General features: G+C 39.9%; 3 protein-coding genes and 1 long non-coding RNA gene across 19 annotated transcripts; 3 read left to right on the forward strand and 1 right to left on the reverse strand.

The window, feature by feature from the left end:
- The first annotated feature begins 6747 nt into the window (after window positions 1–6747).
- Window positions 6748–87270, forward strand: LOC103475203 (unconventional myosin-XVIIIa-like). Of its 15 annotated transcripts, XM_081614990.1 has the most exons (46): window positions 6748–6927; window positions 10232–10314; window positions 10782–11873; window positions 34468–34518; window positions 36813–36900; window positions 37372–37478; window positions 38220–38396; window positions 38540–38750; window positions 40186–40328; window positions 40407–40507; window positions 42103–42166; window positions 42261–42405; window positions 43847–43861; window positions 48205–48369; window positions 48970–49060; window positions 50590–50782; window positions 52024–52107; window positions 52875–53016; window positions 53090–53249; window positions 53773–53959; window positions 54791–54995; window positions 60269–60378; window positions 61657–61722; window positions 61797–61925; window positions 62579–62722; window positions 63172–63261; window positions 63398–63517; window positions 63594–63705; window positions 68135–68262; window positions 68837–68991; window positions 69272–69395; window positions 70610–70717; window positions 70804–70896; window positions 71142–71252; window positions 71606–71710; window positions 72009–72155; window positions 72397–72510; window positions 73473–73589; window positions 73947–74030; window positions 74710–74847; window positions 75589–75774; window positions 75895–76034; window positions 77455–77499; window positions 79713–79820; window positions 81098–82543; window positions 85092–85188. In XM_081614990.1, exons 3-45 carry the CDS (start codon window positions 10857–10859, stop codon window positions 82533–82535), a joined length of 7458 nt encoding a protein of 2485 aa, XP_081471116.1. In that variant the 5' UTR covers window positions 6748–6927; window positions 10232–10314; window positions 10782–10856; the 3' UTR covers window positions 82536–82543; window positions 85092–85188. The 15 variants fall into 15 exon arrangements, with proteins under 15 accessions (XP_081471116.1, XP_081471115.1, XP_081471118.1 ...); XM_081614989.1 differs by lacking the exon at window positions 10232–10314; XM_081614982.1 differs by lacking the exons at window positions 6748–6927; window positions 10232–10314; window positions 10782–11873; window positions 34468–34518 and adding exons at window positions 29286–29376; window positions 29735–29769; window positions 30551–31642.
- On the forward strand, window positions 43868–46905 carry LOC145554709 (uncharacterized). 2 transcript variants are annotated; one of them, XM_081614997.1, is made up of 6 exons: window positions 43868–45229; window positions 45414–45503; window positions 45601–45677; window positions 45806–45888; window positions 45994–46046; window positions 46471–46905. In XM_081614997.1, exons 1-5 carry the CDS (start codon window positions 45172–45174, stop codon window positions 46028–46030), a joined length of 345 nt encoding a protein of 114 aa, XP_081471123.1. In that variant the 5' UTR covers window positions 43868–45171; the 3' UTR covers window positions 46031–46046; window positions 46471–46905. The 2 variants fall into 2 exon arrangements, 1 of the variants encoding a protein (XP_081471123.1); XR_014090697.1 differs by having other exon boundaries at window positions 43868–45503; window positions 45606–45677.
- A 260-nt stretch (window positions 87271–87530) lies between the features above and the next one.
- Window positions 87531–101881, reverse strand: pipox (pipecolic acid oxidase). Its single transcript, XM_008425189.3, has 8 exons — window positions 101235–101881; window positions 98713–98861; window positions 97855–98068; window positions 97332–97514; window positions 92071–92223; window positions 91760–91909; window positions 91218–91293; window positions 87531–88026 (listed from the first exon to the last, which is right to left on the reverse strand). Exons 1-8 carry the CDS (start codon window positions 101343–101345, stop codon window positions 87896–87898), a joined length of 1167 nt encoding a protein of 388 aa, XP_008423411.1. The 5' UTR covers window positions 101346–101881; the 3' UTR covers window positions 87531–87895.
- LOC103474316 (uncharacterized) lies at window positions 94380–102951 on the forward strand. Its single transcript, XR_535146.3, has 4 exons — window positions 94380–94506; window positions 94835–94924; window positions 96822–97017; window positions 102530–102951. It is a non-coding gene; the product is annotated as an uncharacterized LOC103474316 (long non-coding RNA).
- Window positions 102952–107124: the final 4173 nt, after the last annotated feature.

Genomic DNA, 107124 nt, shown 5'->3' on the forward strand with positions numbered 1-107124 from the left:
TGCTTCAACATCAGAAAAACTGTAAAAAACATGCGCCCTGGAAAGTACTGCAACTTAGAAGAGGAATAGATGGAAATCATATATATACAGTGGGGAGAACAAGTATTTGATACACTGTTGATTTTTCAGGTTTTCCCACTTGCAAAGCATGTAGACTGTAATTTTTATCATAGATACTCTTCAACTGTGAGGGATGGAATCTAAAACAAAAATCCAGAAAAATACAATGTATGATTTTTAAATAATTTTCATTTTATTGTGTGAAATAAGTATTTGATCATCTATCAACCAGTAAGAATTTTGGCTCTCACAGACATGTTAGTTCTTCTTTAAGAAGCCCTCCTGTTCTCCACCTGTATTAACTGCACCTGTTTACCTGTATAAAAGACTCCTGTCCACACACTCAATCAATCAGACTCCAGCATCTCCACAATGCCCAAGACCAGAGAGCTGTGTAAGGACATCAGGGATAAAATTGTAAACCTGCCCAAGGCTGGGATGGGCTACAGGACAATAGGCAAGCAGCTTGGTGAGAAGGCAACAGTTGGTGCAATTATTAGAAAATGGAAGGAATACAAAATAACGCAAAATCTCCCTCGGTCTGGGGTGCCATGCAAGATCTCACCTCGTGGAGCATCATTGATCTTGAGAAAGGTGAGAAATGAGCCCAGAACTACATGGCAGGACCTGGTCAATGACCTGAATGGAGCTGGGACCACAGTCTCAAAGAAAACAATCAGTAACTCTCTACGCCAGGGGTGTCAAACTCCAGTCCTCGAGGGCCGGTGTCCTGCAACTTTTAGAAGTGCCTCTGCTGCACCACACCTGAATAGAATAATTAGGTCATTAGCAAGGCTCTGGAGAACTGAGGAGGTAATTAAGCCATTTGATTCAGGTGTTTTATACCTGTGGCACATCTAAAAACTGCAGGACAGCGGCCCTTCAGGACTGGAGTTTGACACCCCTGCTCTACGCCGTCGAGGATTAAAATCCTGCAGTGCTCGCAAGGTGCCCTTCCTCAAGTCAACGCATGTCAAAGCCCATCTGATGTTTGCAAATGACCATCTGAATGATCCAGAGGAGGAATGGGAGAAGGTCATGTGGTCTGATGAGACAAAAATAGAACTTTTTGGTTTAAACTCCACTCGTCATGTTTGGAGGAATAAGAATGATGAGTACAACCCCAAGAACACCATCCCAACCGTGAAGCATGGCGGTGGAAACATCATTCTTTGGGGATGCTTTTCTGCAAAGGGGACGGGACGACTGCACCATATTGTGGGAAGGATGGATGGGGCCATGTATTGTGAGATTTTAGCCAACAACCTCCTTCCCTCAGTAAGAGCACTGAAGATGGGTCGTGGCTGGGTCTTCCAGCATGATAATGACCCAAAACACACAGCCAGGGCAACTAAAGAGTGGCTCCATAGGAAACATCTTAAGGTCCTGGAGTGGCCTAGCCAGTCTCCAGACCTGAATCCAATAGAAAATCTTTGGAGGGAGCTTAAAGTCCGTGTGGCCCAGCGACAGCCCCAAAACCTGAAGGCTCTGGAGGAGATCTGTATGGAGGAGTGGGCCAAAATCCCTACTGCAGTGTGTGCAAACATGGTCAAGAACTACAGGAAACGTCTGATCTCTGTAATTGCAAACAAAGGTTTCTGTACCAAATATTAAGTTTCTTTTTTCTGCTGTATCAAATACTTATTTCACACAATAAAATGGAAATTAATTATTTAAAAATAATACATTGTATTTTTATGGATTTTTGTTTTAGATTCCATCACTCACAGTTGAAGAGTATCTATGATAAAAATTACAGTCATCTACAAGCTTTGCAAGTTCTCCCCACTGTAGCAAGAATATTGTTGAACAAATCGAAGTGTTATTACTGCAGATTTACTTGTCTAAAATCACATAACTCCTGCAGGCTTGAACAGGTGTGCTTCCATTTCACTTAAAGAAGAGTTATGAGCCTTATATCTCGACACTGGTGGCTTGGGGAGGGGAGATTTCTTTACCCTCAATGAAAGCGCGGCCTCCCACAAAGTAGGCTTTTTTTCCATTCTTTCTAGCATCAGCTACCAATGGCCACAGAAGTTGTCATTTCTCACGATCGGATTTGCAGAGATCTTCGGTGAAGCGGAGCTTGTTGTCGTGCAGAAATCTTGATGTTTTTGCTGCTTTCCAGACAGCATCACGCAGTCGGCGGGACAGGAACCTGATGATGATCGGTCAAGGAGCGTTGCGATCCTTCGTCTTGGGACCCAGGCTGTGGGCGACATCTATGAAGGACACCAGCGTGTTCTTTTCCTCGGGAATTCTAGCCTGACATATTTTAATAGCAGCCAGGCGAGCATCCTCATCATCTCTCTCGCTGTGTCCACAGAGCTTCAGGTTCCAGCGCCTGGAATGAGCTTCCATTTCAGCGACTCGGTTCATGAGATGAGTGGTGCGGGAGTCAGAGTCGGAGACGTTCTTTCTGATTAGATCGATATTTTCTTTCAACTCTTTAACTTCAGCCATGCTGGTGTCAATCTTTTTCTCCAATGTCTCGATCCGGTTCCCCAACTTCAATTCCAGACCATCAGCTCTCTCGTTAATAAGCTTGGAAAGTGATTCAGTGATGTTGTCACCGTATAACCTTTCAGATTTTCTATCTTTTTTGGAAGCAGGCGAGTCCCGAGGGGTGAGCAGTAGAGGAGGGAAACTTTCTTCTTCAAAATTGCTCCAGCGTTCAGTATAATCGTGACATCCTTCCATTAATGCATTTATGTTCTCTGAAGCTAGCTCGTTCTCTAAGCTAATGGAGTTAGCAGCATGTGCTCCCTTACGTTTAGACTTAGCAGACATTCTACTTTTGTAAGAGAGACGAGTACTCACTTAAACACCTCCTGAATTATAGAATTCCACAGTATTCGAGACAAAAGGGCAGACCACAACAGCTGTTTTAGTTCAAAATAACAGCTCGACACACGAAGCTGCTTAGAAGAGATGCATACGCAGCGCGCACACATTTTTAAGTTTCACTGAGTTAACGCGGCTTTTTGCCCCCCAGCGTTGTATGCATGCGCAAAATTTCCGTAGGTCCAATGACTAATTTCCGTAGTCATAAGTCAGCGCCTCACCAGTGATTCTTGAGAATAGGGACAAAATGGGTTTTAATTTGTCCATAATTTTTTTCTGTTATTTCTCAACCTGATGTATGCAAATATGACAAATAATGTTTTGGAAATGTAAAGATGCTAAGGTGCAGGCTCCCAGTTGCAATTTTTTTTTTTTTAAATTACATTTTTAATCGACCTGACCTAGAACGCTGTCGTCACAATCTGACAAAAATAAATAAAAAATAATTTTTAATGACCCTATTAGTGATATTTTTGCTCATTTCACAGACAAATGCGTCTCAAAAAACAAAATAAATATTATTTAAACAAAAAACAACAAAAAGTCCATCTAACAAACTTGACACTGCATGACAGAGTTGACACAGAATTGAAGGTGGTGACAAACTAGTGAGTAAAATGAAAAACTTCATACATGTGAAGTAATGCAATTTATGTAAAATACATTAAAATAAATTAATTGCACATTTAAGTGAGATTTGACAACAATTTCACTGAAAGAGTCACAAAAACTCTGATGGACAAAAAGAGTTGACAAAAAGCCAAACTATCTCAATTTATATGATGTTATTCTGAAGGAGGCCATATTGTAGTTCATCAGGTCCATGAAATCTTTACATTTTACCAAAATTAAGCTTTTATTTCACAAAATTTCATAAAAGTTTTGTAAATTGTCAGTTATGGTGTTGACACATCATGGTTGTGACAAAAAACTTAGGAATAAAAAGAAGAAAACACTAAAGAATAACATAAGCTAACCAGAGCTAACTAGCCCTCTTAGCAAAGGGACAGAAAGGAAGTGGTCATGGGGTCCTTAGAGGTTCTGGTGCCCCCAATAATTCCGGATTTTTTTACATTCTTTTCATTTCTAACGGTGTTGACAAGACTAGGGACAAATTTCAATGGAGTTGGAAAATATATAAAAATGATTTTTAATTCAGTTTATTGATACTTTTATAATTATTTATATGAATACTTGTACTTAATTGTCATAATATATATGTATTTTTTATTTCTTTAATTGTTTTAAACTATTATAATGTATTGAGTTCTGCTCCTGGACAAGGGCTTTTACAGGCATCATCCACTGACTACAATGTTTAAAATAAAAAAATATTCTGCAAACACCAGGAAAATATACATTGTTGTGCTCACACGACCCAGGTTAGATTAGTCAGATATTTGAAAAAATTATATTTTGTGTATATTTTATTCAAATGTTGTGCTTTATCCATAGGACCTGTTTTGTCCCTATTCTCAAGAATCACTGATATATATATATATATATATATATATATATATATATATATATATATATATATATATATATATATATATATAAACAGGTCCTTCTAAAAAAATTAGCATATTGTGATAAAGTTAATTATTTTCCATAATGTAATGATAAAAAATTATACTGTCATATATTTTAGATTCATTGCACACCAACTGAAATATTTCAGGTCTTTTATTGTTTTAATACTGATGATTTTTGCATACAGCTCATGAAAACCCAAAATCCCTGTCTCAAAAAATTAGCATATCATGAAAAGGTTCTCTTAACGAGCCGTTAACCTCATCATCTGAATCAACAAAGTAACTCTAAACACCTGCAAAAGATTCATGAGGCTTTTAAAAACTCCCAGCCTGGTTCATTACTCAAAACTGCAATCATGGGTAAGACTGCTGACCTGACTGCTGTCCAGAAGGCCATCATTGACACCCTCAAGCAAGAGGATAAGACACAGAAAGACATTTCTGAACGAATAGGCTGTTCCCAGAGTGCTGTATCAAGGTACCTCTGTGCGAAGGAAAAAGTGTGTCAGAAAACGCTGCACAACGAGAAGAGGTGACCGGACCCTGAGGAAGATTGTGGAGAAGGACCGATTCCAGACCTTGGGGGACCTGAGGAAGCTGTGGACTGAGTCTGGAGTAGAAACATCCAGAGCCACCGTGCACAGGCGTGTGCAGGAAATGGGCTACAGGTGCTGTATTCCCGAGGTCAAAGGTCAAGCCACTGTTGAACCAGAAACAGCAGCAGAAGCGTCTGACCTGGGCTACAGAGAAGCAGCACTGGACTGTTGCTCAGTGGTCCAAAGTTCATTTTTCGGATGAAAGCAAATTTTGGATGTCATTCGGAAATCAAGGTGCCAGAGTCTGGAGGAAGACTGGAGAGAAGGAAAGGCCAAAAGGCCAGAAGTCCAGTGTCAAGTACCCACAGTCAGTGATGGTCTGGGGAGCCATGTCAGCTGCTGGTGTTGGTCCACTGTGTTTTATCAAGGGCAGGTCAATGCAGCAGCAATGAGGAGGTTTTGGAGCACCTCATGCTTCCATCTGCTGAAAAGCTTTTATGGAGATGAAGATTTAATTTTTTAGCACGACCTGGCACCTGCTCACAGTGCCAAAACCACTGGTATTACTGACCATGGTATTACTGTGCTCAACTGGCCTGCCAACTCTCCTGACCTGAACCCCATAGAGAATCTGTGGGATATTGTGAAGAGAAAGTTGAGAGACCAAGACCCAACACTCTGGATGAGCTTAAGGCCATCGAAGCATCCTGGGCTCCATAAAACCTCAGCAGAGCCACAGGCTGATGGCCTCCATGCCGCATTGAAGGCTGCGAAAGGATTCCTGACCAAGTATTGAATGCATAACTGAACATAATTATTTGAAAGTTGACTTTTTTGGTATTAAAACACTTTTCTTTTATTGGTCGGATGAAATATGCAAATTTTTTGAGACAGGGATTTTGGGTTTTCATGAGCTGTATGCCAAAATCATCAGTATTGAAACAATAAAAGACCTGAAATATTTCAGTTGGTGTGCAATGAATCTAAAATATATGACAGTTTAATTTTTATCATTACATTATGGAAAATAATGAACTTTATCACAATATGCTAATTTTTTTAGAAGGACCTGTATAACATTCAGTCCGTTACGATATTAGGTTTGCAGGGTTGATATTTATTTTGCAATCATCAATAAACCTCTCATGAACACAGCGGTGGTTGATTAGTTCATTTTAAACTCCTGCTCTGCTCGTTATTTTGATAATGGAACCGAAACGCACAGAATTGCGCAACATCTTGTTGAAACAATAATTACTGAGATTGTTCATTGGGTCATTAATTTGAACATCTTTTGTTGATTTTTTTTTTGTTGTTCTTTAATAAAGTTACGAACGTTTTAAGCGAGCCAGAGGAGGACGTGCTGGTCTCAGCGTCCTGGCAACATCCAGTTTGTCACCTAATCCCGAGATCGACTGAAAACCTTCCGCGATCGTCGTGTTGCACCGCTGCTCTAGCAAAGCATGAACAGTTCAGAAACTATGAAATTAGAAAAAAGGTATTCATTAACTGATTAAGTCGTGTTTTAGATTGTTCTTGAAAAACTAATCAGTCACGGCTGATTACGAACTCACGGCTGCACAGTGAACCTATTCATGTTTTACAGCAGACAGCCGCTCCTCTCTCTTGCAGGTACCCCTAAAAGATTTAGCGGGGGTACGCAGTACCCTGCCGTACCCCCTTACTTTCACCCCTGGTCCTCGAACGCACAAGGGTTAAAGAAAAAACGAAGAGCCGTTCGTCTGGGCCTAATCGGGGAAGAACTCTACATTCCAGTCTCTTGACACGCATTCTACTGAAGCCCCAACAGATGGCGCAGGTTGACCTCCTCCAGTCGGTCTCGCTTGCATGAGAGGCGGACAGGGAGCTGGCAGTTCTTACATTCTGTGGTTTGTGTTCCAAACGAACCAAGCTGCGCCCATAAGCAAGGCACCAGCCCTGTTTGGAGAACGGTGAGTATTTCTTGCTATTGTTGTTTATGTGCTAGAAGTGAGGTGACCCAGATCATGTGAAAGAAGCCGTGTTGAGGCCGCGCTAGAGTGAAACATTTTCACACTATCCCGGTGTTTTGTTCCAAGTGTCGCCTTGTGAAAAATGAGGGCAAACTACTAATGCTGTGACCTGAGCCAATTATGCTAGTTAGCTAGCTAGACTGCTTAAAGTAAAGTAAAACAAACCTAAAACCCCTGCATGGATTTACGCCAGTAGTGTTTCTCGTGCCGAGTGGAATAACAGTCCTATTTGTTGTTAGAAAACCGAGACAAGCAAACCAAACAGCAGCTTAGCTTGCTAATGTAGCTCCACCTATTTTAGCCCTGTCATGCTTTTGTCCCCTCTACTTCAGGTTTTATCCTGAGCTTCTGAACATATTTAGTCACATAGGAGGGTGGATGAAACATCCCCCAGTCGGCCCGACATTGAAACATGACTATAATGTTCCAGCTGCTGTCTGTCAGTGTCAACACTTCACACTGAGATGACTGGAAAAGGCCTGGTCAGAAACATCTTTGAGCGAGAAATGCTATTTGTCACTCATTGGAATTGGTTATTCCAGATCAATATAGGATTTCTCCAGTTTCTTTAACTTGTTCACCATTGTTTTTAAGGGTCTGCTGCATGAGAACTTTCTTCGTCATTAAGCGGAGAACTCTGAGGTCGATCCATCAGACCTATAAGTGCCTTAAATAGCGACTTAAAGTGGAAAATCTGGAAAATCACAATGAGAACATCTCAACAAGTCAATTATCAACTTGGTGTTGCTCAAGATTTTTGGGCTTGAGGAAAATCCTATCTTCTGGTTCAGTAGAATCAGCTGCTGTGGATCTTGGTTCAAACAGCTGATCATTTCAGCCTGTTAATGAGCAACCAAAAATGGAATTAGAAATACTCTTTTTGCTTTTTTTTTCTGATAATCCTTGAGTGTTTATTACCCAATAACAAGACAAAATGCAAACAATTCATTACTATAACAACCATGGAGATAGAGCTGGAAGCTTCTACTGTCTGAATTATTTTCTAAAAGCTGACTGAAGATTTTCATCAAGCTCTCCTGTTCATAACTTCAGTTTACAAGTAACTGGGTCTCCCAAGAATATACACTTCTATTACACACTGATGTACTTTAATGAAAACAGTCATCTCAGCAGAGTCAAACTCACTCTACAATTAGACAGACAAGCAGATGTAGCAACCTGACTCAGACATTAAGTCCCAACTGGGGTACAGCATTAGAAACATGGGGAACAACAAGCACAGAGAAAATGTTGGGAACCACAGCTGAAGCTGAAAATCTCTGTCTGTTATCCCACAGTAACTTCACATATTTACAGCTGTAGAAAATGAATGTTTCCAGTAGAGCTTCCTACCCACTTATGTGCTTCCTTTAACACCAGGAACACCTGAGAGATAAAAAAAAAAGGCTCAACTTCAGTAACACCGGTCAACACTCTGTTAGAAAACATTTTGTTTCCCCTTAAAGCCTTTTTTGGATGAGAAATATTAACAGAAATGAAATGATAATGTCACAAAAAATGTCATCAATTTAGTCAGAAGATCAAATTTCCCTAAATCAAATTAGAATAAAATCCTGACCTGATTGCAAAAAATGGATGTCGATTTTGGATTCAGTGGTGCAAAATAGTCACAATTCACTTGAAAAAACATAAACAACTTCCAAAAATATTTTTTTGTAACCCGATGTAATTGACTGCAACTGTTGCCTCTCAAACAATTGCTGATGTCTGCTTCTTGTTGGTCTTATACACATAGCTAAATACTAAACAGTGTTGATCACAAGTTAATCAAATTATTCAACTGGCTGAACATAACCTTCTGTAGATGCAGTAAGGTTGTCATTAGTTTGTCCAACATGTTTTGAGTCATTATCATGTGGTCAGTGATTTTCATTTCACTCGTAAGTTTTAAATAGGAATGATTTCAGTTTTATAGTGCACACAGCCTAACACGTTGCTGGTGTCATAATTGAAGCTCATCAAAGACTCCATTGTTTTCTTTTAACATTTAAAATACTATATAAAGTAATATATCCATAAGGATACAATGGTACATGCATTGGAACAGCCCTCTTAATTCAATTTATTATCAGTTCAGTTCAAAAATATTTAACTTATTCCAAAGCGAAATTAAATGTTATTGTAACTCCTACCATCCAAGTGACTTCAAAGAGTTGTAGTGAATGGTGATCCTGTGGGCCGGAAGGATCTCTGGTAGCAACTGAAGAGGCGTCTAATTGAAGACTCCTGCTGTGTAACAGTCTCATAGCCATCATGAAATGCTAACACCTCAATATCCAGACAATAGAGACCATATTTCTCTGTAACATGTCCTGGATGACACCGTCAGCCATTGGCAAACGCTGCTGATCCACCTTATTTCTGTTTGCTGTTCCCATATAAATCTGTCTGGCCGTACGGGCCCAGAAATGTTGAATCTGATCCTTGTCCATCACAATGAATGAATGAGATGATTTGAATTCTCTCTGCTCTTGTGTCTGCATCCGTAAAGTCTCCATTTCCACTCCTCTGGGATTTGGAATTGTAGTTCAAAATATTATATGAGATTTTCAGATGGTAATCTGCTGCGCCCAGTTGTAAAAGATACTTTGTTGCCACAGTTACACGTCATGACAACAGTCTGAATGCCTCAACCAAAAATAATGAACAGTCTTCGAAAAGAACAAATCTGCTAAGATAGCAGAGCTTCTCCGACACGCCAATACAGTGAGTGGTGCTATTGTAGAATGATTTGAGTCTACACTTGGATGTACTGAGCAAACAGCCTTTTTTATAACCTGTGCACATACTGAACTTTTATGGCTGGAATCAAAGTGCAGAATCCTGCTATCCGCCACACAACCTTGAAAAGCTCCACCAAAGCATAGCAGGAAAGACTCTATCACCATTATTAACTTCTGTTGTTTGGGAACATAAATGTTTCTCATTAAGCTGAGGTGATGCTGCAGTGAGAAAGGTGAAGCAAACCTTTATGGCAACACATTAGTTCAAGAGCTTGTGGCGTTATTGGCTTGTCGGCTGAAAGAGGAACAGCTTATCCTGTTCTCTCTCATCCTCATTTCATAGTTTTTGCCTGTTAAAGCTATTGAGTACTCTCACTTTTTATAGTTAGTCTTACATTGTCTACCCTCATAATTGGATTACTTCAGATCTAAGGACTGTGGGAGTTTTACTTTTTTACTTTAGTTTGTTGTCCTATTTTTCTACTTCCATGCTGAACAAGGTGCCAAGGAGTCTCTAGCTGACATGGAGGATATTGACAAAATTCTACAGACTACGTCTGACTTGAGGATTTTACAACTGGAGGTGGTCATCGAGATCAACACACACATTAAATTTAACTACTCACCTGGAAGGCCATCAAGCAAAATTTAAGCATCACATATCTATAACGCGGCCGTTGCACTTTCGATTCCCGACCTAGTGACCTTTGCCGCATGTCTTCCCTCTCTCTTTTTACCTACTTTCCTGTCTTAGCACTTTCAAATAAATTCCAATAGAACCCAAAAAAATTTTATAAAAGAAAATGTGAACATTTGTATTAAAGGAAAAACCATATTTCTACATTTTTGTTTCTCTTGTTTGAAACCTGCCAAACTGTGACATTAAATCCCAGCTGTGTAGCGAATTATGGATTTATTTTTAGTACCATTACATCCCTGATTTCTACACATATTTATAAACAATAAAGTATGCTTAATGAGTGAATGAATTCATTTGTTGTCAGTGTTTTATAGATGTTTCTAACGGTTTTCTCCTGTCTCCCTTTCCAGGGGATTTTTTTTTCTTTTGGAAACGAGACTTCTGACTCATGACTCAACCTGTGTAGGGAGATTTAGATAGTTACCATGTTTAATTTGATAAAGAAAGACAAAGAGAAGGAAGGGAGCAGGAAAGAGAAGAAAGAGAAGAAGGAGAGAATGTCTGCAGCAGAGCTGCGCAGCCTGGAGGAGATGAGCATGAGGCGGGGTTTTTTCAATCTTAAGAGGGAGGCTAAGCGGGAGTCCAAGAACAAAGTGGAGATCTCCAACCCCATTCCTATCAAAGTGGCCAGCACCAATGAGCTGTCCCTCACTGACATTGAGTCAGATGAGTTCAGCAACCGAAGCAGCATGGCCTTGGACGATCAGATCAGTGTGGCCAGCTCCACTGATGACTTGAAAGGAGAGGGAGGAGGTCAGGACGGACATCGCAGCTCTGTACGGGACCGCGTGGCTCACTTTGGTTCTCTTGCCAAGCAGAACTCCTCACAGATGGGGCAGATGATGAAACGTTTCTCCTTCTCCCAGAGGAGCAAGGAAGAGAGCCCGTCAGAGGGCTCCACACCTTCTGGACAGAACTCTGCTGCTCCATCACCGCAGGTCGAAAGTAAAGTGTTCAACATGCTTCGCAAGCACAGCCAAAAAGTTCAACCAGAGGCGGCAGACACCAAAAAAGTTTTCATCCCTGAACTAGTTGATAAGATTTTTCCCGCACCTTTGCAGCTGCCTACTGTGGTTGCACCAATTGCCCCAGAAACACGGGAGCTGGAGCTGCAGAGGCGCAACACTGGTGACTTTGGGTTCTCTTTACGCCGAACCACTATGTTAGATCGCAGCCCTGATGGAGGGGTCTACAGGCGCGTGGTCCACTTCGCCGAGCCTGGTGCTGGCACTAAGGACTTGGCGCTTGGACTTGTGCCTGGCGACAGGCTGGTGGAGATAAACGGCCGGAATGTGGAGAACAAGAGCCGTGACGAGATAGTTGAGATGATCCGTCAGTCAGGAGACACAGTGAGGTTGAAGGTCCAGCCCATCCTGGAGCTGAGCGAGCTGAGCCGCTGCTGGCTGAGGCACATCGAGGGGCTGCGCAGAGAGGCCCGACACGTAAGCAGCTTTCTTTTACTACATCTAGAGAGAAACATGACAAAATTACAACATGATATTATATTGTGAAGCATTAGACAATGTTGTTGAGACATCGTGCATCACCTGTTCCATTCAATGCACTGTAGTTCTATTCTCCTTCTCAGAACTTCTGTTGAGGGAAGGAATAGATTTAGCTTTCAATGAATAGCAAAGTGGTATTAAATTATTAATATAATTAATTTTCCTGTTTAAAAATACAGGTACTATTGAAGCATGTAAGTTACCTTGCTTTAAAAAAAAAAAAAACGTTTGGGTTGTTCATTGAATGCATCAATTTCAACAGGCACCATCATACAGTTCAAAGTATTTAACTGTTCTACTTTGAACATAAAAGACTTTTGGAAGACATTTAGTCCATTTCAGCAGAAGGAAACTAAAAGAGCTCTCCTTCTGTAACTACTAACCTGGGAGCTAATGCTAATTCAGAGGAAGACATTTAGCTGTTTTAGCTAGTTTGTCAGCTTGACTAGTTAGTAACAGATAAATTTACCGGAGAATCGTTGTAAGTCCACAGGGAAAGAGATACTGAGATTTGAACCTATGAGAGTGTGACTGGAAGAATGACTTCAGCTCAGATATTGGACCAGGAGTTAGCAAGCATTTAACTGAAACTATTGTTGCCTTCAGTCCAGCTGTTTCATTAAACTGATGCGTGGCTTGAGGTATAAAGATTATTTTGTATTATAGTGAATTTTTAGGACATTTTATATTGGAAAATACATTTTCTGTTGAGATTGGTTAATAAAGAAAATCATTTTAAAAAATCATTAAAAGGACAGTTAAAATTTCCTTTCAAAACTTAAAGAATATAATATAGTGTGGTTTGCCACCTGAAGAGAAAAAAGAATTAATAGAAAAGTATTCCAAACACTATTAATGCAAAAAACTGTATAGACTAACATTTATTTGTGATCTTTACATGTTATAAAATTTTGCTAAATTTTAGTAAGTTTTGACCACAGCTCTGAGAGCCACAACAGGGGGTTTAAAGAGCTGCGAACCCATTGGAGCATTCTTTAGCGGTGCACAGATAAATCAGCCAGCTGATAAATAGGCCCCAGTTTCCTTAACTTTGGGAGATCGGCCAATGCTTACATGTGAAATCTATCTTATCCACCGATATTATCTACCTCGGAACGGTCTAAAAATCAACCACTGAACTCTTCTCTGCTGTGAGAGAGGCTGCACACTTTGAGCTTCATTAAGTAGTTCTATGTATGAATGAACGGTTAATTAATGTTAAAAGTGTGAATTCCTAGCTTCCTGGGCTGTTTGTATAAGTGTATGTGTGTTGAACAGTACGGAGCCCCGTAGGGAACATGGGGAATTTTTTTTTCTCTCGTGAGATTTTGCGTTCTCTCACAATAATGTACTGGTCAGTTCATGTGGCATTGAGAATACTGAAAATCTTTCTGCTACAATGTTTTTTCCAAGTATGTTAATATCTCATTAGTAACATATCTGAAGTTTTGTATCTTTTTTTAATGATACAAATGCACCACAAACCTATGTTCAAAATTCAAAAGCAAAACAGGTTAAACACGGGCTTTCCATCTCTTTCCATTCCAACTGAGACGTAAACAGAAACTTTCCTTAAGAAGGAAAGAAAGAAAACCTACATTAATGACTACATGACTGTTTTTGAGTTATTTTCACCGGCAGTTCATCTGACAGTTTTGACTGTGTCTTTTTTGTATTGGTAGTCTGGTTAACAAAGGTCCATTTTCATGTACAGTCCCATCTCAGCCTTCCAACAAACATGAACATGCAGTAATAGATTAATTTTCAATAATTTTTTTGCATCAAAAAGTTAAGAATGTATAAACACGTTTTCTCTTAGGGTCTTTAAATGTGTACATATGTGCAATTATAAATGGACATTTGTGACTGTACACGAAATAGACCATGATGTATTTGCTAATTTATTGCAAGGGAATGCAATACTTTAGCAAGGTAAAGCCAAAGAAACATTTTTCCCCATTTCTCTTAGAACAGTGTCTACTGGTACATCTGAAGAATAAGATTACAATTAGAATATAATTTCTTTTGTCACTCATTTCAGGAAGAGAAACTTATTCATTGATGACACACACATTGCAATATTTAAGGGCTTGTTTTCTTGTAATTTTGATAATTATGGCTTATAGATAATAACCCTGAATTCAGTTTCACATAAAATGAGCACATTACATCTGTTTGCTGTGTAAATAAACAGTCCTTTCGTTCATTTTATGCTTATATTTTAACTCATGTTCCAATACTCTTTCGGTCACCATGTCTGTTGACTTGTCTCATTCCTGGTCTGGTTAATCTCACAATCATGTTAATAATCTTGCAATAACACAGCATTACTACATTACAGTTTTCTCCTTGTTTAGAACAAAAGCATATCTGTAACACAAAAGCTTCCTTCTAACTTAACTCAGTGCTGTCATTTTGTTTTTTCAAATTAAACAAAAATCAAAACAATTTTTGTTTTACACATCTCCAAGAGTAACTTTTCTTTTCTCTCTTTTAAATTTATTTTCAAATCTCTGTATCTGATGGGGTTTCTGATGACACGGCCCTTCCTGGCAGTGATGACCTCAGATACAGTTGGGTTAGGTTCTGGTGGGGTCTCAGATGATGAAGTGGTTTCAGCAATTGTTGTGTTCCAGTGGATTCTCCAAAGCATCGGAGGCAGTTACCACAGGGGTGTGGCGAAGATGTTTGACATTTGTGATCTCTTGTGAGCCATCTTCTGTGTTTACCAGTTCAAAGGCATCATCGGGGTTGTTTCTCAATATCACATGGCGAATGTCTTTGAATGTGGTACTCAGCTTTCCATTATCCATACTAGCAATACAAACTACATCACCAGCCTTAAAGTTCTGCTCTTTTCTCGATTGGTCTGGTCAGCATACTCCTTCATTCTGGTTTTGTATTCATTGTGATGGTCTTGTTTTATTCTTTCCAAGTGGAAGTCCATATTCCTTCTGCATGTTCTGACACTTTGTGCAGATGAAACATGAGTATGGCTCCTGACACTCTGTGTGGTGTTGGAAGGTAAGTCCCCAGTATTTTTGGAAGTTCCTCCTGCCATTTCTTTCCCGTGCCCTTGGATGTTCTGAAGTATCTGTGAAACCTCAATTTTCCCGTTGCTCTTTGGATAATACGGGGATACTCTGATGTCCAATGCTTGCTTCACATTGCTCTTGGTACCACTATCCTGTGTCCTCTCAGCACTGGTCCATCATATGTTTTAAACTCTCCAGCACATCTGTTATAAGGCTGTGGCTCTGATGGAAGTAGGCTTGGCCATTTTCCTGTCACCCCCAATTGTCTTTAGCTGTTTTTTTGTGTTGTCCTCTGTCATTTACTGTTTCATGTCCTCAAGGTTCATGGCTTGTACTTCATGCATCGCCACTGCCAGCACTCTGTCCACTTATTTCTACATACTCATTGTTCTCTGTCTCTGGTAAAGAAAGTTGTGAAAGTAAATCTGCTACATTGGACTTTACAACTATGTGTTCTATCTTATAATCATAAGGTTGTAGCCTCAAATCAAGTCTCTGTATTCATGGTGGTGACAGTGTAACCTTCTCTGGGTTGAACATGTATTTGAGGAGTTTATGGTTAGTTTGCAGAGTAAGCATGCCCTCCCACAAATACGGTCTAAAATATTCCACAGTCCATGCACATCCTAAAGCCTCATGTTCTGACAATATTGATGTTATTTTGGGGTCAATGAACGGCTTGCATATGTTACTGGATTCTTCTGTCCATCTGATTGGGTCTGTAGCAAAACTGCTACAGACAACAGTTGATGCATCCAGTTTAAGGTAGGCCAGGCATGGCTCCCTCACCAATGCTTGTTTGATTACTTGAAATGATCATTGTGTTTCACTCGTCCACAAACGAGGAAAGGGCAAACATGGCTATCAATGGTTCTGATAAGTTTGCATAGTTTTGTACAAATTTCAGGTCTGGGCCCCTTGTAGATATCTTTGACCTTTCTCTGGTCTGGTTTAATTCCTGTGTCTGTGATTACATGTCCGAGTGTCTCAATCTGTTGCAATCCAAAGATGTGCTTGTCTCTGTTAAGGGTTAAACCTCTGTTATGAAATCTCTGAAAGACTTTGAAGTGGCAGCACCCTCTTTGTGTGATGAATGTCGTCAGGGATCTCAATTCTGTGGATAAATCGCTCTGCCAAAATCCCTTCTATGCCTCTTATAGCAAAACACATCTGCTCCATGTACTGCGGGTAAGATGCTACACTGTTAATTATGGCTTATAGATGTTTTTCTCTGATCACTGCTCTATTAACTTCCCTAAGGCCTCCATATGGCCTCACTTCTTTTGCGTCTTTGTTAGATGTTAAAAACCTATTCTGATCTTTCATTCACTTCTTCTATTATACTTGGTTCAAGCATCTTGGCTAGCTCCTGATTTACAGCTTCTAACATGGGATAAGCCATCCTCCTTAAACCCTATGCTACAGGCTGGAGTTTTTCATCGACTGTAACCTTGTGGTTGTGACCTTTAATCTCTCCAAGACCTTTGATAACTAGTGAGTACTCTTTAACGAGCTAGTCAAACCTGGCCGTTTGCCCTACTGAGTTCACTTTTTTTCTTGTATTAAGTATATTATATGAAAAGCTTGTTTTTCTGCCTAGCAGTGCTTCTACATTTCCTTCTATCACACGTTATCTTTAACTACTTTTTCTTTGCACCTCATTTCAGCCTCAAAGTAGTCTACTCGTTTAAGTGGAGTAGTTTGTGTCTCATACTGTCACAACATAGTGACAGTTTTAACAAATATGTAAAAAAAAACAGACATTAAAAACAAAAAGTTATGTACTGTAGCTTTACCAGTTGGTCCATGAGCAGATTACCTGAGTTAACGCTTATAGTCGTTTATTTACAAAGACATTGTCCCAAAATGTCCCTTCCTCCTCTAAGTGTAGCCCCTTGGATCAGCTAACGATGGAAGCACAAAGCAACAAGATCATCTGTCCAGCAGCAGAGTCAGTATGCTGTAAATAGCAATGCTGGGGTCAGGCTGGATAGGTCATTAATGAATTGATTTAAAGTGATCTATATCATTTGGTCAGGAACATCGTAGTACCTAAAACTGACTTGTCTAAACATGATCCATAGAGAACATCTGTTTCATCTGGGAAGCAGTTATTCCTTCTACATTCAACATATCTTGCTCAATAAATCAAAATGTAATAAGAATGATATAACAGCAAGAACTAAAATAGCAACAGCATAAATCCTTCCAGCTGCACAGCATCCAATCATAAAATGATGCAACCAAAAAAATTATAAACAGATGTTTACAAAAAAAAAACCCGAATCAGAACTGATGTAGCAGAGCTACTGAAATATGCTGCCACCATGAGCAGCACTAACTCTGGAATGGAAAGCTAAAGCTTAGTAGAGCCATGATTGCCTTCTCACCTGTATGGATATTTCTCCCATGTTCATCCTCCCTGGTCAGATGGGATGGAGCTGATCAAATTATGGACATCACACTGAGAACAAGGAAAACCCTTAATGTAGATTAACGTACATGCTTTTGAATATTTTTCAGGAGGATGGTGTTTATTTCTTGTCATTATTTAAAGAAGAAGATTGATTATTTAAAATTATTCTCACTGATGCTAAAGCACTCTAGCCCCCTGTTCTGTCCAGGATGACTATGCAATCCATATTGTGCTCTTGGTGCATTGATACACCGAGCAAGTATTTGTTCTCAGTTTGTTCTGTGTAAATATTCCACTCTGACTGAGGACAAGACTCGCTTTGTGTCATATGAGGCTCAGCTCTAATGATTTCCACACAGCACACTGAGGACTACTTTGTTGTTTGTTGTGATCAAATGACAGCAGTGCCACAACCATTTTTTACATTCTTTAACAACGTGATAAAATTTCTATATCTTTTTGTTACCAGAAATTCTGTTTCTGTTCAGTGTGTGAGGAATTATAAGTTCTCTCCAGAATGACTAGACTGATTCAAACAGGATACAAGCTCAGAGTCCTGGAACACAAAACATTTGGATAAAGGAGGTTTTACTTAGTTTTTTTGTCCTGCATATGTAAAAAACGATAGATTATTTTTTATAACAAATGGCATTAGAATACAGATTTTAAATAAAGAGAAGCTAACAGTAATGATTCAGTTTTGAAAAGGTGTATAAACACACCCTATATAAGAAAATATTTTTTTTTCCTGTGGAAGAAAAAAATAATTAATATTGACCTGACAGCTCCTTAGTAAAACCTTTGCAGGGACATCAGAGTATTATTTCTCTGTAAAGAAATAAATTGGAACTGTTTTCAACACACCAACCTTTTGCCTGATCACTGTAAACTTCCAGCAGGATGGTGTCTGTCCACACAGACATTAATATAGCCCACAGACAGGATCCTGCTATTCTTCTCAACTGTGACGTGTTTGCACAGGATATTCCTAACAAAGCATTAAACCTGACTGAACAATAAGACAATCAGAGGCTTATTATTAGCTCGAGCTGGGCTACACTAAAGGTTTTTCCTGGCCACAGGGTTTATTAAAGATATTAAGTTGATTAAATCAATTTGTTTTACCTTTCTTTTTGTCATGGATTTAAGTTGAACTGAATCAGTTCTTGTGTGCTTATATGTTTAGGTGTCTTAATTGAGGTGTAGATTACTAAGAATTCAACATATTACCACAAATCTGTGTTTTTTTATATAACATTAGACATTTTGTTTTAAGCTACTTTAACTGAAAATAATTTCTTTCTTGAGTTCTTAAGGCTTGGCATTAAGTCTCCCAGTGTTGTGGACTTGTACAAACAAAACAAACTTTTTTTTTGAACACTTGATTTATGAAGATTTTCAAGTAAATTTGTATCATAACAGCATGACAAATTCAAACAAAAACTTCCCAATATTACACAAGCAAATAAATTATAAAATGATATTAAATAATTAATGATTGCATAAATTAAAGGCCAGGGCAGAGTTCACATCTGTGTTATATGCAGTCCATCTTATCTGGTTGCCACTTAAGTAAGGTGGTTGAGTAAAGGGAGCATTGTTGCTCATTCACATGTTCCAACACTGGATTCCATATCTTAGAAAACTCATATCGCAGTCTTTCCACATGTAGGCTACATACAAGTTCAGTTAGCCAGGTTTCAAACTTCCTGAGGAAGAGAGGTTCTTTTGAAACTGGAAAGGAATGATCCATAGTAGATACAGTACTGTTGCGGATGGTAAAATAAGAGGGTAACGGAGGAGAAGCAATCATTAATTCTGCTTTAGTTTCAGCAGAAGTATGTTTTATTATATTAATCCTATAATAATGCATGTAAAGCACATTTCCCTACCCTTTTGACTGTTAAACATGCCATAGTCCTGAGTTGTACCATAGTACCACTGCCACACACTATCAGCCTATCCTGATGTTCATGTACATACAGGATGTGTGGGTCCCTATATATTTTATTTAGCTATTGATTGAAATTTGTTTTGAAGCAGTTTTTAAGTAAAAGTCAAATCCCACAAGTTACATTTGTCAAGAATGAAAACTACTGTCTTCCTTTGCTGCTTGGAGTTTAACATGCTGTCACTCCCTCTGTTACACACAAGATGAGCCTGATCAGGGTCTTGAGGAGGAGGGCCTTTTGCTTCTTAAGTATGTGAAACTTATAGCAGGAATAAAGTTAGAAGAGATATTAAAAGTAAGAGGCCACGTTTACTTGACTTAACAGGTTTAACGGAAGCTGCTGGAGAGCAGTCCCCTCCTTTTGCATTGCTTTCTGGTATTTGTGGAATCTGCTCTGGAACAAATAGGCCACTTCCTGACCCCGTCCATCTGACATTTTCTTCTTAGGGAAGTGTAATGAAGTTCTGTGGATGCAGGAAATGGAGGAGGGGAAACGGCTTAATGTGTGGGAATGTGGTTTACTAAAAGGATAATTTTGTTTTCTATGCAGTACACGTCTGTCTCCAGAACTAATGTCTATCTTTAAGATTCACTGGACTTTTTCGGCCTTTTATCAATATAAGGGACTTTTATATTGATTAAAACTGGATTAGAACCAACGTTAGCCTCGAAGTTATAACTTCATTAGTCAAAACTCACAAAAAGATTACATGTTTGTAAGTTGTAAACAGCAGAATCTGTTGACTTTATGAAATTGCTATGGGTCTAGGTGGCTGGACTTGGGAAGGGGATTCAAGGACTTATTGTCATACTATCATACTAGCTTTGTTGTTTGTACGAAATTCGGACTTAGGTCCCAGTTTAAAGACGCGTGTGTGTGTGTGTGTGTGTGTGTGTGTGTGTGTGTGTGTGTGTGTGTGTGTGTGTGTGTGTGTGTGTGTGTGTGTGTGTGTGTGTGTGTGTGTGTGTGTGTGTGTGTGTGTGTGTATATATATACACACACACATTCAGGTTTTTTGGTCATATGAATAATCTCTTATCCCCATTTTGCAGTTTCTGGGGTGTCCTATTGAGAAGACATGTTTTGGCAGACCCTGAATGTGTTGGAATGGTAAAATATCCCTTTTGCCCTGGGAAAGCTCTGGGATGCCCAACATAAAACTGGAGAGATGTCCGAGTTTCCCCTCCTTCATCTGTTACTCCTGTAAGCCAATGTCAGGGATGGATAGATGGATGAATGAGAACCCACCAAGTTTTAGTTCTGACAAGTGCAGACTTCTCTGTCAAATTGAAATTGTAAAAGCTGAAGAATAATTTTTCCTCTTTAAAAGTTTAGGTTAAATAGTCTCCTGCTTTTACAATCCTAACTTGATGGGTTACTTTAGTACCAAAAGTGACGATGTGGTAACATTTTCCTTTCTCTGCACAGAAACCTCCACCACAGTGTAAATAGACGTTTTTCTGCATCACAAACTACAGTGCTCTTCATGGCTGTCAGCCTGTCCTCTTATTCTTCTTGTAGACTAGCGGTTCTCAACGTGGGCGGTACCGCCCCCTGGGTTCAGAGGACGGCAGGGGGCGCTGGCGGAAATTTTTACAAAAGGGGGGCGCTGGGATTCCTTTGGGGGGCGTTTGGTCGAAGGTAAACTTTACACCTTTTGCACAACAATACCAGTTTAGACTTTGAGCAACTTGGTAAAACTGTATTGTGTAACATTAAATCATGCTTGGCTGCAACTGTATCGATAGCAGCTATTCTTCGTCTATTCAGTATTTGTAGCTTCTTGGTGCAGCTCCGCTCCTGCTACTGGTAGCTTCACCGCATCAGTTCAGTGTTACACTGGCTGATGATGTTGCTGAGATTCACTTTGTCTGGTATTTTTGTACATATGTTTTGGCAGTTCTGTGATCATGTCAAAGCAGCAACTTATATTAAAACGTATTTTATTTCCGTTTGAAAGCTGCACGCTTGCATGGAAGGACAACAGAAAGTCGCTCTTATAAATATGTAATTACTAAAATGACGATACCCTGACTTTGTATCCCTCTGAAAAATGAACCCATTTACATAAAGAAATCCCTCCATGGGTGATACCACTGATAGAGAGCGTTCATTTTATAGCGTTAACACCGGTGCTGTAAGTGGTCCGGTATGAAACGGGTGTGATAGAACAACGGTACCACAGCACTTTTAAATTTAAATAATCAGAATACCGAAATTGTTTCCGTTGTTTTAAAAGGTTTATGTCAGTCTGGCTTTTCTCCGTCGATGCGCTTGCCGACCGCCCTGCACCTTAGGGGGCAAAAAAAAAAAAAAAAAAAAAACGACGCCCACATTCTATCCATGTTTTAATGTTGCACAGTTCAGTCATTTTGCAAATAGATCAAAGTTTAAACTGGCATTTTTGTACATCTTTTATCTGGTCATTTTGTGGAATATTTAACAACTAGAAAATGGCATTATTTTATGTTATTCCTACCGATTTTAAGTTGAATGTTCATTAAATTTTTCTTAGACACCTGTGAAAATAATTCCTATTCCCATGGCTTTTTTGTTCTCTGGGATATTATTTTTGATGATAAATAAAGAAACAAGTATAAAAATCCAAACATCTACAATAGTGATAGTAATATTAATAATAAAATAATAGTCAGTGCAAAGTAGCCTACAAATTCTTTGGTGGGGGGCGGTGAGGGACCTGGATAAAGGCTAGGGGGGCGCTGGCCCAAAAAAGGTTGAGAAACCCTGTTGTGGACCATAGAACTGTTGGTCTTCCTGGGTTTAACAATGTCTCTTTCCTAGAAAAGGAAATTATTTTATGGATAAACTATGTGCTCTCTTTCATCCCATTGACTTGAAGTTTAACATCCTAACTAATGTCTCAGACCCCCAAGCAATGCCTCACGGAGTTTGACACATTGCTTTTTTAATTTGAATTTGGTGTAAAGTTCACTTATAAAAACATTTCTTATTGTAGATCTATTCATTTCATATTAGGGAATAGTCCTGTGACACTTTCGGGACATAAGTACAGCAGAAATACTCTTAGACATTGCTGATATCTTTCCTCCTTGGTGATAAGTTGACACACGTCCATGCACACTGTCAAAAATCCCAACCTAGTTGGTCCCTATTGTCAGGTCTCTTTGATTAGCTGCATTTAGAGGAGAGTCTCTGAGGCTGACCATTCTAAGTGGTGTGAAGCTTACGCTGTTACATTAAGAGGATTTTTGGCATCTGATACTTCTAATTTGTGATACAAGAGGGTTAACCCAACCTCAATAGGCTCTTAATCCTAATTCCTTCTTAAATGGTTTTCGCTACCTTCATAGCCTCTTAAGGTGCTTTTCCACTGTCAGGTCACACTCTAACCGGTCAAAGTGCTGTTCAGTTCTACCGCAGGTAGCGAGCTTCTCCATTATACGCTCTGTTCCTCACTATTGTGGGCAGAACGTGAGCGCACAGCAACTGTGGTCAACTCTCTGCTGATGTTTGCTTTAATAATAATAAATAAAATTCACATCGCAACCTAATATAGTTTCAGTGTTTCACACTTTTGTCGCAAAAATGCAGCTCCATCACAAAGCTGACTACAGCTTCACCGTTACTCTCTTCCTTATTGGTGTCCGTTCATCAAAGCGACAAGCTGCTAGCAGCGCTGCAAATTCACGGTCATTCTGCTGCAAAACTTAACACGTGTTCTGTACTGAGCAGCTCTCTGATAGCAGACAGCATGTCTGCGGTCCACAGCTAAACTATATTGTTTGAAGTTTTCAGTGACGTAAATCATGGCAATAAATCAATGCGGTCAGCTGTCAATCAAATTTCTTCAGAGCCTTACACTGCTCAGTTCTGCTAGTACTGCCTCTGAAGTAGTTATGAAAATCTGAGCACAGCCAGGCAGAGCTGGATGTGCTAATGAGTCTGGCCGGGTTAGAGACGGTCTAGTGGAATAGCACCTTTATATACCAAGGCACAGTCTCAAATCTTCCCATTATCCTGTGTTATACAGCGATTAGGGAACCTTCTCCTGTTGGAGAGCAAGAACAAATGGTGGTTACTAGTCTTTTAACTGGATGTTTGTGGCTATTTGGTTGGCTGGATGTCTACTACTCCACCAAACTGAAAATGGGTCAGTTAATATTGACTACTGAAAGTGCTGTTACACTACAGTGCATATTGACCCAACCAACCAACACATTGATGCAGCCATGTGCAAATCAGTTCGCAAATTTGGGTGAAGTTCCTTAGGATCAATATTTGCTGATCCCAAGTTTGAAGATTTTGGATCTCTTTGAGTCACAACTTCCTCGGAAGGAAGGGCGTTACACTTGTCTGATAAACGGAGTGATGAGGCATTTGTAGCTTCTCATGTTTTAGTAAGGCAGATTACTACTGGTAAGTCATTAGGACACATACACGAGGTTGATAGACTGTTCTAAGAGACACCTCATGTCTGTGATCGGTAGTTTTTGACCAGTAGTGGTGCATTAATTCAGATGGCAATAACACCTCATGGAGGAGGTGGAAGAGCTCGATCTTTTCACAGATTATCTGTCTCATAACATACTGTCATGGTTTAACAAATATGTAAAAAACATTTTTTTTTTAAGTTACAAACTGACTTTACGGTCAGGTTGAAATCACTGAAAAGCTCTTAATTTTTTCTCCTATAAATTATGCATTCACCATCTGCTGCTTTGTGTTGGTTTTTTTCCCCATAGGAGTAGAAATAGTTTAATATCTAGAATCTCTTTGTTGTTTATACACATGCTCTTTCCAGGTACATTGAAATTATTGTGCAGAACTTACAGTCGAGTCACCAAACCACCAAAAAGAAATAAAAACTAGCACTGAATCCAGACTTGTTGTGAAGTCTGCATTCAGACTTCACAACATAATTTGAGAATCCACAAAAGCAAAGTTGTGTGGATTCTCAACATGTACTTTATGTTACAACTTTCTCAGTAAAAAAATGTTGCATATTTTCAGACATGAACCCACTTCTAATAGGATTAGCATTGAACTGCCTGAGGTAAAGGCTGCTTTGCTCTTCATTCTGCTCCTTTGAACTCCACCCACTCTACTTCCTGTTGCAGTATTGAGTGGCTGGAGTTTTTGGGCCCAGCTGCATTAATTAGTCACTATCTCTGTTGGGTTGTGACTTCCCTTAATTATCACGGCAATGACTATGAAACTGATCAAAACTTAAGGTGATTGCAAGTACTTAAAGCCACAGAAGCCTCATTGGCTGTCCTTCTGCTGCCATCTTGTGGCAGAAGTGGCCATAAATGGAGAAGGCTGCCTTGAAGTTGCAGTTATGTAATAGTTTTATATGAGATGTTTTTACATATTTGTTAATACTGTCACAATGTCAGAACAGTATAGTATGAGACAGATAATCTGCTCCTCTGCCTTCAGTGCTCCCAATGCTAACTGTAGAAATGCACCGCTAAGTCAGAAACAACCAATCAAAGCCAGGATGAGGGTCCTTAGTACTGTCAGTAATTCTTATGTACATGCTGCTCATACCCTCCCCCTTTCTGTCTGCTTTGCTACAGCTTCTCCCTATTAGTAGAGCCTGCTATGAATGCTCAGGCATGGCCACCGATAACGACAGATAAAAAGTTTGAAGTTTTTAGTAAGCTGTTTCTCTGCCATTAGCAGATTGAACAGCGCAGACATGAGTTTGATAGACAGCATTCATACCTTCCTCCTGGCTCTGATTGGTTGCTTTTGACTGGGAGCAGTGCCTGGCTGTACACTGCAATAATAGCAGGAGCAGCTTGAATTTTTTTTCATTTCAGAGTAACTGTCTCATATTATACTGTCACAACATAGTGACAATTTTATCATGTATGTAAAAAAACATATTTTTATAAAAGTTACATACTGCAGCTTTAAGGTGTTTCTTCTTGGAACGTGGTAGATATGGAGATTATACCACCCCAACATCTGTACTGGAAGTTCTCCTTTAGAAGCCTTTAAACCCTGTCAGCTAGCTTGTGTTGTTGATGTTGTCCACTGTACATAGCACTTACTGCAGTCTAATGGACACACACACAGAGGGGCATGTGTGGGTGTTGTTGGACTGTGGTGGTCTTTGGTCTGGAGAGCAGTGGGGCTTCTATATTTATCCCACTCAACAATCTCCATATAATAACAGATGTCTTCACATCCCTTGTCTGACCATTGACTTAAATAGCTGACCTATCAGAAACCTTCGCCTTGGTTCTCTCTCTGGTCTGCCTCTTGCCTATCACTTGGTCCTTTTGGAGTTAAGTTAGTTTGCTGCTCTGTATGACTCTATTGAGAGCTCTCTGACACCATTGCTTCACCTACAGGTAGAACATTTAACTCTGTCTTTATTAGTCTAACAGTACTGGAGCTGTGATGCATATCAGTAAGGAGTACAGTTTTTTAAATTGTGTTTTCCAAGGAGCCAGCTTGAGGAATTTTTGCCTGAAATGACTATTTCCTGATTGCTTCGTTGGTGGTGTCAGTGGGTATCTGTGGGCCAGAGGTTGGAAGGGGTTATCATCTTCTGGAAATTCATCCATGGCCACCTTCACATGTTGAAATGTCACTTTTCTGGTTTCTCCACTAATCCAGCGCTCTAAAAGCTTACGTAAAGTAACAGAGTTCTTTTTGTTAAATGCATTGAGTAAGTGAGCTGGTTAATATGTGAAGGTTGGTGTTTCTTACTTCTGTTTATTATTTGGGCCAAAACCATTTTTCAGATTGGTGGTTGGTATTTTCTTGTTATAGAGACAAAGTAATGTGGTTGTTAGTGGGCCAAAGCTAAACATTACTAACAGTACTTGTAGACTGACAGAACCAATGAAAGCTTCTGGTTTATGAAATGATCTTCCTGTTGTATTTATAATGTGTTTTAAGAAAATAGCAGACTCTAAGATGGAACAGTAATTAATTAATAAAGGAAAATGGAGTAAGAGTCCTAGATGTTGCTTAAGTAGTGCTTTTATTTGTCGTTTAATTTATGTCTCTCTGCTATCTGTTGTATTTTCAAACCATGCAGCAGTGTTGTATTTGATTCATTTCATTCATGCTCAGAGTCCACTGTGTCCATGCTGTCCCAGAGTTCTGCATTAGATCATTCCAAATGGAAACTATTTAGAGCCTTTATCAGAGCTAGCTAGCTTAATTATCATGGCAATGACTATGAAACTGATCAAAACTTGGGTGATTGCAAGTACTTAAAGCCACAGAAGCCTCATTGGCTGTAAATTTCCCCACTGGTTGCTCTTCTATCTAAATAGAAGACCTATCTATTTAGATAGAAGAGCAACCAGTGGGGAAATCTAACCAGCAGATTCATTCCATTCATCACACTTCAGGTGACAATTTGGTTCCAACCAGGCATTAAAAGGTAAGGTAATCACAGGCTTTGTTGAGTAACGTTCTGTTCAACATAGGAAGAACACACCCTGCGATTCTGTAGCTAGTAGAACTACTAGATGGAGAAAACAATTTGACACAAAGTAATTCACAATCAATTTTTTCTCTTTGCAAACTCTTGAAGTTTGCTTCAGTTAAATATAAACCTAAATTAATATGATATTTTTAGAAAACACCTCGCCTCTCACCCATTGACCACTGGAGATGGGCAGCAGCCTTCTTTCAGACCCTGTAGGGATAAAAGCGTGTTAATTAGTGGATGGATGAATTTTCAGAAAACAAGCCCTTAAAGCAGTGGTCCCCAACCCCCGGACCGTGGACCAATTGGCACCGGGTCGCGCAAGAAATAGTGAAATATTTCCGTTTTATGTATTATTTGAGTCTTGAGGATCTTTTATTTTGAAAATTCTTTAACCGGATTCTCTCGGTTACTTGCGCGCCAACACTGAGCCAACAAGCAGCAAAAATGAGGAGGAAACAGATCAGATGTCTTTGGAAAGTTTCTTTGCAAAGGAGAAAAGGCCCAGAGAAGAGACAGGAGAATGGATTTATCCCGGACCGGTAGGTGAGTCCCACATTACAAGCAGCTCTGCGTAACATGTATTAAATATGTTAACTATGAAAAAACATATTCACCTCCAAATCATAGTGCAGCAAATAGAGCGGCTGCTCCCGTCGTCTTTTATCCACCGCCTTTTCTTTTTGTTACGTCTTTTACCTCTTAAAATGACTCCGCATCCTGATATTGCTTCTACGTCATCATCAGTGTTTGGTTATTCTAAATTCCCATATGCTATGTTGGGAGTTTTGTGGATTTTCTTCTGGAATCGCGATATTCGTGACTGGAATCGGTTCGTGTTGCTCCTGCCTTGGAGACACGAACCGATCGAACCTGTTGTACTTTTATCAGCTCTGTGGTCACAGAGGTTTGGAGAATCGGCCGACAATTCTTAAATCTTGCCGTCTAAACCAGACTTAAGACTCACAAGCTCTTCTTATCTCCTCTCGACCACTGCCCAAACGCTCTGACTCTGGTCCCTATGGTAACGTTTACATATCCCTTCAAAATAATATACAGATGCGCCACAAAAACGAACATTTTACTTTCGTGAAAATTTTAACTCACGATAATGACTAACGGGAGCCCTGAGCTTGTTTCTCTGCAAGCTTGTTTCATCTGGGAGTGATGGGAGACAATAACACCCGAAGTGTTGCTTATATCCACAGCCTGCTTGGTCTCTACGTGGTAAAGCAGCTTGAAGCTTCATTGCCTCATTAGCAGCCGGTCGCCGCATGTTACGCAGAGCTGCTTGTAATGTGGGACTCACCTATCGGTCCGGGATAAATCCATTCTCCTGTCTCTTCTCTGGGCCTTTTCCCCTTTGCAAAGAAACTTTCCAAAGACACCTGATCTGTTTCTTACTCATTTTGCTGCTTGTGGGCTCAATGTTGGCGTGCAAGTAACCGAGAGAATCCGGTTAAAGGTTTTTCAAAATAAAAGATCCTCCAGACTCTACATAAAATGGAAATATTGAATTTCTTGCGCGGCCCGGTACCAATTGGTCCATGGACCGGTACCGGTCCACGGACTGGGGGTTGGGGACCACTGATATAATCAATCCTCCTCCCACGTGCTGCACAGCTGAGTGTTCTTATCAGAAAGGGGAGGCTGTATGCTTACAGCCTCCCAAAATAAGACACACTTGTTAAGCACATTCCTGATTATATTGTCACAGACTATAGAGCTTCACCTGCTAACTGAGGCTTTCAGTTTGAAATGTTTTGAAATGTAGCTTCAAAACATTTCAAAATGTTTCAATCTACTTTGCTTAAATTCAATCTACTTTTTCTTAAAATTGCACAATCTGACCTCAGGGGAAACTGTAGACTAGAGATCAACTGATACAAGTATTAAGGCCAGTGCTGATTATTTTGACATCAGTCTAATCAATCTCTGCTGAGTGTTTTTGGGGCTGATTCTTGAAGTTGATATTGCCTTCCTCTCACCCTACCCCCTCCGTTTACATGATAATAATAACCCAATGATAATAAATGTTACACAAGTATCAATTTCAAACTGGAGGTGAGGAAATGGAAAGAGGAAATATTAGAGAAGAAAATAAATCAATGTATGATTGTTAAAAAACAAAGTGTCAGTAAACAAAAATATTAATACAGAATATAGAAAAAATAATTTAATGAAAAGTTGTAATAGATAAAAATATTACATTAAATACTGAAAAGGAAAAGGAAAGAATAGTGATATTACTTTAATATTGTTGAAACTTATAACCAAATATTACTTTGTCACTGAATAACCAAAGATGTTTGGAAAGTTGTACCATTCAATATTTGCAACATTAATTACTTTATGACATTTAATGACATTTACAGAGTTAAATGTAAAAAAGGGTTCAGGAGATCATGCCAAAGATTTTCCATTCTACACCTAAGAGTTTTTGAGTCATCTGTTCTGACATATGATTTAACTCTATACTGTATATTCTTTCCATTCATCCTGTTCTAGCTCCTCCTTCTCCTGTTCCATCTTGTCAGTCCCAACTAATGACAGCAAAACAACATGGCATTTTCAACTCGCTTCTCCTTCTGGGAGCAAAAGGAAAGTCTTGCATAGAAATGTCATTAAACACACACTTTAAATGCATGCTAAAATAGCATTTTACCCAGGTAGTTAACATAATTGCTCATAGCTCTCGACTATTTTTTTTTAAGTTTTGGCTTTTCTAAACTAATCTGCTGTGATTTTGCACCATGCTGAATTATGTCACTAATAATTTTCTGACTGCATCACTTGTATGTGTTGTATATTTAAGGGAGAACACTGTATGTGAAGACAGAAAATAAATGGTTGTGGTGGCATCTTTGCATGTTTTGAGGTTGGCCCAGTTTGTCACCATGAGCTTCATATAAGAAGAAGGTTTTGATCTGGTTTCATTCTTTACATTAACACTTTCTAGATCAAAGAAGAGAACAAGGCGGGAGGCAAAAGTGTAAGTAAATACTGCACAGTGCTTTTTAAAAGTTTCACATGGAAATGCAATTTTCCTAACTTTTGTCTAAGTTCATTTAGTCTCAGTCAAAGTTTTTATTGAAGCTTTTGATGTTAGTCACTCAGATCAGACTGAGCAGATCATTAAGTTAGACCTCTTACATTATGAACTTTTTTCTTTTGGTCATGTTTGTTTACTCCCCTCCTGCAACACGTTCATTCACATACAGTGCAGCGTCTTCACTTAGACTTTGTTGATAAATGAAATCTTGAAGCTTAATAATTATAGCCATCATTGTGGTAAATGTATTTATGAAGCACATTTAAAAACTGCTTAAGTTAAATAATAAAAGTAACCCAATGATAAATGATGTTGACTGAGTTAATCTTAAAAGTAAACAGCAGTGTCAGGCCAGCTAGAATTTAAATTTCTAGAATTTACTTGATTTCTTTTGAAAACACCATTCCTGCTCTGCTGCCTTCTTGCTCCGTTCAACTCCCTGTGCAGGTTGTTTTTTTTAAAACTTTATTTCAATCAGTTAGCATTGGCAAAGCTCTGTTGGTGAAGAAACGGCCCCGTGACATGGCGAGTGACACATAAATTGTGCAAGAAATGGATAATGAAATTTGTTACCAAGACTTCTAGTAGTTAATTTTTATCCAATTTATTAATTCGTTCTTGCAGCCCTATCTATAACCAAGTGATAATTTGTTTGTTGGCTTAAAGAAGTTCCTTCCCAACATTTACACTTTTGCTTTCTGTATTTCCTCTCTGTAATTAGTTGGAAGTTGACAGGCTGGCAAGCCGGGCCCAATCAGTCCCTGGTCTAGATCCTGGCAGAGCGATATTCAGGGCAAAAAGTCCTTCAGCAGCTTCCTGGGATGAATCTGCTGGTCCTGCCCGAGGTTCCGCCCCACCAATCATCACAGTGCCTGTTAAAGTCACTGAGCTCTTCAAAAGCCCTGAAACACCACTGAAGATGACATTTAAATTAAACAGATCTAAGCCTTCACAAGTCCAAACGATAGAGGCAGCTAGCTCTGGGCATGGAAACGATGAAAACAATGGCGAAAGTATTCCGAATGGTCTGAACAATGGTAATGTTGATCCTTTGGACACCAATACCAGCCAAATGGACCTTACAGATGAACAGAGGACAGCACACAAAACAGAAGGAAATGTGGTTCCTCTTGTTATTAAAAATGTTGTGTCCATACAGGGTGATGAGGCAAAGATGCTAACTCAAAATTTAGGAAAAACTAAAGAGGAAGCCAAATTTACAGCTGAAGCAGTCAAAACAGTTCAAGCACCAAGAACAGCTCCACTGACAAAGACAGTGCCAGCATTCTTCTTTAAACATGACATTATCAAAACAGAAAATAAAGCGAGTATTCCACAAGCACTGACACATTTTATGATCGGTGACAAAAGAAAAGGGCTTTGCTCACAAACCAGGAAGGAACAAGTAGAGAAAGGGAAACCACCTGAAGAGAAGAAGAAAAGTGAGCTAATGGAAACAAATCGGGAGTGTACAGAGGGTACAACCACCCAGGTGTTACAGGATACCGATTATTTCACATATTTAAAGACTTCATCAGCTCCTATTGGCTTACCTCAGACTGCTTCCAAAGTTACTTCTAGACATTCTTCTCTCCTTTCAGTTGAGGGATTTGTCGCACCTCCCAAGTCAGCTCCCCTGACTTCCTGTACAGATGTCACGTCTGCCACCTCTTCAGCCACTCCTTGTAGCCCACCTGCCTGTAAATCCTCGGGCTTGCCTCCACTGCATTCTGTCCTTAGTGCAAATCCCTCTCAACAAGCTTCAGGAAGTCAGGAAGAGTTCCAGTGGTCCCGTGCAACATATCTGACCTACGTATGTATGAGATCCTGGTGTTAGAAATGCATGGTCCAGTTAGTACAAGTAGAGACTGCCGATGTGCTTAATGTCTGTATGATTTACATTGGCAGATCAGAAGTGACGGATGTGTGAGCTTGTTTGTTGTGAATTAACTCAAGTGATGTGTTTTTGTTTGAGCATAATGAAAGGTTAAAGGAAGGAAGGTTTTCACAGCTTCAGTGTTTGAACAGAGCACTGTTCATAAAGCCTTCTATTTAATTTTAATCTTATTTTGAAGAGGAAGCACATTGAATCTGAGCTCTAGTTTTGAGTTATATGCATATACTTATGGTACGAAGTGTTGGTTGTGTGTTGACAAGCTCTGTGAATATTTCCCAGCTGACAGAAGGACATAACAGACATTGCATTTCAATCAGTTGCATGTAGGCCTGTCACGATAACAAATTTTGCTGAGCGATTGTCTAAAAAATTATTGCGATAAACGATATTGTTTCAAGACCTTTTGACACTGATTTAATGGAAGTGACGTATTAATGCATGCTATTTCCTGCCATAGATACACACTTTATTTTCAAAAGAACACATAACACTGGAACTGATAAACTAAATAAACAAAACCAAAAACAAAAATAAAATGGATTCTCAGTCTCCATTAACAAAAAACATTCTTGAACTAAACAACATAAAGCCAAAGTGGAAATAAATACTGCATTCAACCAAATGAGTGCAGATTATGAAGTCTGTATACCATATTGCCCTTCAGTAATCACTAGATTTAAATAGAGAAGATGGGCACATCCCACTACCTAATGCAGTAGTTCATACTACACGATTTTTTGCCCCTATTTTCCCCTTAAGATAATCTTAGCTCGTTAGCCGATCTAAGCAGACATTGGAGGCATGTGGAAACATTAATATTTATTTAACATTTTCTGCAAAGAATATAGAAATGACAAGGAGAGGAGTTGGAGTCAAATTACTACCGCAGTTGATAAACCCGGTAAGTTTTCAGCTGTTCTTTGTTAAAGTGACATAAATAGGTTATAATGATTTTCATTCAGTCAGAACTTGACTCTGACTCTAGCCACATGCATCACAGGTAGATTCTAGCAAAGCATTGATTAATGTCTGGTTTTTAAATTAATTAACTGGACTTGTAGCCATTATTTTGGGCTACAAATCCAAAATAATGGCAGTGTGGCTGGACACCACACAGCACGATTGAACCGTTATACCTAGGATTTCTGTCAGCTAATGTGTCTCTCAGGTTTTGAAATTATGGGCCGACAATTGGCCAACAACTCGTGTCGTGTGCGCTGGACATTGCACCAAGGAAATGAGGAAGGGAGGGTCAGTGGAGAACACCAAAGTTGAGCCTTTTTTCATTCCGTGTCATCAAGAGAAAGGAAAAAAGGCAGGAAGAGACGATAAAGCCGATAATTAAAATGAGTTTGATAGGTTTAATTTATCTTGTGATTAATTGATTTATCGTTTATTGCGACGGGCTAGTTGCATGGACTGGTTTGGTTCACTGTTTGACTAACTGTGTACCATTTTTGCTAAAGTGTTTGTGAGTACATTAGTGTGAACTATTGATTTGGTATTTACACATGGCATAAAACAGGGAGCCAGCAGGTTTGCTTTACTTCCATTTACAATAAGGCCAGGTGAGAGCTATAGTAGTGCAGATAAGAACTATAGCTAACCGGTTTTGCCTTCATTCCTGAACTTGGGTTAACTTTTCACTTCTTAGACATATCAGCTTTAATGTCATTCTAAGTTGCTTTGGTAGTTCCTTCCTTTTTTGCTTTCTCACAGCGCATTGTGAATAATGCTATCGAAAAGCATGAGCTTTTTTGTCTAACTATGTTCTGAAACAACTTGAATGATTGTTGGTCAGTGTATTCCTAGTTTTATGAATATGTATCCTTCATGGTAATGTTAATATTCACCCAGTTGGACAGAGTCTGACAGCAGGAGATGCTCAAACACAACACTAATGATGTTACCCAAAATGCCAAGGGAGTGAAGAAATATGTATGTATCACATCTGATGTTGTCATCTCAGTATTTGCCAATATCACCATTGCAAGATTGTGTAACATTGTGCAGGCCAAGAGGTGATCCAACAAGCAGGTGTAAACAGTTTATTAGAGGTCGTGTCCTCATTAAACCCTTGCTTTATTAAGTCAGAGAACTCCAAAGACCAACTCTGACAGGTCATCGGTAGAGCAGAGATTTAAATTAGCTAATAGCAGCTAATCTACCTCAGCAATGGTAGCTAAGCTATCATCAATAATCTGCCATCACGGAGATCACTTATTAATAATCGCAAAATAAACATCAAGCTTAAAAACAGAATAATATAATGAACTCAATATTCTGTTCCTTGTGTGTAAAACGTTTGTGTTTTTTGGTGTTGAATCCTGATGCATAGAATGGCATTGTTGTCAATTGCTATGGCAACTAGTTTGTTGAGTGAGAAAACACAAGAATGAGTTGTTCTGAGCTATTCTTCAACACCTTTTCTGTGTCATATTTTTCATTGCTGTGGTGCACTGCGCTGAATTTAACACAGGTATTTAATAATACCTACATCTCCAGGTTTCAGTCAGTTAACGGAATTATAATGCGCGGCTATGGATGCCATGCAAAAGAATAGTCTTTTAGCCCTCCAGCATTGTGCGCATGCCCGAAATTTCTGGATGGAAACAATAACATGCGAAGGGTCTATTGTGTGTGTGCGCGCGCGCGTGCAAACGTACGTGTATGTGTGTGTGTTTAGCATGTTGCCCATATATAACTGTGCTTTGACTTCTTAATGCTGCCAACATCTTCAGGAATCAGGGGAAGAGGATCAGTTTTCTCCTTTCCAGACGTCTCATGTTGCAGTTAAGAAACCTCCAGTGTGGCCTGGACCATGCCTGTCATAAATGCTCCAGCTCATCACATGAATCTCAGTCCTGTGAACTCACTGTAATGCATGTTTTAGATGTTTCTCTACTTGAACACACCAGATTTTAATAGTGAAAGATGTCCTCAGCAAATCCTCCCTTTAGTCAGCCACTGATTGAAATAAGGAGTGTTGAAGCAGGGAAACATGGGAAACGAGCAGGGACCAGGTTTAAAGAGAATTGCTCTCCACTGTGGCATGTACAGGTCCTTCTCAAAAAATTAGCATATTGTGATAAAGTAAATTATTTTCCATAATGTAATGATAAAAAATTAAACTGTCATATATTTTAGATTCATTGCGCACCAAATGAAATATTTCTGGTCTTTTATTGTTTTAATACTGATGATTTTTGCATACAGCTCATGAAAACCCAAAATCCCTGTCTCAAAAAATTAGCATATCATGAAAAGGTTCTCTGAACGAGCACTTAACCTCATCATCTGAATCAACAAAGTAACTCTAAACACCTACAAAAGATTCCTGAGGCCTTTAAAAACTCCCAGCCTGGTTCATTACTCAAAACCGCAATCATGGGTAAGACTGCTGACCTGACTGCTGTCCAGAAGGTCATCATTGACACCCTCAGTAAGGGTAAGACACAGAAAGAAATTTCTGAACGAATAGGCTGTTCGCAGAGTGCTGTATCAAGGTACTTCTGTGCGAAGGAAAAAGTGTGTCAGAAAACGATGCACAATGAGAAGAGGTGACCGGACCCTGAGGAAGATGGTGGAGAAGGACCGATTCCAGACCTTGGGGGACCTGAGGAAGCTGTGGACTGAGTCTGGAGTAGAAACATCCAGAGCCACCGTGCACAGGCGTGTGCAGGAAATGGGCTACAGGTGCTGTATTCCCCAGGTCAAAGGTCAAGCCACTGTTGAACCAGAAACAGTAGCAGAAGCGTCTGACCTGGGCTACAGAGAAGCAGCACTGGTCTGTTGCTCAGTGGTCCAAAGTACTTTTTTAGGATGAAAGCAAATTTTGCATGTCATTCGGAAATCAAGGTGCCAGAGTCTGGAGGAAGACTGGAGAGAAGGAAAGGCCAAAAGGCCAGAAGTCCAGTGTCAAGTACCCACAGTCAGTGATGGTCTGGGGAGCCATGTCAGCTGCTGGTGTTGGTCCACTGTGTTTTATCAAGGGCAGGTCAATGCAGCAGCAATGAGGAGGTTTTGGAGCACCTCATGCTTCCATCTGCTGAAAAACTTTATGGAGATGAAGATTTCATTTTTCAGCACGACCTGGCACCTGCTCACAGTGCCAAAACCACTGGTATTACTGACCATGGTATTACTGTGCTCAACTGGCCTGCCAACTCACCTGACCTGAACCCCATAGAGAATCTGTGGGATATTGTGAAGAGAAAGTTGAGAGACCAAGACCCAAAACTCTGGATGAGCTTAAGGCCATCGAAGCATCTTGGGCTCCATAAAACCTCAGCAGAGCCACAGGCTGATTGCCTCCATGCCGCATTGAAGGATGCAAAAGGATTCCTGACCAAGTATTGAATGCATAACTGAACATAATTATTTGAAAGTTGACTTTTTTGGTATTAAAACACATTTCTTTTATTGGTCGGATGAAGTATGCTAATATTTTGAGACAGGGATTTTGGGTTTTCATGAGCTGTATGCAAAAATCATCAGTATTAAAACAATAAAAGACTTGAAATATTTCAGTTTGTGTGCAATGAATCTAAAATATATGACAGTTTAATTTTTATCATTACATTATGGAAAATAATTAACTTTATCACAATATGCACATTTTTTGAGATTTGAGATTGTCCCTTTGCCTGCAAAGTGCATGTTTCCAACAAGATCCAACCTATTTAATGGAACATCACTAGCCATGGTGTAACGTTTGTGGATTCACATTCATAAATACGTCATGTTTCATTAACTTATTGTTGAGTGGTTTTTTCTATTTTGTGGCCTGGTGTGATATTTTTACAGGTGTTCTTCTTGCTTATGCTCACTGGTAAAGGTGATGTAAAATTTGTGAACTGGGGTTCCAACGCAGCCCCCCTCCCACATAGCCCTACAGCTGGTGTGTGTTTGATCTGAAGTCTCACTCACTAGCTAACATTCCCTCCCTGACACAAGGTTCTCTCTGTAACCTCAAAGCATGCACTGGGATCAAAATGGATACTGCTAGTGACTTGAGACCTCTTCCGTGTGATGATGAGCAGCTTTTGTCCCTTCTCTGTTAAACCTGAAATTGTTGTCTTTTCAGGTGAAGACAGAGGAGCAGATTACAGCAGAGCAGGCCTGGTACGGATCAGAGAAGGTCTGGCTTGTTCACAAAAAGGGTTTCTCTCTCGGTGAGTAAGGGTTTTTAACTTCTATTAACAGAAGTAACAAGTTATTAATCATTCTGCTAGCAAAACAACCTCTTCTGTCGTGTTACAGGTTCTTTGATTGGCCTCATTTTTTTAACCTCAGGTTTAAAATTATTGCCCAAAAAATCCTTTTTGATGAGGCTCATTCGTCAGATTCAAAATACTTTCTGAAAATAACCTTTTAAAAGGCTTTAAGCATAGTTTGCATTGAGCCCACATTTCTGTAATAAAATAGCGTTTTTATAGGTGTGATGTAATATTCTACTATAAAAAGTTATGCTTTCATTAACAGTAGGCAGAATATCCTCATAATTAATGGAAATAAAGGTGTGAAAGTGGATTTCATCTATATAGTGTCACACTTAGTGCATTCAGTTATTGGAATAAATAAAGTTTTCACAAGTATTTTCATTTTGAACATGACTGCATGTTTCCTGCACTTTATTCTTGCAGCCACTGTGCTGAAGACAGAGTGTGGCTCACTCCCCGAGGGAAAGGTGAAGATCAAGCTGGAGCATGATGGAACAATACTGGATGTGGATGAGGATGACATAGAAAAGGTGAATATCATATGGATACAAGAGTACTGATGGTCACCAATAAAAATCTGACTTAAACAGCTTCTATTCAATGTGTCTGAGGACAACAGTTCTTCATCGCAGGTGTCTGCAATCTTTACAATTCAAATTTCAGTTGAATAAACTAATAGTAAATGTTACCCGACCTTTTAAAAAATATAACTTCTAATTTTTAATAAGTATTTTAGAACAATTGCTATCTTAAAAAAACACTACAATCAGTTTGTGATGAGCAGGTTTATCTCAATGAGACCGTACTCGGATACTCGGGTGAGTGATCCTGTTCACTACCCAGCAGGATCAGTCCATTGTGCTTCAGTGGAAGTCTGGCAGTGGTAAAACCTTCATCAGAACCTAGCAAAGAGCCTGCCTTCAGCAGGAAAGGGGACTCCATTTTCCGACTTTGCTCAGAATTCCTCTTGGTTATTCATTTTTCAGATTTTCAGTTGATGTTCTAAATGATATTTGACTGTCATCTGAACCCATATATTGTGTTCTGGTCACTCTGAACCTCAGACAAGCTGCTAAGATGCTAAGCTACCAGGACTCTCCCTGCTCAGATAAAGCCTGCTGTACCTGGGTGGCCTAAACAAAGTTACAGAGCCTTAGATTATATCTGTATATAGTTTACTTTTTAAAACTCTTTCTCACAGAAACAGCAGTCCTTGAGGTTTTAGGTACCATGACTGTCGGCTTTGTCATGGTGTTTGTGTCCGTGTGCAGGCCAACCCACCAACATATGACCGCTCAGAGGACCTGGCTTCACTCGTTTACCTAAATGAGTCCAGCATGATGCACTGCTTGAGGCAGCGCTACGGAGGAAACCTCATCCACTCCTTCGCTGGACCCAACATGGTCGTTATCAACCCTCTCAGTACACCTTCTATGTATTCTGAGAAGGTGAGTGGAGACTACAGGTGCTACAGCTAGTTACAGAGCAACAGAACAGGACAGTTTACAATGTGACACGTTTATCTGTATTAGCATTGGCTTCAGTTTACTTTAAATTTTTTTCTGGTTATTCCTGCCCTTCCTGCCAACAGGTCATGCACATGTTCAAAGGCTGTCGGCGGGAGGACACTGCCCCTCACGTCTATGCCGTGGCCCAGTCAGCCTACCGCAACCTTCTCACTACCCAGCAGGATCAGTCCATTGTGCTTCTGGGGAAGTCTGGCAGTGGTAAAACCACCAACTGCCAGCATCTGGTCCAGTACCTGGTCTCTATAGCTGGAAGCACGGGCAAGATCTTCTCTGGTAACCCATCCACAAGAAGAAACAACACACATTAGCCAAACTTAGAAATTAGGTTATGCTTTCTCGTCATATCTGTGATGTGACTGCGGTCGCTCACAGACTGGAAGTAGTGAGCCACCTCCGGTCAGATTAAGTTATTACAGAAATCAAAAGTGCGGCAGGCTCAGCAGGAGGCAGTGTGAGGTACAGAGACGCTGTAATAAAAATAAAACCTCCAACATCTGCAGCAGAGGACAGGCGAAGAGAGTTGACCTGTGCTGGCTGCAAGTTGTAAATAATTTTATTGACCTAATTTTAAATAGTTTAAACAGTTAGAATAACATACTCTTGCCTTTTTTCTTCTGGTGATACGCACAGTACAATGCGTGCTAACGCAGCGCGACGTCGACTCAATCCCTCTGTACTGTAAAAGAATATAACATAAATATTATACAGTTATCAGAAGTATAAAAATCAAACTCAAGATGTCGAAATAGGAACTCTAGTCACTGAACACCATGGACAGAACATTTATAGTTTGCAACACACACGGAACTTGAACCAGTTACTTTAAATTATTGGATTATTTGAATTAAACCAGAATAAAGATGAATAACTTTCATGTTCATAGATCTACTTATTGCCATTCAGTGATTTGGAGGTGATAGATGTCTACCTCCAAATCTTAACCATCTGACCCTTCCTCCCCAAAAACACTGGAGTCATTGTTGCTTCCTGAACTTTGTGGTTTAATAAATATAGTTCCAACTCTTCATTTGAACCAGCTCCGTCCTCTGCATCACTCCATCTAGCTTCTTCCTCCAAAACTGCAGATAAGTCCCTCAAATCTTTGGAATTACTGACTCAGCCTTAGTTGTTTTGATTTACCCTCATTAGATCATAAGATGGCGCCCCCGTTTGATCCAGTTACTACAGACAAAATTGTGAACTCTGCAGTGCCATAGAATTTACAGTACTCTGCGTGAAATATTTATTATTAAAAGCTTTGTGTACACAGAATGAAAGCACAGTAGATCATCTTGCTAATGATGTCTTGGTTCTGTTGTGTCACCGACTCTTTTAACCTAAACCTACCAGAGGTGTCAATGATCTGGGGATTAATTGTACCTAATTATTGTAATTCTACAGAGAATGACCCCTAACAGTGATTAGAGTGATAGTAGTCCAGAGTAGAGCACAGATTTTCTGACTGTAGGTTTTTCCTCTCCAGCCAGAGACTGAAGGTAGTTCCTGGCCTAACAGAAACTAGTTATCCATTCTCTCACTCAAAGTGATGCTGTATCATTCAAAATACCTTCTTTAGTTCAGCAGGTAGACAAAGTGTTTATATTGTTAGAGCAGAACTGAAGCTTCTCTTTAAATTACTGCCACAGTTGCTAACACTTCTACAGAATGAGGGATGGGAATTAATCCTCTCCATCTCCAATTGAAACAGCTGAGAAGTGGCAGGCGGTCTACACAATCCTAGAGGCCTTTGGCAACTGCTCCACAACCATGAACATGAACGCCAGCCGCTTCTCTCATGTTGTGTCCCTGGACTTTGATCAGGCTGGACAGGTGGCTTCTGCCTCCATCCAGGTAACAGCTGTCAGATGGTTTTAATGCCCTCTGATCACAATATTTAATTTAATACTAAAGTTGTCTCCTCTTATTTAGACCATGCTGCTGGACAAACTGAGGGTGAGCAGAAGACCTGAAGCAGAGTCCACCTTCAATGTGTTTTACTATGTGATGGCTGGAGCTGACGGCGCTCTGAGGTGATGATGCTGACTTACTGTTAGCCTGTTCTTTGATCAGTTTTGTTTGGTAACACGATAGTTACTCTGGTTAGGAGCACGTTTATCTCGGCTTCTATGAAGCCGAGATTGTGGTGGAATCCTGGGCTGTAGGATTTTATGGACTTGGATACAAACCTGTAAAATGCTGTGATCTTCAGCATAGGGGGCTGGGATAAATTATTTGTTTGCAGGTTTCTGAAAAGAAACATAAGTCATGTCAGAAGTTAAAGTTAACAAGGAATAAAACATGTAGAAATGGAGAAAGTGAAGAGATGATTAAGTAGATGGTGTTTAAATTCAGCCAATAAGACAGTATTGATGTAAAGATGGATGGGCTGTTCTGATCCTTGGGGAACACCGGTGGTACACTTGAGGTAAATGTGGCGGGTACTCCACTCCTGGAAGCACTGGCAGCCGTCTAAAACGTTTTCCACTTCAATCAATCAATCAATCAATCAATCAATCAATCAATCAATCAATCAATCAATCAATCAATCAATCAATCAATCAATCAAATTTTATTTGTATAGCACATTTCAGCAGCAAGGCATTTCAAGGTGCTTTACATAATTAAAGAAAAAGTAAAAACAGCATGTGACATTAAATAAACAGTAAGAAAGAGATTTTGGGAAAAAAAAGAAGATAAAAACATACTTTTGTTACGGAATTTAAGCGCCTGTCATCGCTGGACTCCGGCGTCCATTTACCACGGGTATTATCCAGGCCCCGTCGCCTAACAGGGCAAGGTCTCCAACCTTGCAGCATCAGGCTCCGTCCACCTGTCATGCAAATTTTTGCGCTAGTTCTTTGCCGTCCTACACAGATTATTGTGCACTATTTTTACCTGTTAGTCTAGAATTTACAGGGTTTTTCAGTGCGCGCAATGACCCTCAGTCACTCACCACTTTTACATCATTAAAAAGAGGAATAAAAAAAATTAATAAATAGATAAAAATAAAGATAAAAACATTAAAAACATCGAAGACATCAAAACCAGCACTCTAACCCTAATTTAGCCATAAGCAACTCTAAACAGGTGGGTTTTAAATTGAGATTTAAAGGCACTCAGTGTTTCAGCTGTTTTACAGTTTTCTGGAAGTTTGTTCCAAATTTGTGGTGCATAGAAACTGAATGCTGCTTCTCCTTGTTTGGTTCTGGTTCTGGATGCAGAGCAGAACCAGAACCAGAAGATCTGAGGGGTCTAGACGGTTGGTACAACAATAACAGATCTTTAATGTATTGTGGTGCTAAACCGTTCAGTGATTTATAAACTAACAACAGTATTTTAAAGTCTATTCTCTGAGCTACAGGGAGCCAGAGGAGGGACTTTAAAACTGGTGTTATGTCTCTATCTTCCTGGTTTTAGTGAGAACGTGAGGGGCAGCGTTCTGGATCAGCTGCAGCTGTTTGATTTATTATCTGTCATGGAGATGGAGCGCTGGCTTCCATTATTTTCTTTCTGATAGCTCAATAGCGATACCCAGTGGTTCACTGTGGTTTAACATGGAGAGTGAGCATGATGTTATATCTCTATGGCCAATAGGAGCTCACTGTGTGTCTGACCTTCCTCTTAGAACGGAGTTGCACCTTAACCAGCTGAATGAAAGCAGTGCTTTTGGGATTCACTCACACTCCAAGGTAAATGGCTGCTTACCTTTTCATTGCTGATTCCCCCAGCACATGTCCCACCCCACTAAGTAATCTGGGACCTTTGATCCGATTTGGTTTTCAGACTGAAGACAAGCAGCGGGCCTTGCAGCAGTTCACCAAGCTGCAGGCGGCCATGAAGGTGCTGGGCATTTCTGTGGAGGAACAGAGGGCTCTCTGGCTTATTCTAGGAGCCATTTATCACTTAGGGGCCGCAGGAGCCACTAAAGGTAGGAATTCCCGCCTCACCATCTTTAAATACACCACATTTTCATTAGTAGGATGTTGTATTGCTTTTATCTTTGCTACCACAGGGGACATGTTTCAAACACCTCAGAATGATCAACTAACGCTTGCAAAGTGTCTCAGTGGCTTTTTGGGGTTGTTCATGGCTCCTGGTAGTTTCTGTTGGTTGGTTCTCATATGAATAATTGCAGGGTTTCCCCCAGAAAACTTGCTAAGCCCGGTGGTCAGGGCGCCGAGGCGGTCCACCGGTGGTCCACTGCGTTTTTGTATTAAAATATGTTAAGTAGACAGGAAAAGTAAAAATATAACTGGGTAATTATATGCTATGGAAAAACATCGCCAGTGAACTGCTATATAAACCCACAACTAGTCTTAAAAATAACTAATCAAAAAATACAATTAAAATAAATATAAATTATTTCCACTTTTCTAAATCCAAATTAAGTCAGCAGCTGAGTTTTTAACAAGGGGACAGAAACTATTTTGGTTGGTCGAGTTTCTGGACGAGTTTTTTAGATCTCCGGTGGCCGCGCGCATTAACTGTCTGACTATATGTGGACAAAACATTTGATATGGTTTGGTGCTTAGTGTAACCGGAAAAATAATACTAGTAAAAATAATAATAAAATAATATAAAATCGGCATTTTATATGCCGATTTTATATTATCGGCACGACGGTGAGGTTAAACCGTCGTGCAGGTTTAACCTCACCGGGTTAAACCTGCACGACGACTGATTAGCATTGGGTCGTTAACCACTAACGCACCGGCTAACCGCGAACACATATATAAACTTTTGGGAAGACGGGGCCAAACGCAGGGCAGCGTGTTGAGATGTAAACGCTGCATAATGTTTTGTTCGCAAATCTCACCGCTCCTCAAAGCACCACTGAAAGCGCCATTACAAGTTATTCCTGCGGTTCACGTAGAGCTGCGCAACCAGAGCTAACGCGGTGGGTTTAAACTCTTACCTTAATCAATAACTCCTCATAACTGATCATCACAGGGGGTTGATGTAAATATCCATACAGTTCAGCCTGTGTCCATTTCGAGTGAAAGGAGGCGCGTGCGATCCGCGCTGAGGTAAACTTAATTCAGCTCCGGCAGCGCGCTGACTTTAAATGCATAAACTATAAACACATCTTCTATAACCATATATTTTAGGAATAAATCTGCTCCGGTAGTGAAACGCTGAGTAACAGAAACGTTCGCAATCTGGCTTTAAAAAAAGGCGATTTTTTATTTTTTTTTCCTACAAAAAAAGAGAAAAATCAAGAAAGGCTTAGCCTGGCGGTGGCGCTAATAAAGCATAGCGGGCCGCCAGGCCTATAACACACTGGGGGAAACCCTGAATTGCATCCATGAACTGTTTTGTCTAACCTCCTCTCTTTACTTGCATGTTTGCATGCTGCGTCCTATCAAAAGCAGACGAAGATGAAGGTAATGGAATGAGACTTTTCCTCTTACAACAGTTGGTTTTAGAATCTGTAGGGCTTTCTCTGCCCTGATTCCCTCCTCATTTGGTCCAAACCTTCATTTGTTTGCATTTTCATCTTCTTCCTCCTAATCTGCTTTTCCTTCTATCTAGTGTTTTGTGTGTTTCTGCCATGTCACACAGGACGAAAAATGGGATTTTCGTCAGCTATTGACACATTGTTCTGCCGTGCGCATGGAGATTGCGGGCTTTCGGCAAGAGGTTTTAGTCAGAGTCGAACACTGCCAAAAATGGTCAAAAAAGCTGTGTGTTCGTGTTCCCCTATCCCCCCCCCTCCCCTTGTGCCTAGCAGAGGTTTTCGTATTTAAATGAAGTTGCTGAGTGCCATGCAAATGCAAATCAACTGTTGAGCACCGCCTTTTGACTCTTATTCATTTTGTAGCTAATCCTTTTTAATTTCTGTTCACGATAAAGAAGTATGTTTGGAGAAAACAATCTATCTTATCCATTAAAATATATATTACATGTGTGTTAGGAGCACTGAAAAACGTAGTTTTGGTTGAATTGATGATATAAAAGAAGAATATGCATGACTACATACAATAGACTTTTGTGAAACGTGATCTTACTTTGACATTCCTCCTATCTGAAGATTTATCTTGTGATGGGAGGAATTGCACAACTTAATCAAAAATAATAATAAAAACCATGTTCCAGAGTGGTAGATTGTACATAAAGTATTTTTGTGAATAATATTCAAACTAATGTTCACTGATTGCTTTAAAGACCCAGAGTCATGCTATATTGGAGTGGTAGTGGTCATTCCACATCACAATACAGGACTTAAGAAACTACAGATTTTTCAGTATTCAGTTGCTTAACTCTCAAGTTTAAATTGAAGAACAAAATGGTTGAACGTTTGTGATACCTTCTGATAGAGTATAAACATTTGTATTCTTTTTTTAAAGTTTGTTAGCATTAAATATAACTCACGGATTATGAATCATATTCTATATAAACTAAAAAGGAGACAGCTCAAAGTAGAATTGAGTAAATAAACATATAATTAATTGCTAAAAACATTTTAGCAATTAATTATGATAAAAATTAAATATACTGTCACATAGCTTTTGAAAAAATAACTTTTAGAATGTTTTTTTTTTGTCAACTTTCATTTAACACTCCAGTCCAGTTGGTGGCAGTAATGCTAACTGCTACACCCAACATGAACGAAAAAACCCGTGCGTTGTGTGAAATGGTGGAAAAAGTCCTATTTCACGGAGTTACCTTTTCAGTATCGTTTTGATATTAAGCAATGTTCCGGCGGAAAACAACAGATGACACCGCGGCGGTCCAACAAGACCGAACTCACGGTAAGAAAGCTTTTATAAATAACACGTGGAGCGAGGCCAGTTGCTTTGTTTGTTTCTTACAGAAAGCGGTCTGTCGTTTTCTTAATGCCGAAACAAGTGTAGGGTGAGATTTTGTATTGTAATCTCTATTACATGTGATGTTCTGAACTCTTAAAAATACTCGCATCATCTTTGATTTTTTCAGACCTGAAAAATGGCCAAGCAGAACCAGCCAGACCTCAGACCACGGTGCCGAGGAGCTCTTACGGAGTCCACCAGGACGAAGAGAACTTCAGTAAGTTATGATTTCACATTTAGTTAATAGTGAGCACTCGCATATTTGTAAGGAAAACTGATCTTCCCGTTATTTTATTCATTTTGTTGTAACGCAGTACAGCAAGGCAGAGTGTGGAACACACTAAAAATCTACAAAATGGCGGACGGATCTCAGGATGAAGTCATGAAGCCGGTATGTATAATCACTGCGTGATTCCCGACTGGTTGGTTGAGAATAATTTTAACTTATTTACTTACATATTTTTGAGAAAGCGATATATTTGCTACAATGTTTTTTTAATTTTACATTTATTTCCACAGACTCCACAGAATGAGAGTCACATTTGTGTCAATCAGACTCTTCAGGAACGTTCTGATGTCCATGAGGACAGAGATGCAACTGTGTGAGTATCTACTATTTTAGAATGTTGATATTTTATGCTTCAACATTGTTTATGTACATAATGTAATTATGCTATGTATTGACAATGCACAAAAATGTTTTCCAGCTGCATCCAGGACCTACTGCCAGTCATCCAGATGTAGCTAAAGAAAGAAGCAGGTAAGATTTATTACTAGAGATGTCACAATTGCATCAAATGCATCAGTTTTGCATGCATGTTTGTATATATGTGTGTATGAATGCAATCAGCAGTGAAAAGAAAAATAACATAACATTTTCTTAAGAAGCTGTAACATTTTGGGACAAGATGGTGTGCAATAATTTTAATGTAGCCTCAATGGTTAATGACAAATCACTTAAGTACTTTTATCAATGTTTTGTTAAATATCATGTTTATTCACATGATATTCAGGAGTTGATACTTTACCACATAGCCATAGTTTTCAATGACAAATGGATTACACCTCCCCGTATTTGGTGTTTCTAAACCAAGACACTTAAAATGTCAGTATAGTTTCAACAATATGTTTTCATAAAGATTCTTTATGACTTAATGTCTGTTCTGTGTCAACAACTGCTGGAGGCGAGGGAGAGCGCCCTGGCAGCAGAGATTTCCTTGTCACCATTGACCTCATGTCTGATGAAGAGGATGGCGTCTTCGAGGGTGAATCAGGCTGGATTGTGAGAACACCAAGTTTTCGCAGCCAGGAGCTCGACAACCTCTGCTCCAAACTACAAGAGAGACTTGAAGCTAACCCTAAATACAGCATGTTGCGTCATAAGCGTTTGTATGTTGGATCATGCTCAGAAAGAAAGCCACCACCACACGGCCCAGAAGTAGACAAGCATTTTGTGCTGTAATCTTTTTTATTATTATTATTTTTATTTTTTTTTTAAATTGAAGTTTTTTATTTATTTATAGATGTTATTTTATGTGTGGTTTCTTTATCTGTAGATGTGTGTTATTTGCATGTATGTACATATTTCTTTTTCAACAAAAATTAAAAATATAAACTTATGCCTTGTGCTTGGTGTATTTTTATTTCTGGGTTATTTTTTATAATTTAGTAGGGAGGGGCTTAACCAGACCTGTAATTATAAAGGTATAGTGTGTCCAATAGGGAGATATCTACCAACCAATCACATGTAAGTAATGAATTGTGATGTCATTGTTTTTTCATCGAATGACTGACAATTCACGTGGGTCTCCTGTTGCTATTCACATGCTAAGTAGAGTCGTTAAGCTGTTAACACCTCCCCGCCCCTCCTCCCCCTCTTGTAGGATTCCACATTCGACTGCGCCCGGCGAAACTGCGCTGCCCCGCCAACTGTCGTTTGCTGTCGATGTCTGTCGCTGACTAGCTGCATTTGCGTCAGAATACAGGGTCAAAAATCCCACTTTTCGTCCAGTGGTCAGCCTTCTTAGGTGGCAGAAGATCACGACTTTTCCACCCTTCTGATGTCTGCGTATTGCAGGTCTTAAGCCTGTGTCTAAAGAAGTGGTATAAAATGGACAACTTGTTGCTTTTCAGTCGTGTTTTAACTTTTAAACTTTGTACTTTGAGGATCTGCCTCAGAGGAGCAGAATGAGGTTCATCATCATGCTGTAGCCTCCACCAGAATCAACCAGTCAGGTTTTTGCAGTATTTCCCCCACCTCCAACACTAGCAGAAATGTGTACATTTTCTAATATAAGTAGAAAATATAAGTTTTAAGTAATATAAGTTTTAAGTGACCATCCTGAGGTGGTCATATAAAACAGTCTTTGGTGCATTTTTATCAGGATACTGGAGAAATCTGGATGAAGACATTGAACATATGTAGCTAAAATCCCTGGGAAACTGCTGCCTGGGATCCATGTGTTACTTTGGTTTTCATCTGTTTGTAGATATGTGTGGAGGTGATCACCCACTGTCAGCAGGTAATCCTTTAGTAGGCAACCTGCAACAGAACAGGATAGGACAGAACAACAGCCAGTCTAGGTTGTACTCATGGAAGCTCAGCTGATGGTTGAATTTTTAAAGATCTTCGGCTTTCCATGATTTCATTTCTGCATGTTCCAGAAGTCTCTAAAGTAATCCTGTCCTCTTCAGGTTAACACATTCCTGACGCTGTGTTTGTTGCTCACCCTGTAATCCATCTGTATGCTGCCATCTGCTAAGTTACCAGATTCAACACAAGTCTAACAGTAGCAGGAAGTCTATTAGTCCAGTCTTATGTTTCCTTTTCATTATCTTTGCTGTTACATTCTATGTTCACCAGATTTGTCTTTATTGTTGCAGATTTTAAGGCTTTAGAAATGCTTGTGTTTTTTCAGGAGGACGTAGGCAGTTTGCCCACCATGAATGGGCTCAGAAGGCAGCCTACCTGCTGGGCTGCACCCTGGATGAGTTGTCCTCTCTGATCTTTAAGAACCAGACCCGGGGAATGCAGCCACTGTTCAGAGGGGGCCCGGATGATGCTTGTACAGGTGACAACTTAGGTAAAAACCATCAGCTTTAAAGCCTGGAGCTGTCTTTGATGCTGACTTCTTGGTGTATCATTTTTTAAATCGTTTACACTAGGGGTGCACCGATTGCAATTTTCCGGCCAATCGCTGATAACCAATCTTTAAAAAGTCTGACTTGCCATTTCTGATTTTGGCCGATACCATTTTTTTTTGTCTGAAATTGAGATTTCAATTTTCAGAAAGTCACTGAGTTGGCAACAGTGGGGTAAATATTGTTAACTGCAAACATGCAGATATGATCTGGTGGGCTGGTGTGTCAATCAAACCTTTCTCATGGCAGAGCAAAAGAGGACAGTGGTTGATTTTTAGCTCTTTGGTGAGGTAGGTAAGATGCGGGGATGATATCAACTTCACATGTGAGTATCGGCCAATCTCCCAAAATTCAGAAAATGGGCTCCGATAAATCTGTGCACTCCTAGTTTGCAGTTTGTCTGTCTGCCTATAAATAAAGCATGTTAGATGGGAGCAAAAATGGCTGCCATGAATGTGTCTGATTCAGCTGAGTGGCATTGCTGGTAGTTTGGTTCTGGTTCTGGCTCTAAGCAGCTGTATCGTGACCCCTTTGTCTCATAGGATCTAAATTCACAGCTCTGGAATGTTTGGAGTCCATGGCATCAGGACTGTACTCGGAGGTCTTCACAGTGGTCATCTCTCTTATAAACAGGTGAAATATTATCATTATCACTGCAGCTAATGGCTAACAGCCTCTGATTGACGCCATCTTTTCTACAAACCTAGTTCTTTCATATTTTCTGTTTTTATTTATTGTTAAGGTTTCTTTTTGGGGTTGATTTTTGTTGTTGCCGTGTTTTGACATCAACTCATGCTCTTGCAGTTTTCTGTTACCGTCTTGAGTCTGTTCAAGACTGTAATTTAATTGCTTTAATTTGTTCTTTTTCCAAATGCAGTCTTTCCTCTGAGTCCCCCCCCTCAAGTGTTTCTTATTTTTGTTGTTTGTACTGTAAAATATGTAAATATGACAAACAGAAAATAATCACATGGTTTTGGGAAAGCGGAGATGAAAGTCTTCTGAGCAGTGGCTCCCAACCCTGGTTCTCAGGGGCCTTTGGCTCTTCATGTTTTAGACACACATCTCAATCTCCTCTGCAGCTATCAAGTGCTGCTGAAGCCTGTTAATCACTCATTTGGGGCAATAGTGGCAATGACTGTAGGAGTTTGCCCTGCAGGTGGATTGCCGGTTCTGCTGGGTTGGGCTTAGTTTGATTTGTCAAAATTATAAAAACAGGTTTGTACTGTTGTAGTTGGTAAACATGGACTTAATCTTTTTCTGATGGATCAGTTTGCTCTTTGAATTCTTAATTTTCTGGCTGTTTTTGTTTCAGGTTAATATTTAAAAGCATCAGCAGAGATTTTCTGATATTTCTAAGGTTGTAATTTAAATTTTGAAATGGTTTATAGCTCTGACTTAATGACATAAGCTTGTCATAAACACTTAAAAACTTCATGACTCAAAACTCATATGCGTTGAGACATGGAATGTGACTTAATTTTTTGGTGTTTAGACTTGAAGCATATTTGTGACCTGTAAAATGATGACTTCTGGACAGTAGTTGAGTTATCTCTGTGTTCACCTCTCTATTCCCCGGCCTATCGACTTAGCAACAGCTTTTAGCTTTTTGCCAAAAGTGTCCTCTAGTTGTGCAGGTCTTTTTTTGTTTTCAGCCAGTTGTAACTTCACTATACTTTAAGCACTGATGTTAGCTTGTATCTTTCTGGCTACACTCTTAGAAGCTAAGCTAACATTCTTCTTTGTCACTCAGTAATTTACTGCTTGCTTTCAATTTTTGATGTATCCTTCTCCCTGTTTTCTTTTTGTCATCCCTTTTCATGCTGTCAATCAACTTTTGTAGTACTTTGGATCAGAGAGCCACTGTTTGGTGAACAAACAAATGTATTAATTTAATTTTAGGAACATTTAAAAGCAGTTGAAGAATGGAATGACTTCATTAAATACTAGAATCCACTTAGGGAGCTAAGCTCAAAGATAACTTTTATTTATTCATTTTTATTTAGAGCAAGTGAAATACTTTGCATACATTTTAAATATATAGTTTAAGACGGGAATAAATACAGTTAATTACTAGCATGACTTCTAGGTTTGTTTTTTTCTGAAGAAATGTTCCATTGTTCTCTCTTGGTAACCCCTCATCATGATCAAATCTTTGTTCTCAGGGCTCTGAAGTCCAGCCAGCACTCCCTCTGCTCCATTCTGATTGTGGACACGCCGGGTTTCCAGAACCCTCGCCTGGCTCAGCAGCAAAGAGGAGCTACGTTTGAGGAGCTCTGCCATAACTACACCCAGGAGAGGCTGCAGACTCTGTTTCATGAACGGACCTTTGTCCAGGAATTGGAAAGATATAAGGAGGTGCACCTGTACAGCAGAGCATGGCATTACACACACTGTCACAAACACACACAGACACTCACTGATAAAATGACTTCAGCGCTATGTCCGTCCCTCAGAAGAAATTATCTAATTTGGACAAAACTTGTCCCACATCCAGACCAGAGATTGCTATGGAAACGACAGGATTAGTCAGTAGCCGGCACACCTGTGCATTACCAGTGATGTGATGGTGTCACGCTGGAAGTTCCTGTAGAATCTGACAGTCAGTCAGAACAGTTAATGAAGGTTTCCATCAGAGGGTCCCAGTAGACATTTCAGGTTTCTGACAGTAGGACCAAACCAGTGATCCTAGTGGTCACCAGAGGTCGCATTGTGGCTTTGTGTAAAGTCAGGCGGTTGATGATGCAGCTGATGTTTTTTCCAACATGGTACAGGTTGACACCTGGTGTGTGTGGATCCCTTCATGTACCAATTGATTGATTCATCTGTTGACCCAACATGCTGGGGTAGGGGCGGAGCTTCAGGGGGGGCTGGGAGGGCAGTGCAGGACTTCAAGGATCCAACCCTCTGTCACGTCTGACGAGAGCTGGAGAAGGCAGGGCCAGTGATTGACAGCGATTCAGGCCCGCCAGCACAGTCAGGGAGCTGGGTTAGTTACAGGTAGCTTTTCTAACCATCATTATTCACAATGTGTGAGTTAGTTGTAGACTGACTGTAAATTGTAGCAGCCCAGCCGCATAGACGCTCTCTGTGGTGCAGAAGCTTGTAAGCTCCCCTGTTGTAGGCATGTCTATGTTGTAAAATTATATTATCATGAGCTTTATTATTTGGACATAAAGGGCCTGGTCATTAGCCCAGTCCCCGGGCCAACGCTGACTTGTTCTGCTAGTGTGCTGGGGTTATTACTTAGTATGACCACCAAAGCAACAGTTGGTTATTATGAGCATGATTTTTGCTGTACCCCATATGTATATAGGATGGCATGTAATCCTTTTCCAATAATCAATATTTTCTGGAAGTATGTACATTCCAAGGCCTTCTGTACAATACATTGTGTGCATTACTTAGAGTTCTGGATTTAAACTTGTCTACACCATATCTAATTAAACTATCAACTTAATGCTGAACATTTTTTCAGTGAATGCACAGTTGGTTCATTTCTCTTTCTCTGTCTCTTACTGTCTGAGCTGTGTAGCCTCACTTCCTGTGTGACTGTGATGTAGATCACTAACCTCAGCTGTTATCCTCCCTGCTTCTAGGAAAACATAGAGCTTGTTTTAGATGACGTAGAGTCCAGTTCCTCCCTGTCTATAGCTGCTATTGATCAAGCTCCACAAGCTCTGGTAAGTACTTCTCACGAGTGTATGTTGCTGTTATATGAAGGCATTATGGGAATTTGTGGGTTGTAGCGCTTTTTCTACCACTCAGGTTTCTAGTTCTTGAGAGGGCTGAGGCTCGACCCAGTTCTGGTTTGTTCTTCCAGCAGCTCAGAGCAAAGGCAGAGCTACAAAACATCTCATTCATTCATTCATGGTGGTTTGATCCTACCTGTTTTATTCTGTTTTAGTGATTGTGAGCACTTCACAGTCCTGATCAGCTGACTTATGCTGGACTTGGACGTCTTTCAGAGCAGAATAATAATAAAAAGATGCTTTAGGGGCAGATGTGTTCAGCGCTGTCAAGAGGCCCTGTTGACTGATTCAGTCCAATAATCTTCTTGCTGTACGTTTCCTATAACTTGATGCAGATATAAATACAAATATTTGACAGGAATAATTCAGTAGTGTTTTTATGTACTGTGGAGAGGATACGAACAGTTAGTGTCTTAGTTGTAACAAAAGCTGTGATGTACAAAAGTCTGTAAAAGAGCATCAGCAAAAAGTGGTGACATCTCTGAGACTGGACTTGTTTCAGATTGTAGAAGTCTGCTTAGATCTGGACCTGGTTCTGAACAGCCACTAGCTGGACTGGACAGTCACAATGTCCTTCTCTTTCTTCACACACTATTAGTGAGAGGAAAACATGCGTTCCTCTCTTTGCTCTGCCCTCAGGGTTCTACTAGCTGAGATGAAAGAAGTCCTCGTTGAGTTTCCCTCTGTGCTCCCTGCAGGTTCGTACTCTGGCTCGAATGGAAGAGGCTCGAGGCCTTTTGTGGCTGATGGAGGAGGAGGGGGTTAAACCTGGAGGATCAGAGGAGATCATGCTAGAGAGACTCTTTAGCTACTACAGTTCTGGTCTGGGAGAAAACAAAGGTAATCTTCTCTGCACTGCCTCCTCATCTAGGATTCCACAGATCATAAAAACTGACCGGTGTCATTCTTACAGAAGCCAGTCTGTTACTGCGAGGCGAGAAGTCCCACTTCTTCCTTCTGGGCCACAGCCATGGAACGGACTGGGTGGAGTACAACGTTCAGGGCTGGCTGGGCCATGCTAAGAGCAACCCTGCAGCCCAGAGTGCTGCCACTCTGCTCCAGGACTCTCAGAAGTATGGCCTTCCTCAGCAAACACTCCCACAATGTCATATTATTTAAAAACGATCTGTGCTGAGTAAAGATAGTTGGTTATCAGAATTACAATAATTCTGCTGAGCACTTTTGTAGGTGGATGGATTTCACTTTCCATTCATGAGTAAAAGCAGTATTTTACACTCCAGTAATGATCTAATGTATGTAACGGTAGCTTGTAAAAGTGCTGACTGGAAAACTACGACTAAAGGTTATATATACTTTTCTCACTGATTAATCAGCCATCCTGAGCTGGCTAGAGTATCCCACACACCCACCCTGTTATGTATGAGCTTGTAGCTCCAAGTGGAGTCTAATATTAGATTACACATGTTCATCATCTAGAACAACATTAGGAACATTTTAACCTAGGTTTACCTCTACAATATCCTCATAAGCTGAAACAGGTTAATATTAGCAGAACAGATCAAGTAGAAAGTCAGGGCTACAACCTCCTAGCGATGCACGTGATTGCAAATGACGGCTGTGTTTTTGTGACCAAAGGAAGAACATCAGCAGTCTTTTCCTGGGCCGGGCCAGCGGGGCCACAGTGTTGTCAGGCTCCATCGCCGGCCTGGAGGGCAGCTCTCAGCTAGCTCTGCGCCGCGCCACCAGCATGAGGAAAACCTTCACCACAGGGGTCGCTGCTGTCAAGAAGAAGAGTCACTGCATCCAGGTCAAACTCCAAGTGGTGAGTTAATGAAATGGCACAAGACACAGAGCGGTTATTAGGCAGAAAATCTTTACCTCCATATGTGTTTGGCTCACATGGAAGCAACCAACAAGCTTAAATAATAAACTACTCCACTTAAACAAACAGGAATAGTAAAGCCCAGAATTATTCAGACCCAAATTCAATTCAATTCAACTTATTTATATTTTCACATTTTTATATATTCACTAATTCACCTGACACTCCACATTCCTTTTATTCTGTCATTGTTGAAAAGGATGTAAATAATAATAAACATGTTTTTCTTATTAAAATGTAAATGAAAACAGATTAATTACTTTATCAAACCTCCTTTTACAGTCAGTTAAGGCGGCGCCTGTCGGGCTGTGAGGCCTCAGCCAACTATCTCCCAATGGATGGTTGTACTGGAACTGCAATTTCGTTGTCTTTTTGACAATGACAATAAAATTCTTCTGAAATTCTTCTGATTATCTAAAAAGAGATTCCTGCCTCATTTCTTAGCAGAAACGATATTCTTGGCTGAATAAAATCTGTTTGAATCTGAATCTGTTAGGAGGGTTGACTTTAACCCTCATGCTGTGTGCAGACTTTCCAATTGCTCCTGTGTTGTAAGCAACACGTTAGTCACTCTTAACATAGCGAAGCTGTATCTGACTAATGGAGAAGAAGCTCTAGCAGGCCACAGCAAAGGAAAACATGCTACACTGTTAAATGTCAACAGCATTCAGTTCAGTAGTGAACCATCACCATCTACACAGACTGCAACATGGGCTTAGTGCATTATCTTGTTTGCAAACTAAACCAACAGATCCATCTTTGTGTCTTCAGGATGCCTTGATTGACATGGTGCGTCGTTCCAAGGTCCACTTTGTTCATTGTCTGCTGCCCAAAGCGGAGTCAGTGGGGGGCTGTGACCTCCGTGTTCCCCATGGAGAGAGCTCTGACTCGGGGCTGATGACTTTAGACGTGGGCCTCCTGAGAGCTCAGCTCCGCGGCTCCAAGCTGCTAGATGCCCTGCGCATCTACAGGCAAGGTGAGGTATTCTGACACCTTCAAGATGGCATCTACCACAGAGTTCAGACTGGAGCAAACAGGAGCTGTGCTGGCAGCTGAAGGAGGAGCAGCTTATCCTGCTCTCTCCCTGATAACTTTGCCTGTGAATTATTTTTCACAATTTTTATGGTTATATTTACATTATCGACATCATAACTGGATTACTTCAAACCTAAGGACCAGGAGATTTTCTCACTTTTATTTTTACCTTACTTTTCTTCACCTCCAAGTTGAACTAGGGCAAAATGCCCCCGTCCGACCCCAAGGACATTAGCAGTATTCTACAACGACTTCAGTTTTTAGAAACAAAGATTCAACTGCTGGAGGTGAACTTTGAGATCAACGCTACCTGTGGATGTGAAACAACTCTTCCTCAAATCAGCGGAGAGGTCGTACACCCCGCACCAAGCAGCTCACCCTGGATCGCTCAGGGCGCCAAGCCGAAACAAAAGTCTCACACTGCAGATCCCATGAGACGACTAACGGGGAGAACCCCTCACCTGGACGAATCAGCGTGGCCGGCTCTAAGCCGAAACCCACCTTCAACCTCAACACCTGCTCGGCCAAAGAAAGCAAACAAGCAGCTGGAACCAAAATGACTCCACCAACCCCACTCCCAAGGACAAAGCAACCAGCCCGAGCCTCAAAACATCCTGACTCCGTGGGAATCCCAGTGAAAAACAGATTATCTGCACTTCAGCCTGAGCCTCTGAGTGAAAACCCACCTTCAAACATCAGCAATGAGGCTAAACCAACGCATCCACTGCACAAAGCTCTGAAGGACAAAGTGACCACCAGGAAAATGAAAGGTATGCCAAGAGTGCTTATTGTTGGAGATGAGGCAGTAAATGGAATCAGTCATGTTTGCAATCCCAAGAAAACGAGAGTGGTTTCTTTTCTTGGTGACACTGTATCTGATTTGATTCGCAAAGTGCTCTCCCTAACCACTGATCAGCCAAACATGGAGACTTTAGTTGTGCATGTTGGAGCCAACGATCTGGCAAAGCAAAAATCGGAGATTCTGAAAAAGGACTTTAATATTCTTCTGGACACTATGAGAAAATTTAAAAACGAAGTTATTTCTCAGTGGTCCAATTCATCACCTCAATGGGGAAACGAAAAACACTCCAGGCTGGACATGATAAACAAATGGCTGATTAAAACCTGCTCTGCCAGCTCAGTGACCTTCATCGATAACCTCTGGATCTACTGGCAGCGCTTTCACCTCTTTGGAAGAGGAGGACGCAATCTTAACAAACACGGAATAAGGCTGCTCACTGCAAACATTTTTCATTTTATCAACAAGAACAACAATGTGACCATCGCTTCAGAAGAACAGGCTCAAGGATGTCTGACTAGGATGGAGCCCTCCGCTTATCAGGAGCAAAGTGTCCCAAATCAAAGTGATACTGGTTCCCATCCTCCTTCCCCCCAGGCTTTCTTTGGAGATGCCATAAACAAAAACATTAACAATGCTCGAGCTTTATTCGCTACTGTTGACAGGCTCACAAACCCTCCGATGACGTTGCCACCTGAACTCCAATCTAATGCCGCCTGCAACAAGTTTTCAAGTTTTTTTTAGAGAAAATTCAAAAGATCAGAGGATTAATCTGCACATCCACTCCAAAGACGGTACCAATGCTGTGCCCAAACAAAACAAATGCAGGAAAAATGACCCAATTTCATCTACTAAATTATAAAACCCTAGAAGCTCCTGTTCCTGCTGTCTGGATGTCCTACCCACACATTTCTTTAAGAAAGTCCTGCCTGTTGTTGCTAATGATCTGATCCAAATAGTAACTCATCGCTCTCTTCAGGTGTTTTTTTCCCCCAGGCTTTGAAAACAGCAGTTATCAAACCACTGACCACTGACTGAAAAAATAACAATCTAGACAAATCACTACTGCAGAATTACAGGCCGACCTCTGACCTCCCATTCATCAGCAAAATTATTGAAAAAGCTGTTTTTAAACAATTAAATAACTTCCTAACGATAATGAATCGCTTTGACTCCTTCCAGTCTGGTTTTCATGCTCACCACAGCACGGAGACGGCCCTTGTAAAAGTGTTCAATGACATCCATATAAACACAGACTGTGGGAGAACCACAGTGCTGGTTCTGGTTCTGTTGGACCTCAGTGCAGCTTTCGACACTGTTGACCATGACATTTTACTGAATCGACTGGAGACTTGGGTCGGACTCTCCGGTCCAGTGCTCCACTGGTTTGAATCTTACATAAAGAACAGAGATTTCAATCGGAAACTTCTCATCAGAGAGGTCAAAGGTCACATGTGGGGTACCCCAAGGTTCAATCCTAGGACCCCTTCTTTTCAATATTTATATGCTCCCAGTGGCTCAGGTTATAACAGGAAATAAGATGAGCTACCACAATTATGCGGATGATACACAGCTCTACATCACGATGTCACCAGGTGACTCTGAACCCATCCAATCACTGAATAGATGCTTAGAACAGATCAATGTGTGGATGTGCCAAAACTTTCTCCAGCTGAACAGAAACAAAACTGAAATTATTATCTTTGGACCTAAAGAGGAGCGAACCAGAATCAATGCACAGCTTCAGTTATTACAACTAAAAACCAGCGATCAGAACGAAACCTGGGAGTAGTGATGGACTCTGACCTGAACCTTCAGAGCCACATTAAGACAGTCACAAAGTCGGCCTTCTATCACCTGAAGAACATCTCCAGGATTAGAGGACTAATGTCTCAGCGCAATCTAGAGAAACTCATTAATGCGTTTATCTTTAGCCGCATTGATTCCTGCAACAGCGTCTTCACAGGTCTGACTAATAAATCAATCAAACAGTTGCAGCTGATCCAGAAGCTGCTGCTGCTGTTCTCACTAAAACCAGGAAGATAGAGCACATAACACCAGTTTTAAAGTCCCTACACTGGCTCCCTGTAGCTCAAAGAATAGACTTTAAAATACTGTTGTTAGTTTATAAATCACTGAACGGTTTAGCACCACAATACATTAAAGATCTGTTATTGCTGTGCCAACCCCTCGGACCCCTCAGATCTTCTGGTTCTGGTTCTGCTCTGCATCCAGAACCAGATGAGGAGAAGCAGTATTCAGTTTCTATGCACCACAGATTTGGAACAAACTTCCAGAAAACTGTAAAACAGCTGAAACACTGAGTGCCTTTAAATCTCAACTTAAAACCCACCTGTTTAGAGTTGCTTATGGCTAAATTAGGGTTAGAGTGCCAGTTTTGACGTCTTTGATGTTTTTATGTTTTTACCTTTTTAATCTTTTTTAAAAAATCTCTTTAATGTTTTTATCTTTACTTTTTAATTTTTATTTCTCTTTCTCACTGTTTCCGTTTTAATGATGTAAAGCCCCCCAGAAAACGTCCCAGTTAACTAAAGTTCTACGGGGTTTAGAGTCCCAGTTGACGGCGTTTCAACTAAAAACCTAGAGGTTGGAGTCCTTGTCAAACGGTGTTTTTGACTAAAGTCCCAGAGGGTTAGAGTCCCAGTTAAATGACGTTTAACTGAAGTCCTAAAGGGGTTTTAATGTTTTTGTCTTTTTTAAAATCTTTTTCTCTTTCTCACTGTTTATTCAATGTCACATGCTGTTTTTATTTTAATTATGTAAAGGACTTTGAAATGCCTTGCTGCTGAAATGTGCTATGCAAATAAAATTTGATTGATTGATTGATTGATTGATTGATTGATTGATTGATTGAGCTACTTGGTTTATTTGGTGGTTGAAATTACAGCAAGTATAATGAAGTTATTGATCCAACCCTGGTAGAAGATTGTTTATCTGGAGAATGATGGATTTCAAACTGTCCTGATCAGAATTAGCTTTATTTGGATTTTGATCCGATGGCAGCATCTCCCTGTCTATAACTAACAGTTAATAAAAACAATATGCCATGCCCATGCTCAAAGAATCAGTAGCTTTTAAATGCAGTGTCCTCATGTTTGGTTTCTTTTGTCAGGTAATAAAGTCATGATTGACAGAACTATAGGTGTGCCGATCGATCAGCCATCGATCATAATCGTCCGATTTCCGTGAAAAAGTGTATGATCGGTGATCGCCAATCACGGTCTCTTGTTGCCGATCGCATAAACCGATCACCTGCATCTCATTTCGCAGCCTGCCTGTGCAGCTGGTCTCCTCTTTCCTTCACACTGCGCAAACGCGCAGCAACAAATCCCAAGCGATGTGGAACTATAACGCACTGAGTGAATGGGGAAGTTTGCGTGTTGCGGCGGAAAATTGAAGCGCGTCAAAATGCATCAACACGACGAATCTAATATGGCATAAAAATAATGCCATACTTGACGGAGTTTGGCTACATCGAGGCTCACTGCAGTAAAAGAAAAAAGACATATGGAGGATCAGATAGCAGGCAAAGCAGCGCACAGCTACACTCACCCGGATTAGCATGACGGTCAGAAAACTAAACAAATAACCCGGAAAATTATTTAAGTCTTTGAGCTGCGATGTAAGACGCTGGTTCTGCTTTTGCTTTTGAACTGCTGCTGCGCTACAGGTAGTAATATTTCACAGACGGGGCGTCGCTTCTGCTCCACCTGGTAGTGACTCTCACACCAAACCTCTGTTTAAAGCTGCAGCATCTAACTTAAAAAAAATAATAATAATTTGTTAATGTTCTGTATATAACTCCTAATGCACAATTCTCCCTTTAGGGCATTAATCCCAGAGTGTGCGTCTTTCTGTACTTGTCCAGTGGGTTCTTCTCCTTTGGAGGTGACTGTCACTTTAAGAGATTCTGGTGTTTCCTAGTCTGGGAGGATTTGCCAGCTGCAGACCAGACCAGACTAGAAGCAGCAGACTGATTTGGCTCACATCCAGACCTGTCTCTGCCTGTTTCCATGGCAACTAAAGGCACCCAAAAGAGCACCAGACTGTGGGTCCTGTCCTCGCCAAAGCCACAGCTCCTGCAGCAGCAGTAATGATGAGCTGCCCTGTGAGTTGCTGTGGTGTGGAGGTGCAGAGGAAGGGAGGAGTTGTCTGACTGCAGCTGAATCAGGGACCTGAGCTGCACAAAGGCTGCTTCAGCAGCTTGAGATTGGGTCCAAACTCTGCTCACTTCATGAAATGTTGAGCAACAATTGGAAGAAGACGACGCAGATGGCAGCATGGCTAGCAACTGTTACATCATGCTACCAAAATAATTTCAAAAACCAGAACTTCCAGTTATGCTGATTTCAGTTTTCTATGAGAATGACCGTTTGCTCTCTCCCTGTTGCCAGGTTACCCAGACCACATGGTGTTCTCAGAGTTCCGCAGACGCTTTGATGTTCTAGCGCCACATCTGACCAAAAAACATGGCCGCAACGACATAGTCCCAGATGAGAAGAGAGTGAGTCTGTTTCTATGCAGTTCTATTGTGAAAAGCTAGTTAGTGACTGCTGAGGGGTAAAGAGAGAATAACGAGTTAGTTCAGTTTGTCCTCTGCTTCCCCTTTGACTGGCAGTTCATCATGTTTTCCTTCCTGAAATGTTTCTGATTTCTGCTAAAACTGCTTGTGGCAGCTTATAGAGGTAAAAAGTGCTGTCATTCATATTCTCCTTGCTGTCTACTGTCTGATCTCCTGTACATGCAGGTTACTCATCTGTAGTCATGGGTTACCCTGCCACACTACTCATTATGTAATTAAAATAATTACATAATGTTAATACAATTAACATTATGTTGTTATGCTCAGCAGGCTCAGATCCTGCTGAGCATTCAGACATTTAGTGTTATATGAGGCAGAGCAGCTTAGTAGCATTTCCCCAACAATTAAGTTTTTTATGTTATATATATAGTTTCCTGTTGAAAATTACAAGAAGCTCATTTTCAACAATGTTAGTGAAGAGAGTTTGGATCTCTTTCTTTGCTATGGAAACACTATTTTTACTCTGCCGGCCACAACTTGGCTTCATTGGCACCAGGGATCAGCTGATTGAGCTGAAGCCAGGAGGCACAGTGACCAGACACAGAGAAATCCCTGAAGAGATCTGGAGAAGGACACATCCAGGTTCCAGAGGAGGAAACAAGCAGTGGAGGAGAGAAATAAGTAAGAAACTATGGAGAAGAGGAGCTATAAGCTGTTTCTCCCCTCGGTTACCATGGGCAACGTTAGATCACTGGTCAACAAAATGGAGGGGTTAACAGCGCTGGCCAAGCATCAGAGAGTACTGGAAGGGTAGCTGAATGTGTTTTATGAAGACATGGCTCCACACAGACACTCCTGATGTCAGTGTCTCCATTGAGGACTTCCAGACTGTTCGAGCCGACCGGGATCGCACTGAAAGTGGAAAGTCAGAGTCCTTCATCCCCATGTGAGTCTCACCTTCATACCTCCTTCCCTCCTCTTCTACTCGGTGACCTTCCCCCACCCCTCAGCCGGCCACCTCGACAGTAAACATCACTTCTGAAGATGTTAAAAGTCAGCTGGTCGGACTTTGCTCTCTGAAGGTCCTGATAGCGTGAGCCTGGATAGTTGTGCTATCCAGCTCTGTGGAGTTCTTCAACATGAGCCTGTGCCTATTACTATGATGTGGAAAACAGCCTGCAATGTTCCAGTCCTAAAAACGCAGCAAATCTCAGGTTCTATTTCTCCATCTGACTGACTGACCGTCCTGCTGGTGTTTAGGCGGTGCAAGAGCTGCTGGAGTCCCTGGAGCTGGAGAAGAGCAGCTACCACCTGGGGCTAAGCAAGGTGAGTGAGTCAGGATCGGGCTCATCCTGTCAACTTGAAATGGAGCTGAAAAACTCTCTGCCGTTGTCCTCCAGGTGTTTTTCCGAGCTGGGACTTTGTCCATGCTGGAAGAGCAGCGGGACGTCCAGACCAGGAGGAACATCTCTCTCTTCCAGGCTGCATGCAGAGGCTACCTGGCCAGACAGGCATTCAAGAAGAGGAAGGTAGGACGGCTGTGTGCTCGCTTATATCATGGAGAACATTCTTCATGTTCTGCCTGTTTGTGGATGTTTGATGGCATTGATATGCAAGTGACCTGATCAGTCCTATCATATTATTCTGAAGATATTCTGAAGGCAGGGTGTACTTTCTGTTTATTTTCTGTCGTCCAATCAGGTGGTCAGTGAGAGAGCAGCTGATTCTCCTCCTTCTCTTAGCTGCACACCATTATTAATCCATCAAAACAGAGACTGGACAGTCCTGCAGTACAAATGTTACAACACGCCACTTATGCAAATCAGCAGAAAAAAATTGCTTCTATTCAGCTTTAGTTGGTCAGTAAAAACTAAAAATAAGAAGTAAAAAATTCCTAAACCCACAGGATTGCTCAGGCCCTACTACACATCACCATCACCTCAGCAATACAGGAGCTCATTGCACTGAAAAGAAAACATCAGCAGACATTTATTTTATGCCACTCTGTTAGTGTTGAATGAATATTTTCTTTCCGAAATCATATCTCACCTCATGCGTGACAGTAAAACTGGTAACTTGTGTGTGTGTGTGTGTGTGTGTGTGTGTGTGTGCGTGTGTGTGTGTGTGTGCGTGTGTGTGTGTGTACGCGTGCGTGTGTGTGGCGTTTGGTTCTGCTGAACAGATCCAGGATCTTGCCATTCGGTGCATCCAGAAGAACATCAAGAAGAACCGCGGTGTGAAGGGCTGGCCATGGTGGAAGCTCTTCACAACTGTTAGACCTCTGATAGAGGTGCAGCTCACTGAGGAGCAGATCCGTGGAAAGGATGTGAGTTTCTTTGGTTTAGCTTATTCACTCATACCTGCTGTGCCGTCCCTAGAACTGCAGTAAAAACTGAATCCATCGGTACATTAGAATACTACAAAAGGAATGGCTCCTCCTGTTTTCTTTAAAACATGTTATTCTGACCGTTTTACTGCAGGTATCCAAACATGTTGATCATTTTTCTATAGATCAGAATTATGTCTACATATAATGCTGAAACACAGGTCAGCATTTAGGTGTAAGCTAACACCCATCCAGAACATTAATTAGTTCTCCCCTGAAGCTGTGCGTGTGTGTGTGTGTGTGTGTGTGTGTGTGTGTGTGTGTGTGTGTGTGTGTGTGTGTGTGTGTGTGTGTGCGTGCGTGCGTGCGTGCGTGCGTGCGTGCGTGCGTGCGTGCGTGCGTGCGTGCGTGCGTGCGTGCGTGCGTGCGTGCGTGCGTGTTTCTTTCAGGAGGAGATTCAACAGCTGAAGCAGAAGCTGGAGAAGATGGAGAGGGAGAGGAATGAGCTGAGGCTGAACAGTGACCGACTGGAGAGCAGGGTAAACGCACAACTAAAGGCTTTCAGTTACTGAGCTGCTTTTTTATTGGGTGTATATAAACTTCTGGTATATATTGCATGCTAGCAAACCCACCATGTGGGAACATATGTGTGAGCCTTGGTGTGTGTGTCCTCAGATGACAGAACTGTCCACAGAGCTAGCTGATGAGCGGAACACGGCTGAGTCGGCCTCCCAGCTGCTGGAGGCAGAGACCTCCGAGAGGCTCCGCTTGGAGAAGGACATGAAGGACCTACAGGTACAACCATCAGCTGCTTCGCTCACGGACGTTTTTTTGTTGTCATGGTAACAACTGATCTGCTCTTTTCAATAAGACAAAGTTTGACAGCATGAAGAAACAGTCGGAGTCCATGGAGATGGAGGTGATGGAGGCTCGGCTCATCAGGTCTTCTGAACTCAATGGAGAGATGGATGATGACGACACAGGTCAGACACAATAAATGTAGAGGCATGTTGCCCTGGTCCAACACATGATTCCTCCATTTGGAATAAGCTTCCACATTGTGGCCTTATACTAATTTACATGTATGTATGGGTGGGGACAGGGCAGACCAGCAGCTGAGCTTTGTCACCATGTTGTGACAGTATGTTATGAGACAGATAATCTCTGACAAGATCAATCACCTCTCTGAGCTGCTATTGCCATCTGAAGAATTTTACTGCTGCTAGCCAAAGGAGGGTCTTAACTAGCGGTTCTCAACGTGGGCAGTACCGCCCCCTGGGGGGCGTTCAGAGGACTGCAGGGGGGCGGAAAGTTTTACAAAAGGGGGGTGCTGGGATTCCTTTGGGGGGCGTTTGGTCAAAGGTAAACTTTACACCTTACAATCACAACAATGTCAGTTTAGACTCTGAGCAACTTGGTAAAACTGTATTTTGTAACATTAAATCATGCCTGGCTGCAACTGTATCGATGGCAGCTCTTCTTCTATTCAGTGTTTGTAGCTTCTTGGTGCAGCTCCTCTCCAGCTACTGGTAGCTTCACCGCATCAGTTCAGTGTTACACCGGCTGATGACGTTGCTGTGATTCACTTTGTCTGGTATTTTTGTACATATGTTTTGGCAGTTCTGTGATCATGTCAAAGCAGCAACTTATATTAAAAATGTTTTATTTCCATTTGAAAGCTGCACGCTTCCATGGAAGGACAACAGAAAGTCGCTCTTATAAACATGTAATTACTAAAATCACGATACCCTGACTTTGTATCCCTCTGAAAAATGAACCCATTTACATAAAGAAATCCCTCCATGGGTGATACCACTGATAGAGAGCGTTCATTTTATAGCATTGACACCGGTGCTGTAAGTGGTCCGGTATGAAACAGGTGTGATAGAACAACGGTACCACAGCACTTTTAAATTTAAATAATCAGAATACCGAAATTGTTTGTAAAAGGTTTATGTCAGTCTGCCTTTTCCCCATCGATACGTTTCCTAACCGCCCTGCACCTTAGGGGGTTGAAAAAAAAAAAACGACACGCACATTGCGCAAAACTCTGAAAAAGGAGAAGCGGGACATAAAACGGAGCGACAAACTAGATGTTAATTATGGCATAAAAACAGAATCTGACACTGAACAGTGAAAAATGAACACATGATGTGAAACCAGTGGTGGAGAAAGTACTCAAAAAATTTACTTAAGTAAAAGTACAAATACACAGTCAAAAATGTACTTAAGTAAAAGTCAAAGTACCACATTAACATTTTACTTAAGTAAAAGTAAAAAAGTACTGGCTTTTAAAAATACTTAAGTATTAAAAGTAAAAGTACTTGCTGAATGCATTGCCTAATCACTAATATCATTAAGTGTACCAATCGTATTTAATTTTAATACATCAGTAATGTGCCATTTTAATGAACAATGCCACAGATAAAGCATGTTTTTATTGAGTTTACTCTGTAACATACTTAGATACTTATATATATATATATATATATCCTGCCATATATATAACTTAGATATGTGATTCTATGCATCATAATTTCAGGGATGGAAACATCTCCTGTCCTAACATAACATGAACTTCACTTTTTTTGCCACACATTTATTTTGAAAGAAATCCAACTGGCAGAGGAGGACCTGGAACCAAGGAGCCACATAGCAGAGTTGTAGTCTAGACCACCGAACCCAAGACCAAATCAAAACCAGCACCCCGTGCTACATGACAATAAAATTAAGTGCACCTATCAAAATTGCTTCTCAAATTGATCTGAAAGATTCACTTTCCCATAAAAACACCTAGATATTAAATACTTAGAGCTGAAATAAATTATCCAGTGACAATTAAAACTCTTCTTCATTCTGTTTTGCTTTCATCTCTGTGCCACAATACACAGAGGTCTCCTGCCATCCCTAAAAAAAATAACACCCTGGGTGGTTGCCCATATTGCCAATGTCAGAAATAATAATTGTCTGCATCATTAAACATAGCAATTAACAACGCTCAACTATGAACACTGTCCAAGGCCCAATAAGCAACAAGTAACCAAGCAGGAGGAGCATGTGACTGTTCTCATCCTCCCTCCTGCTGCAACGTCTGCCACCATGACAGGTGACGAAAACAAAGAGCAATGAGCATGCTCTGTGTTCTTACGTTCTTGTTTTATTTATTCGCCAATTAAATATAAAGATATTTTAATGAAATAAAATAGCTACTGCAGTGTACACAGAGCATTACAAGAACAAAGAACGGCTCTCAGTGAGGCTTCAGCACTATAGGACTTAGTCAAGATCCGTCCAGAAGAATCGGATCGTTCCTGAATGTCATATTTCTATATTGCACTTTGGTATGCAACACCTCAGCCAACACCTCCACACAATAATTTAGCGCATGAGTGACAACTTTTTTTCATCGCAGATGCAACATGTGTTTCAGTAAATACAGCTAGCTTTGCTAGCATCACGTCCACGGAGCTTACCTTTCTTTAAGCTTTCCTTCCAAGTGACGTTAAAAATTGGACGAAGTCCCACCGTCTGTGAAAGCGAAGCGCTGCTGATTTTACATGTCGCTATATCTTATGACTTGTGCAGCGCTATTATATTACTGACTCTCAGAGGAAACCACTGCGCATGTGTTAGAGCTCCGCGTGCGAGTAAAGGTGGAGCTGATGGGTGACAACAGACACTAAGTCACGTTATTGCTTGGATTTTACGGCGCCACCTTAAATCCCTGAACTTCACATTTTAACGGAAAAAAAGCTCAACGCGACTTGGATGTAACGAGTAACGCGACACTTTTGTAGAAATCTAGTGAAGTAGAAAGTACAGATACTTACTGTAAAATGTAGTGAAGTAAAAGTAGAAAGTACCCATTATTAAATCTACTTAAGTAAAGTACAGATACACGAAAATTGTACTTAAGTACAGTAACGAAGTCCTTGTACTTCGTTACTTCCCACCACTGTGTGAAACACATGATAATTAGGCGGCGCAGCAGGTGATGAGTGAAGATTACTGATGGTGAGCGTCAATAAACAATAAAATAAATCTAACAACAGGAAAGAAACTAAAGTGGACATAGCAATAAACCAAGAGAGGATAATACTAATCAAAGGAAACTAAATGGAAATGAATGAAGAACAAAATGCAAGAATAAACTGAGAAACTAAAGTAAAACTAAAGTAAAACTGAGAAACTAAAGAATAAACTGGTATGGCAAGACCTTTCGAGCAATAATTAATACAGAGACTGTATGGCAAGAATAAATAGACACTATTTCCAGATAGAAGGTAAAATAATATTGTTGAAATGCCATGGGTTTGTTGAGACCACATCTAATACTGAGAATAAATATATCTTGCAGACCATAACAGTAAAGAACTGATCACTTATTTATGTTTTTAATTATATTTGATATATTTATTTCTTCAATAGTATTTTTCATGTCAGTGTTAATGTCATGAGGCTGATGACTCCATGACACTTTCAATTTGACTCATTAGGATTTTATTAAGAACCAGATTTGTTCTTTGTAATTTCTATCCAGTAAAACTATTAATCTATAAATCAATAGACAAGTCTATATAAAGATATAATCCATGTTTCTGTCTCATATTTGTATGGCATTAAAAGGACCTGGAACTTTTGTTTGTCCAATGACAGCTGTGGTTTGCACAATAAATGCCATGTGGGTGAAGTTTTATAGATGATACTCTGATGTCCCATTCTCCTGAAGGCAGCACAGAGCTGTCAATCGTTTTACAAATAGATCAAGGTTTAAACTGGCATGTTGTTCATCTTTTATCTGGTCATTTTGTGGAATATTTAACAAATAGAAAATGGCACAGAACAAGAATATTTTTTCCACTCTGATTGGCTGCTGTTATTCCTTCCGATTTTAAGTTGAATGTTCATTAAATTTTTCATAGACGCCTGTGAAAATAATTTCTATTCCCATGGCTTTTTTGTTCTCTGGGAAATTATTTTTGATGATAAATACAGAAACAAGCATAAAAATCAAAACATCTACAATAGTGATAGTAATATTAACGATAAAATAATGGTCAGTGCAAAGTAGCCTACAAATTCTTTGTTGGGGGGCGGTGAGGGACCTGGATAACGGCTAGGGGGGCGCTGGCCCAAAAAAGGTTGAGAAACGCTGTTCTTAACGCTGATAATCATTCTCATGTACTCGCTGCTAAATGTGCTAAGAGCGGAGAAAGAACTTTTTTTCCACAGATTCTGTCTCATATTGTATCAGTATATTTTCTGTAAAAGTTACACACTGCAGCTTTACACACCTAGTTTAATCATAGACTTTACATTTTAGTCTCTTAGTAGGTAAGCAAACAAATATTGTGTTTGATACAGAACATGGTGCAGCATATGAAACAGTCTGTGATTGTGTTTCTGAAACAGGAGGAGAGTGGAGGTTAAAGTATGAGCGAGCCATCAGGGAGATCGAGTTCACCAAGAAAAGACTTCAGCAGGAGTTTGATGACAAGCTGGAGGTTGAACATCAGAACAAGCGTCAGCTGGAGAGAAGGGTGAGTGGACACAGCTGCTCCAATACACACCAAGTTGCTGATGGGTCGACATTAGAGTCTAAATATGGAAGATCCTATGCTCTATATTGCTGTTAGTTGGGCTGTGACTTACCAGACTGTGTCTGATAAACTTTCCTTACATTCCTTACATGGTCTGGAGGTACAAAAACCAGGTAGTGGAAGTGGACTTTGGTTGAATATCTCTTTCCTTCATGCTTTCCTCTTTGGTTTGGTGCTTTCTTCTCCTGTGTATGTTTCTCTGTGGTGACATCACAATGTAATTGCAGAATGAAGGCTGACAGCTGGCAGATTTGCTTTATTTTTTAAACTTGATTACATTGTTCTTATTCAAGGAATTATTTTCATTGTTTAGTAAGTCTTCTAGTTTCCTAAATTGTACGAAGAGGTAGTACAGGATGTTGTACAGAATATCAGGACCAATCAGTAGTGGTTCCTGAGTCTGCAAGCCTTTCAGCCATTTAGGGTTAAGCGTAAATACAGTTGCTAAAATCAGTGGAAATCAATACAAAATGATGATATTGGTGCAATAAAAACATGCGTGTGTGTTTTGCAGATCAGTGACCTGCAGGCTGATAATGAAGAGTCTCAGCGAAACATTCAGCAGTTAAAGAAAAAGAATCAGCGGCTGGTAGCTGAGCTGCAGGACACCAAGCTTCACCTGGAGGGCCAGCAGAGCCGCAACCACGACCTGGAGAAGAAGCAGAGGAAGTCCGTCCTCACACACAAACTTTGACACTACACTCTTCATAAACATGCATTAGAAGTTTGCTAGCCAGTGAGCCAGGAGACTGCTCCACATTATTAGTAGCATCTTCCTGTTCCTAATGGTAGAGCTCTGGCTTCCTTGTTGACTTGTTGTCACTGAGCTTTCCACAGAGATCATATGTAAAATGTGTTTGACCCCACAGCTCCTCTAAGTTTAGCCCAGTTGCTGTCAGCTATAGTGTCTGTGTTCTGTTCCCGTCACCAAGAGGCTGCTTGTGTGTAGGTTTGATGGTGAACTGAGTGCAGCGCAGGACGAGGTGCAGAGGGAGAGGAGCCTGAGGGAGAAGCTGGCCCGGGAGAAGGACATGCAGAGTGGGGAGGCCTTCAGCCTCAGACAGCAGTTGGAGGTGTGTGTCCCTGTGCTTTCAGAGGGATGTTAAGCTATTGTTAATATATTTAGGATGAACTTTTGCCAAAGACCAAAGCTTTATGTTAACACAATGTTTGATCAGGTTTAGGGGTTTTCCCTGGTCTTTTTTTTTCACCACTAAATATCTACTTGCGACAGAAACAAGCAGATATTGCTTGTTTCTATCACAATCCTAATATCTATCCTAATCTGTCCAGACTTCAGCAGAAAGCTTGACTTTACAATCAAAGTTTTTCTTTAACTGAACTGTTTCACTAGAGTTGTGCATCATATCAATCACCATTGCAGCATCAGTATGTCAAATATCAGTCACAAAGTACTGATTGGATGCAGTATTTGTTAGGATGTCATATTTTTTGTCATTTATTCCCTTCTTAGTTAAGAGGATTAAGAACTAGGAATTAATGCCTCACCAGGAGTTTTTCTTTAGCAGCTGAGGAGCTTGCGCGATTGGTGGGGACATTCAATAATGGTAAATGAGGGTTAATCATAATTGATATTGCTAAGGGTGTTTCAATTAAACATCAGTTTAACAGCTTACACCTCTCATCACACGGTGGGATTGTATGAGATAAAAACCTGTACAGGTTCCAGCAGAGACCTGAAGGCGACAGTATAAATAGTACAAACAGGACACCGGACACCGGACCAGGTGTAACTTCTTTGGAGAGAAAAATTACTGAGAGAAAACAAAAAGTTACCAGTTGCAGGGTACCATAGAGCTAGAATTTTAACATTTGTTTATTGAGAATATCAATGCTGTTAAATTTGTTAAATAATCTTCAGAGTTAGATTGTTGTGATACCATAGCAACAATCGAATACTGCTGTTAGTGGTGCTGCTATTCTTAGCTGGAACAGGGACCCCTAGGCCGGCCCTTCATGACGAGAGCAGCAGTACTGCGCATCTCTGCTGGAAGTGAGGGACAAACAGGAAGCTTTATTACCGGTAAATGTGGCGCTAGCAAGGTCCAAGCTTTTCCGTTTTGTTGAGTTGATAAAAAGCGCCTGTAGAAGTTTCAAACTGTATGTTGTTACTTCTACAAAAGGCAGGCTTACACTTACGTGTGTTTTTGTAACTGGTCTGACTTCCTCCTTCGCTTTGCTCAAGCTTCCCGTGTTACATTTACAATTCACTTCCTCTTTCTCACTCAATGTGCGGTGTGGTCTGACTGCTGCATGTGTTTGGTAGGACAAGGACCTTGAACTGCGTACAGTGAATTTGAAGCTGGAGCAGGTTGAAGCAGAGCTGCAGGATCTTAACTCCCAGGAATCCAAGGATGAAGCATCTCTTGCTAAGGTTTTTGGCAACAGACTAAGTCAAATTGCTCAGTCTTTGTTCAGGTGATTCCCCTGCAATCATTTGTGACCATCCATGTGATTTAGCTGAAGAAGCAGCTTCGGGACATGGAAGCCAAGATCAAGGACCAGGAAGAGGAGCTGGATGAGCAAGCTGGCACCATCCAGATGCTGGAGCAGGTACAGATGTTGCCAGTTGTAGTCAGACAGCATATGTCACACTCGCTAACTCAGTCATTATGCAGATGAAACATAATCTGATGACATATAGAAGCTTTTTGACTCTTGCAAACAAACTGGGTTTTATTCCTCTGTATTGGGATGTAATGATGGGAGTCTGGGAGTAAACCTGCTGGGGTCCTTCCTCTAGGAGTGGTCAGGCTGACCCTGATGTGTTTGTGTATGATGATTGATCTGTGTTTCAGGCCAAGCTGCGACTGGAGATGGAGATGGAACGTTTGCGTCAGACACATTTTAAGGAGATCGAAAGCAAAGATGATGAGGTGGAGGAGATCAGGCAGTCCTGCAGTAAGAAGGTCAGGAGAATTAATGTTTCACCTTAAAAGCACCACCTCATGTATGACAGTAGGGGCACTGTTCTCAGTTCTCTCAGAGGCTTCAGTACAATGAAGGAGAGAAACTGTAGGAGCACATACTGCAGTCCAGTAGAAACTGTCATTTTATAGAATTTCTTATTATTCTGAAACATTTTACATCACTCCGGTTTTAGTGCTTCTGGTGTTTAATTTTCTTCCTGACATTTTTTGTGTTTGAGAGACAGAAACCACCCCATGATGTCATACAATGTCATTGTCACGCATATAGACACAAGAATGTATGTTATGTTTAGGTGTATTTTATTACAGTGTTTGCATGTGTGTTTGTGTAGTTGAAGCAAATAGAGGTCCAGCTTGAAGAAGAATATGATGAAAAGCAGAAGGTGCTGAAGGAGAAGAGAGAGCTGGAGGCGAAGCTTCTGTCAGCACAGAGCAAGGTAAGGACACCTGATGGTGATGAGTGTCTGATCAGCTTTAAACAAACAATTCAAACACCGAACACAATCAAAGTTTGTCCAGGTTCTTCTAGGTTTCACTTTCTACAGAAAATTTCTTTCTAGATGCACCTTTATTATAAGGTCGCATCATAAATACGGGCATGGTTGTGAATTATTCTAACTTATACTTACCTAAATTTATACAAATGAACAGACGATAAACGGTTGGGAGTCGCTCCATATAAAAAAATAAGAAAAGCAACGAGGAAGAGCAACCTGATCGTTCCTTTCTGCCCAGGTGACAAACTGTGACATAGAGACTGAGAAACGCCTGAAGAAGGACCTGAAGAGGACCAAGACCCTGCTGGCTGATGCCCAGATCATGTTGGACCACATAAGGAACAACGCACCCAGCAAGAGGGAGATCGCCCAGCTGAAAAACCAGGTTCTGACTCCCACCTTTAAAAAAAACAAAAAAAAACAATTACAAAGACTGCTAACTTTAAGATGCATCTTTAGCCAGCACCTCCTTTTAAAAAGGAATTGTCTGGTCCAAAGCACATGATCTGTATAACTAAAGCTTTGGATAAACATTGCCTGAAAAAATGCTAAAACTCAGTTCAATGGCTAACCTGAATTTTGAAGTTGTATTTAACATCAAACACTAAGTTTTGTCTCTGTTACAGCTGGAGGAGTCTGAGTTCACCTGTGCAGCTGCGGTCAAAGCTCGGAAATCCATGGAGGTGGAGATAGAAGACCTGCATGTTCAGATGGAGGAGATCTCTAAAGCCAAGCAGATGGTTAGTACAACTCTCTGCAATGCTCCTCGTCACTACAGCTTTTATTCTTCTAAAGAAAAAGCTTATTTTCTACACTCTTCCTTTAATATTGTATTTCTTTTTTGAACCCAGTGTCAGTATTAACATTGCCATTCCAAGTTTCTTTTCTTCATTCTTTCATTCATAAATTTATTTTATTCATTTCATTCATTGAAGATCGGGTCCAGGATGGAATCCCTCTCCATAGCAACACTCCCTCTGCTTCTCTCTTGGTAGAGCAGCTCTACCAGTTCAGTTTGTTTCAGTTCACTTTATTGATGTAGTGCCAACTCAGAACAGCTGTCTCAATGCACTTTACAAATAGCCAAATAAACAGAGCAGGCACACAAAATTCAGCAGTGCTAAGCTAGAAGACTTTCCATGTGTTATAAAATAAAAATGACCCAGCACTGTTTAGGTGAAAATCACTGACAGGTTTATCACAATACCAGACACTGATAAAACTGTGTCAGACAGAGTCAACACATTAGAGTCACACCAAGCGCAGAAGATCATAAACACTGGAGAGTAGGACAAGTCTAGCAGAGTGGTCATCATGTGGTCATTGTGTCCTCCAGAAGCCTCAGCCTGTGGAGACATCCTATAACTACTAAGACGGCTTAAACACACAAAACACTCAAACGTGTCATTACTCAGCCTGGAATTATTTAGAAAAATCCTTCGAGATCTCAAACAATATCTGCTTTTCAGTTGTAAACATTTGACATTATTATCTTGTTATTTAACATTAACATCTAATTTAGTTTTCAAAGAGCTAAAATATTACACTATATAAATTTTTTACATACACATTAGCAAAATAATGGAAGTACAAGAGTATTTTCTTTCCCCATCTTTCCCCGCTGTTTTAAGAATTCATTTAAAACTCATGCTGGTCTAACAGTTTCCACATTGATCAGTTTACTTCTTTTTGTCTTAATCAGCTGGAAGAACAGCAGAGCCGTCTTCAGAGAGAGACGAACGACCTGCAGTCCCGGATGGAGGAGGATCAGGAGGACCTCAACGAACTGATGAAGAAACACAAGGCTGCTGTGGCCCAGGTCAGGAGACCATGTCAGGAGAAATAGTCAGATAGTGACTTCCAGGCAGACCGCTGGAAAGAACTTAAAAATAATCAGGAATATCAAATTATAGTGTGTTTCTCCAGTGCTAATGGAAAAAAAATAACTTTTAATTGGCTCCTCTAGATGTTTAACCAGGTTTGCTTGTTTGATACAGTTCATGTTGAAGCACATTTCAGTGCCAACTACAGTTTAAAAAGTCTGATTTGGTTTTAGCATTATATTTTGTAATTAACAGGATTGTTCAGTTTTATTGAAACAAAAAGCATCAAATATTTGATGTAAACTCACTTCATTTGCTGACTATTGTCATCTGTCCTCTGTGTTGTGGTTCAGTTGGCTCAGAACTTGGCTCAGATGAATGACTTGCAGTCTCAGCTGGAGGAGGCCCTCAAGGAGAAACATGAGGTTCAGGAAAAGGTTAGTTTTGGGATGGGTAAGCATCTGACTGAAACCTCTTCACAGAGGATTTCCATAAGCTGCGTCTGAACTGTGCATGTAGTTACTGGATGATGACTTAAATTTGCTGTGATACACCCAACTTGTATTATTGTTGAGCAGCCAAAGCCATCCACACAGTGACATTGGGGGAGACCAATGTTACTTTGATGATGGGGGTTAGAGTAGTCTCTATACAGAGAAAACAATAACACCTCAGAGTATAAACTTTTAGTTTTGTTGCAAGTATCCAGAATCTAAGGTGTGCTCACCAATCACATACTGAAAATTACTAATGCATGAAAATATTAGCTATTTGTTTTTATTTATGGTCATTAAAGTGTTAATTATACAATGTACTTTAATTAGAATAGGGACAATATACACTATATATTAACCATAAGAGGAGAAATGCACTGAATCAGGTTATAGCCCGAAGTTCTAATTTGCACTATCATAGAAATAAACATGTTCTTCACTCAGGTGGCTGCAGTGTGTCTAAGCTAAAAAATGAAGCTGTTGCTCATGTATGAGTTGTGGGTTAAAACACCAGCTTCACTCATTTTTAAAGACAGTCTGTGCAGCACTAAAGACTTCATATTATTTAAGTTAATAATGCACTCTGGTCTAATAGCACTGATATGGGTCTGCTCTGAATCAGATGCAGGTCCTCCAGAGCCAGTTGGAGTTCCAGGAGCAATCCATGGTTGAGAAATCCGTAGCCAATCGTCAGGAGGCCAAGATCCGAGAACTGGAAACCAAGATGGAATTTGAGAAGTCGCAGGTCAAACGACTGGAGGTGAGGAGCCAAAGTGGGACATGAGATGGAAAAAGTAGTCATCAGTATGTACATGTACACAGCTAACGACAGAGGTCTGTTTATGTAGTGAAGTGGTTTTACTGACCTCCTGATCTTTTTTTTTTTATCATCAGATGAATTATTGTGGACAATAATTCAGAGTTATTGCCCACAATAATTCTGAATTACTGTTAAGTACTACAATTGTTTTTGGTTTGGAAAAAAGGCAGGTGTGGAATGAGCAGAGCAACATGGAATGTGATTGACAGCGCTAAGACCCGCCTCCTGGTTCTGATTGGTTGCTTCCAGTTAGCACTGGGAGAAGGCAGAGGAGCTGAACTTTTTTCTGCACATTGTCTCATAACATGCTGTCATGACATAGTGACAGTTTCAACAAACGTATATAAAAACCTCTTTTTATAAAAGTTACATACTGCGGCTTTAATGATAAATGCAATAGCATCTCAGCAGAGAAGAAGAATGGAAGAATGGACTAGAATCCTTCATGAAAGAGTCAATAGCGCTCTCTTTCCTAAAACTTTACACAGTGACTTTAAAAGAAAAACCAGGAGGCCAAAAGGATGAACAGATTACCCCTTAACTGTGTCTAAAACCTGAAAATTATCTTCAGGAACAATGAGTTCATTTATTACCCTATTTTGAGTTCTGTACAACTTCCAGACATGTGGAAAACTAGGTTGGTGTATATTATATTTTGCAACTTTTTGTCTTTCTGTACAGAATCTTGTAGCTCGTCTGAAGGAGAATGTGGAGAAGCTGACAGAAGAGCGAGACCAGCGCATCAGCAGCGAGAATCGTGAGAAGGAGCAGAATAAGCGACTGCAGAGGCAGATCCGAGACATTAAAGAGGAAATGGGGGAACTGGCCAAAAAAGAAGCAGAGGCAAGCCACAAGAAACACGAGCTGGTAAGGAAGAACAGCTTCCAGTCATCAGCGTTACTCCTGTCCTACAGACTGGACTCTTGAGGTTGGAGCCCTCCTTAGCACCAGCTAACATGACCAGGTGTCCCTCTCCCTTGTTAACAGGAGATGGACATTGAGAGCCTAGAGGCTTCAAACCAGAGCCTGCAGGCGGACCTTAAGCTGGCCTTCAAAAGGATAGGTGACCTGCAGGCAGCCATTGAGGACGAGATGGAGAGTGATGACAACGAAGACCTTATAAACAGGTACAGAACCCATCACCAAAGTGATAACACCTGTGTTGTGCCAGCTCTATATCAGTGACCTAGGTTAACATGAACGGATTGATCCTCATAGTTTACCACTCATATGTTTTAAACTAAGCTCACAAATTTAACTAGTTCTCTTCCATTTCTTATATCTAAAACAGCAGACCAAATTTTGAGATGGGAATCATTTCATGAACAGAAAACTGAGAATCTAACTGTAAATCACCACCAGCTCAGCTCAGACAGGGTTTGACACAAGGTTTCATTTATTTTTTCTTCAACCTATTATTTTGCTGTCAGAAGTCCACAATAATTCTGAATATCTAATTGCTGGTTTGGACAAAAGGCAGTGTGGAATGAGCAACACCACATGGAGGATGATTGACAGCACTAAGACCATTCTCCTGGCTCTGATTGGTTGTTTGTAGTTGGCATTGGGAGAAGGCAGAGGAGCTCATTTTTCTACATATCATCTGTCTGATAACATACTGTCATGACCTAGTGACAGTTTCAATGAATATGTAAAAATATATATTTTTATAAAAGTTAAATCATGCAGCTTTAATCATTAATTGATTACTAAATTGGTTGAAACTTATTTCAGTAATGAATTCATCATGATTAATCCAATTAATCATTTTGCCCTTAATAATAGAAAAATAATACTTCTTCTTAACCCACAAGCTGAGAGAATCTTCATTCTGTAATATTCCTTCAGTTGTTTATCTGTAGGATGGTCAGAGCTCAGAGCAGGAAGCTGCAGCTTTTCTCTGTGTGTTTGCTCTGTCGCTCGTCTATTAACTTCAAAAAATGGCTCAAAACCCCCAAATCAGTTTGACCTGAAAGGCTGAAGGGTTGGGTTGAGCCTTTAGTTGATATCGTGATGTAGAAAGTGAAGCCAAAGGCAGCGCAGCTTAAAACAAAGACAGGTCTTAATTATTAACATGTCAAAGATAAATGTGCTGTCTATTAATGTTCACACACACAGTGTGTGCAGTGTGCAGCCTGGTTGAAAATCCTGCAGCTCTGCCTCAGGGAAATATCCAAATTTTGCTTCTGAAAACTTAGATTAAACTTTTGCCTTCTCTTTACCCCCCCCCCCCCCCCAAAAAAAAGTGTGTTTAATTACTTTAATTACTTTAATATGAGCTCCATTACTCAGTTTAGCTCCAAGTGAATAACATTGTCCAGGGTTTACCAGCAAATACTGTTTCTGGATGCAGCCATGGTACCTGTCAGGGAGGAGGTAAAGGGAGGAGCATCCCAGCGTCAGACACTCACCCAATTTTTTTATTTACTCTCATTTCTGGAATTTGCTTCACATGACTCTCATTTTATGTCCTTCTGTTGTCTTTTATTTCTTTTATTCCTTGTCTTTTCTTCCTTGCATCATAACCATCATCATCACTGTGACCAGTTTGCAGGATATGGTGGCAAAGTACCAGAAAAGAAGGAACCGAATGTGAGGATCATGGTTTTGTGTTGTTTCTTTCTTTGCTGGAAGTGATGATGCATATATCACATGACAGGTCAAAGCTTAGCTTTTATTTTCTCCATCATTTAGTTTATAAAACTTCTCAGTTTTTCTCATGGAATCAACAATGAGGTTTACTGTGTCATAAATGCATCATGAACACATTCAACCCACTTGTGCGTTTTCATTGCATGCCTTCACATCCAGCTGAATTAGCATCACTGCTATTAACTGCACCATGAAACAATTTCTGCTTTTAACAGCAATAAACATCTGTCTTCATTTTGTTTTTTCACTGATGCTTCAGTTAGTGTGCAGCACACCAAGGTGCCCCAACACCATGAATCACCTGTTGTCTGTTTGCTCTGCTTCTAGCTAAATACGTCTCATTTCTGCTTGACTGAAGGACGCTTTCTGTTGTTGGAAGAGTTTCTTCAGTGTGAGCAGCTCTGCTTTCGGCCATGCACCTCACCTGGTTGTTGCCGATGTGTAATCAGTCATCCCTGGTTATATGTGTGCATTTTACCACCTGGTTACCATCTGAATGACTGCATTTCATTTTGTGGATCATTCAGATTGTACCATAGAAAAGACATATAACTTATTTTGGTTTTTCATGTTTAAGTGAGGAAAAAACAAAGTATTAGACTGTAGGTTGTAGTCTGCCTGAACAGACAGCAGTTAGTGTCTGTTCTGCTCCCACAGATTTCACCCTAGATCTCAGCTAATAGTTAAGTGCACTGCACTTAACAATGCTCACCTTTTCCCACCTTTCTGCATTGATCCTAAGTTTGTTTCTGAGCTGTAAATCATTGGACATAAAAAATGACTACCAGTAATTAATTCTAGAATAGGATTCTCAGCAGTTACTCTAACTTTAGAGCAGAACACATTCATGAGACTCTGTGTTATTAATTACATATTAAGGAAACACAATCAGAATGAACTGGTAGGTGTTCCCAAAGGTTCAGGAAACATCGGAATCTTCATCATACAAAACAATACATGTATTATATCTGGTTGTGTCTCACATATTTATATCTGAGCCATTTAAATGACAGTTGGTAGAATAATATCAACCTAGGTTCAGGTGAGGCATGATGGGAATTTTGAAGCACATTGATGAGGTTCCTGACAGTGAATTGGTTAGCTCTCATGCTAGCATCTGGCGCTAGCATGACACAATGCATCCAGATAAGTCAGCAGTTGTTTATACCCCGAACAGATATAGATGGAAAATCATCTTCATTCAACCTTTCAACAGTGTGTTTGTTTCATAGGAAACAAGCGAATGTAAATTGTATGCATGACTGAATTGAAATTCAGTATTTTTTAAACTGTCCCGAGACAACATTTGTTGTGAATTGGCGCCATAGCTTAGAAGCAGAGTGGATTTCATTTTGTTGATTTGTATATATGTTGTACATTTTTACTGTATTTTATTCTTTGACAATTTGCAACTACCTGCATGTCTAAATGGATCTCCTCAAACAACCACAGGAATTATTGAATTGAAAATTGCAGTATGAAGCCTCTTGACCTTTACAAATCGACCTTTCTTAGTTTATGTTATGAGGCTTTTGGACAAAAATATGTGATGATATCTTTGGTGTTGTTGCTGTTGCTTTTATAAAGGTAAGACCTGAAATTATTTAGCTACCCTGTAGATTTAGATAAAAAATTATTTTTCTTTAACCAACAATTCTCTGACAGAAACTGAGACGGGTACTTATAAACAAAAGAATGATCAGTTTAGAAGCAAAATAATACATCTGTTTTTATTTACGTTTTATTCAAAAAACTGTGTTGAAAATTCTTCATGCTTTTCTGAGTAACTCATAGAGAAATCTTTTTTGGCATCATGAACCCTCGTAAGTATGACTAAGTGATGCAAAGAGTTCCTGAGCCTCCTGATCCACAGCCTCTCCTGTAGCTCCATGCAGCTCTGTCTGTCTGCTTCTAGATGTTCTCTGCCTGTCCGCCTTTTGTCCAGATATAATGCTAAAGCCCTCGTCTGCCTCCGCACTAACCCCTAAACCCGTTCTTCATCAACTGTGACGACAGAAGACGTTTTCCTGGGCTCGCTCCCGTTGAACTTTAACATTGTTCTTCCTTTCTGAATGTCAGAAAACCTATCTGTACTTGACTAACATATCCATGGCTGCCTCTAACTTCTCTTCCTTTCCCTAACTGGTGAGCAGTCAGGGCCACTCAGACACAGACTCTGAAGTGGAGGACCGTGTGGATGGAGTGAAGTCCTGGTTGTCCAAAAATGATGGCACTGTCAAGAACCAGTCAGATGAGGACAGGTCAGTGAAAATGTGTTGGTTATCTCTGCAGCAGATGTTTGTCTTATACACACATCAGTAGAAGCAACATAAACTGATTCATCGGATTAGCTGACCATAGGTATTTTTTAATTACATTCACATCTGTTTGCTTGTAGAATAAAAAAATAATACATTTATATATTTTACAATTTATGTATATAAAACTTAAATGAGGCAACGTTTTCCCTGAAATGGCATCTCCATGGTCGAATCCTTGTGATTTAAGTCTTGATTTGAATTATTTAAAATACAACGACTACTTAACTTTTGGTAAAGCATGGTTACACCTGCAATATGTAACACTCCTAGCATTGTTCCTATAATGGAAAAGAGACACATTTTTCAGCTAGCAGCAGAGCCAAGAAGAATCCAAAAATGTATTGAGAGCCATTGTGGAGGGACGTAACATGAATTTATGTGATTTATGTTATGACATTTCACATTTATCTGTTGTAATTATTTGGGGAAAATAACCACTTATAGCAAAGATCCCACAATATACATGGCTGGACAGCATGGTGGGCCCTGCTTCACTTCCTGCTGAAGCCTGGAAGTGAAGCAGAAATGAGCCAAACATGAGGTGGGCTCCAGAAGCAAATGGTAGACAGTCTCTGTTGTTGCTCATTTAGTTTATGAACTTTGCAAACGTGGTGCAAAGTTCACTCAGTGATTGGTTGAAGCTAAACTTGAGGACTTAAAGGTTGAATTTCTCTATAATCCATTTGATGTGAATATGACACCATCCAGTCACAGACATAGGTTCCCTCAACTGCTGCCTGGTGGAAATGATCAGGACATCCCACAGGAGTTATCTCACTGATTTTGTCCGTTAGAAACATATTAACTAAATTTATTTTGACTTTACAACTACTCATATTTGTCATCAATATTTGAGTTGAAAAATGTTGTCTGATTTTAAAAAAAAAGAAAGATTATAGATGGGGTTTTGCCTCAATTTTTCTTATCTTCACAGAGAAACATAGTTCTCTAAAGCAATAGAGCTAAATGGTAAGAGAGGAATACTGGGGTCATAGTTTACGGCCTTCATATAAAACTGAAAGGTCTCTGAATCCTTCATTTCCTCCCTGTTTATGTTTATGTAATATGTTTTAAAACATATTACTAAAACATATTAAAAGTAATATGTTTTAATCCATTCTCTTCTACATTTGCTTGATTCAACTTTGTATTTCATCTTTGTCGTCAGCTTTCCTGTGTTGTCCTTCATTCACCTTTTTCACACTGTGTTGTTCTAGATGTGCTGTAAAAACTGACTTAAAGGAAGAAAAAGAGTGGAAAGAGGCTAAGGAGAAACATAAAGAGCAGAGAGAGCCACAGACAATCAGGCCGGTGCCTGTTGTGGCCTCTCTGAGTTATAGAAAAAAACCTGACCTGGATTTCATCATAGACAAAAGTGACTCCCTCCTCCGGTTTACCAGGAAGAAAGCAGAGTCAGATGACGTCCCAAGCAGATGCAAAACTGAGCTGCTAAACCAGAAATGTCATGTTGACCCTTATTTAGCCTCTTCCAGGAGACCTCCTCTTTCACTGGATGACTTGAGTGACAGTCAGTCAGTCATCTCTCAGGCTCGTTCAGAGGCTAACAGTAGCATCAGGAAAGGTACGGACAGCCGTTGGGGTCAGTTTAATCTTTCATTCACTAAGCAAGGATCATCCTCCACCCCTCCTGAGATAAACCTGAGGAATAAGGTTCATCCTGGCAGCAGCTTGGGGCCGTCAGGTCTATACACACACCATCAAAGCATCTCTGGTACAGTTGGGGCCAGCAGCAGCTGCTGCCCTCCCAGTAGGAGATCAAGGAGTCAAAGTCCTGGAAGTGTTGGCCAACTTGATTCCCAGGTATTCCTAGTTGGTAGCAGTTACCTCGCTAACGGTGGCATTGACCTAGATGACAGTAGAAATGTGGCCTTACCTGAGAGGTCCATGTTCAGTCCTCTGTCTTCCATTGGTCGCAGTTTATCAATACCTCCACCCAGAGACAGGCCCACTTCTACTGATCTGCCAATTGATACCCTGGACATTCGGCCGGTCAGCCATCAGAACTACCTTGACCCTGACTTGGAGAAAGCCATCAATGAAGTGCTGAGTTATAAACCGATAAAATTCAAGCGCAAGAGCTTGGAAGACTCTGAAGATGATGAAAGATCCAGGAGTAATGAAGATGAGAGCCAAAAGATGGAGAATGGAGAGAGGATGTATCCCACCAGAGGTGTTAGATGTTCTGAATCTGCTGTGGATTGCAGGAGATCAACCTGCAGTACTAGCAGCCGTCACCATGGCAGCAAGACCAAAAGAAAGAGCAAGAAAAAGAGAAGTCACAGCTTTGACTCTGACAGTCCTGGAGACGATCCTGTTGAAAGAAACAACTCTAAAAGATGGCTCAAAAAGTCCCATAAAATGTCCAAGAAAAAAGAGAAACGTCCATCATCTTCAGCACCTTCTGAATCAGATTCTGAGTCAAACTTTACATCAACCTCTGATGCATCTACCATATCCTACCGGAGTTACAGTAGTGTGAAAACAGCCGTGGGTAAATGGGTTCCCAGTCCAGATGAGGAGGAGACTCTGCCACCGAACAAGAAGCAACCAATCAGTAAGAAGAACGAAGAACAAAGGAAGAAGAAGTTGAACCGCCTGATGATGAAGTACTTGTACCGGACAGAGAGTGACTGAGGTAGACAGTAGGTTCCTGGCCTGAAGGATGCTGTGAAGCATGGTGTGACCTAACCAATCACAGAATGACTAACATTATCAGACATTTACTCAGTCTGGATGAGAATGCTGGTTTGTTTCAGTTAACCCCGGGTGGCTGTTGAGTAGCTCATATCTGTCCTAAAGGGAGAAGCACCAGAAACTGGTTAATATTCCAAACAGTTTACTGCATGTTGAACATTTTAAATCAGTTTCTTCAGAGCACTTTGTGCTTATCTCTCTCGATCAGTTTTCACTCTAGATTAGCGGTTCTCAACGTGGGCAGTACCGCCCCCCGGGGTGCGTTCAGAGGACGGCACGGGGCGCTGCTGGAAATTTTTATAAAAGGGGGCGCTGGGATTCCTTTGGGGGGCGTTTGGTCGAAGGTAAACTTTACACCTTACAATCACAACAATACCAGTTTAGACTTTGAGCAACTTGGTAAAACTGTATTGTGTAACATTAAATCATGCTTGGCTGCAACTGTATCGATGGCAGCTCTTCTTCTATTCAGTGTTTGTAGCTTCTTGGTGCAGCTCCTCTCCAGCTACTGGTAGCTTCACCGCATCAGTTCAGCGTTACACTGGCTGATGATGTTGCTGTGATTCACTTTGTCTGGTATTTTTGTACATATGTTTTGGCAGTTCTGTGATCATGTCAAAGCAGCAACTTGTATTAAAAATGTTTTATTTCTGTTTGAAAGCTGCACGCTTCCATGGAAGGACAACAGAAAATTGCTCTCATAAACATGTAATTACTAAAATGACGATACCCTGACTTTGTATCTCTCTGAAAAATGAACCCATTTACATAAAGAAATCCCTCAATGGGTGATACCACTGATAGAGAGTGTTCATTTTATAGCATTGACACCGGTGCTGTAAGTGGTCCGGTATGAAACGGGTGTGATAGAACAACAGTACCACAGCACTTTTAAATTTCAATAATCAGAATACTGAAATTGTTTCCGTTGTTTTAAAAGGTTTATGTCAGTCTGGCTTTTCCCCATCGATACGCTTCCCGACCGCCCTGCACCTTAGGGGGATAAAAAAAAAGACGTTCACATTGCGCAAAACTCTGAAAAAGGAGAAGCAGGACATAAAACGGAGCAATGAACTAGATGTGAATTATGGCATAAAAACAGAGAATCCGACGCTGAACAGTGAAAAATCAACACATGATGTGAAACATAATGATTAGGCGGCACAGCAGGTGATGAGTGAAGATTACTGATGATGAGCGTCAATAAACAATAAAATAAATCTAGCAACAGGAAAGAAACTAAAGTGGACATAGCAATAAACCAAGAGAAGATAATACTAATCAAATGAAACTAAATGGAAATGAATGAAGAACAAAATGGAAGAATAAACTAAGAAACTAAAGTAAATACAAAGGAATAAGCTGGTATGGCAAGACCTTTCGAGCAATAATTAATACAGAGACTGGATGGCAAGAATAAACAGACACTATTTCCAGATAAAAGGTAAAATAATATTGTTGAAGTGTCATGGGTTTGTTGAGACCACATCTAGTACTGAGAATAAATATATCTTACAGACCATAACAGTAAAGAACTGATCACTTATTTATGTTTTTAATTAGATTTGATATATTTATTTCTTCAATATTATTTTTCATGTCAGTGTTAATGTCATGAGGCTGATGACTCCATGACACTTTCAATTTGACTCATTAGGATTTGATTAAGAACCAGATTTGTTCTTTGTAATTTCTGTCCAGTAAAACTATTAATCTATAAATCAATAGTCTATATAAAGATATAATCCATGTTTCTGTCTCATATTTGTATGGCATTAAAATGATCTGGAACTTTTGTTTTTCCACTGAAAGCTCTGGTTTGCACAATAAATGCCATGTGGGTGAAGTTTTATGGATGATACTCTGATGTCCCATTCTCCTGAAGGCAGCACAGAGCTGCACCACCAGAAACTGACAAACACTGAAGAGAAGAAGAGCTATGATTAATGTAGTTACATTCTATCCATGTTTTAATGTTGCAGAGCTCAGTCGTTTTGCAAATAGATCAAAAAAGTCAAAGGCAGCACAGAGCTGTCAGTCGTTTTTTACAAATAGTTCAAGGTTTAAACTGGCATGTTGAACATCTTTTATCTGGTTATTTTGTGGAATATTTAACAACTAGAAAATGGAAAAGAACAAGAATATTTTTCCACTCTGATTGGCTGCTGTTATTCCTACCGATTTTAAGTTGAATGTTCATTAAATTTTTTATAGACGCCTGTGAAAATAATTTCTATTCCCATGGCTTTTTTGTTCTCTGGGAAATTATTTTTGATGATAAATACAGAAACAAGCATAAAAATCCAAACATCTACAATAGTAATAGTAATATAATAAAATAATAGTCGGTGCAAAGTAGCCTACAAATTCTCTGTTGGGGGGCGGTGAGGGACCTGGATAAAGATTAGGGGGGCGCTGGCCCGATAGAGGTTGTTTGCGATCTTTTCCCTGTTGGTGTGTTCGTTAACAGATTGTCTCCTCTCTGTGCTGCTGCAGCTCCCCCATCCGAAGACGGTCCCACTACGACAGGTCTGATGAGGAAGAGGAAGACATGAAAGAGGGCGGTCCTGGGACAACCAGCTCGTCTCGCTCCAGATACAGATACAGCAGTCATTTGAAAGATGAAGATGATGATGATGAGGCGGCGGCGTCGTAGTGTACTCAGTCAGATGTAACACTTTGCTTTGCATGCAGAATTGCCTACAGTGTTGGACAATCATGCACAACAGTAATGCAGTGGTCTGCTCTACCAGGCACCTGGACACCTCCCAAAGAGAGAAGACTGCATCACTCAGATGCTACAAGGATCTTTTTTTTTTTCCTCCTAAAAACTTTAACAGTTTGAAGTTAACTTGAATTTCCAAAGTAAATACCAGATTAAAACACAGCGGCTTTATTGTTGCATTTGCTATTCACACACTGTTTTAACTTTTATATAATTTCCTTCTTCATGGAATCCAGTTAATGTTGCACCATTTTATTTTTTATATTATTGTTTCCCCAGAATTAGTCGACATGCATGCTGTCATGCTGAAAATGCCTTTTTTAAGAAAAAATTTAGGGACCTATTTTTGTTTAGTTTTTTTGCTAATAAGCAATAATACAGCCCAGGTATGAAAGCAAAATGTTAAGTTTTTATTTGTTTTGGAGGGTTTTTAAACAAAGAATTGATGGAGTTTAGTCTGGGTGGGACACCATGAAACACTCATTATCTGCAACAAGAACAAGGCTCACCATGTCTGGTTTTCCTCTGGTGCTTTTTCACATGAACACCCTCACCTCCACACACAGCCATGGAACAGCTTGTCGTTGCCAGGGCAGCTACTTAAACTCTATGGCAACCTGTCACCATGTGGGTGCAGCAGCAGTCTGGCAGTGTGCATGTGCTACCAACCACTTAGCATGATAGTGTTACTCAGACTGTTTAACTTCCTGAATTGTTCAAGTGAAATTCCACTCTTAACACATTTAGAATTTACTCAGTAAAGTGGACTAATTCAGGAATTAGATCATCAACATAAAAGACCCTGTTTTATGTTCCAGTGTATTTAAATGAGCTGAACGGCCCTTTGAGTTTAGTGCACCACTCCCAACTAGTAACATGAAAAGGTTCTTAAAACACAGACAGCCCTGCTACAGCCTCATTCATATGCTGGAAACACTGATCTGCACAAACAGAACCCCTTCCCATCCCGGTAACCACTACTTCATCACATGACCAGTTCCAGGTGGCACTTCCTGATTCTGACATCATTTTGGCTTCACATTTCTGCTGTGTGAGTATGTGTGTGTGAGTGAATGAATTACACATTACCGCATCTGCTTTACTGCTTTCATACTGATGTATTTAAAACTGCCTATAAACTACTTAATTTAAGTAAAAAAAACAACTAAGAAGAAACAAAACTTACTGACGTCATCTTTCTGCTGACTCTGCAACATGACTGAGTCAGAGTTGTATATTGAAATGGTGTAAATGTGTATTAAGGTAACGGCATGTAAATGGTTGAAGGGATTAATGAGACACTGGAAAATATTTAGTGTACAGAGCCGGAGTGTCCCAGCTGGTGGTGGGAGGCTGAGGCAGAGCGGCCTGGTCACTCTCTCTGACCGGGAGGCAGACCCGCTGCTCCCACTCCAAGCATCATGTTTGGATCTTTTATTGGTTCTGGCGTCGACGACCCACACGTCTCCATCATTCCTAACTAACCCACAGTCTGTGGAACCAAAATCATGTTTAAGCCGTTTGGTGGAGTTGCTTTACTGTGTCACATTTTGCTCATTTTAATTTGAGCAACAAGAAAATCTATTCTGAAATCTGAACATGTGTTCAGTTACTTGATGTGTGGTAATGAGTTCCAGTGTGAGAGTCGTTTTGGGTCCGGTCAAAGGCGAGTGCATGTCGTCTGTCAGAGAGCTTTGGGTGGAATTTTACAATATGCGATTTTTGGAAGCTTTCGTAGTATATCTGATATCGACACAAAAGTGAACGTATTTTTACTGACATGCACCTCTTCTTTTTTTTTGGCTAACCCCTTCTTCACTGTATTTATATACAAAACATGTATGATTCATTTTAGCTTTGGAAAACTCGTTTCTTTTCTTCACTGAAAAACTGACCACTTGTTAATTTTATCTTTGCAATATTGTAAATAAATTCTAGTTATTGAAGCGCCTTTGATGTTGGCTTTTTCTGACTCAGCGAGTTATTGCTGTCAGCTTTCTAAAGAGTCTTCCTCATTGATTATTTTCACACATAAAAATAATGAATGGCAACTCAGACAGGAAAATGTCTCCTGGGAGAAAAGGAAAGCTCCAGCAGCTCGTTACCAAGAGGAAGCTCTGAGAACAGCTGGTATGTCTTGCATGTAAAAAGTAAAATGAGAAAATCTTTCTGTTGACACACATGAAATTACTGAGGATCTACATCAACCGTTACTCTTGGAAGAAGTTTTATTCAGATACAATATTATTCTCGTATATCAAGTCAGACTAAAAATGGAAAGGTCTGAATGTCACAAAATTTTAAAGTAATCGGAAGAGAAAAACAACTTCACTTGTGAAATTATTTGACTGAAAGTGTTTTTGCTTTGTAATAAGATCCTCTTCAGGTGGTTAGTAAGGTTTAAACTTTAGATAGTGAAGTCACTAAACAAAGTAAGAAAAGTAAATCAGAAAATTCATGTAGTGTAAATGGCTGGCTGTTAAACACATCTCGTCTTTAGGAGCTCTAAAACTGGTGACATCATGTAAACTGAATGAAAGAGTTGGAGGAAGGCTTCATTAATCCAGACTCGATCCTACATAGCTGATTTCATCTGTGACTGGAAACGCCTGATTTTGAAAGATGAAAGGTCAAAGGAGGGCACTTCTCCCAGGCTGAGCTCACACAGGAGCTTACCAATGACTGGGCTGAACTTGAAGCCATGACCTAAAGGAGAGGAATCAGAAGTAAAAAAAATAAGTAAATTCGATCCATGTCACAACAAAGACAACAACTAAAGACCGAGGCTAACAGGAGAGAGAGATGGCTGAGCCTCCACAGTGTAACTACATGCTCAACATTTTGGGAGATTCTCTGCATGGATCACATAGAGCTTCCCACATTTTGTACAATAAACTTTCAGAAAAGGCCTAAATAAAATAAAAAAATTCTTGATATATTTTACTTTGAACAGAGGGATTTTTCTGTAATTCAAAGAAAATACATTAGTCTGCTGACTAAAAAAATCCCCCCAAAAATATTTGCAGTATGAACCTGCACAACAGCAGGAGGAGCTGTAGTCCAACATACCACAGGATATAAACCAGTGATTCTTGAGAATAGGGACAAAATGGGTTTTAATTTTTCCAAACATTTTTTTTAATTATTTCTCAACCTTTGTATGCAAATATGACAAATAATGTTTTGGAAATGTAAAGATGCTAAGATGAGAGGGGCTCTCCAGAGAGCCCCTCTTTGGATGAGGCTCCCAGTTGCAACATTTTTTTAAAAATTACATTTTTAATCGACCTGACCCAAAACTTTGTCATCACCATCTGACGAAATAAATATAAAATAATTTTTAAAATACCCTATTAGTGATATTTTTACTCATTTTTACAGACAAATGTTTCTCAAGAAACAAAAAAAAATATTATTTGAAACAAAAAAACAAAAAGTCCATCTGACGGAGTTGACACAGAACTGAAGGTGGTGACAAACTAGTGAGTAAAAAGAAAAACTTAGTACATGTGAAGCAATGCAATTTATGTAAAATACATTAAAATGAATTAATTGCGCATTTAAGTGAGATTTATCAACACTCACTGAAAGAGTCACAAAAACCGATGGAGTTGACATCTGACGGAGTTGACGAAATACCAAACTACCTCAATTTATATGATGTTATTCTGAAGGAGGCCATATTGTAGCTCATCAGGTCCATGAAATCTTTTCTAATATACCAAAATTAAGCACAAAATTTCATCAAAGCTTTGTAAATTGTCAGTTATGGTGTTGACACATCATGGTTGTGACGAGCAACTTAGGAATAAAACAGAAGAAAAAAACTAAAGAATAACATAAGCTAACCAGAGCTAACTAGCCCTCTTAGCAATGGAAGAGAAAGGAAGTGGTCACGGGGTCCTCAGAAGTTCTGATGCCCCCAAATAATGCCTGATTTTTTTTACATTCTTTTTATGTCTGACGGTGTTGACAAAAACTAGGGACAAATTTCAATGGAGTTGGAAAATATATAAAAATTATTTTTAATTTAATTTATTGATACTTTTATAATTGTTTATATGAATATTTGTACTTAATTGTCATAATATATAAATTTTGTATTTCTTTAATTGTTTTAAATTATTATAATGTATTGAGTTCTGCTCCAGGACAAGGGATTTTAAAGACACCATCCACCTGTTAGAATTATTATGTTATCATTCTTACATTTGTAATTTTATGTTACTAGTTGTTTTTCTATTTAGAGGTTTAGTGTTCAAATTTGTTAAAACTGTGGAGACAATTAAATCTTTCCTTAATCTCAAGCATGTTTTTACAGATGGTGACTTAGATTTTCCTGGGATACTTCTGAGCTGTAAACCTGTCTACGTGTTAATTTAGTTTCTGTGTCCCCCTTCTTTGTTTCTGAATTTGCATCCTACTGTGAAGATAGGATGTGGGTTTAACCCCCCCATTCCTTTTCACACTGTTCTTGCCAGTGGCGCAACTACACTTTATTCAGGTGGATGCGAAAACATAGATCGGCGCCCCCCCCCCCCCCCCCCCCCCCCCCCCCCCTCCCCCCGACCGAGGGAAGGAACGTCAGGGTGAAGGAGCGACACTCACTCATTTTCTGAAGCGATAAAAGCTGGGTAGCTCTTGAATTGTTACAAAATAAAGCTGTATTTCTTCAGCCCACTGGCTGCAATGTTGACACCTTGAGATGCCATGAGACCTAAATTCTGAACATCATGGCATGGAATGCATCCCAGTTTTCCATGTCTGGCATATAACAGTTCATTTTAGCTTTTAAACTGGTTATATTGATCCTGTGTTATCCCAGAGAAATCCCAGAGGGATACTGATTATAGAATCATGACCTGTTTGTTCTGAAGATTCTGCAGCTTCCACTTCTCTTCCTAACATGGCGCCTCCTCACCCTGACTCTAATACTGACAGGAGGAACCACAGAGCTCTGTTAGGTTAAAAGCACATCTTCTGAAGTTGGGATATTTTTCTTCCAACAGGTTCCAGAGGAATCACCTCAAACCAGATGTTGGACTGGATTTTATTTCACTGTCATTTGTGAATGTTAGCTTCTCATTTTCAACAGTGGAGCTATAAAGGTTGAAAAACATTATTATTTTGGAGAAAATCTCATCAACATCAATATTTCCACTTATAAAGAGGCAAAATAAATTGTTTGATAAAGGAAAAGCCTCTCAGACTCTGAGCCCGACCACACCAAACTATTTTTTTAAATATTAGACAATGAATTTAATTTCACATAATTATTGCGGTAGAAGCCATTTGTTTGTTAAATACTTAATGAAACATATTTACCATGTTTGATGTTTGTTGTGAATGACGTATACTCACAAAGAACAAGGTAATTAGTCCAAGCTCGTTGTTTATTGAATGTTCAGAAACTACAGCAGCTTTAAAGCGCCATGAGAAAGGTAAACAAAGGTAAAACAACCTGAACAGGTGATTAACTCTAAACCACTCGCACCTTTTTACTCTCCGTCTCTCTCTCTCTCTCTCTCTCTCTCTATATATATATATATATATATATATATATATATATATATATATATATATATATATATATATATATATATGTTTTTCAGCCGACGAGTTCTAGGTTAGTTTAGTCAGATATTTGAAAAAAATTATATTTTATGTATATTTTATTCAAATTTTGTGCTTTATCCATAGGACCTGTTTTGTCCCTATTCTTAAGAATCACTGAAACGTTAAAAAGAAACAGGTTATCCTGGCTCAATAATTAAAAAAACAACAACTTAGATTTGTGATCTGGTTATCAACGGTAGTAGAGGTTGTAGTAACTGTCATGGCACCCTGGTTTCCAATAGATGACTCTTTAGTTGGCTTTGATGTTTTTGGAAATATACCTGAGAATCCTGCTCCAATGACAATGTTGCTGTAGTTCGGATGGTAATCCAACACAAAGTGGCGATCAGGTGTTAGCTACAAAACCAAAACAAGCAAAATAGAACAAGTCATATATGAAATATTTTACTGATACATAAAGGCAATCTGAATTATGCACATCTATGTATTTTCCCCTGGAGTTTCAGATTTTCTGCCTCATTTATTAAACCTCTGCAGCTATTTTTAAAGCCCTTTTTTAAAAAATAATCAAAATTCTGCCTCTGGAAGAACAGACAACACTCACTAATACCAAAGGACCAACTCTCAGAAAATGACATTTTTAGTTCACCACAAGAAGGCGTGGATGATATGAGGCTGAGAACAAAATGATCTGATTTTTATCCCACTGCTTCTAGAAGGAGAACTGATTTCAGAAGTTCAGCCTGACCTTCAGAGACTTTATGCCTGAGTAGAAATACTAACACAGAGCAAACCCAAAACAACCCCAGAACATGACACTTCAAGGCAGAAATACTTCTGGGGGTTTCTCCTCCACCCTTACTGTATACATGCAGCTCTCCACCACAGCAGGCTCAGGAACCAGGCCAGGTATGCATCTGGAAACGTATCGCTTAAGGATATCGATGTCAGACGTGTCTGTCTGCAGGTCTCTGTAATCCGGGTCAGTCTTGCTGCCCATGTGGTAGCATATCTGCACACAGAGTGGGAATACATCGGCCAACAATTATTCCACTCCAAACGCTCCTTTGTGATCTGAATATTGCACACACTGATATTGCAACGATGATATTTTGTGCAGTATCACTTTCAATAGTTGAGGAAATGCTGGATGTGTATTACACACTCACCCACCTTCACCAAGTCTGGATATTCATTCGACGGGAGGCCATAGATGTGTTCTTTGCTCTCCAAACTCCCAGTGACCACAAAGCATGGAAAACGCTGCTTCACACCGTAAGTCCCAGGAGTCTTCTCTTTCCAGTAGCACACATTGATCTTAACAGTCTGTTGTGCAAAGACACAGCAACATAGCTCAGTCTGACATGCATGCTTAGGATACCATGACATGCATGTCATGGTATCCTGTCACGGTATCCTAAATGTCCAGCAAAATGGTTGCTAACCATTTTTGCTGGATGATAAATTGTCCCAGAATGCAGGGCCGGCCCAAGGCAAAGCAAACTAAGCAGCTGCTTAGGGCCCCAGGGCCACCAAAGGGTCCACTTTTTGCAGTGGTGCTTAAGTAGAGTTTTCGTTTATCTGTACTTTACTTAAGTAGATTTAATAATGGATATTTTTACTCCACTACATTTTACAGTAAGTATCTGTACTTTCTACTTCACTACATTTCTACAAAACTGTCGCGTTACTCGTTACATCCAAGTCGCGTTGCGTTTTTTGCCCGTTAAAATGTGAAGTTCAGGGTCTTAAGGTGGCGCCGTAAAATCCAATCAATAACGTGACTTAGTGTCTGTTGTCACCCATCGGCTCCACCTTTACTCGCACGCGGAGCTCCAGACATGCGCAGTGGTTTCCTCTGAGCGGGAGGAGATGTCTGTCTATAATATAATAGCGCTGCATAAATTGATATGGCGACATGTAAAATCAGCAGCGCTTCGCTTTCACAGACGGTGGAACTTCGTCCAACTTTTAGCGTCACTTGGAAGGAAATCTTAAAGAAAGGTAAGATCTGTGGATGTGATGCTAGCTAAGCTAACTGTACAGAGACACATGTTGCATCTGATGAAAAGGGTTGTCACTCATTCGCTGAATTACTGTGTGGAGGTTTTGATTGAGGTGTCGCATTTATGGGACAACGCTGTGACCAAAGTCTGCAATATAATGATATGACATTCAGGAACGATCCGATTCTTCTGGACGGATCTTTACTAAGTCCTAAGGACTGAAGCCTCACTGAGAGCCGTTCTTTGTTCTTGTGTACACTGTTGTCACTTATATATATAGACATTTATTTAATTGCTGAATAAGTAAAAGTTGAACGTATGAACACAGAGCATGCTCATTGCTCATTGATTGATTTCGTCTCCTGTCATGGTGGCAAACATCGCAGTGGGAGGGAGGATGAGAACAGTCATGATGCTCCTTCTGCTTGGTTACTTGTTGCGCCGTTGGACAGTGTTCATAGTTGAACGTTATTTACCGTTAATTGCGATGTTTCAGTTGTGGTTTCTGACATGGGCAATATGGGCAACTGCCCAGGGCGTTATTTTTCTAGGAATAGCAGGAGACCTCTGCGGATTGTAGCACAGCGATGAAAGCAAAACAGAATGAAGTGAGTTTTAATTGATACTGGTTAAATATATTTCAGCTCTAAGTATTTAATATCTAGGTGTTTTTATGGGAATGTGGATCTTTCAGATCAATCTGAGAACCAATTTTGATAGGTAAACTTAATGTTATTGTGTCATTTAGCGCAGGGCGCTGGTCTTGGTCTTGGGTTTGGTGGTCTTGACTACAACTCTGCTACATGGCTCCTTGGTTGCATGTCCTCCACCCCGCCCACACCTTCTTTACATCCCCTTTCAGTTGGATTTCTTTCTAAATAAATGTGACTAATGAAGTTCATGCTATGTTAGGACAGGAGACAAAATATTTCCATCCCTGAAATTATGATCCATAGAATCACATATCTAAGTCTAAACTGTTACAGAGAATAAACACAATAAGAACATATTTAATCTGTGGTTGTGTTCATTAAAATGGCACATTTCTGATGTATTAAAATTAAATACGATCGGCACACTTAATGATATTAGCGATTAGGTAATGCATTCAGCAAGTACTTTTACTTTTAATACTTAAGTATTTTTAAAAGCCAGGACTTTTTTACTTTTACTTAAGTAAAATGTTAATGTGGTACTTTGACTTTTACTTAAGTACATTTTTGACTGTGTATTTGTACTTTTACTTAAGTAAATTTTTTGAGTACTTTCTCCACCACTGCCTTTTTGTAATAACTTCTATGACATTGTAATATCAAAAACACACAATTTCACTATAAAGTGATTTGCTTTTACAGTAATATATATTTGATAATGTATGTAGAAATTATTATTTTATTGATAAAAAGAAAAAAAAAGCTCTTTGGTGGCCCCCTTGGGGGCAGCGGTAGGTATTACATGCTTCGCCGGTAACTGCAATGAGCAGAGCAGCCAAACGTCCAAAGCTCCCGTCAGAAGTTAAGTTTGCTAAACAATGTCTCAAAATATGACATCCTTCAGGGAGAGAGAAAAGAAAAAGGAAGAACAGAAAAAAGCCAAGATAAAGGTTTGTTCTAATGTGCCTTGGTAATGTTTAACAGAAAGATTACTGGAGCTGCTAATAGAAAATTAGCTTTATAGCGACCTGGAACGGTCCAGTTCAACAGCCAAGTATTTATGCTAGGGTCTTTGTGTGAAGCTCAGTTTTAACTTTAAATGAGTTGATTCTCATGGTGACTTTGTATATTTCTGAGGTATTTTTGGCTTCAAAACTCCGAGTTTGATAACGTTTGATAACAATAATTGAACCTTCTCAATGTTTGACATTGTCTAGCAAAATGTTTTTATGTCAGGCTACATAGCTGCTACATCGATGATCTGCTCCATGTGTACAGGGTGAAACAGCACCCCCTCCTGGTGGTTGGCAGAGTTAAATATAGTGAACACTGACGACTCGTTGCCAGTTCATGAGAGATGGGCGCGAGGTAGGTTCACCGAGTTTAACGCTCCGGTAAAATGTTATGTTAGCTTGTTGCTAACATGAAATGCTGTTCCTCGTAAGGTGCTGGACTCGCTGTGATGAACCTGATTCCTGATCAGTCCATATTCTGTTTCGCACAGATAAACGACGTTTCATCTCATCCTGTCTCCTGGCCCTTATTCACACAACGCAGAACTGATTTACACTGATCGATCACGATTATCGAGGTTACATATGCTGTAGTTGGGGATGATGTTTTTGCTGCTTGGCATAATAATTTTGTGGCTAAAACAAACATTATTTTTCTAAGTTATGTGAAACTTCTGTTAAAATCATTTGAAGGCTCAGAATCAGTCCAGTACCGGTACCGGTCCAAATTGTCAGGGGAGAAAGACTCACCTGGTATAAATTACATTTTTAGCTATTGGAGTTATGCTTAAGAGAAATTTATTTAATCAAGGAATGTCATGAATATGTGTTTTGGGCTGCACTGATTGCAGTTTTCTGGTCTATCCCCGATTACTGATCTTTAAAATGCCTGACCTGCCCATTTTAATTTTGGCTGATATACATTTTTTTTTTGACTGAAATGTCGCTAAATATAGCAAGAAAGTCACTGTTGGCAACAGTGGGGTGAATATTAACTGTAAACATGCAGACCTGACCTGGTGGGTCGGTCTGTCAGTCAAACCTCTCACTGCAGAGCAGAAGAGGACAGAGACTGATTTATAAACCTTCGCTGATGAAGATAAGATCAGGGGATAAGATGGGCTTCATGTGTAAGTATCAGCCAATCACAATCCCCCAAAATTAAAGAAATTGGCACCCAGAAATAGGCCTGTCGTGATAAACGATAAATCAAATAATCGCACAATAAATAAAACCTATCGACCTCATTTTAATTATCGGCTTTATTGTCTCTTCCTGCCGTTTTTTCTTTCTGTTGATGACACTGAATGAAGAAAGGCTCAGCTCTGGTGCTCTCCACTGACCCTCCCTTCCTCATTTCCTTAGTCTAATGTCCAGCGCACACTACACGAGTTGTCGGCCCATTTTCTAAACCTGAGAGACACATTAGCCGACAGAAATCCTAGGCATAACGGTTCAATCGGGTTCGATCGTGCTGTGTGTTGTCCAACCACCGGAGCACAAAATAATGGCTACAAGTCCAGTTAACTAATTTTAAAACCAGGCATTAATCAATGTTTTACTAAAATCTACCTGTGAGTCAGCGTTAAGTCCTGACTGAATGAAAATCATTATAACCTATTTATGTCTTGGGCCGGCCCTGCCAGAATGTATTGCGACAAACAATAATATTGTTGTTTTGAGACTATTTTCAAGCACTGTGATAGTAATAATGGCATAATAAAGCAAGAACACATTCTCAAAGATCAATAAACTTTAAATTCTAATAAACATTTAAACACTGGAACTGGAGAACATTTGAAATATCCAAAATAAAGAAACAACAGAAACAACAAATAAAATGAATTATAAAGTCTCTGTGAACAAAATTGTCTTTCAACAACAAAAAGAAGGGATAGTTGAGACCAAAGCACCAGACTGACGCCCAGTTTAGGTAAAAAGACAGAGAAAAGAGAAAAACGATGAATCAAGAAAATGAAAATGATTGAGTTTCTTGTCATTTATTATGCGATTAATTGATTTGTGGTTTATTGTGACAGGTGTATTTATTTGTTCAGGAGTGGGGATCATTTTGAAGTCAGTCAAATAGAACCGTCAGCTGGGTTTCCTTAGGTAGCAGAGTTTGTCCTAAACTTCTGTAAACTGCAGAATGGATAAATTTATAACCATTTCTAATGGGGATTCTCATGTTGGGGGCTTTTCTGGGTTCTCTACTGGATAACTGAACTGGGGCTTGTTTCTGTATTTCTCAGGTTCCCTTGACAGTGACTCTGGTGTGGTACCAGTCATTAATGAAAAGGTCCGTTCCAGCCCTGCAACATGTGTTGTGTTTATCCCTGTGGGTGCAGTAGTCACTCATCTTTGAAAATGATGGGATTCATACTGAAACCTGGGGAGTTCAGAGAGACGGATGGATCAGAGGAAGGCTGCTGATCATCTGATCATCAGGTATAAAACTTAAAATCATCTACAGACCTAACAGATTCCTAATTAAACTGTTTGAATTTAAATCATCATTTACAAACTGTTTATCTAAAGTGATGCTTACTGTACAATTAAGGCAGGAAATATGTAGCCAGAAAAAAGGAAAAACTGAATCAACATTCAGCATAGACCCTGTATTCTAACTTTGTGATATTGATATTTAAATACATTGCATTTTGTTTAACAAAGCTAATATAATCAAATTGATCCTGTGACATGTGTCATACAGTACATCCTGTCATCTCAGTACTATTACACATGACACCATGTGTGAATACCTCCAGTGGTAACTGGAAACCAGTGTGAGCCAGGAGCTTGTTGGTCCAGGGTCCAGCAGTGATCACCACATTTCTCGCTTGATAAACTCCTCCAGAGGTCGTCACCTTGACAACAGGACCAGGCTTGATTTCTGAAACCTTCTCATTGTCTCGTATGACCCCACCCAACTTCTGAAACTGATCCTGGAGAAACAAAACCAAACATGTTCCAGGAATGTTTCAAATTAAAGAAACAAATAAAAATTGTTTATATCAGGACATTATTTCTAAGCATCATGTCATCTAGTAGTTCTTGTGCAGACAGGATTCTTTTTTTTAAGAAATAAACGTGTTAACTCATAAATCAGGTTAACACAAATAGCTTTAATATCATATCTGGATATCTTATAGAATTAAGATAGCAAAAAACATGGTTATAGTTTATGCTACATTAAGTTAATGTTTCCAACATGTAGCTATACTTTTAAACAAAGTTAAATGAATATAAATGAGATGCCTGCGTTGCAGTGAAGCTGAGCCGTACCTGAACCGCCTTCAGGGCTCGGTCTGCAAACAGAACGCCGCCGGTTACATCCAGCAGGGCGCCGTGGCCCTCAGACAGAACCATGTTGGGGATATGCTCGTGGAAGTTATCGCGGCTTAGAATCACCGTGGAAACCTTGTTCTTCAACAAGGTGTTCTTGACCAGTGGGTAATCCCCACTGGTTTCTGGTCCCATGACTAACAGTCCAGTTTGTCTGTGAGGAGAGATGAAGGCAGCAGGGTGGACAGACCGAGTTTAAACACACAATTTGTTCTAAAAGTACATACTGTGTATTAATACCAGTGCAGCATACAGATACATTAGGAAAAAAAAATATTTAGTGGAAAAAGTGAAACATTTTGCATGTTCTTCCTGTGCAAGCAAGACCTGGTTCTTCACCCCCAAAACACGACTGTTTGGTTAATTAGTTTCTCTAATTTGTCCTTGAGTGCGTGTGAGTGTGTGTGTGGGTGTGTGCGTGCGTGTGTGTGTGTGTGCATGTGTGTGTGTGTGTGTGGGGGTGTGTGTGTGCGTGCGTGTGTGTGTGTGTGTGCATGTGTGCGTGCGTGTGTGTGTGTGTGTGTGTGCATGTGTGCGTGCGTGTGTGTGCGTGCGTGTGTGTGTGCATGTGTGCGTGTGTGTGGATTGTTCGTCCATTGTTGACCACCACTCCCTGCAGCCCTGCAAAGGTAACCGATATGTACATAGTTTTTGAAATAACTGATGAAAGATATTGAACTTTTTCCACAGTATTACATTGTTTTAGATGTAATACACAGTTTCTTGATTCTCGGTTTGGGCAAGCCTTCATGTTGTGCTTAAACAGTTTTCCACTCTGCATCTCAGCTGATGCCTGACCTGTACAGCGTCACTCCGGCCTCCTTCTCCAGCTGGGCCCACAGCTGGTAGCCCTCCCCCATCATCTGCGTGTAAATATCCTGCTCATAGGCTCTACGTATGATGCGAGTCTGGCCATGGGAGCTCCCTCTGGTGTGAGGCAGAACGAACTGGACAAAAACGGTTCAGATTAAGGAAAGAGAAAACCTTCTGCTTTAGTGAAGTAAGCATGTCCTACTGTATACAAAACCTGCAGCTGTGATCTACTCAAGTACAGAAAATGATTTGCTTAGTGTAAAAAAAAAAGAAAAGATTATGAATCTCTTTGAGGCTTGTTTGTTTAATAATTCATTCGGGTTTATTTATACAGCCCCAACACACACTGTTAAAAAAACCCGTCTCTAATTTATGTTAAAACACTGGTTGCCGGTGTTTATACGGTAAAATTCTGGCAACCACAGTTGCTGAGATTTTACTGTAAATCAGCGATATTCCCTTTTTCTTTTCTTTTTTTTTTTTACAGTGCACAACGATTATCATGTCAAAGCACTTTACAAAAAGAATACAAATCAATCCAATTCACACAGGCAGATTCCAGATTCATGTATTCCTATGTGATCCTGCGTTAAACAAAGACATTGTCCCTTTAACATAAAGAAAACCTGAGCAGACTCTGACTCACAGCGGGCAGCTGTCCACAAAAACACACCAGGTAAGACTGAGCAGTACTGAATATGTTACATAAGAAGAAGAGAGATGATGACAGTAGAAGCTCTGAGCCCATTTCAAAGCTCTGCGCTTTTCATCTCAGCCACCAATAAAATCTCAGCTGTCAGAATTTTTTTATTGATTTGACCGTAGAGAGACGGAAAACAGTTTTTTCACTTCCATTTATTTCATCAGCTCTTAGCAGTGATTAATTCATGTAAATCTTTGTCAATAAAATTTATTCTTTTAGAAATAAAATTGTCGGCATCATCCCAAATGTGATTACTAAGTCTGCAGTAAGTGAGGTAGTCCTGGAGAAAACTGTAAAACTTGATCTGTTTTACTAGCCTTTGGATTTTATTAGCTGAATCAAAACCTTCAACTTGCATGTTGGACCCAATCAAATAATGTAAAGAAGTGGATCCTTTGCTTACTGCCTCCATTTCAAAAATGATTCATCTGTCCTGAGTAAATGGTTTTAAGTAAGCTGCAGCTGAACATTTTACAGATGAAACCTTTTCTTGATCAAGACAGTTTAATAAATTACAGACCTCTATCTAATCTTCCTGTCTTATTGAAAGGCGATACTAATCAAGAGTGTGAAGATCTATGCAGTAATGACTGTCAGAGCTCATCATAACACTGAAGGCACACTGCTAAACGTCACTGATGTTCTCTTTGGCTCAGTTGCTGGACTGGCGCCTGTACTGGACCTGTTGGACTCTAACCCTGACCGAGGCAGCACTGCCTTGCAATCATTTACATTGTTTATTGTCAGTTCAGCTTGTTCGAGCCTTTAGATGTTACATCTTGTAAGGAAGCTTCCTTCTCTCCTGGTCATAATGTCCCTTTAATCCCCACCACTCTGGATTGGGTTTTATCAGGTTCCTCTCCTCTCTCCTCCTCTCCTCGTCTTTTCATACTTGAATCTCCTCTACTCCTTGTCAAATCTACCTGAATTAATTTTTCTTCTACTGCAAATACTTAGTTTTGTTCCAACAGTAACCGGGTTTAATCTCTTTTTTCTTTTACATTCCAACAGCTGTTTGAAGACATACGTGATCATTTTTATGCTATTTGTTTCTGAATATTGTTCTTCTTTAGCTTATCTGCTAGCTCCTCTCTAGAGGCAGTTCTTTATAGCTTTATAGCTTTTTAAAGCTATAATGAACTGCTACCAATAAAAATTGTATACCAATTTGTACATTTCAACAACTGTCTTGACCAGCAAGTAGTTTTAAGGTAACTTCATCTTGTTCAAGTCATGGTATTTAAACCAGATCAGGGTTTGCTTTTGTAATCTTTCTGCTAATTTATTGCATTTCAGCAGGTTTTCTGCAGTTTATGAGCAGAAAAAAGTGTTTTTACAGAAAAGGCTCACATACACTTCACATGGTCACAAGTACAATTTCAAAACAAAAATAAATGATATTTTATATTGAAGTAACTCAAAGACATTCTGAATGTTTGACAGGCTTCAGAATTCTCACATTTTAAAAGTCAGCATCTACATATTTCTATTGATTTATGGAAATGCTTATTTTTCTCTTTAGCTTTTATGATCTTTAAGCAATTAGATTAAACAATATGCCAGGACTACAAAGTACAGGTAAACAGCTGCAGAAGAAAATGTGATTCTAGTATAAAAGTTACAATAGCTAACTCAAGACCCAAGACTTTTGGGTTTTGAATTCAGTTTCTGAACAATTATCTTATGTCAGAGCTGCAAAGTTGCTACAAATGTGTTGTCAGCGCAACAGGCTGTAGGTTTGTGTGCGTGTGCACGCAAGCGTGCGCGTTTGTGTGTGTGTGTGTGTGTGTGTGACACACCTCACCTGCTCCAGCAGCAGAGTCTTCTTGTTGTGTTTAGCCAGCTGGTAGGCTGTGAAGGAGCCCTGGACTCCAGCCCCGATCACCACACAGTCATAGTCCTGCTTACCAGACATGCTGCTGGACTCTTCATGGACGCACTGTAGCCAAACTCAACTCTCAGCCTTTTATAGCTCAGCCTTTTATTTCTCCGCCCACAATCAGGAGAGGCGGACCCAAGCTTATAATTCACTGGAGAACCCAGTGGTCAGGGTTATGTCTGCTGTCTGGAGTTCTTGATCAGATCATCTGAGATCCCTTGTTGCTCTGCTGGAGTTACCAGGTGCAGCTGGAGGTCATTGAGGTTTACGGCTTCTGGCCTGATGATCCTCTGCATGACCGTCTGCACGCTGAGTTTAAATGGACGCTCTGCTGTCTGGTCTTGTAGTCAGTTGGTGATAACTCGGCTGCTTCTCCACCGCATCAATTTCTGCCAAGGCAGTTGGTTGGTTGGTCAGAGCATGATCCTCTGACCTGCTGTGAAGAGGAGCAGAACAATTTGTTCCAACATTTGTAGTGTGTTTTTATTTATTTATTGTTTACTTTTTGTGTTTGTTTTGATTGCATTATTTAATTTACGAACATGTTTTCCTTTTTTTTTGATTGATTACTAATTTGCTTTGGTTGTTGCTTTGCATGCTTTTTTATTTTTTTTTACCTGACATAATTGTCTTCCTCACATTCCCCTGGAGCCAAACAGTATGCCTGAAGCCATGGTTTTAAATAGGATCATGTTTTAAAGAATTGTGAAATATAATATAGTGTGTTTTCTCTCCCGTGCTCTCGCCCCGTTAGCCTTAGCTGGTGTCTCCCTGCTGCCTCTCATATGATCACTGCTCACTGCACTGCTTCATTTGTAGTCCCTCCTTTATAATGAATGGCTCTCTGTGACCAACCCATTGACCACCTGACAGAAACATGTCAGTAGCTGCTCCTGTTTTGTGCTCGTCTTTTTCTTCTCACCCCAAAAGCTAGTGAGTAGCTGACATTTTCAGGGAAATATAAGATTCTAAAGAGTTGTTTGTTTGCATTCTTTTGGCCTTTCAGTATTTCAATTTGCTTGATTGTTTCCTTTTCGCTGCTGCTGAACAAAGCTGGAAAAAAATCTCTTCTGCTGCAAATTCAGACCAAGCTGAAAATCTTTGCAAGAGGAGACAGAAAAGCATTAAATGTAGAAGCAAACAGCTACACGCCAACATCTCTCTAAAGGATTTGAATGCATATGTAATGACTGATTGGTTGTTTTCTGGCCGTTTGTCAGGTTCTGGGACAGAGGGGTCATGGTCGCTACGCTCCAGTTCCATCTGGCCTTTTCCTGCACCTTCGTCATGCAACTTCACACCTGGTCAAAGGGCAGCTGTTAGACTCAGATCACACCAGACAGACAGCTTCAGTCATTGGTCACTTGTTTGCAGTATCTCTTGTAGATCTGCATAAAATAACCTTAGAGAAATGCAGCCATTGCACACTGGAATATTTCTGCCCTGTATACATTATTTAATACCTTTGATGTTTATTATACAAACAAGTTGAACAGAGAGGAATACAAAGGCAACTTGCTGCCTAATGTGTAACTCATCTTGTGCTTGAAATTATTGCAGCTCTGCTCTTTGTTTTGCTCTGCATGTGAAGACATAAAGGTTGTGGCTGTGTGGAGACAAAAGAACCAAAAGGAAGGATTGAGTTAAATGTATCATTTCTAAGCTCATCTGAGCAGGAAAAGCGAAATGTGAACCAGGTTATATGTGTAAAGGATTGAGGTGGTAATTTACTAACATATGAACAGTTCTGAAATGTTTATATGAGGAGGTGATGATTGAAGAAAGTGAAAGAGAGAACACCATGTGAAAGTTAGCCAATCAGAGGAACAATAAATAAGTACAAGGCCACAGTGACACTAAAATGGATTCAGTAGGACAGGAAGTTGGTTCAGTTGACACCTGTTGAAATATTTTAGAGTATGCAGCAGAGAAGATTGTGTACTTTTTAAAGTCGACTGTTAAATTCATTAGGAATGGTTGAGTTCATCAGCTGTTAGGTTGATGTGTAGTAATAACTACAGAGTGACGAAGCTGTTGAGTCAAAGCGATGCCATGCTGTTGTGTGAGAACAAGAAGCTGGAGAAACTTTTGTGCATAGTTACATATTGATTTTTTTTTTATTGACTAAATTTGCTATCAAAATAATGAATAGTAGTTTTTCCCTAATAGTTTTCAGTGCTCCTTCTAAAAAGTCCCAGTTTACACTGCAGGCCTTTCTGTCCCGTCGTCTTATCATTGTCAGTCTAACATTACTTTTTAAAATAAACTGCTAAATATGTTTTAATTAAACCTTAAGTTTGATCAGACCAAAATTTTTATTTTTTTTAAGTAAAATCAGAACTCATGGCTTATTCAAAATTAACTTTTACGGCAGATAGTGGTCAGGGCCAAAAAGGAGAACAATCAAACATTTTCACCACTGCCTTTACACATGGCAGATGCTCAAATAAACTGGAAGTCAGTATTCACTTAATTATTCAACTTAAAATTTTATTTCAAAAGCAAAACAATTATTTTCTTATTGTGTAGATTTTTTTTCTCATACAAACATTAAGTCAGGAGTCTGTAGGTTTCTCTCTTCTCAGTTCTTAAAGTTTTCCACTAGATGGCGCCACACAGCTGCAGCCTCCTGGAGCCAGACCACAGCAGGCGAAGCTGCACAGCTGCTGATCAACCTGTTTGATTCAGTGATGCAGGAAGATTGATTAAAGAAGTCTCATATAAAATATTTCATAAAGTATATCCTACAAGGTATTAATTCTATATTCAATAAAGAGTTGAATGTAAATTGTATGTTTTGTGATATATAGCCTCAAACTGTTCTCCCCTTGTTTTGGTACTGTCCTTAATGCCTTTTGGGAGAATTTATGTGACTTTATCCACAGCAACATAGAAGCACAATTTAAGCTTTTATGGAAGATGTCTTACTTGGTAAAAACATGATTAACAATTGTGAGATTCTCATAAATCCTTTATTGTTACTAGCTAAATGTCCTATTCATCGTTCCAGGTACTCTGAAAAGAAGTCATGTTTTGCTGCATTTTACAATGAAGTAAAGTTTTATATCTGGACTATCAAAGACTCTGAGAAAATATAGCATAAAACAAGTAAAATCTGTACTGCTTTGAATGAACTGTTAGGAACCTAAGCCTCTCAGCTTTTTCTTTTTCTTGAATGCTAAATATCTATTTACCTATATTGTTTTTTCTTGAGTGTGAGGGACGAGACTCAAACGAGGACAAAACATTTTCAAAGTAGAAAAAAGTTTCAATTTAAGTCTTCAAAAAAAAATCATGAACAAAGCATAAAGATTTAGAGCAAGGATAAATCAAAGGATAAGTAACAAATTTGGATCCAAATTAACTGAGGTCAACTGAACTCTAACTGAACACAAAGAACAAAAAGCTGCTTAAATAGGGGTGGAGTGACCTGAATCTACCACATGAGGAAGGCACGACATAGCAAAAGAACAAATGAATACACAATTAACTAAAGCATCCTATGAAACAAATAAAGCAAACTAACTTTAACTTAGAACAAACAATAAGTGAATATTTAAGTGACAAAATTAAATAAAATCAGCTTGAAGTCTCCCCCCCTTCAGTCTTTCAGAAAATGGTTTGATCCAGGTTCCTCCTCCAGCTGGTTTATATCAGCAGCACCTCAAACAAAAAACGTGTAAGTAAACCATTCAGACAGACATTAACTAAAGTGCACCCATTAGAAAATATATGTCTAAATGAAATAAACTTAAACAGACTATAAGCTATACTAATAAAGAAAAAAAATACTAACATGATGTGGTGGCAGGAGCATCCACCACATTGAGGCATAACAAATGTTTCACTCCGTTATACCGTAATTGGAATGTCTGCGAATAAAGCTTTTTAAAAAAAGACAATATCTTAAGTAGTTTTATGAGTCATTGCCCTTTTTCTTTTATATCCAATAAGGTTTTCAGCTGTCATATTTTTCTGTTATATTTTAAATGCCTTGTTTCGTTCTTTAACTACTTTACGACATTCATCATTCCACCAAAGAACTACTTTTTTCTTACCTTTTTTATTTTTGGTATGATAGAATGAGCAGCATTTAAAATATATTCTGTTATCTGACTTGTACATTCTTCAATGTTGCATTTTAATGTTACCATATGACTGGATTTCTCAAAGTTTATTTTACATTTTTGCCAGTTAGCTTTGTTAAAGCACCATCTTGTTAATAGGAAATCATCCATCCATCCATCCATCCATCCATCCATCCATCCATCCATCCATCCATCCATCCATCCATCCATCCATCCATCCATCCATCCATCCATCCATCCATCCATCCATCCATCCATCCATCCATTTTCTTTACACCGTTGTCCCTTTAATAGGAAATCTTACCTGTTTATACTGTCATTAATTATTGTACTCACTGGAAAGTGATTACCTAATGTAGAGTTGACATCCCATACACATGAACTTACAAGATAATCATATATTAATGTAATATCAGGATATGAAGCTGTACCTTTATGCATGGTTTCTCTGTAGCTTTTCCACTATTAAGACAAACTAATGAACTTCCATCCATCATTTCTTCAACTATTCTACCATTACGATTTGATGGATGGATGGACAGATAGATAAATAGATATAGATATTAGATTATACTCCAGGCAGCCCAACCTTATGGTGCTGTATGTTCAAGTGTAAACCTTGTATCGTTTAACAACATAATTCTCGAACAGACTGGAAAATGGAAATTTGTGTAAGCAAACCAGAGGGAGCTCTCCAGTTACAGTAAGGGCTCCTTTTGTTACTAATTCAACCACAAAGCAGTTTTAGTGTGTTCAATAAGCAATATAATGAGCCAGGTGTTAAAGAAAAGTCATGTAAATCTTAAATTAACTACATATTTTATTGTATTGATCAAAAACATTATGGCATGGCATTTCACTAAGACTCTGGTATATTACTGTGCACCACATTAACTTTGGCCTTTGACCTCAGCCCTTCAGCTACAGACCTTCCGAGCCGCCGCTGTACCTCTGTCACCATATGCAGAGGTACATCCGGTACAAAAACCACCAGAAAGACGACACAAGTTGTGTTGAAGTGAACAGACACACTCCACTCTGCATGCAAAATGCAAAAGCCTCTCATTATGAGCTTTTAAAAAACACCACATCCCATAAAGCTTTAAGAACAACAAGGCTTCAATTGGACACAGTCACTTGGAAAAGGCTTTTTCATTGGCTGTAACTAAAAACTAGATAAAAAAAAAGTATACATTCTGACAAGGCATTTCACAAAGAAATATATTTATTCACCATGTTGTCTATATTTGGCAGTCAGAATGATGGATGGACAACAACAAAGTGTAGCACAACCTCTGGCTGCAAATGTCGCATTCCTCGTGTCAAGCTGCTTCTGATCCAGAAATAATGTCACAAGTGTATTTGTGTTAAGAAGAAAAAGAACTAGACTGTTACCCAGTGGTCCAAAGTTCTCTTTTCAAGTGGAACTAAAGCTTGTATTTAATTTGAAAATCAAGATTCCAGAGTTTGAAGGAAGAGTGGATAGTCTCAGAGTTGCTTGATTACGATGACGTTTCAACAGTGAGCAATGGTTCGGGATGTCATGTCATCAACAAGCCAAAAGAGCCCCAACCAAGAACCCAGTACATAAAAATGGACATATCAGAAACCTGACATTTATGTTAGCAACATTAAGTTTTTTACTGATCTGACATTGTTTTTTTTGTTTCATCATCTGTAAACCATAACCATAAAAACAAGAAACAATAATGTTTCATAATTTTCTA

This window comes from Poecilia reticulata, chromosome 13 (genome assembly GCF_904066995.2).
Source record: "Poecilia reticulata chromosome 13, P_reticulata-male-v2, whole genome shotgun sequence".
In the NCBI taxonomy this organism is placed as follows: Eukaryota; Metazoa; Chordata; class Actinopteri; order Cyprinodontiformes; family Poeciliidae; genus Poecilia; species Poecilia reticulata.

Coding starts and splice junctions, on each gene's coding strand:
- LOC103475203 (XM_081614982.1), top strand. CDS start 29,340: ATGGCATTTTCAACTCGCTTCTCCTTCTGGGAGCAAA. Junction 71,711..72,008: donor TTCTGTCAGCACAGAGCAAG/GTAAGGACACCT, acceptor CTTTCTGCCCAG/GTGACAAACTGTGACATAGA. Junction 76,035..77,454: donor AACGAAGACCTTATAAACAG/GTACAGAACCCA, acceptor CACTGTGACCAG/TTTGCAGGATATGGTGGCAA.
- LOC145554709 (XM_081614997.1), top strand. CDS start 45,172: ATGTTCCGGCGGAAAACAACAGATGACACCGCGGCGGTCCAACAAGAC. Junction 45,504..45,600: donor CCAGGACGAAGAGAACTTCA/GTAAGTTATGAT, acceptor GTTGTAACGCAG/TACAGCAAGGCAGAGTGTGG. Junction 45,889..45,993: donor GAGGACAGAGATGCAACTGT/GTGAGTATCTAC, acceptor AATGTTTTCCAG/CTGCATCCAGGACCTACTGC.
- pipox (XM_008425189.3), bottom strand. CDS start 101,345: ATGTCTGGTAAGCAGGACTATGACTGTGTGGTGATCGGGGCTGGAGTC. Junction 98,862..101,234: donor AGACTCTGCTGCTGGAGCAG/GTGAGGTGTGTC, acceptor GTTTTTGTCCAG/TTCGTTCTGCCTCACACCAG. Junction 91,294..91,759: donor TGGAGAGCTGCATGTATACA/GTAAGGGTGGAG, acceptor TTGGTTTTGTAG/CTAACACCTGATCGCCACTT.